General features: G+C 45.7%; 2 protein-coding genes and 2 long non-coding RNA genes across 6 annotated transcripts in view; 1 reads left to right on the top strand and 3 right to left on the bottom strand.

Annotated features, from left to right (window-relative positions):
• Nucleotides 1–15,610: 15,610 nt before the first annotated feature.
• Nucleotides 15,611–18,916, top strand: LOC112951197. The gene is made up of 3 exons (XR_003250149.1): nucleotides 15,611–15,666; nucleotides 17,793–17,823; nucleotides 18,860–18,916. It is a non-coding gene; the product is annotated as an uncharacterized LOC112951197 (long non-coding RNA).
• A 4,701-nt stretch (nucleotides 18,917–23,617) lies between these two features.
• LOC112951195 lies at nucleotides 23,618–81,857 on the bottom strand. Its single transcript, XR_003250147.1, has 2 exons — nucleotides 81,150–81,857; nucleotides 23,618–23,908 (listed from the first exon to the last, which is right to left on the bottom strand). It is a non-coding gene; the product is annotated as an uncharacterized LOC112951195 (long non-coding RNA).
• A 10,720-nt stretch (nucleotides 81,858–92,577) lies between these two features.
• Nucleotides 92,578–95,387, bottom strand: FASLG (Fas ligand). Its single transcript, XM_026043813.1, has 4 exons — nucleotides 94,998–95,387; nucleotides 94,599–94,644; nucleotides 93,068–93,121; nucleotides 92,578–92,972 (listed from the first exon to the last, which is right to left on the bottom strand). The coding sequence occupies exons 1-4, from the start codon at nucleotides 95,385–95,387 to the stop codon at nucleotides 92,578–92,580; spliced, it is 885 nt and encodes a 294-aa protein (XP_025899598.1).
• Nucleotides 95,388–102,057: 6,670 nt separating this feature from the next.
• The window catches only part of SUCO (SUN domain containing ossification factor), a 36,048-nt gene continuing 33,794 nt past the window's right edge, over nucleotides 102,058–104,311 (bottom strand). For all 3 annotated transcript variants that reach the window (XM_026043790.1, XM_026043791.1, XM_026043792.1), the window contains 2 exons: nucleotides 104,023–104,078; nucleotides 102,058–103,864 (listed from right to left, as the gene is read on the bottom strand). In XM_026043790.1, the coding sequence (XP_025899575.1) occupies nucleotides 103,418–103,864; nucleotides 104,023–104,078 (503 nt within the window). In that variant the 3' untranslated portion in view covers nucleotides 102,058–103,417. The remainder of the gene's footprint in view (nucleotides 103,865–104,022; nucleotides 104,079–104,311) is intronic.

Raw genomic sequence — 104,311 nt, 5'->3', positions numbered from 1 at the left:
GAGGCCTTGAGGAGAACAAAATCAAAAGCCCAAGTCACTCAGATGCAGAGAAACCCTGGGTTTCTCTATTTATTTTACAGTATTTGTATATAGTAAAAAAACGTGCTGTACATTTGCTAAAATAACCATCTGTTAAATCAGGAAGATACCTCAAGTGTCTCAAAGCCACTTGGAGAATGAAGAGAGCAGATCTGCTAAAGAGCTCTTTGCCTGAGAACAAACTTGATGAAAGTGAGGGGGCTGCAAGAAACTGCTTTTGGACTGATTGTGATTGGACAAGTAAAGGCAATGAAAAACAGAGAGTGTTTGGAAAGGACCTTAAAGACTGCCCCAGACAGCAGAAATACTGGCCCTGTAGTGACTGTGTTTTTTAGGAGCAGCTTTTAAAAGAAATGATATGAGCTGGCTGTGCTGGCTTGTTGCAGACTGCTGAAGCCTGGACCGAGGGGACAACCATTGGGGCATTTATATGTTGATACCAGCTCTCAGAGGTGTTACACTGAAGGGGAATCCCTCTCAAGCGTGCACACCCAGACTCAGAATCGGCTTGACCCTAAAATCCAGGCATGTAAAGCTTGGGAAAACACAAAGATTTTGTTTTTGGTAGTTGTCGCCGCTGCACCGAGACCTTCAGGTCTGCACCTCTTTCCTCACACTTGCTGGGATGGCTCAGACAGGTCCCACAAGCCTCCAAACTGGGCTAGCCAAGCACGCAGATCCCAGAGAGCTCCACAGACCTGACCTCCACGTGCAGCCTGCCCTCGCTCCTGCCACAGCCTGGAGACACGTACAGCTCTTGGTGGCTGGTGCCTGCGCATCCCTCTGCTCCTTGTTGCTGAGGATGAGGACTGCCTTGCGCGGGCTCATGGCAGCAGGAGAGCTGACACAAGAAGCTACCATGGGCACAAACCCTCCTTGCCATGGGTGTGCTGTGAGGGGCAGAGCTGCTGATGCCGAGGGGCCATTTGCAGTTGAAGAGGGGCAGGTTGAGGACCTTGCTCCCCATGAACTCCAGCAACCTCCCTCACTGCTGACTGTGCACTCCGAAGTCGTTGTTAAAAAGTATTTATGTATTTATACTATAGGCATAAGGACATTATTTGACAATTCAGTGAAACACTGGGAAGGCTTCAGGCTGTCAATGCTAAGCTCTCTCAGAGGCTCTCAAGCTCCTGGAGCTTTGTGGTCCCCATCGAACATGCCACAGGGCTCAGTGGTGCCAAAGGGAGCTTAGGAAACTTCCTGGGCTTTGGGAAGCTTTCCATGTGCTTTCCAGCATAGTTGGCAGGTTGGATGCCCCAGAGGCCCACAGGAAGCCTCTGTGCTGAAGCACTTACTTGTCTGGGGCTGGAAGGCAGCTTCTTCTTGGAACTGGAAAGCCCTGGGCTGACTTGTACCTCCAGGATGCTGCCACCCACCTGCAAGGGGCATTGAGGCTTTTACTGCCGGTTACCAACCTGCTGCTCTGCCCGCTACTGAGACCCAACGCAGCTGCCACGCTACCCAGAGCTGCGTACTGTCCTGCTCTCCGGCTGAAATGAGAATGGTTCCTCTCCTAAAAGTTAATAAAACTTCCTTTTGTAAAGCTTGGGCTCACAGTGTCCCTTTGGAAGGGGGGACTCTACTTTAGCTGTATTTGAGTAGATATTTTCACATAGTTTTGCAGATCAGCTTCAGTTTCAGCTCACCCCAAGAATATGCAACTCAGGGCCTTCCTAACAGGCTTGTTCCTGACTGGCCAGCATGGGACAGATCATGCCAGCAATGTGAAGAGGTGCACAGGCTATAAGAAAGCTTAAGCCTAAAAGGCTAGTGGATTTGTACCTTGGAAAGGATCAACTTTTTTCTCCTTATTCAGAGTAGAAGAAGACATTTCACTCAGGGACTTCTCTATAATTCGATTCTGACCTAGCAGATACATATGTACATACATATGTTCATACATAGATAAACTTCTTATCTTGAAATAAAGGTTGAAATAATTACTTTCCGGAGGTTAATTGCTTGAAATAGACCTCCCCGACACGTGGGGACCTCATGGTCTGTCCCTCGCAGGAGACCGATTTCACAGAATACAGTCATCAAAGCAATAATCACTACTACTAAATCATCCCCTATTTTAAGCAGTCTCCACTATGTCTTATGTTCAACAAACACATACAGTATAAACTACTCCATATACAGGCCATATAAACTACAGAGGTTCCCCTCTCTGTCCTCTTTTCCACCTCTTCACATGTGTGAAGTGCAGGAGAGCATCACAAAGCTGAAGTGAGAGGCATAATCATCCCTTGGGTGTCAAATCATCCTATCAAATCAACAGGACTCCCACTCCCTAGCCATGCACAGAGACAGATCCAGGTTAGCGAGAGCCAACAGCCTTCCCCACCGGTCCCAGGACATGTGCAGGTCATAGAAAAGTAGTCATTGATACCTCCCTCAGTGAGGTTCAGACCCCAGAAGAGGAAAGCTGATGGTAGCTCATGCTATTTTTGATCTTTTCTCACTGTTTCATGAATTGGTCTGAGGCAATCTGCTCTTTTATTGCCAGTCCCAGGACATAGACCTTGGGGCTGTGGGACAAGTGTCCTGCATGTCCCACCAGTGCTCAGAGAAGAAGAAACTACAGACAGCAGCCAGAAGCAGAATGGACCAGGAGCTGTTCGTCTTTAAGAGTCAACGAATAGGAACATCTAAGCTCCTTTCATGGCCCCGACAAGCCATCTCCTTCGCTACCACAAATTGTTACCAATAATGGTGGATGGAGCTTGTGGTTTTTAGAAGTCACGCATTTCATCGTTGGGTGAAATGTTGGATTTGAAATCCAATAGTTTCTAGCACTGATTAGGAAAAAACGTGACTTACTCTGCAAATCTGTCTGAGCAAACTCAGACTTTTCTCACCAATATGCAAACTACTGTATTTGCTGTGACAGGCAGCCCTGGCTGGTGATTCTTGGTTTTGAAGGGATTCCAACCAGTCCTAGGAGTGTTGGAGTCTGCTGAAAACGAAAGGTTCTTTGGGGACAGGCAGAAGAGAAATGAGGACTGGGCCAGAAATGGAGCATGGCAAGAAAGCTGCAGAAAGATTTGTCATTTGCCATGTCCAGGCTTGGGAGCCTGGGAAAGTCAGGGAGGATGAGAAGGTTCATTTCCTCAGTTTTCCAAGATGATGAGAAAGGCTGGGAAGGGCTAAAAAACAGAGAAAACAGAACAGAGGCTGAAGGTACATTTCCACACCAAAGTGCTAAGCAGTGAGCTCACAGGCTAGCAGTCATCTGGCATCCTGGAGCAAAACATACTCTGGCAACACCCTGTGTGGAATGCACGCTGAGCCTCCCGGAGCTCGTCACATCAGGAAGCAGGAGGTCTGGGAAAACCTGCGGGTAAGAGAGGAGGAGGCTGCTGGGCTGGCTGGCCTGCCTGGGAGCAGAGGATGTGGGGCAGAGACAGGGCGAGCACAGGGACAGAAGACTCTGAAAGGAGACACACGATGCTGGGAGCAGGGCTGTGTTTGGGTCTCTGGATCACGAGGTAGGAGACAGCTCTAGAAGGGCTTTTGCCCAGGGAAACACAACTGCTGCCTCATCCAGCACCTACTTTCTCCCCCGAATGCAAGGAGGAGAATGCTCCTCACACAATTACCTGTGAAATTAGATGATGCCAGTAGCTGATCCAGATGCCAGTAGATGATGCCAGATGCCTTCTTCCTTAATGAAGCAAGGTTGTCCCAAAGGGAAGAGCATCTATGTCTTTACAAGCTAGAGCTGCTCATAAGCATAAGCATGGGCTCATGGTCATGCCCTCACACCTCCCCTTGTCTCTGCAGTTTGCTGGGTTGGTGGTCCATGCTGCTCCTTTGTGGTCAACCAAGGCACTGGAATGTGAAGCTGGGTCTCCAGCCAAGGCAGTTGGAATCTCCATCAATATTTCTTCAGATAAATAGAAAAAACTTTGGAGCAAGTCAGAACTTGATGTGTGCTAAACTGTGGTTTTCTGATAATTATTCTCATTATTGGTTTTGGGTCAAAATTCATACCCATTTACCGGTGATTTGGAGACCTGTTTGATTTACCTATGAAGAAGAAACTGGCATTGAATACGCCTCAGAGGATGAACAAACATTTGCCCCAGTCTAGGATCTTATTCATAAAATCCATGGCAACCTAATAATTTCACCATTGTGTAGAGCCGTGGGACAACATATCATGGGTATTATCTCAGGGAGGACAAAGGCCTCACTGTCCCTTCTCAGATGAGCTAATTTCAACTTTCCACTTCTCTCAATGCTTGATATTGGGTTTACCACCACCACCACAGAAATATTAGCAGGGCATATATATCCAAATTGGGACAAACAAGTAAGATGTTGTTTCAGACATCACTTGGGATTATGTGCAGCAAACTGAAATACTGGTTGATCTGCTTCTCCATCCATCACTTCCTATAGCCATAAGAAACTTGTTTTACTGATAAAAATAGCACCCTTTCGACCACTTGAAGGGCTAAATTTGGTGGCTGCTCATCAGCTCTGGAAAGCCTTCAGCCTAGACCATATGTTGTCTCCAGCAGCATCCACCCTTTACATGAAAAACAAGGTCCCGCTGTCTCATTAGCTGCAACAACCCCAGCCACCTCCCAGCTCCAAATGAAGTTAGGCTAAACACCCTTTCTGAGAAGTGTCTTTTCCAGAGGCAGGGCAGGCTCGGTGCCTCTGCTCCATCACATTCAGCCTTACCTCTTGCCGGGGTGGCTGAGAACAGCAGCAATAGCACAAGGAGCAGACGGAGAGAGCTCACCCTCATGGACCCTCTGGACTTTCCCAGATACTGGCATGCAGCTGCGACCCAACGGTGCCATGAGTACAGACACCACAGTCACTGGTGAGCAGTCCTGAGCAGCAAGCTGCAGATCCTTGGAGGCTTCCGCGCTGCTAAGGTATAAAGAAAGCTGTTTCAGAATGAGAGAAGCTGCTGAATCACTAACTAAAACCTGATCTTAGTGGCAATAACCTTTTCTGGGTAATGAACAGCTACCACACCCTGGCCATGCTTTGTATTGTAAACACGGTCGATCGCAAAGAAGAGATGGACAAAACCACCAACCCCAGCTCTGAAGCTGCAGTTGGATGCAGAAGAAGGTGCTAAAGGCCCTTCCTAAAAGGCTCAAAGGAAGTATGGAGGCAGTATTTAAACGGATAGAGGGAAGCGAGTGGGTAAAGACTGGAAGGCTCTTGCAGGGAGAGAGCTTTGCAAAGGTTCAGCCAGGAGCTCTATGTGAGAAATGGGGCAAAAACTACCTGCACCAGGAGCTCCTTCCATCCCTGCAAGGCTGGCAGAGGAGGAGAAAATCGGCCCGATGGTGCTCAGGCTCTGGCAGGCTGTCAGGGTATCTGTGCTTATCAGGAGCCCAAGGTCAAGCGAGAAACTGCTAATTCATACAGTGCCAGGTGTGGCTGTGCTATAATTGCTACACATCATATCAGGCTGTAAAACCACATAGGTTTAAATAAGAATTAGGTTTTGGTTTAAAAAAAAAGGCAACAGCTTAAAAGGTTAGACTACTCAGACGATATAGCTCAGTCATAATGAAAGAACAGAGTTATCTCTAAAGTAATGAGAGATAACAATCAGATTGCAATCACTTGAGGGTCATAGGTATAAGCATATTGATTAACCTGCTTTACTCAGCACTGATGCATATCGAATGCCTCACTGTGTATGTTTTTCTTGGGTCTAAAACTATATTGTAATCCCATTGGGAGGCATTTCTGGCCTCAAAATTCCACTGTGCAGCTCTGAATGACTGGCTTTACCCATTTCAGTTTCCTCATAGGGAAGCTGGGACTGTGTTCAGCTCCAGGGCTCTGAAGAGCAGTGGGATGTGGAAGAAATATATTTGATCCCTCTTTGCCCTGTTTCTCAACCTCTGATCCTACAGCAAGCACACTGGGTCAGATCTCGGGGCCTCAAGTTTTGTCTTTGTCCCTTCTGGATTGCTTAGCATCATCACCAGCACAATTATTGGGTATATTGGATTGTTTTGAATGCTCATGCATTCTGTAGCACTCCTGCCATACAGCCATTTCTACCACATCCAGGAAATTGCAGCAACTAATTAAGAAGAAGCAGAGATTGCAGTTACAGACATTGTGCCTGAGCACTTTAGATACTTGTGACTGTTCACCTCAGTTTGGGTATTTCTAAATCTGTTTTGCCATGCTTGTATCCCCTGATCCATCCTCAAAAATGCTCCTCTTCCAGACAATTCAACTACAGCCCCCAGTTCCTGTAATACTCAAGTCACTTCTGCAAAAGGCAAGGCACGTGAATTGAGGAAGGAGGTAGGAAAGATACCACAGGCTCTGCAAGACAAGGGGCCACTTTTGTTTGAAGCAGACCTGAATGCCTTCCACAGCCTGACGCGCCAGAAGAGCCATGGAGCCTTGCAGGACATGCTCTAATGCTCCCCTCTCCCCCAAAATAATTAATTTTATTCTCTTCTGCCTTGAGAAGCTGCAGAGGATGTCCCAAGATCTATGAGGCCTAAATGCCACCCAGTGTGCTGGCAGGTGGCATAGGCAAGGTGAATGCCAGCTAAGGTGCGTGGGTGAATTTGTTGGCACTATGTAAGCAAGGAAGTCCTAGGTGAATCCCGGAGCTGCGGAGGTGGAAGCTCTCAAAAGACTATGTCATAGCGGGCGTGTTGGCTGCAGCCCAGCAAGGCTGCCTTGCTGTCACAAGAATGTTCTTGCACCATTTTCCAGGGATGCCCTGAAGCCGAAGGATTTGTCAATAAAATACGCCCCCTTTCCTGCTGTCCCTTGCCAGCCTCCTTCTCCTCGCATCGGGAAGTGCACCACGTTAGGTGAGATCATGCAGCCACTTGCCTGGTGGGCAGCAGGATCCATCAGCAGCTCATCACCTTCTGCAAGCTCGTCGTTTTTACCTCTCTTAGCCAAGAAAGCAGTAAAATAAGTGGCTTTGCTTTTACCAGGTGGGAGGCTGACAGGAGAGGCCTCCCCAGGGTTTAATTATTAATCAGAAGAGCAACAGGTGCCAACTGGCAATGTCAGATCATCAGTTTCTGGGCTGGGCAGAAAACTTCACTAAGGCTACAAAACCCACTGAAGTTTCTTTTCTTTCTGCTGAGCCTTCTTCAAAGTTTCTTTGTAGAAGCAGAGAGGGGAGATAAGTCAACAGAGAGGGCCATCTCCCACCTCCAGTCCTCCATGCACCTGCCAGGGTGTGCAGTATCTGCTAAACTGTGCCTTGACCACCTGCTCTGTTCTTTCTCAGAGCTGAGGTTGAAGGAATCACCTTGCCTTCCCAGCTCTTGGCCTGAAAATAAGTTCAACCCTTGGCATATGTCACGGTAAGGGCAAGCAAAAGCCAAAGAAGGGCTACTGTGATTCTATCATCGTAGGAGGAGAGGGATGAACGTTCAGCAGATCTTTCCATTCAACCTTCCCAACGCACATCCTCTGCATCATTCTTTCTTACCAGCAAAACACATGAAGATCGAGGTGTGACAGATATGCTCCTTACCTAGCCCAACTTGACTTTCCACATGTAGTCCTACTCAGGTGTTAACCACCGGTGATATTATCTGATCCTGGTAGGATGAGGGGATGTGCTTAGGGCCAGGGAGTCAGTTGGTCCAAGGGGCTGCAAGGCCTCTGAGCATGAGCTGCAACACAGGTCTGAGCAGGCTGGAGGTAACAGCTGTAGAGGGTCTCCCTCAAGCATGATCCCTTTGAAACATCTCAGATTAGATTTTAGGTAAAGTCTTGTGACTGTTCTTAACTGAAACAATTGTACTGGATTTAGGTCAAAGTCTCTAAGTGGCCTTTGAGCCCACTTGACTTGTTTGCTGCTATAAGAAGTTGAATAGAGAAGTAAATAGTTGATAGATGTCAGGTCCCGTGTCCCAGAGTGGGCTACCCAAAGCCACAAGATGAGCAGCTCAGGCTGCCTCCCTTTGGCACCAACCCAACTGGGAGGGCTCAGCTTTCTGCCAAGCGAGCCCAGGACTCCCAGGGCCCCAGGAGAAGAGGAAATTCCCTCTTACAAGGAGTGAGATTGTGCAAGCTGGGGCGCAGGAGAGCATTCAGGGCACTCACATGACTCCAGCCCTAGTGTTTCCAATACTACCTTTTTTGGTAAGGTGCTCAGATGAGTCAAGGACATAAAATCAGCAGCTGACCATCCACTACAAAGGGAGTCCAATGGGAAGGAACAATCCAAAATCTGCAGACAACACTATGGGAATGCAATTTGCTCAGCTGCCCTGGAGCAAAGCCATGCAGGGAGACATCAGCAGGGACCTGGGATGTCACCTGCTGCTGGGTCACTCACCCAGGTGGTTTACCACCCAAGGTGATGGGAAACATGGTTTCTGCCTTGGCCTGGGACAGCTGCATGGCTCTGAGTGGGGCTGCACGGAGCAGGGCCCCAGTTTCACTTCTCCAGCGAGGGCAGAGGTGGAGCGAGGCAAGCTGCCAGATGCTGATGCAACAGGAGACGCTACGTTGTGATGCTTTCAGGAGGATTAGGAGGAGGATTTCAGTGGCTGGAAGCGGGTGACACAAGCGTGTCTGCTCCAGGCTGGGAAGAAGCTTGCCAACATTTAACAGCTCTGAGGAGGATTCCTTCTTCCATATTTCCGTGAGCTGGGATCTCTGCCAGAAGAGGAGTAGGATGGATAAATAAACAAACAGCGCTTCACTTTCCTAAGGCATCAGGAAGAAAAGTGAAAGAGCTGAGATTGCAAGGCAGCCTTGCCTCATCACCACACACTCCGGGTGCAGGGCATGCCCTGTGCCCACTGAAGACACCACACACTCACAGCACGCCCGGGGATTTCACATGAAAACCCCTTCTCCAAACAAACCCCCACAGCACTCGCACGGACATTGCTCCACGCTCTTCCCACGGGAGGAATGTCCGGATTTGGCACGGAAGCGTCACGCAGCACTGTTCTGCAGGCAGCAAGTAAGAAGACACCAAAAGAATGGGGCACGTCTGCAAATGAAGTCTACTCACCTAAACCAATGAGCAGACCTCTCCTCAGCTCCACTAGCTGCAGGCCAAGCTGATAGGACTTTGCTAAAGCCCCACTGGAGCCAAGGCAAACACCTTCCTTCCACCAGCCTCTGCGATTGCTGTTGCGTAGAGCTGGATACAAAAGACTTTATGCAGCTTCTTGAGCCTGGACTCCAGAGCAGGAGTGTTACTGAAGACCAGGGTTAGAGTCCAAACAGGCTGGGAACCTGGAGAAGGCATATGAAAAAAAAGGAGAAGCAATTCAGAAAGGAGAACATGCAAGTTTACACACTTCTAAAGTGGGAATTACCTAATATAAAATAGAGTAAGAAATTAACAGTTTGGTAAAGATTTGGGAGAAAAGCACCTGGCGACAGTAGTGTATTGGGACCATACTGAAAATGAGACTTACAGAAAAATGCAAACCTCACAGGGTATGTAAAACCTCAGCCTTCAGCATAAGACACGTACAGTTACTTGTATGCTCTGGTGTTACTCAGAGGGAGACATCCTCTCCCAAATATCCTGTCCTTCTAGAAGGGTAGGAATCAGTACACACAATCTAAAGGAAAATTATGATATTCACAGGGGCAGAAAACATCTCTGATGAGTCTCATTGTCCTCTGGGCAACCCAGGCATTTACAGACCTGTAAATGGATGATGCAAAGAGAAAAGGAATAACCTGTTTCTTTGTGTTTCACTCCTTTAGGCACTGAGATGGCCACAGTCAAGCCGTGTCACCGTACGGCTATCTGCAAACCACACAGTGCTGACACTACCTCTGTGCTGTTTCCCTTGGTGAGATTTCTTCCTGTTACACTTTCGGGGAGTTTGCCAACGAGCTTCTCTTATAGTTGGTGTTTACAGGCATTGCCCTCGAAGGAAGAAAAGTTAACTGGATACAGGATTACGGCTTGAGCTCTCCTTTACTTCCTAAAATGCATCTGTTGTCTTGTGCAGGTGACATCCCTGGTTACTGCCCAAGGTAGCAGCCCATGTGCTGAGGGCTGCAGGGGACTGCAGAGGGACATAAGCCCAGGCAGAGGGAGGCAGGTCATCAGCAAGTGGCTCCCACAAGAGTCCAGGGTACCTGGACAGAACCCATCCTACGAGGAAAAAGATGATGCTAAATTTTCAGACGAGTTTCTGAGTTGTCAGCCACAATACTCAAGAAGTTGTGCACTACAATTAAGAAACACGTCACTAAGCCTGCATGCTGCGCACTTGGGAAGCCAGCTGCCTCTGTGCTTACACGCGATGTGTTTCTGGAGTATTGCCTACGACACCACAGCACTGCATGAGGGTTTTCTTTTTTTTTAAAAAAAAAGAAAACTCCAGCAAAAAGTCCCATGTGCCAAAATGCTTAGTCAAATCCTGAACTGCTGGGGGCGGTGGAAAGGCTAGTGGCAGTGGCGATCCCTCATCCCTGGCTAGAGCTTTTCTCCTCTCACCGGAGAAGTGCTGCTCCTGAATGAAGCTGCTGCATGGGGAGCGCATGAGCGGGGCTGTATGTGGAGGATGCATGGCCATGGGAGTGAGGAAGAAGAGGCAGGTTTGCAAAGGCCACATGATCCATGGGAAAACCCTAATGCTCCCAGATGGAGCCTGGAGATTAAAACCTGGGAGTCGGAGCAGCAAGACAGGTAGGAAGGCTTAACCCAGACCACGGTGAGAGCAGGGAGACTGATGTGGCTATGGATGACACGCAGAGCATGGACTCCCTTTCTACAGTTGACTTCAGTGGAGCACCCAGCTTCAGGTCTGGCTCTTATAGAGCTAAAGGATGCAAATGGAAAATGCAAAATGGAAAACCATTTGGAGAGGATAAGCAGAGGAAAGTTTGCACAAGGAAAGGAGGAGGAGGGTAGGGGACAAATCGGCAGTTGTGTTTACATATGACAACACCATCCTACACAGTTGATGATTAAGGAAGACAAAGAGGAAGTGAAGGTTAACACTAAGATTACAGCGCTGAGACTCACAGAGAGCGAAAGCAAAGGGCACGTAGTGCAGAGGGATGATGTGTGCAGGAGCAGAAGGCTCCCTGCAGACTGGGTGCCCTGTTTTGCAGGCTGGCCCACTTGGTGCTCCACAACTAGAATGAGTGGAAAGAAATGATGGGAGAGAAAACAAGTGACAGGTGACGCGAAGCCCAGGGATTGCAGCAGTTCATTCCCTTGCACGAAGAAATGGGGCACCTCTGAGGCAAACAAAATGCTTTCTCCTCTCTTTTCCACCATCCTGATGTGTTGTCCCTTGCAAATTTTGTCATCTATTCCAGTGTCAGCAACTGGGGACACACTCCAGGTCTCCACAGGAGCCTAGGAGCCAGGATGGCCAAGACATGCCCACCTTGCTCACATTGCAGCAGGGAGATGCAAAATGTCTCCCTTCACGCAAAACAGCAGTGGGAACCACCATCCCTTTCTCCATGCCTTCTCTGGAGTTTATTTTTATATTAAGATACTTCGTGTTACATGGGATGCTTGATTTAGCAGCATGATTCTGCAGTGTACTGAAATCACAAGAACAGGGAATGCCCATATGCAGGTAGGTCTATCACGATAAGCGTGTGAGGTCATCACTGGTCTCTACAACATGCTCACCACCACAATGTTCGGAATGCCCCATGGCCAGGAAGCAATACGTGGGTTGAAGCCTGCTCTCACACACCACCACCTTCAAAATTCCTCCATTAGTTGTTCAGTTTTACATCCTGGGTTGGGCTCAGCCACATATAAACTTGGCTCATCTTGGACTGGCTAAATTTAGGAAACCACTTATGTTCATCTGATCAACTCAGGAAGAAAAGTCATCCACCAGTTAATCCATTCAACAGATACATCTGCTTATCCGACACAGAGGTCATCCTCTGGTACCCTATGTGTTACAATAAAGTCCATTCTCTACACTATAGATGTGACTAATAAGTTACATCCTACACGATTTCCGAGCTCCAGGGGCATCTCACCCTTTGTCCACCTCCTCTGAGCCTTCTTCTATGGTAGGGGTTGCTGATCTGTCACCGCAATGGAGCACTTTTTTGCACATTTCCGAAGAAACACCATCCATCTGTGTAAGCTGGTCTCCTGGAAGGAAGAGATGCTGCTGTGGATGCTGGGTGGGAGTTGGGCTGGTCCTCTCTTCCCATCCCTCCCATTTCCTGCAGGACCATCCAGAGAAGATGTCCTCAGGTCACCAGCTTGTGCTCAGTTTCCCTAAAATGCTAGTTTTAAAAGATTAGGACTCCAGCCATGGGTCAACAACTACACACAGCAACTTCCCCTCTAGGGTCCCATTTATCATGCAGCCTGGAAAGGACTGCTGAAGAAGTCACCATTTGCATCCTACTGCTCATTAACTTAGCAGAGGCTGGATTTAACAAGATTTAACAGGAAATTTATGGAAAGTGAAGGCATCCAGTGCATAAGATGCAAATCTTGAATGCTGTAAGAAGTTTTGCAAGAGAATACTTGGGTAAGAATGTCACGAATTCGGCGCAGCCTGTAGCTCTCGCATCAAGCCCAGACATCTTTCTCCAGAGTGATCCCTGGCAGGATCACAAGTGCCCGTGTCCCTTCCAGGATCCTTGAAGGACCGATCTTTCTTCAAGGTTGCTGCCTATGCTCTGCAGGGAGCTGTAGCACCTGGTCCTCACAGTCCGCGCAGGCTCCAGCCAAGCTGCAAATCTGGAAAATAGAGCTGTAATGGTTTAAGATCAAATCCGAATCTTATTTTCTGCTGCTGTGATGTATATTTTTTTAATGTCTTCTCAGATTCCTGGGACGACTTTCTATTACACATGACCATTTTTAATGCTGGCATGGTGGATAATTCAGGGAGTGAGTACAAGCTGCTATTGCTCAAGGAGAGCAAACAGATTTCCCCTGGTTGCTCAACTCCTGCTCTCATGGAGGCCTGAACCTCTGCTGCCTCTGTCCTCCATGGGATGTCACAGGAAGTCTCTTTGGCATGTTTTAAAATGAAGCTTGTTTTGGTCTATTTTTGGGGGGTCAAACCCAAAAGCAAGTGGTGACCTCAGTGTCGCCAGGGTTGCAGGATCTCCAGGCTGGCAATGGTTTGGGGTCAAAGCCGGGTTTCTAAACACTGCATCTTGGAGTATGCAGGCTGCCTGCCCTAACACCACCCACACTGTAGGTGCCCATTTGCAGCCCCTGGCACCTCTTTACCATTGCACTGCATTGCCATTGTGGCAGGACGGCTGCGCTGGGTCGGTTTCGGAGGGCCAGTCCTGCTGCCAGCTGCTCTCCCGGGCACGGCTCCCAAGATTTGTTTGTCTGGGAAAGACCAGAAACAGCTGGCGCAGGGATGGCCATTCCCACTGACCCCTCAGCACCGCCGAGCTCATGTTACAGAAACTAAAGGTGAACAGCTGCTCTCAGCTGATGTCATCCCAGTCCTTATTTACTCCGGCTAGGAAGGACCCTGTGGAAACTGTACCAGCTCGCAGGTATCACCTGTACAGTGTCTCCCCTCGGGCACGCAGCCTGTGCGAGGTCACCAGGAGGAAACGCTGGGGATTGCCCCAAAGTGTGCCCGGAGATACCCACGGCACTGCCCTGGCTGCCTCCCTGCTGTCCCCCTTCCAGGCCCGGCCTTCCTGCAAGGAAAGAGGGCTCATTTACATTGTGTCTGCAAATCAGAGCTACCCAGCAGCGCCTTTGGAGAGATCTTGCTAAGGAAGGGTTCTCCTGCATGGAAAGAAATGGAAGTTGTATTTTGCTTTCATTCGCTCAGCTGAAAATACATGGCTGCTAAGCTAGTCGTAAGAGGAATCAGTTTTGCTTGCCAAAAAGCTTCTTTGATACAGAGGAAGCCAAATAACATAAATAGCTTCAACGATGCACCTCTCTTGGTCCTTTTCTCCTAGCTAGTGCCTCAGCCCCACGGTTAGGCTGCACGTCAGGGGGCTGAAACCCCATCCAACTCCTGCACAGAGACACACCAAACCTACCGACACAGTGATGATGAACAACAGACAAAGGATGGTCCTCAGGGATTATTTTGTACCCACAGTATTTCAACTTATTAAAAAAAATATACATGTATACAGATGTATATTGTACACCCATACCCTCTGCTGTGAATATATTCAGAAACATGGCAAGGACCTCCCAAGTCTGTTGGTTAGAGGCAGCACCATCAGGTTTCCCTCACCCTGAATGAAAAACAAGCTAAAAACCCAGTTATATTGCTAAGTGAGACTGCAGGAGACAAAGCAGAGTATTAACACAGCAGCTGGCAGGGTTTTTCTTAGACTCTTCCACTCCTTGCTACTTTATATTCCTATTCCAGCTCCATGCAATATTGAGATATCTAGCTAAGTTTTGTTCCATGCCATTAGAAAATGTAAGGCTTATTCTACAAGTTGGAAAGAAAAGGAGAAGAGCAAAAGGCAAAGGTATTGTGTATATATATAAGCATATGTGTGTATATATATATATATAGTCTCTCTATTGCTAGGCTGTATATAGGACATTTTCCACACACTCAATGCATTAGTGAAGCTGGCATAGATCTATAAGTGATGTCTTTGTGTACTGGAAAATTTTTAAATAAACATCAATCAAAAATACTTTTTCTTGTTAAAATCGAAAAGATCTTGCAAGATCTAAGAAGAAGAGCTATTTCTAAGGTAAACAATTTATTTTCATGTTGGGCTTTCTTTTTTCTTTTTTTCCCTTCTTTGCTCAGGAATTTTAAAAGTAAGAAATACTGGAAGTGGCAAAAGTATAAACCTGTTTGATGACGGCTTTGACAACAAACTGGCTCGTTTCAAACTCAGCAGCTTGACCCAGTAGTTGCACACGCAGCTTTCCCTTTGCCCCGGAGCCACGCTCGCAGCTCGCACCGCAGCACCGGCTTCTGAGTTAGATCCTCAAGTAGTTTCACTTTTACTGCGTGAATCATGTACTTGGGAAACTGCAAAAAAGAAGTTCTCCTGCCACCAAGACTCGGCTGCCCAGCACCAAAATGAGAAGCAGGTTTAACCCAGTCACAATCCTTTCACCGTGGAAAACTCAGTTGCCTCTGGAGACACAAGAATGTCATATGCAGCCTTCGGAAACGTCGGTGTCTAGTGTCTTGTTCTCTTGCTTTGTGCTTAAGGAGCGGTTTGTGAAATTGGCTCCAAGCATGACGAAGCCTGGAGTGTCTTTCCACGCTTCTGCGGAGTGCTCACTGTCTGAATTTAGGCTTGGGCATTCTGGGCGGGAAGCCAAAAGAATCCGTCCCATAGTATCAGAAGGAAATGCTACCTCAGCTCGCTAGTCCCCACACGGATGAATCACCATGGCTCCTCCTCTTGAGTCTATTAGCATGGGGACACCTCCAGCCCATAATTCTCTCCATGCTCTGTTTTAATAACCAGGAGCTGAGGAATTCTAGCAGTGCCTTTGTTTCCATCGGGCTGTTTGCTTCTTCACCTCTGGCTCTCTCAAGGACAAGCATCATGGAAGACCCAAACGTGACAGCAAAGGGAAATATTCCACAGAAAAGGAAGTTCTCTTGCTGTCAAGTGGCTTTCTATGCCTTACCATTTCTCTTGACTGTGAGTTTTGCTCTGGTTCCTGTAGTCCTCTGTGTGCTCCATCATAAGCAGGTAAGGACAAAGCAACATTTCTACATCTAGAGTGTGCGGAACACACTAATTCTCGTGATGAATCCTGCTGCGTTTACACTATGAGCAAACTCATAGTTCTTTCTCTTTCGCGACCGCCAATGCTTTTAATGTCAAAGGTTTTGGCTGAGGGCATTTCCACACTGGGGAAATGTCTTTGGTTTAATTCCTATACGATACCAGCTTTTGTTCCGTTCTCTTTTGTTGCCTCTTCTGTACCAATGATGTTAGCTGTCCCAGTGCAGCATGAACAAGTGCTGATGCTCTGTAAGGAGTGCCAGGGCTCAGCAGCCCATCATTTCAGCCAGCACTAAGCCTGCTCACTCTTGATTTTATGAAATATTCATGGAGTGAGCCCAAATAGCAATCATCAAGTGGTCTTCTGCATTTAATTAGCTGCTTTCAATTTTTTTTTTCTGTATCTTTATGTACAACAAGAGTCAGAAACACAGGCATCGGCCAAGAGCTTCATTTGCCGAAGCCTGGGGTTTCGCTTTGCCGCTTCGAGGCCGAATTATCTCCTGAAGGATCTAGGTGCTAGCTAGGTTAGGCTAGGCTAGGATGCCAGTTTGCATGTCCCGTAGCTCTTTTAATTTCTGTTTAATGGAAGAAAGGAAGAAAGGAAAAAGTCCCCTTTGGTGAAGAGAGAGGACAACTTGCTCTCAGGGGCTTACAGATCTTCGTGGCATGATGGCACCACAGACACCTCCTAAGGAACAATCCTACTATTTGTTTTTATAAAATATGAACAGAGTAGCCTGTTCTATACCTGGCAGCCCTATCACGTAGTAAAGAGTTAAAAACATGTTTTTAAAACTGCTTTACTACTTTTAGACATGCCCTGTGCCCAACCAACCCTTTCCCGTCTGTACCAGGACTATGAAGCAGAAACTTAGCAACCTGGGACTGCAATTGCACTCCTCCGATGACAGATCAAATGCTGATGAGTACAGAGATGCCCACAGCACTTATCCATGTTCCACGCCTTTCCCTCTTCATTTTTTTCCCCATATTGTAGAAAAATAGCTTTCTTAGTAAGTGAAAGAACTGCCATTAGTCCCTTAGGTGCAATTAGGGAAGGCCAGGCAATGAAAACCATTCCCTGCTAGGGATTCTCAACATCCTCAGCATGCAGGGCAGCAGCTTCCCAAGAAGGGGCATAATTTCATGGTGATTCAGACATTTCAGGGCTAGCAACCTACTGGATGTGAGAGGGAACCAGGTGTCTACACCTGTACATCTGATCCTAGATTTCTTTTTGGGCTTGGGACAGCCAGCGAACTCACTGTGCTAGGGGAGCATGATTTCCATAAGCAAATATGGAGTTATGACTTAGGGCAATATACCAAAATTGATAATTCATAACCTGGGCTTCCATGAAGCCCCCTCCTTCCCTGGGCTGAGAGGGTGCTAGACAGCAGCACTCAGTTTGGGAGCAGAAATTCCTGTGGGTGACACCTTGAGTGCCCAAAGGTCTAAGCGTGGTTTAGTGGTTAAAGAGAAATGGGCTATAAAGCATGAAGCTAGCAACCCAGTTCTGCTAACAATATCAGGTGTAACCTTGGGAAAACCCCTGAGCGCTCCATGTGTCCTTCTGCCTCTCTGCGTAGCTGGTTCAGAGGCCCAGAGTGACCCCAAAAAAGCAGCAAGTGTCAACAAGAAGAGTGACACCATGCGCCCGGGCTGCTCTAGCACAAACTGAGCCAGTAACCAACTTAAAGCTGAGCCTTATCTCCAGAGGGACAATACTTGTGGCAGTCTATGACAGTTGAATCCAGGAACGGAAACAAAATCCTGCTGAGCAGTCTTGATACACAGGAGGTCTTCCACTACGCAATGCTGATGGTTGTCTTTTTATTTTGTGGAAATGCCACCAGAGCAGGTATTAAGAATAAGAACGTATAAGAACATTGCTATATTTTAAGCATTTAAAAGTTTGCACTGTTGCTTTTTCATAGTAGGTCATATTTTAAAGCAGCCATCATTTGAATTATGGCTAAAAGGTTTCCTTCCCTTCCTGGAAGAAGGTTCTTGGTGCTCCTCTGCTGAGCACCTTGATGACCGAGAAGTTTCAGCAGGAAATGACCAAGCTCTGCTTCTTTCCACAGGCAACAGGGACGTGCTGGGCCCACGGCTCTTGTAAGTATTGACACACTAAAACTGCTGTATGACTTTTGTTAGACTCGCACTGTGATAAAGATGACTGCAACCCAGCAGTGTAGTCCTCATGCCTAGCTTGTCTATAGACAGGCAGAAATTCTGGGCACAGAAATGCAGAGCCCATAGAGACCTGTGGCTAGGACAGGGATTCCTTAGCTATGGACCTGAGGCTGTCAGCCAGCGACCATCTCTCAGGCCAGAAGGGTCAAACCTATTGCCTTGCAGTGGCTTGTGCACCAAATTCTTGAAAAAAAAGCCATCCCTTCTCCCAAGTGTTAGTTCAGCGTGAAGCAGCTTAGGGTAACATCCAACATGCCAAATTTGAAGCGCAGAGGTTTAATCCAATCAATGAAATACTTCTGCTTACATAAAACTTCATGTAATGACTGCTAACTGTGCAGGACCCATGCAAGGATAGGACACCGTGGTGTTTGGTAACTCAAGGTGTTGGCCAGCAGTGGGGTATGGGGTATCTCCTTATCCAGTTCCTTGTGCACACAGCAGGAGCTGTGACAACCCTACTAGCTTGGACACTGATAGTCTGTGTTCACCCTTTGTGGGGAGGGCAAAAGCCTGGGGAGATCCCACAGGATCAGCTCTCATGAAGGACTACAGCCACAGCAGCTAGCAAGGGGAGGGTTTCGGTAACCACCTTCATCATTCTCAGACCAGCTGAAGTTCTGCTCATGAATTACTTCCTGCTAGAGCTCAGTTCAGACCTGATCCTCAGCCTTAAAAGCTCTTCTTCCTCGGGCCGCATTTGGCAGCTAACCTGTCTGTACAGCAAACCTCTCCAAGCCACCTGTAGGCCCTGTTGGTCCTTCAAAGCCTCTATTAGCACTTAAGATTCAGACACCTTCCTAACGCTTCTGAGTTCTAAGAAAATCTCAATTGTAACCACAAGAATAAGCTGACAAAACATTCCAGGAATGTAGTCAAGAGAGTTGCACCATGGAAAAGCTCTTAGAAAATAAGTACAGTTTCTCACCGTACTCTTTTTGTCCATTTTCCCCAGTGAACTCTACCCTTAACGCTGAAGGTATCCTGACGTGGAACTGGAATTTGACACACTGCGATGGATTTGTGGAGAAGCAATCTGACATGGTGATAATCATGGAGAGCGGCAACTACTTCATCTACGCTCAGATCTTCCGCAAAAGTGTGATGAATGAGTCTTTCAGCCTGGCACTGAACAAAATGCCAGGCATCCTTCTCGGCAAGGTTGTGGGACCAAACAGTGGGGACAATAAGGCTACTATAAATTTCGGGAGACCGTTCTCCCTGCAGAAGGGAGATAGGCTGTACTGTCAGATTAATTTTACAGTCAAGTATATTCTGGCTGAGAATCTGACTTACTGGGGGCTGTATAAAATGTAGCAGGATTCTGCTCTGGGTGGGTTCCTTCCTCACTCTCTCCAGCAAACTTTAGGGCACTTCTCATCATGGCAGAAGAGTTTGTGATTTCTCTTTGTATGAAATTCATAGTCGGGTTGGTATCTTGCAATGAGAGACTAAAATGCACTAAGCAAAGAGAAAACTTTGGTAACAATAGATATCAAAATAGATATCAAAACAATAGATGTCACGAGATAGGAGAGAAAATTACTTCTTGAAGGAAAAGACATTAAGACTTTATCAGAGATGACCCTAAGATCCTGGGAAAAAAATAAAAATAAAAGTTATATTCGATTCACCCTGAGCTGGGAAGAGTTCTGCTGCATAGTTGGTTGTGTTTTGGAGCTGGGTGCATGTCAGTACCTCGGGGTCCCTTCTAACAAAAGGTGCTATGTAAAGCTAAGTTGTTCTATTTGTTCTATACCATTCCTGCATAGCAGCCTGGGAAGCAATATGTCCAACGCACAGGGACAAAACAGTTCAGAGACGGTCTGCGACAGAAGAAAAGCTCCTCACCTCCTGCTATGGCTTTGGCCACTCTGTGCCACCAGCAAGGGAAATTCCACATCAGCGTGTCCCAACGCTTGCTGAGTAGTCCAGAAATGCAATAGATGTTGCCATATGGGCAATATATAAGCAGATATTGCAGAGAAGGAATAGGGAGAGAAGGACACGTATGGCAAAGGCAGGTATGGGACAAAGTAGAGCGTGGAGGGTCGGAACTCTGTTCCTGGTTATTTTTTCTCTATTTGTCTGTGTAGCCAGGGGTGCAATCAGGGCAGGGCAGAGAAGACCTGGCATGAAGCAGGGATGGGCTGAACACCCCTCCTACTACTCGTCCCCCGCAAGCACTGCCTCGGTGTCCAGCACAAATCAGAATCCAGGCTGATATGGTGGCAGGGGAGCGGGAAACACGAGCTGAGGCTGGAGCTGCACACCATTCGCCTGCTCGAAGGAACCGGTGGGCACTGAAGCGCTGCTCAGTTCAAGGCGTTGCTGCATCAAAGAGGACCATCAGATCATAAGGAACATGTGAACAACACGAAGGTCCCAAGGCCTCAGCAAAAGCAGAGTGCTCTCTAGGAAACCATCTCCATGATGGCCCAGCAGCCCCACAGGGTGCCAGCTGCACCTCACCAAGCAGCCTTTCCAAGGAACTATGAGCTTGCTTTCCAGCCACCTGGACCTGCACGAGTGGAACTGCACTATCTTTCCTCAGAATATGTCTCAGCCTCATGGCTTTGCAGGAGAAAGCAAAGCAATGAAGCCATCTGGAAATAAATTGTGATTTGGGATGGGCTAGGGCAATTAGGGGGGATGCTGGGTCTAACAATTTTGTAAACTGTACTTTGCAAGTCTAAAGAACTAAGACAAGTTTCCATAGTGATGTCATTAGCCTTGGGTTTTGTTTTTATACAAGCATTACCATCAAAAGAAATGCCTTGTCCTCACTCTGCTTTGTGTCTCTGATTCAAAATAAAGATCTTACAGACCGCAAACAGATCTCACTTCTTTGATACGGCCAGGGAAGATAACTAAGAGATGCTTCTCTCTACCATTTCTCTGCATTCACTGGGCCCCCTAAGCAGGACATGCTCCAAGGGGATGGCATTATCAGTATGGCGTAAGATCAGTTTGAGCTGCATGGTCTTGGGACACTACAAAAACAAGTCTTCCTCCCAGTGCTTAGACTCAGAGTTCTTAGACTCAGGCTTTGCCCATGACATGCACTTGACACTGTTAGCACTATGGTACTCAGATTCAATGTGAACACAGCGTGAATGTCAAGTAGTAATAAAGCTGCCCCAGCCCTTGCTCTACAGCGTGACCAGGTGGTTCACACTCGATGCAAATTTAAATGTTGCTGTGGTTTGCTCCTAGCACTCAGGATTACATAGACCAGAAAGGCAAGGCACCCCAGATGCTTCTGGCTGAAAACTCTGCCTCTTAGAAAGTTCCTTCACATAAGCAATTACCAAATCAATAGAGTCAAAAAGTCATTGAAAACATTCTACTTTCACAGTTTGAAATCATCACTTGCCCCTTAGAGAGTGTTTTCACTAGGAGATGGGATGATGAAATAGTAAACTATTTCTCTCTAGTATAGAATGCCTTATAATAATATTTACTTTCTAACCTATGGCAAGTCCATAACCATCACTGGCTCTTTGAGGACGGACAACTAACATAACATGCAGCAATATCACCCCAGAAAAGGCACCAGGACAGCTCCAACGTGCTATCTGCTCATATTGGGTAGCAAGCATGTTGTCCGTGGAGAGTCACCAAGCAATGAGCAATAACTGCCCATTCTTCTGAATGCCTCTGGTGGCAGGCACCAGGGGAGGTCCACACACACCTCCAGGACGTGACACTTCTTGCCCTAAAGCCCTCCAGTCAACCAATTAACCAACCAATTAACAGCATACACCATGGACAAGCGCGCTATTTGGGGAGTTTCAGAGTGCGACTTGCTTTCCATCTCTTCTTATTATATCTTTCCCTTGCCCCAGAAAAAAAAGCCCATGAAATACAAAGCCAGCAGCAACAAAAGGAAGCGTGGGACAACTGCAAAAGCTCCCTACCTGACTCCAAGGAACCTATGGCTCACAGTGAGGTAGGAGGCTGTTGTTCAAATAGCAGCCACTCTTTCAGGTGGGTTAACACAAATCAGCTGCTCTAATAAACTCAGGGATTGATGCACATCCCTTGGTTACATAAAGTCTTAGTGATGCAGAAGGTCAAATCTCATCTTAGATGCAGCTTGAACACTTGTTCCCAGAACTTTCCAAAAGCCAGTGGGATCCAGGTACCGAAGTGCCACGGCCACTTTTGAAAGGAGGACTCTTGCTCCAAAAGCTACTTTAGTTCATCAAAATTTCTACCCCAAATTGTTTTCTTGTAAAAGCCCCACTGAAAGCTATGGAGATATATTTAAGACATGCAACTGCTCATGAAAATCCCACCTTCTGCTGCCTGAGCACACAGAAATCAATAGGAAGCACCTACACACTTGCAGTCCAGGCAAATGTCTCTGAACATGTCCTACTCGCCTTGCTGCAATTGAGCATTGCTCTTTTCTTAAGATTTCATGGCAAAAGCAGAACTAGAAAGTGCATTCATTCACTCCACTCGGAATTTGAAACAAGCAACCTTCTGAGCCAGGAAACAAGTCCCTGCTGAGTGCACATTAGCAACTGGTAACTGATGACATGGGAGAAGCCATCCACCCTGCAAATCAAAATAAACTTCAGTTGTAGGGCTAAATTCTCTCTGTGATAAGAAAATGCCATACAGCAGAGCAGAGGCCTTTATCTCAAGAGAGCACCCAATCTTTCCAGGCTGCATAGAAACTCACAGTATTTCAATCTAGAGAAGAAGGTGGGTTTTTTTTTTTTTTTTTTTTTTTTTTTTTTTGTGGCTGAGCAAAAGAGAATGGATTTTGCTGCTGAGGTTTTCTAGAGCATGCTTGTCAGGATTGTGGTTTGCAGATCTACCACAGTTTACCAGAGCATGGAGGTCAATGTCTGGAACATGGGGAACACAAATTTAAGAGGCTGAAGGGATGAAGTGAAGCAGTACAAGGCTGAAGAGCTGAAGACCAAGCTTCAAGAAATCTCAGAATTTTATTTACTATGGAACAGGGAATCTGCTCTTAGTTAGGTGCATTCAGTGTCACATCCCGGAACAAGCTTGGCAGAAAAAAGGGAGCAAAGGCAAAACGAGAACCGCTGTTCAGACAATTAGTTACAGCTGCTAAGTAGGCTTCACTTCGTCTTATAATTTGCAGTTACAATCTCCATGCTTGGTTCAACTTCACCCAGACTCCCCTGTTTGTAATAAGGGAATCCACCCTTATTTTTTTACTTAATCAACTGCAAAACTTTGCAACCCTTCTTTAAAGTGCAAGTGACTGTAAAAAACACTTCTGCACTGGTAGTGTTAAGCAGAGCAATAACCCTGCAGGTATTTGCCAACACGGCTTGCACCAGGACTTCTCAGAGGGCAAGCATCTGGGCTACTGTATCACGGGATTAGCAGTTACATGAGCAAGATAAAATATCTTGTATGAAAGAAAGGTGTGTGCACATACTTCTACATACCGATTAACAGCTAATTGAAGAAAGCAAATATTCTGTTTTGCTGGTGAAATAAGAACTAGAAAATTGCTGTGTTGTTTAATAAAAACAAGAACTGTTGAGCCTTTCTATTCTGATCTGCTTCTATTCTGATATGATTGGCATATCAGAGCAGATGTGAGAGCTGGATACGGCCAAGGGTCACTCTACATCTACACTACATCTGCATCACGTCACTCCTTGCTGCTGGTGGCCAAGACATAAATCGTGCCTGCAATCAGAACTGCAAAAGCTGTATCCAAAATGCAAGATGTAATTTTATTCATTATAATGTACAGTTTTACTGAGTTCTATTACTGTTTAAATGTTGCACATTTGGAAGTATTGATGTTCAGTGGCTGTAGAGTTGTCATTATAAAGCCTTTCCGTATCTCTGCTAGACTATTTGAATGGAAAAAACTCTCTCAGTGGGCTACAATACAATAAACTTCTGCTCAACCATGAAAATACAGAGGTCATCAAGCTACTGTGGCCATCCATACTGGTGAACACAGGAAGCTCTCAGGATACCCTTCTGCTTTGGGCAAGGTCTGCAAGGGAGAGAAGAGAAAGTTGCCTGGAGGCCAAATCCCCTCTAAGTTCAAGCTGAAAGAGCTATCACCAAAGCCAGAAGCTGACACAGATGCAGACCCACCTCTCCTCTCCCAACACACCATTCCTGATTGCTGGGAAAAGTGACAAAAGTAGAACTGTTAATTTTGATTGCAATATCAAGTACTCAAAACTTCTACAAATGAGTCCAATAAGACAGAACAGTTTTGCACGTTGAAGCTAAGCAAGCTGGCCCTTTTCTTAGCAGGACAGTCACCAAAGCAGAGGGCTCGACAAGACCAACTGCTCTGGACAACATAATCCATGCACAAAAATCTCATACATCAATTAATTGTTCTGATGGAAATTTTCCAGGAAAAACAAACAAATAAAAAAAAACAGCCTGGCACAAAAAGTCCTGCATTGACAATTTCAACTCTGAAGATTACTACTCCAGAAATTTTAAGCAGCCAAGAGGCCTTCGCTCCAAGCTTCTCCTTCTGTTTGGCAGTGGTGACAATAACACTTTACAGATAGGGAAGAGAGGCACACTAAGATGATGCGACTTCCCTGAGATCGCCAGAAGTCTAAGCAAGCAGAAATAAGGAATTTAACTACGGAAAAGAGCCTGGCAGTGACACGAGGCTGACAGTACACCACTCACTCTGGCATCCTGCCACCAACTGCATGGTGACTCCCTCCTGTAGTTAGCAGGGAAGCAGGACCTTGTTTCTGCTTCTCTTCTCTCAAAATACGGTTTTATGTCAAATGGCCCTCCCAAGGAAACGGTGTCCCATCCTACCTCTTATCTAATTTGAAAAAAGAGAGTACCCCGTTGCATTCCTTTTTCTTTGAAATATAGCATTTTCTGTTTCTCACACTGCTGGTGAAGGTGCCACTTTACAGATTCCTACATTTGCTTTTGGACTCTTTAGTAAACAGCACAAGTTTAGAAACAGAGTGTTGTTGGGGGAGTCATCTCTCTGCGTCACTTGGCTGTTGCAGAAAACATTATCTGACACGGGCCAACACCCTGCCTACCCCTCTGGGAAACCTCTGGTGTGATAAACAACTGGAAGCAACATCTACCGTCCTTGCAAATTCCCAGGAAGAGTGGCTGAAGGAAAATTACAGCATTTGACTCATTCTGAGAAAAGCATCATAACGTATTTCCTTATCTAATAGTGCGACAGACAAGGGTTGGGTACCATTACACCCTGAGATCCCAAAGCCATTTCTTGCTATTGCAGACATCTCCCCTCCCAGATGCACCCTTGCACTCAAGGGAAGGCTCTACCTCATCTTAAATCCTTCATATATTTCCAACTTTAAGGTCTGTGTAGCTGATAAAGTTTCCATTGCCTGCAAGGATTTCACTCCCAATGCTCCCTTCCTCTTCTCATCTTAACCCTCCCATAGTGCTGGAAACTTGCTACCACCCTACTCTAACTGTGCAACACCACCAAGATGAAACTTCTACTGTGGGTCTCACCATTGACCTTCTCAAACTAGTCTTTGCCCCAGAGGGTTTGGAGGAAAAAGAGGAGGGAAAAAAGTGTGTGTGGCGGGGGGACAAATAAAGATATCAGAAAAAACAGACACTAAGCATTTTCCTCTTTCAATCTTCAGATTTACAGTTTTTCAGGTCTCAGGCATGATTTTTAATATCTGAGACTGGCAATAATGAAAGATCAAGCCAATCATCCTGAGAAAAATACTAACAACTGGAACAACTGTATAGCAAATATTTTTCCTAAACCAAATGAATTAGCTTGAGCAGCTTTTTACGTAACTGGTGTCGAAATCTTTCCAGGAAGCTTGACGCTATTATCATTTCATTCTCAGCATGCACGTGCCTGATTTGATGTTCCCCTTATACTGGAAAGATGACAATTTATGGTAGCTCAGTCTTCAGGCTGGTCATGAAGTAACACATCACAAGATCAAGTACTTGGTGGTTCAGAACAATATTTACTAGAAATTATGATACAGCCACATGCTTTATGTTGAGCTCTTCTCTTTGTTCTGTTTTTGGTAAGGGATTTCATCTTACTGGTCAAGCAAAACTGGGCATGGCAAAGCAAGGAGAAAGGAACTGTCTCTGCCACCAAGATGAGCCAATGCCTGCACAAGATCAACTAAGGAAACACATGTTCCACTTTCAAACAGAGACAATAAAAGCTTATTTTGCAAAAAAAAAAGGAATACTAGGAAAAAAAAAATACTCCCAACAGAGTTTGACCCAAATGACTACAAGTTTTGCTCATTATGAGCGCACATCCCCTGCCAGATGCCATGGGTTGCAAGGCTTTCAGTCTACAGCTAAGGAAAGCACTCACAGTTGAGCTACTAAGAAGGAAAGGGAGGACACCAAGGACCATATACAGCAACGCACATGTCCTCTTTGTCACATAAAGTCTTAAATTTCATGTACTTTGAACCATAAAATTTCCACTTACACATTTTGTCAATACTAACTTTCACCCAACTTTTAAAATCTGTTTCTGTCCTTACTTATTCATTTCTTACCATTTTACATTATTTTCCCTATGTACTTATTTCTCATAGAGAAGAGAGATTATGAAAAATATAAGCATTTACAAGTTTTAAAATTAAAATAATGCAAAATTATATATTTCCTTACGTGAACTAAGAGATTTTTCTTCTTTGCAATGCTAGTTACACTGTTGCTACTTTTTAAATGAACTTTAACTCAAAAATGAAGAAGAAAGCATTTAAAGATGTGAGGGGAAATTATCAGACACGCATAACAGAACCAGAGCCTAGTTCTCACACCAAAGCCAGCCTAGGTAGAGCCAACAGGGAAGCAATTAATTTAGGGAGATCCATGGGATTGTTCCAGCCCAAAACTATTCATGCTTCCCCATCAAAATGGATGAATATCGTTTTCCCTGCAGGAATCCCAACCACAGACCAGAAAGCAGCAAAATACTAAATAAGGGCAGACCAAGCTTTATGCCTGTATGAGTTCACTGTTTATATAAGGCCGCTGGGTAGCCTTTTTGCTACTCCACAGGCATTCATTCAAACACTCTCCAGCTGGAGACAATCTAATTAAGTGAAACTGAATCCAGATTTTATATATATATATATATAAACAATCAAGATTATTCATTCATTAAAGTGTGGTGTGCGATCATGTAGCAAAATCAGACATTTGTGAGCCTATACAGGTGCTCCAAGTTTGTAGTGTGGGGTATTTTTGCTGTTCATGATGCGTTACGGGACCGTGACCATTTTGAAATCGCCACATAGGGTTGCCTGCACGTCTAATTTCTTGTAGGAAATACACTGATAGGATAAAGCTGCCGCAGACTGGCTTGTAAAATCTTTTATGAGCAGCACAACTAAAACAACTTGCTTTCACCAATGATAAAAAGATACCAGAACAGGACCAGATACCGGAATATACAACAGCTCCAGTCAAAACACAAACCCAGTCACACAAATATTATGTGAAGGCGGAAATCATATAAGTAGCTTATGTTTAGTTGTTTATAATAATTTTCCCTTCAGTGTGGGAGACTGAAGACTGATATCCAGCATGACAGCACATCCTCTTTAATCATGTGTTCCATTAATAAGCTGGGGGTGAGGGGAGCTAAGCTCCGTACGGACAACCAGGGCTGGATATTATTATGACGAGCAGGGATTTACGTAGGTCTCTAAGGACAAGGGCTAGACTAATCGTTTACTATTACTGTGAATGAGGAAAGCTGAGAAATGAGGTCCAGACTACTTTTACATTATTTACTGGGATCTTATTAGAGTCCTGCAGCCTCAAAACATAGGACAAAATTGCTGCCAGACCTCTATCCAGAGGAATATGGACAGATTGATTTTAATGTCATCAAGATCCTGGAAACATTTTTTTTTTTTCCTTTCTCTTTCAGAAAGTGTTCAAAAATTTCTTATTCCATCTCTGGAATTCAGCTACATACTTCTGGTTTTAATTACATTTCTAGCACATAGTCCTTGTGGAGTCTTTTTTGCTGGCAGCCTTTGCATTGTCTGATACTCAAGAAACTTCTTGGATATTCTTCATTGTTATTTTAACCGACACGACTCGAGTGAAATGCCTAAGGTATCTGGGACTGCAGAAAACATGAATTTTGTACCACGAATGTGTTCAAACACGCAAAAAGGAGAGTACACAGTACAAGCTTGTAGGGAGCCAAAATGCAAAGTGACCAAGACCAGAAAGTCTTGCAACAAAAGCTCTTGGATCCCACGCTCCCATGCCCTTTGCAGCAATATTTGGATTCCACCCCCCCGCCCTTTTTTTTAATTCTTGTGTTAGGATTTTAAAGCTGTTCTGGTTGCTGCACGGTCTTGCAGTTGTGTTTGTAATACGAAGTCATGATTTCCCACTTTCCCTCCTGCCTAAAAATATATTTGAGCTTGTTTCTCGTTGGCCAACTATATGATCAACACACGCATGCAGGAACTTCCATGTGTCTACTTCACAGGTTTTCCTAGAAAAGTTATTTAAAGCAAACAGATCATTTCTTCTGAAAGCCTGTGGCTGTTTCTGCATTAGCAGCAAACTTGCTCACAGATCAGGAAAACACGCTGAACTGGAGAGGTGCCTTCATGGGGATTTCCTCTTCACCTTCTGCCACGAGTTGCGGTGGTCACCCTGTGCCTTTTCCAGGGAGCAGGGGACAGCATGACTGCACAGGCAGAGCTAGCTGACAGCTGCCTGGTTAGTTGGCCAAAGTTTTCTCCTCGTAAGATCCTGAAAATAGTTACTGGGTGAAGTGCTTTTGAGAAATCAGCACCCACAAATTGCCATCTGACTCAAAGCTCTGTAGCACTGCGCTGAAGGGACCAGGCCACCCTGGGCATGAACCGCAGCAGAGCTGGGGGCATCTCCAGATCCGATTCTGGAGACTGGCATGGGCACAATCTTCCTGCCCACAGGAGAGTTTCAGAGTTTGCTTTGGGATTTTGACACTCACTTTCTCATTAACAAATGCTTCAAGTCCTGCACCCCATCACCCTTTTTTTTTTTTTGTTGTTGTTTTGTTTTTCAACTCTTTGCTAATAACAAAGAGGCAGAAAAAATCTTTACAAAAAATCAAATACAAATTATAATGCAAGCTACTTATGTGCTTATACACTAAGATACACTAGGACACTGCCAAATATCTCCCACAGCATCCTGTCTCATATTCTGCACAATGGATACCTCATTTAGGGGTAAATCTGATTCTGTAAGGAAACAAAAATGAGGCTATTGGAGCGCTGTTGTGTTTGTCACATATTTGAGTGATAGTAGGCAAATTAGGCTAATCAATCCTTCAAGCAATTTTACAATTGAAAATCTTTTAAAAAATTCTGCCTTGCTTCTGGTGCATGTATGGAGGCCACCACTACCACAGAGCTGCTACTACACTCCTAATTCTTATTTCTCTTACAGGACAGAATAGCTGTTGTGAATATGTATTTAATATATTTTACAAATAGACTCTCATTGTAGAAAGAGACGACCTGATTAGGTAGCATTTACATACAGAGAAGAATCAATAGTTTTGATTCTTTCTCAATAGTCTGCTCCTATATTGAGCAGGAAAGATTTTCTATTAGAGACAGATACAGTAATAATTTATCTAATAATTTATCTTGCCCAAGAGGTTCTTGTGCAGTCCTGATGGGATTTCTTAAAAGCTTGTTAGAGAGGACCTCTTTCAAAGCTATTGCCAGGCTATTAAGCCAACTGGCTTCCAACTGCCCCTGCCAAGCTTGGATGGCTTGGACTGTCCAACCTGGGGTCCTGATGTCCATGCTTCCTGAAAAAGTTAACTCTGTCCCTTTTAGGGTTGCTTTCCAACAAGGTTCCTCAAAAATTAGCAATTTCAGCAAGATGCCCACATGGATCCCCTTTCAGATCCTGTTGTGAAGGGATTTGCTATGTTCCTCCTTTCACTACCACATGGCTTCTCTGAAGCTGCCCTTCAGAATCAGCGAACACCAAAACCTCATAAATAGGAAGCTCCTTTGGTATGTGAAAGTCTATGACCAAAATAGATAACATCATCAAAGCAGCGTAACAAGCACCCAGAAACAAGGGAACATGACAGAGAAGGAAAGAAAACCTACCACACTTCAGTTAAAATAGAAAGGTTTACTATGTTTAAAGCTCAGATCTATGTTTATTCAGCATGAACTTGGAAAACGTTTCAGATACTCAAATCCAACGACGCAATGGTCAAAACTACAGCACATAAAAAGGATGGGAAAAACAAACCCTTGTGAACAAAACATGAACCTACTGGAAATTACCTTTTCGGAGCATATTTTTGGCTTAACACTTTTTTTCTCGAAGGTTGGTGGCTCTGAAGCAACATCAAGTAAACACAACTAAATTTAGAACTCCATACTGCCTTCTGTAATCCAAATGCATGCACAAAAATGACGAAAGCTTAAATAAAGTTGCACCACTGTTAAAGCTTGGCTGAGATTTTGTTTTAGGCAGGCAGTATTAGCAATAATAGTAGCAGCAAATCACTTCCTGAAAAGTAATTTTGGCTAGTATTAGAAATATCTTCAAGGAGATACTGCAGATCCTAATAGGAAAGCAAAGGTTTTAGTTATCCCTATCCTCAGGCCTATAGGAGTCAGCAGGAAACTTATCCCAGGAAAAGTCTACGGCATTTTTGTCCTCTGTGTGTCTTAAAGCTTAGCTCTGGTACTGCTGCCACATTCAGAGGGAGGACATCTGACCAGAGACCATCAGCCAGGTGGTATGAGAAGTCCTGTTTCTAGCTGATAAGCACAATGACACACTTCAAGGAGGAGTTAGATGATAAAACCAACCAACCAACGCTGTTACACGTATGAAACAAGAGCCTCAGCAGATTTGTAATAATTGATACCAGCTGACATCCAGCTGCTAGCCAAGTGCCATATGAATGCAGGAAAAGTGCTCCCCGCTGAAGCTGAAGGTTGCCGAGGGATTTACTGGTTATGTCTACACAGCCAGTTGCAGATGTTTACACGTCTGCTAATTTTCCTCAATCCCCCACCATAGGAAGCAGCTCCGCTTTGGAGATGAGGCAGCGCTTCCCATCAGCCCAGCACTGTCCCCACGGCTGCAGGGCAGGGCACAGAGCGACCCATTGCAGGCCTGGATGGAGCAAACAGGCCCCATCAGCGTTCACGAACATAGACAAGCCCTCAGCAACCTCTGCAGCCGCACTAAGTAATCTGGCAGCAGAGGCATTTCATTTTCAACCTCATCATTCCTTGGCTCAGCTCTCCTGCACCTGCCTCCTGCTACAGCCTCTCTAGGTTTCTAGAGACCATCCGATGCCAGAGCTGACATCAGTGAGCACATATCTGCTTATACCTTGTGACATGAGGAGATTTAACCTAAACAGCAGAGTTTTCCCTGACCTGAACAACAAGATGCAAGCCACACAGAAACCAGGTCCTCTCTGCTCTTTGCTTCCTCTTTGCATCTGTGAGACTTCTCTTTCACTGCAGAATATGGGAAGGCCAGATCCATGGGGATGAGGCAAAGAAGAAATATTGCTATGGAAAATTTAGCAGCATCTTGACAAAAGCCTAGCGAAGCTTAGAATATTCTGTGTGCGTTCATGCCTTATTGCACAACAATCCTGCGCAATTTGTTATGATTGTTTTTATTCTCTGCACCAGCAATTTCACATAAGAGAATTAGTCATGGAACACATCGCACACAAAAATAGACTTAACAAAAATAGATATATAGGGACAATAATTATGTGCTTAAGATCACTGAGGTTTAGGTCCCCAGCGTCTTTTCTTTTGAAGCCTATATCCAGCAGTTTAGCAATTCACCGCACTCGGGGAGGCCCAGGAGAAAACTGAAAATGTCCAGGCTCGTGATGCAGTTCCTCCTCACAGTATAGTTTAATTTCTACCATGTAAAATAAGTCAGCTGAACAGGGGTTTACAAACAAAGACAAAATAGAGACACACATTAGAACATTGCCTCTGACACTGGAAAATAGAGATTAGGAAAGGGAAAACGGTAAAAACAACAGAAAAAGCTTTCCTCGTTGCACGGTAGAAGCCAAAACATGTTGATCAGATCCAGATATTTTTGATGCAAACTTGTCATTCTGGACATAAACTACACAGCTCAATGTGCTCGAAGTTGTCAGAACCAAGTAAGTTCCATTCAGAGAGATATGGCTTTGCCCTATCATTGGGAAGCAGATCCAGAACCATAACTTCCTATGCTTTATCCATGCCTTCAGTCTCAGCATACTCATTTTCAATTCCTACCATTTCTATCTCAGTCCATTTCTCCAGCTCTTTATTCCCTAGTTTACTTGCAGAGAGTGCCTATAAGTCCTCTTGGTTCCTTCCACCCTATATATAGCTATATAACCCTGTATAAAGTCATATATATGTATCCTGATGAGGTTGGACCAATATTTTATCCAAGAACACTTTCTCATCTCAGCTGGAAGGAGGGGGTCAGCCAACAGAAACCAATGTGTACAGCTGTATCACATCTTTCCCAGACTGAAGCTTATAAAGTGTGCTCAACTCTTCCACCATTCCCACTCAATGATCTTCTAAGCAACTCCTGATTTCAGGTCTCAAAAGAGTGCTCTTGTATTTTGGGTTACTGAATTTCATTCCAAGTCACTAGGCCCAATTCTTGCCTTTCCAGAATCCCAAAGCAGCAACACAGCATGAGGAAAGACTTACTTACTTTCTCCTCAGCCTGGAGAAGAGGAGGCTGAGGGGGGACCTGATCAGCGTGTATAAATACCTCAAGGGAGGCAGTGAGGAGGAGGGGGGCAGCCTCTTTTCAGTGGTGGGCAGGGATAGGACTAGAGGAAATGGCTTCAAACTGAAGCATCGGAAGTTCCACAGGAACTTAAGGAAGCATTTCTTCACTGTGAGGGTGACAAAGCACTGGAACAGGCTGCCCAGAGAGGTTGTGGAGTCTCCTTCTTTGGAGATCTTTAAAACCGGCTTGGATGCAGCCCTGTGCCACGTGCTCTAGGTGACCCTGCGTGAGCAGGGGGGTTGGACTCGATGACCTCTGAGGTCCCTTCCAACCTTCGGCATTCTATGATTCTATGAGATGGCTACAAAGCTTTCTGCAATTTTCAATTCAACTTACTCATTACTAATCTTGGACTCTTCTTAAAACTGAAGTAGCTTCCCACTTGGCTATTGACTTTGTCCATGTATTTATACAAAAATATGGTATCTTCTCTAATTTACCCTTCACTAGGCTAAACAACAAACTCCCCCATCTTTTTATAGACAAGATCTCCCAGTGCTAACCTGGCCACTGTAAAAGCCCTCCTTTCAGCTTGTTTATTTTGTTGTTTTAAACATAGGGTAATCAAAACCTTACTCAATACTCTAAATCCTTAGTACAGACAGACAAGCATTAGTGTAGTTGTAGAATTTGTTTTTAAGGCCCCCACATTAACCTCTGATGCATCCTGCAGCTTTATCTGACTTTCTTTGAGTAACATCAGCAATATATCATTTTCTGTCCTCCTCCACCCTAATGACCAAATTTTCAAGCTATTGCAAAAGTTCCTGCTCCTTTTCTCTTGGCAAGCGACTTTGCACTTCCTACTATTGCTTTTAAAACTCATTTCAAAGAGACTATTTTTTTTTCCCCCATGAGAAACTTGCCCTCCACACTAACAGTATCATTCCTAGCTTTATGTCATCTGCAAACTTCACCAAACATCTGTATAAGCAGTGAATATATTAAACAGAGTCAGTCATAAGAATGATACTTTTTTTTTTTCCCTGTCTGAAAATAATCCTTGTACCTCTTCCCTATAGTTTAGTGCCACTCTACCTTATAATTTCCACTGTCATTTCTACCTTAAAAAAGGTTATTATGGGGTTTTGGATTGGTGTTTTACTTAATTCTTGAATACGTCCATAGCATTGCTTTTGTCTTAGAAATCAGTCATCTTCTACCAAAAGATATTAAATTACTCCTGCAAAGAGTAAGCTTTGATAGAAGTGCTATATTTTACCCCCCTTCCACTGCCTTCATACCCTTAGTTATCATTCTCCTCACGTTTTAAGGCTCCATGTTTTTGGCAGAAAACTAGAAGGTATGTAAATTTCTGTATTTTTCTTCCCTCTTGCTTTTCAAGGTAGGCTGTTAATTACTGTTTTTGTTAATTTTATGTCCTCAAATCAACAGATCAATTAAAATCCTTTACAACTGCAATTTCATGCATCAACTCTTTCAACAGCTAAGGAAAAAAGTTACTCAAGCAATGCAGTACTTTCATATTGAGAAGCTGAAATGTTGTTCTCCAGATTTTGAATTTCCCTTGCCATTTTAATACTATTTTTTAAAGTATTTAGTAATTACTGTTTTTACAGATCTTAGCATTAACTCTATGTATGTTGCCATTCTTGCTGAAAACTGTGATGAGGCGTTAATTCAGTATTTGATTCATACCTTAACCTAGACAACTTCCATCATGTGAGTATCTCCACTTCCTCACCATCTCTTCTCCTTTTGCTTATGAGATCCAAGAACCTTTTGCCCTCTGCTTTTTTTCTCTCCATAATTCATTTCAACTTTTTATGTATAACAAGGCTCAAGGAAACAGGCTTCCAGGTTATTCCATACTGACAGCGCTTTCCTAACTGTGCCAGTGGCAAGTTTTCCTCTCTGCTGCTGTACTGGAATGTTAATTGGCCAGCATTCAGAGCCTTTCCAGAATTTGCATGGGCAATAAATCTAGGTTAGATAATTTTATGATTAGACAAAGGCAATAGCAACCTTATTCTGGTTATTCCCTGTAACCTACCTCTTTGGTTAAAGACAAGCAGCTCCTCCTTGCAAATAAATAAAATACTGTCAATTAGTTTGCATTGGTAGGGCTGATCTAAGAGGCACAGGGCAGCTTAAATTGTACAGTCTGAAGATACATCTGGATCCAAAAACAGTTGGGAACTAATGTTTCATACATCCTGACTGAAGTTAGCACCTCTTAAAACAGAATCCATCCTTAACTCTCTTGCTTGTGCTTTTCCTGAGTTGGAGTTTTCTCCCTAACATTACTCCAGAAGAGCTGATCAAAGGCTAGTGTATAAGATAAAGAAACTAGATATTTTTGCAGCCCTAGTATCTAGCTAGCAGACAGATAAACCACAGAACAGTCACTTCTACAGATGAAGCGCTCTTTTTCCCTCCTGTAAAATGCTCCTTAAATCAGTACTGCACTGGTTGCTGCCTCCTGCTCCCAGAACAGCCTGGACAAGAATAGCTGTCCACGTCTGGTGGTGCAGCTGTGGCCAGTGCATAAGGGCCCCTGCTCTCAAAGCCTTAGCTCATCAGCCACCCCAATGAATCGCCTGCTTTACACTTGCACAATGGAGACATTTAGCTGACTTTGGAAGGTTTTAGGCTAACAAGTCCAGGATCTGCATGTCCACAATGCACAGTCCTCCAGGCAGCTCTGCATGGGCACAGCAGCCACAGCTTGCAGGGTTATCCTACATAAGAGAAGGGTAAGGAGCACAGAAGGGTAACTGCCTGTTGGCACATACAGACACAGCTTCAATACAGCATTGTGATTCCCTGGAATTCAAATACTGACCCTGCGGCACAGTCTGGAGAACGTGAAATTATTTGGCAGAGTATAGGAAGCAAATATCATGGGAGGGAAAATATTAAGTATTTGCTCTTGTTTTGAAGGCTGAAGTGAAATGTGGACGTGAAAACAACTACCCTGGGTGGGAAGACATCACATCTATGATATTCCACTTATGCATGCAAAAACAGAAATATTGGCAGCTGTTTGAGGAAGAAACGCAAGGAATTGCTAGCTTGGAGGCTATCTCATTCTGCCTGTAGGAACCTGCAAGGGCAAAGAAGGAAACTTATGTCACCATCTGGCTCCATGAGGAAAGAGGTCAGATCAAGATCTCCCACCTCCTGGCAACTGCTCTGGGTGGCTCTGCAAAGGGCCAGGTCCTGGGTAGCCAAACAGAGCCCTGTGCTCTTTCATTAAGTTTGGATCTGGTAACCTAGACTGGATTCTAGACACCAGCAGCAACCCTTGGGCAAGGCTGCTGGTGCTCACTCCACTCACAAGCATTAAAGCAAGGAGCACATCCAGAGTCATAAACCATCCATTATCCTCACAAAAACTTGCCTTCGCAAGAGATCATCATCTTATTAGTCAGAGATGACTCACAAGATTACTAAAAGTAAGGCCTCCCTGACCTTTTCCTGCCCAATAGCTATCCAGCTTAATTGGTCATGTAAGCTCTTACGAAATGATGGAGATACCAAGACAGAGAGAGGTAAGCTATCCACTACCTAGTTCAAGGTGAGAGAAAGAGGACCAAAGGAGACCTGTAGCTGATATCTGCTGATATTAAAACTTAATTTTTACTAAAGTCAGTTCCATGTGGCACTGCAACCTTGTTCCACAGGAAAACTCATGGGACAAGTGGCAGAAAGTTTGAAGAGTCCAGTGCTCACAAAGGCCCTACAGGGACTCCAACACAGGCAGAGGAACTGCCTGCTCCTCCACCTGGGAATGGTCGCCAACCACCAGCCCTCCACTCCTTGTCCATTGCTTGCCTTTGACAAAACTGAGACAGACTCTGACTTGAGAGTAAATTATTTACCCTGGAACGATCTGTTGGAGGAAAGTAGTGAACTGTGCATGAGCTGCTTCATCCAAGACTTGTGCTCGCTATGTTCCCTACAATACTTGGTTCTTACAAATACTTAGTGCAAGCATAAGCTGCAGATCTCTCATGCTTCCACCACAGCGCTGCTTTTGGTAATTACCTGCCTCTTTGGCTGAGGAAGGTTTTGTTGTACATGATGTTTTGAAACCCCAGCTCAAGCCTTAATGGAGTAAACTCTGATTATGCTAAAAGTGCCAAGATAGATTCAGATTCATTCATAGGCAGGGCTGAAAGCTGATTGAGGTACCAGGAAAACAAAACAAGAAAACAAAGACCAAGATTTATCCACAGATTAGAGCAGAAAGACTTTGTGTCTTTCTGTAGAGGGAGGTTCTCTGCAATCAACATGGAAAATGGTAACAGATCAAATCCAGAAACCAATTGCAAACAGAAACAGACATTACGTTTGTAGAAACCTAAAAAGGACCTGTTATGTAATTAGGACCCGTTATGCAATTATCGTTACTGACACACAAGAAACCAAAGCAGATGATTTCTATGTCTGCATGAAACTGGAAAAGCTGCAGAGAGAGTGCTCCTTCATACATAGACAACTGCAAGTGATACTGGAAGGAAATTTAAGAGGAATAATTAAAAAGTAAAACTGCTAAAAGGAAATATTCCATTACCTAGTGCAGACCTGAATATGAAGCTCCTGGTTTCAAGGTTCTTTGGGGCCAAGAATTTAACCAGACTCAAATTGCTATTTAGCAATCAAGAATAAGAAGAAACCTTAATAAAAGTTACCAGACACTCATGTCTGGCAGAGAACAAGGACTGCATGACTGGTGTGTGTTGGAAAAGGGCTAGGAGGAGTTGAGAAAGAGGAGAGGAGAATCTGGTTTGAGGATGAGAATTTGGTTTCAGGGTGTGCTTGGAGGGTTCTGTCCCCTCATTGACTAATGTGTCTTTTCTCTTGGTTGATCTGATCCTTTGGGATATCAGTACTTTCTCCTCTGGGACACGCTTGCTCTAGATCTGTTTCTCCTTCCCTTGCCACTAGATAACCTGGTTTTGCCCCCATGGTGATGGCAGCTATATCGATACCACGTGTTCATGAGCTCCAAAACATGCATCAATCAAAGGCCATTTAGCCACAAGCCTATCTTGTTCAAAATATGAATGCAGAGCTTGAATTCCCAGGAAAATTGGATGTGTATTCAAAATTATAAATCTTACTATTTTAGGAACAATTTACACTGTTAAAGCTCTGCTGTTGAGGCACATTAGTTGCACTGAGGTTACATAAAGCATTGGTTCAAACAGTGCAAAAATCATCACAGCTACCCAGCTCGTTTGAAATCATAAACGAGTGATGAGCAATACTCCAAATTTTCTATTTTAACAGCTGGGGCATTACATGATCCTTGTGATATGAAAATGTTGATGAGTGGAGGAGTGGAATGATAGAAGTGCTAAAAGCAACAATATTAAGAGAGCAAGAAAATTACTCAGCACTCATGGTGATTCCCAGTCATTCATATGTCCACGTCATGGTTTTGGTTGCAAAAGATGGTAGGGGATTAGACTTGAGGATGGAAATGGACCTTTCCAGATCTATCTTTTTGGTACTGCTGCCAAAGGCTGAATGGCTTCTAATCTTATAAACATACAAAGAGCTTTTCTTTTCTCATCATTTCATCATGCAGCCCTTGTATATACACACACCACCCACAGCCTCATATGCGTTGCAACATAAAGAAAAATTGGAAATGGGCACCTTCCTCTTGCATCTCAAAAGACCTCACTGAGGTGACTGCGGCAGTCCCACTTCCCATACCCATAACATTATTAAGTCTTTCCTTCCTGCACTCTCACTTATCCCACAGGAAGTATTTAACCACAACAGAGAGATAAGGCAAGCACAAAGCCTGCCCAAAGACCATGCCAGATATTCCAACAGTGTCTCATTCATACAAAGCCCTGCTGCTGTGCTCAGCTTGCTCTCGAGTGCCACAATCCTCATCTTGCCTTGTGGTAACACAGATTTGGCAGCCCCTCTGCATTGCTGGCTCCCAACACCTCACAGAACCAGAGAACCATAGAATCCTTAAGGTTGGAAGGGACTTTGAGAGGTCATCTAGTCCAACCCCCCTGCACATGCAGGGTCACCTAGAGCATGTGGCACAAGGCTCCATCCAAGTGGATTTTAAAGATCTCCAAAGAAGGAGACTACCCAACCTCTCTGGGCAGCCTGTTTCAGTGCTCTGTCACCCTCACCTCAGTGCTCTCTCAACCCTCATCATCCTTCCTACTAAAAAAGTTGAACCTTCCCTTATGACGGCAGCTCACGACTTTCTGCCTGATCCACAACAGATTTGGAGAGCAGTTTATCTTCCTTCCTGCTTGCACTTATTTGAAGATTACTGAGCTACCTTAATCTTTTCTTCTTATGTTAATCAGCCTCAGTTCATTTGAACTCTCCCTAAAAGTATATATTTAAGACTGCTTGGAAGACCAGCTAAGTTTGTAATCCATGTTGGATGCAACATCATTGAGCTGTTGGCCAGTCTTTTATTTATAGTGATAGCATATTCCATGAAAGAATGAAGCTAGCCATGAATATCAGAATCAACCTAGCAGCTAGGAAACCCTTAAAATTAAACATCTTTGATCCAGACTTAAAGACAGACTAAACATGGGACCGTACAGTCTTGTTCCTCTCTGCAGTATCTATGCAAGGCATGTTTAGGCAAAGAAAAAAAATTACTGACAAACTGTGTTACTGACAAACACAAAATGAAATACAAGGAAATAATCTATGTTTCTTGTTTTCAGAATCTAAATTGGTAACACCACTCAGAAATCCCAAATGGATTGTTCTGCATAGCATGAAGAAAACAGCTGATGAGGAGACAGCTACAGGCTGAAGGTCAAGATGACGAGAATGTGGAAAACACTGATATTGCACTGCCTGCACGCCCCAAAACTTGCATGAGATTTCACTACTGTGCCTCCCCATCCTGCATTTCCTTGCTCCAGACCCGCTCCTGCCCAGTTCCCTTATCTTTCCAGCCTCATGCCAATGCTGGCCCCAGCCACCAGCCCCATGGACATCCCCAGCTCTTTGGCACCAACTTGGCTTCTCTACACCACAATTTGTCCAATTTCTCATCGTACTACTTTGAATTACATTGGAACCAGCTGCCCCTGAGAGTGTGTAGAGCCCAAGGCAACTTCTTGCCTCTCAGAGCTAGTAAGAATACAATGAATTAGCTGCAAAGGACAAATCACATGGAAAATCGACAGCTCACGTATGGAGACAGATCCATCTCACATACACACAGAATCATCCTACTTGGCTGCTCCAGCAGACACAGATTTTTCTAGGCCTTCATAATCTGTCTGGCTTGGGGTTCATTTTTGTTTTAATTGCAAAACTCCATGTTCCTGAAATCCACATAATTTCCTGCCAAATTTAAACAGGCACTGCAGAGGCAGAGAGAAAATCCCATTCGAAGAGGCTGAGTAATGAGCAATGCAATGGGCAAGAGGGCACCCTCCATCCCCAAATAAGAGAAGAACTGAGCTGTTATAGCTAGGGCTTCAAACAACAACAAAAAAATCAAAGTTTCTTCTGATGGGAGATGGAAAAATCCATTTAAATAAATTTGGCAACACATAAATGGAAAGCATTCTCATTTTGCATCATTTCCCACAAAAGCACCACCACTTGGGGAAAAAGAGACTAACAATTACTAATCACTTGCTAATACCAGAAATCTGTATCTCTCAGGGGAAAGAAGAAAAACTTTCAAGACTCTTTATAATAATAACAAAATTAATAATATATTAATAAACAAAATAATATACAAAATAATAAGCAAAGACATTTGCAGCACTTTAGTTTGTAATTTCAGAGCATACGTTCCCTAAAAGACTCCAGCCACAAAAGTGACAATATTTCATAGGTGAGATGTGCTCCTCGTATTCCACACCAATGTAATTCAGAGTGAGGAGTGAGATGATAAAGGTTGCTGATAAAGTCACAGTAGTCATGTTTGAAGGCAGCTATGAAGAGCCACAGAGGGCTCTCCTGGTTTGCAGTAGGTGAACAAAAAAATAGGAATCCAATATCAATAAATGCCAGAATATCAGATAATATATGCCAGAATCAGATAATCTGGCAATAAATGCTAGAATGTTTTCTTCGTGCTGAAGAAAACACTCCAAAACACACACATGCTAACAGTTACTAAATTAACTGGGAAAGAGACCTCAGTATCATCAGGGAGAACCCTCTGAAGACACAAACTCAATACCCATGAAATAAGGCAAGGTATTAGGAGCTGTCAGAAAAATATGCCACATTAATAGGCTAGTCACTGCGCAGCCACAGCTTGTATATTGTTGGCAGGTTTGCTCATCTTGTCCTAGGGAAGAGAGACTAGAATTAGAGAGGGACAAGGTGGCTTGGAGCTAAGCGGAGAATAGACAAAGAAGGATCTTTCAATTTGAAAAAGTTCCCTGAGGAGCAGCATGCAGGGGTCTATGAGCAGTAAGATGATGTTTTGTAGAGGAGCACATTCTTTTTGATATCTCTCCATACACAGAATCTAGGACCAGTCAGTAAGAAATGCTTCACCTTATAGAAAACTCATTTCCATGAGAAACTGCAAAAAAAGTGCTATCAGATTCAGAAAGGAATGGGAGAACATAACATAGCCTCCCCAAATCTGCAAACATTATGTCCATAAACATGAGAACCAAAACCAGAGATTGCTGGAAATAAATAGTAGATATGCTAAAGTGTTCCCCACTGGCTATTATGGAGGGCAGAGCATGGGACCAAGCAGCATGTGCTCTGATCATCTGTGGGCTCCCAGTAGAAGAGCCCTCGTTCTGAAAATTTTCAGATCTCTAGCTGTTTTGCCTCTTCCCTTGTTAAACTCAATTCTCCACCCACCTTGAATTTCACTTCCTCCTCACTCCAATATCACAAGGAAAAGCATCCATCTCCAAAAGAAAGTGGATAAAGGACAGTCTTATATTTGCTTGTGTATGTTCTTACATACACCTTCCCCTCCTCACACACACTTATTTTCAAGAAAACAGCAACTTTCACTAGCAAATGCACGTGGTAGTTTTGAAAGCTCCAGGTGATATCATTGTTCCTACTGCAGAGTTACCATGATGCATTCTCTTACCTAGCAGAAGACCTCACATCCACGGGCATTCAGTTTTCTGAAACTCAGGCCATAGGAGCTGGAAGAGGGGGAAAAAAAAAAAAAAAAGAAAAAGAAAAAACAAACAAAAAAAACAGGGAGAAATGGAAGAGTAAGCTCAAGAGGTCACAGAAACACACAGCAACTTTCAGGAAACTCAAGATACTGAGCATGCTGCAAAGGCATCTGTCTGCAAAAAGGTTAGTCTGGACAAAAGCAGCTGAACAACTGTGAGAACAGCTAGTTGCCTCAGAATGAAGCTGAAGGGCTTCTCAGGGTTTGAGTATTTCCCAAGTTAATCTCAGCACCATTCCAGTCTGGGTGTATCCGTAACTACAGCCCATGTCCCAGGGGCTGTTGAGAGAACTGCATAAGCAGATGGAATTTTCCAGCTACACAGAGTTTGGCCAAACAACATCAAGCTACACAGCAAGGAACTTCTTGTTGTGGGAGGAACATGGCAGAAAACTGTAGGTACATAGAGCGAGTGTGTGGATATTATAAGTCTTGCTCAACTCTTCCCTCCACAGGCAACACGCTCTTTCCACCGCTTAGCTATGGCAGGTTTAGTTTCATCTGAGCTGGCTGCATGAGCTGGGGTCTTGCTTTAGGACAGATTGCAGGGAGCAGTAAGAATTTAAGGCAGAATTTTTGTGTCTGTGGATACAAAAATTGCCTCCTACTAGCTCAGGAAAGCAAGGCCAGGTTCCCAATTCCCACTGTCCACACAGAAACATTTTCTTGCCATTTCCCCACTGGAGATCAGTGGACTGAGAAGTAGAGCAGAGGGCTTCTTCTACAGATGACCAATCAAATGAACAAATTGGCACAAACTTGTGCCATTCCCTACATGCCAAATCTCCAGGCCACCTACCAGCAGCACAAAAGATAAGTCCTACTCATTCAACTATTGGTTGCACATTTTAGTTTTCTGTTACTTTGCCTATTGCTAAAGCAACTCCCCACATAACCACCAATTAGTTCCTTCACAGAACTTGAACAGGAATACTCAGAATTTGCAGTACAAAATACAGTCTCAAATATATTTACAGATCTCCATAGACAGCTGGTCTTTCTCCCAGAAAGCATGAAGCACAGCAGGATTAAGTCTAGGGCTACACAGGGACTTAAGAATTCTGCATTCAAATTTTATAGCAGCTAAGATTTTATTATACCCTTCAGTATACCTAAAGACAAGGGATAAAATACAACCCTTGCTGAAATCAATGGAAGTTTTCACATTGACTTCAATAGGAATGGGATCTCATCCCACAAACTTAGCGTGGCAGAAAGACAGATAAGCAGGCAAGTGACAGATTATGTTCAGAAAGCAGAGCATTAGTTGCACTGATTGAGGGCTGTACTAAGATTTTTTTGCTTTGTTTCGAAGATTTGTTCCTTGTTATGCTTGGGTGGAACATAATGTCACTTTTACTTTCAGGTGGCACTACCATCTCCACCAAATCAAGTGTCTTTTTTTTTTTCTTTTGCAAACATTTCAGCTTTCTATAAAAAAAGTGATAAAGTAACTTCGGGTCAGATCTCTCACTTCTAACTAGAAAATTTCACTTTGTTGATGCCAAATACAATTGTTTCATTTCCTGGCAGCATCACAAAACGTGACACTACATTCCCCTTCCAGGCTGGAAAAAGTTAATACTAGGCTCTTTAGGCAGCTGCATTTCTTGTAACGTTATAGATTTTTAATTTACCCAAGCTGTACTGTCTGCAACAGGAGCCAAAAACACTTTAGGGAGCTATGGGGTCACAAGAGTATTTTGAGATAAAAATGGCTCAGAAGCTAGAATTCTCATGAGCTCTTGGAAACTTGTATTTTTTTTTTAAACCAATTATGCTTTAGGGAAATGTAAAAATCCCTTGACATTTCAAATGCATTCTTCCCCTTGCTGCCTCCTCAGAGTTCAATCTAACAAGAACTTTTTGAAGTTTTGTCTGGATTAGAAATCCAGAATTCCATTCCGCTTATGCTGAGATTTTGCAAATCATCATGAGGAGAAATCAAATACAAACAGTGTGTAGTCTGTTTCTGCCCATCTGAATCTATCTGGTGTTTCTGCTGTGAAAATGAGGAGAAATCCATCCCGGGGTTATCATATAAACTAATCGAAGAGAGTTGACAGATTTTGTCTTTTAACAAAAAACCCGCTCTGGGATACACGTATTCCCGTCACAGCATGAGTCTGGTGAACTCGTGCTGTGGTGAACAAGTCGTGACAGTGATTGCCTGTCTAGACAGGAACACTGTGCCTAGGAGTAGCTAGTCCAGACGGCTCAAGAGCAGACAGAAGTCTTCCTCGATGATAGTCCACCTAACTGTGCAACTTCCTGCTCCTTTTCCAATGAATCACAGGGCACTCAGTCCTTCAGTTGTTTCAGATGAAGATCTAGCCTGCTGAGCTACATCATCAAGCACTGTCAAAACTATTGACTTTGTATTTTTCTAGCAAAAAAGTTAACGGTCATTAAAGCCAACATGCATCTATTTGAGTTTGCTTTAGCCAAAGCACAGTGTAAGACTAAAGGGAATGCTGAGTAACATCAACATTCATCTTCTGACCATAAACATGGTGGCACTTGCTGACAGAGTGACAGATCTCATCTCCGACCAGCCTGGCTATTAGTGGAGGCATGATTGATTACATGACTGTTGCAGTTCAGGGTGTAGCCTCATGTTTGTGAATTCCAACTGTGCTAATTAGCCCAGGCTGAGAGCTTGTTGCATTCACATTAGGACATACATCTGGTTAAAGCAACCCCTGCATTTGCTGGCAAATCAATGCCAAAACCAAGCCCATCACATTGCCCCAATTAAAGTGAATTCACTGCTCCATTCCAGTGAATGAGGATGTAGCAACTAGAACTGAAAAGAGAAAAATAAATACTAGTGCTTTGGTTTGTTGGTGAGAAGGTCGGTTGGAGGCAAATACTAGGGGACAAAGGCAAGCAGTCCTCTTCTTTCTTGGGAAATTGTGAAGCCCTACCAATTCCCAAGCCTCAAGAGATAAGGGAACAGGTAATGTGAGGAAAGCCAACAAGTGAGATTAGTCATTAATAACTTCCCTTATTCACTCATCCCTCATTCTCAGTAGGTGATAAATACACAAGGAAATGAGAAAATTTAAAATATAACAATAACTTCATTCTAACTAAAAGAAACTCTTAAGTGTGATAGGAAATAATTGAACCAGAGGCTATTCTGGACATGGAGTTCAGAAAGTTCACCAGAGTCCCAGAGATCAAGACTTTCCATTCTACTCCTAGACCCTGTTGTTTGAGTAGACTTCTCAGTTCTCTTCTCAGTTTGTCCCCATTGCCTCTTGTTCTACCCCTGTGCACCACTGAGAAGAGTCTAGCCCCCTCTTTTCTATACTTTCCCATCAGAAACATATACAGATCCCTCTCACCTTGCTCTTCTCTTCTCCAGCTGAAGAGTCCCAGCTCCCTCAGCCTCTCCCCATTTGAAAGAAGCTCCAGTCCCTTAATCATCTTAGTAGCCCTTGACTCAGCTCCCTCTGGTAGCTCAACTCTCTCTTGTAGCCCAGAACTAGACACGCTCCAAATATGGCCTCAGGAGGGTTGAGTCCCTCAACGGACAGGATGGGCAGGATGACATCTCTCGATCTGCTGGCAACACTCTTCCTAATGTACCCCAGGATATCACCAGCCTTCTTAGCTACAAGAGCACATTGGGGACACACAAATCCCTTCTCCACAAATCTGCTTTCAAGCAAGTCAATCCCCAGCCTGTTCTGCTGAATGAAGTTATTCCTCCCTATGTGCAAGAGTTTGCTTCCCCTTGGTGAACCTCATGAGGTTCCTCTCTGCCCATCTCTCCAGCCTGCCAGGTCCCTCTAAATGGCAACACAGCCCTTTGGTGTATCAGTCACTCCTCCAGTTTTGTATCATCAAAAAGCCTGGATGAAGAGACATAGTCCCTCCTCAGCAAGTCATTGATGACTAATCTGAACAATACTGGACCCAGTACTGACCTTTGGGGGATGCTGCTATCTACAGGCCTCTAGCCTTGGGCCACTGATTACAACTCTTTGAGCTCTGCCTCAAATACTTATTGCACAGCAGTGCTATATGCAAGCGACCTAACTGTCCTTTTCTTCAGGAGAACAGCAATTACAAGTAGTAAAGACTCTCTGTAGAACGTCAGAAATGGACATCAACATGCACTGGATAGACGAGCAGAAAAACTGAGCAATCTATAAAAACAGATAGAAGGAGGGTCTTTAGTGAAAGAGAGCATTAGTGCTCAGAAAGCAAGCAGCTGAGGTGCAGAGACTGGTGCAGACCAGAGCAAGCAGAAAACATAACCTAGGACATCTGCACCATAGAAAATTGCAGATAGCGGGAACACAAGTCGTGAACACTGAGGAGAAGTGAAGTTTCCACTTTCCAAGTTTCACCTGGAAAAAACACACAGTGATAATTAGGGAATTAGAGCTGAAAGCAAACAAGTTACAACATTTAGTGAAGCAGAAACTGTTTGGAAATAAACTTTCCAACTTGCACTTTTTTTTTTTTTTTTCCTTCCAGTATAGCTAGGGAAGGATCTTTGTTAATAAATCGGGGGATCTGATCACAATTTTCACTCTATATGACATATGTGACTAAGTCTCATGTACTAGGATCAAGAGATGCCATCAAGATACAGCAATAACATAGAAAGCATGATGCAAACACAGTCTAAAAGACCAGACACCAAACTAAAAACACCCAGATGCATTATTAAAAATACATAAAAGTGCTATTGCATTGGGGTCCACGAGATGGTATTTAAATATAATTTAGCCCATACATTCCTATTCACACCCCACAGAAAACTTTAAAAGCAGACTTTGGTTCTAGCTGTTGAAGAAGGCAGAAAGCTACTAACATATTTCTCTTAGGCATGATTTGGTGGAGGGAGTACAGCATTACCGTGCTTGGGCTTGCACAAAGAAAAGTTATTTGGCAAAACCCAAAAACCAGCAATATAATTTCACATAGGAAGCTTGCAAAAGGAGATACACAAATGAAAGGATGTGGACAGAGGGTGGACAAGTAACAGGAATCGGCCTACAGTTTGTCTGGAAATGCTTAGGAGACAGACATAAAAACAAATAAGCTACACAAGATCCCAAAACAAAATGAGAGCTGAGCCTACCACAGAAGCCTAGGTGACCATCCAAGATGAAATCTATGGGGGTGGGAAAGTTAAAAGACAGAACTATAATTCTTCATAGAGAGAAGGCTACTTCTGCCCAAGGAGGGGATGGGTTCTTTGAAAAGGGGGGTGGATTCCCACCAAAGAGGTGGGCTGCACATCTGGCAGTACTGTGACAGCTTTAACACAGGTCTTGTCTTCTCTCTTTTCTCTCCCATAACTTCCAGAGTTACTAGAGGAAGAATTGCTTCCATAACACCAGGACAGGATAGCACTGAGGAGGAGATAGATGGGAAGGAAGCCTGACTTTTTCCAGACAGTCTGAGGATAGCAACTACATTCGCATGGTGTGGGTTAAGCCCAGGACATCCTGGCTTGGGCAAGCTATTCTGTGTCAGGTAACTGTCAGCTGGGTAATGCTATCCCAGAGGGTTGAACTGACCAGACAGGAATGTGAGCACGTAGAAAGGAGAATCCCAGACAATTCCTTACATAAGCAGAGAGATAAGAGGAGATGGCCTTGCAGGCTATACATCTTGGTCCAACCATTTGGAGAGATTATCCAGCAAAACTTCTCAGACCTGCTGCAAGTTTGCATGGATGTTTGGTGTACTGGGCAGCCACACAGGAAACACGTTCAGGTTGCAACTGCTCTGAATACTGCTCCTTGCTCTGCAGTTGACCCTCTCCTAGGGCAGGGCCCCTAGCAGCACTATCTCATGGTGGTGACCACCAGATGCCCAGCACAGTGGTTGTTTCAGATGCATCTCAGGTGAGAACAGCTTCCATAAGAGCTGTTCCATAAGAGCTGTTCCTTCCTAATGAAGGAAACTGTGACCCAAAAGGCACCCCAAAAAAAACCCCAGAAGTGGCAGAGCAGGTCTAGGCCAGGTACTGAAGGAAAGGGAGCCCACCATGCATCTTGTCCACTGGGGACCTTGTTTCCCATGAGGTGGATGAGAAGGCAGCAAGCCTGTCTATCACAGTGACTAAATCAAAGCTCAGCTTCACTGTCAGGAATCCAACTAAAACTACCTTGAAACTCCTATCTTAGCAAAAAGGAGACATGAGGCTTAACTTTGGCTACTTTTTCCAGATGCTGTGCCTGGCTCAGGGACAAATGACCTTGTGGAGTATAACTGAAAATGGAAAAACAGGCATAAAGTGCTTCCTGCTCCGCTTCCCAGCAAGTTCATCAGCTGTCATTCTGCCGGACATGAGCTCAGATCCCAGGCAGGCAAATGGTCTGGATGCTTCCAGTCACCTCGAGGGAGCAGAGGAACATGTTCCCTCTGTGCTATGCACGGATAGTTGGAGAGAGCACAGCCAGACAAGTCCAGACTCAGCAGTTCAGAGCAACTTGTGCTCCTAACTGTGTGGGGCACGTTATGGTTGACAGCAACCAACTCAGTTACGTAACAAGGCCACAAAGGACATTTGTGCTTCTTGCTATCCAAGTACCTCTTACTGGCAGAGCCACGGGTGAAATTCCTACAGAACTATGCCACAAACTGCCCAGGACCACCTCTGATAAATATCCGCTTAATAATGGATTATTAAGCACATCTAAAATTACAACTCCTACTCATCTGGCTTTTTGAAATATTAACATCTGATGATACATTGTTTTCTTCACGCTCTCAGTGTGGAAGATATATCCTCCTTCCATACCCTTCGTTCCTCACAGCTGTGATATTCTTGTGGTAGGTTTCTTCGTAAAGTCACATCCATAATCTAAAAGATTGCTCGAAACTCACATTTTCTGCTGTCCTTCAGGGAAGATTGTGTTGAGTCAGGTAGGCAACCCACACATGTATGATAAAACTGCCCTCTAGTGGGATAGAGCCAATCACACCCATGTCCAAAGTGCTGAGGATGCCGGGATCCACAAGACTTCTGCAAACCTCAAGGGCTGGATGAGACCAGCGCCGTATCCTTCTAGATCTTCCTTTTGCTAACACAGCTGCTGGAGGTGAAGTGCTGGAGACAGGAAAGTTTCCTCTAGGACCTCCTGCACAGAGGATGTCACCATGCTGCACCCTTCAGGAAACAGGGTATATCCACAAGTACCTACCTTCTCCTGGCCAAACTCACTGGACAGTCCATCAACTCAAAGGCATTTGAGGCATTACCCCTCTTTGAGGCATAGTGTGGTAGCACTTGCATGAAGGACAGAGCTATGAGAGGAACCAAGCACAGATCAGCACTTGTACTTCAAGAGAAATGATGCAGTGACGAAGGGAGAACAGCTTGGCATAAAGAGGGCAAAACAAAGGGAAAAATAAGACTCCATGTTAGTCCAGACACCTACAAGTCTTAGCAAAGGAAACTTATTGTAGAACCAACTAAAAAAAAAAAAAGAAAGAAAAATTACAGCACAAGGACCAATTATTGCATCATCACTGGTTATCACATCTTAATAATGTTTCCATTGAATATATAGCTTTCCTACTGTTTGATCAGAGAAACACAAGTGTTTTGGATTATTAACTTACATCAAATATTTTTGCTAGCCTGCAGTATGTCTGCTAAGAAACACTGGTTGGGGTTCCTTTGTGCACTGTGGGAAAACCAAAGATTTCCCTTTTCTGGTTGAGCCTTGATGAGAGGCTTGCGCTGTGCAATGATCTCTGATGCTCCTTTCCTTCCTCTGGGCAAGCCTTTTTAATGCCACGCTAGGTCCTGACCTCAAAAGCGTGCCAGTCAGGCCCAACATGCACAAATCCAACAAACAGTGCAACTCAACTGCACTGAGTTACTAGATAAGCTGCACAAAGCCTGTTTACTGCATCGACTTGAACAGATGAGGTGTCGCCAGCCATTCCCTACTCATGGCTGCCCCAAACAGAGCACCCCAAGACACTCCCGTGAACCCACCAGAGCAGGTCAGCACAGCAGGGAATAGCAAGCAGAAGGTGCTCTCCCAGGGATTTCTCATGATTAGCTTCACCAAAATCCTTCTCAACCCAGCAGCAACAGCTGCTTCTCCTCAGCTCCTCATTGGCCCAAGGATAGACAATATGAATGCCAAGGGGATAAAATGACAGGAGCAACAGCCTAGAAGAAAATAGAAGACATGGACTTCATTGCTACCCTGGTGCCAATTCATCTCTCAGTCATTTTGAAACAGCACCATACCACACTGGAAATTCCTTCAAGGCAGGCAGAACAGCCAGGCGTGCCCTGTTTTGAGCAAGACATTATATTCTTTACACAGTAGTGTTTGCGGGCTTGGAGATCACCGGTGCATCTCAAGCGCTATCTCTCAGCCTTCTCCCCCGTAACATTTATGGGCAGCAGAGCGTAAATACCACAGTGGGTAAAATCACTTGTGGGAAACCGCTAATGAGACTCAGACGTGCAAGAGCGAGTGCAGACAGCTCTCTGGAAACTGTGCCTGAGGAAAAGCAGGGAAGACTGGAGATGGGGAACAGGGAAGTCCCATCAAGAGCCTGGTCCAGGAGGGGAACAGAGCACATATTGAAAATTAAGTGGTGGAAAGGAAGGCATTAGGAGGAAGTGGGGAATTAGGGAAGCCTTTCCTGGGTTTCTAATCACACTGTGGTGACTGGGGAGAGACAAAGACTTTGAATGACAACAAGGATTAGTTATTAGCACGCTCCCATTGCCACTTGTGCCTGCAGGCACCCTAGCACTTCCACATCAACACCAAGAGCTCCCTTCCCTGCCTCTCTGCACTCAATGGTGGGTCAGGGTGATGGATGAGGGCATCTTTTGCCTTTCCCTTTAGCAAAGGGGCAAAAGCAACAAGAAGCATTGCCACAAACAACGAGGAACACGCTGGTCAGCAACCCCACGTCACAAATGTCAACCAGTTGGAAGCAGCAGTGGTACAACCAATGCAGTGAAGTGCCAGCACAAAATCTGCAAGCAGAAGAGATATCTGCACTTGTTCCAAAGACACTGCAGTGCGAGCCGCAAAGGAATGCAACTAGCCAAACAGGATGAGCAGAATGAACCTGAACCAAAAGAAAGAAGTTGAGCTGAGCACTTAAAGAGCAGAGTTAGAATGGAGTAATTTGCGCCACCCAAACAGATGGGAGGTTTCAAAGAGGGCATAGAAACGGTGAAACTGCAGGGAAAATGAAAGCATAGGAACGATCATTCTATTCTCCACGTTCATAGCAGTCAGTTCTCTGCAGGCAACTTGACTTCGACATAGCCCTGGAGCTGCTTTCAGGAATAAGGATTTGCTTACTCAGAGTAATACTGCAAACCACAGGTGGTTTCGCAGTCTGACTACAGGAGGGGCAGCTCAGGTGGATAGTTTTGCTCCTTCGCAGAACTGGGACAGGTCCTGGGAGGGAGAAAAGAGGTTCCGTTAAGGGAGTTTCCAAGGTTGGGGGATTTTTGTTTTTTTCTTCTGAGAATCTGCGTGAAGAGGAGAAGATGTGGCAAGGATGGCAGGACTCCCTTCTCCTAAACCATATTAACCACACTTGAGAGCATACATTTAATATCTTATCATTAAAGAGGTGGGGCCATCCCTTAAAGCAACCTGAACTTCTGCTCAGAGCATTCCCTCGCTTTCAAGGAAGAGGAAGGGAGACCACTCATTTATCCACAAGAGAAGGAAGTGATGCATCCCTATCCACTCCTGCCACACACCACAAAAATTGTCTTCCTCATCCTCCCAGATACTTGCCAAAGGTAAAAACACCCCAGAGGGAAAAGTCTGGTAGCATGAAACCCTGTCCTGAAATTTGAAGCCACGAGAATATTCCGCTTTGGAGTCAAGAAGCCACGGGAAAGCCGACAGGTTCATCAGAGATAAAAAGGAATAAAAATTAATGGTGTTATTCATGAGGAAGGGATTGGTTCTAAAAGAGTTTTTACCAAACTGGATTTTAGATCATCAGACAGATGCTATTCCAATCATCTGTCTATATAAAATGATCTAGTTAACAGGGGGCAAGTACTAGCATGTCCCTCACCCCTCTGGAAGGGATTTATCTGTTTCTCTGGGATTTCCCTTGGAATTACCCATTGCTATCACATTTTCCCCAAAGTTTTCAGCAGCATTTTAAAAAATGAACAGCATATTAAAACACCTCAATTTTCACTTGTCCATGTTGGAGACACCACAGTGGTCTGAATTTCTAAAAGTTTATCATTTGGCATTTCCTATGAATAAGTTTGATTTCAGGTGTTCTGACATAGGCACCCATCATGAAACATTTAAGCCTTCCCTCTACCACTACTCTAAAGATTAGGCAATAGCACAGACCCAGGGAAAACAATCAGGAGACGGACAACACTACAAAGTCACTAAATCCGAAGGGCAATCATGTACATCTACAGTTAAGTGCAGCTTTAACTGTTTTCCTTAACTGGTGTCACAGCCCAGTGCAATACGGACCACGTCCAAAAAGATCATTAATAGCTCAGCCTTGTTTCTCTTCCCTGGATTATATCTTCTCCACAGGAATTATCCCTCTTGGTTGACTCGTGATTCAGCTTACTGGAAAGTGAGTGGCACAAAACAACACCTGTGTTAATAAAAGAAAACCTCTGTGTTTACTCCATCTTTTCACAGGACCAAATGTGTGGAGAAGACACCAAATTCTGTTGCTCCTTAGTAATGGAAATACTCCTGACCTCAGCAGGACCACACCTAGTCCAGGCTGTGCGCTGACCAGGCCTGGCTCAAGGCAGCCAGAGCTCGACCTGCCGCATCTCTTCCGCGGCCGCTGGGAGGAAAGTCCCTTGATCACTCCAGCTGTGTGCAGTCACACCAGTATCTTTTCCATCTCTTGCTGCCCACAGAAATGACTCTGATACAGCTCTCAAGAAAGGGAAACATGTAGGAAATAGAAGGTAAGACAGCACAAAGCAAGCTTTTAGGCTAAGATCAAGTGAGAGATTGGCAAGGACCTTCTGGAGCAGCRAGAATATGGAGAGTGAAAGGAGAAGGCAGCAATGGCAGAGCCTCACACAACCATGGAAGCCTAAGGTCCAGCAAAGCCYGGGAGGCTTTGACATGTGGACCAGCTGTTTGGTCTCCCCATCAACCTCTACTTAACTGCTGTACCCAGAACTAAGAGAGTCTAGAAAAAAAAAAGCAAAGAAAGATTAATAGAGCGCTTTGTTGGCAAGCTGAAGTCTGAGGGCACTCAATTTAATGAGTATTGAAAGTCTCAACCCTGGCTTGGTAGTCTAAATTCAGTCTCATTCCCTACACTTTCAACATTCATGCCACGTCCAGCCCTATTTTAAATAACTAGGGATTTTGCCACAGTTAACGCTGAGAAAGGTCTTYGTACAAGGGGAAGAGAGCAAGGAATCATTACAAGGTCTTTGGTAAAGACAGCATCCATATATTGCTTAGGTTCTGGTATAAATAAACATACAGAGAGCCTTAAAAAGAAGCGCTGTAATTACCTTTACTTGAAAAGTTGCAGTGTTAGACTCACAGGGAGTCTAACAAAAGGATGATAAAAGTCAGGTTAGCTGACCTAAGAGCTAACCTGGGATAGGTCCCCATTGGCTTGAGCAATGGTTTATAAATAAATAAATAAAAAGKAAGAAATTCCTTCACCTCCCTAGCAAGCACTTCCCTCCACTAGTTTTCGCTTCTCTGTCTACCAAGGACTCCCCGAGCTTTGAGCTCCATCTTGAGAGGACCAGCAAACTGCAGCCCCAACCAGAGCAAASCTGCAGCATAATGTGCTTGCCCGGCTACTTGCAAATATCAGAACAAACCATGGCCCCCCAACTGTGGTCACCAACGCCAGAGCAACTTCATCCTGCCCCAGATTCAGCACCACCAAAAAGGCCTCCCCTTCTTGGTGAAGGGCTCAGTACCACCAAAGGGAAAGGGTTCGGTACCACCARTGATGGCACTTTAAAGCTTAAGCTCATGGCAAAAGACTTGCATCACCTYATTAGCCCACTCTCCTGCTACCCTGAGCTGTTTGCTACCTGTAAATAGCTGCAGAGGAGGGAACTGAGCAGGTTGATGCACCAGATGCAGAGCAAACAGCTGCCAGCATAGCTCCACTGGGCTGAGCTGCTCTCTCCCTGCCTTTTCTCCTACCCTATTTCCTTTCTATCCATTTCTGTCCCTTTCCCTGCTGCTGCTTCTTTCCAAATTGTGGCCAAACTCTGATATTTGGGCAGCACAAATTTGGCAGCTCCTGAATGAGGTAACATTCAAGGAGTGAAAGAAGTAGAGCAATTTTGGGCAGGAGTTTTCAGGCTTGCACTGGGTTCTATTTTTCCTTCTCTGTAGCACTGTTGGCCCTACTTATTCCTTCCTTTTCTCACCCCCCAAGAGGCATATCTGCATCTGTTTTCCCTCTCTGGCCCATCTCAGTCCCCATATCCTTATCCTCAGGCTCCCAGTCCTTCCTAGGCATCACAGTCTTGCCTGTCTTGTACCTTTATCCCCCTAAAAAGGTGAAGGAAGAAAATTTCTTACATACCTCCTCATAGTCGGGCTGCCMCTGCCTCTCTCTATACTTAGTCCCAGCACTTAGCCGGGGCTCCTGAAGGTGACCATCCATCTGCTTTGCAGGAACCCCACAGCAGACCCTAGCCCCAGCCCTGTCCTACCAGTGGCATTGGAGCTGGTATGGCACATCTCCCAGCTCTGCTCAATGGGAGGAGATAGCAAAGTCACAGACTACAGCCTTGCACCCTCTTCTCATGGCCACCAGGATGGAAAGGGTCTTTGTGGGGCTCTCAAGGAAGATACAGGCTCCAGGAGAAACGTTCTTAGTGCTTCTTTTGCCCCCTTCTCCTAGGGAAAACTGCCTCTCCTCATGCTAAGAAGCACCAAGCCACGTGCCAAGGTTACAGGTGACCTGCAGCATCTCTACCCAGAACCAAACACTGCAGGAGCTCCTGGCTGGACCACCAGCCRCTTTCTGTCACCACCAAAAGGCATAAAGCTTTATCCATCTGTACCCTCTATCTGACCTGCCTCACACCAAGTCTGGCTTGCAGGAAGAGCCTAACAAGCATCAAACATCAACACGCTGCAGGTCTATCTGGGTCAGCGGAAGCAGAGACCACGCAGAGGCGCAGGGTGGAGGCAGCGCAAATTTCCTGATTCACGTTTTGCAAAATGTCAACAAAAGGTTGTCCCCAAGACCCAGCGTGAGAGCCACTATCACTTTCTTTCTGGGTGTTTTTTCTCGCTCGCTTTGCAACACTTGGAGGGCAGCGGCTTAAAAGCTGCTGCTGCATCATCACCACCACAAACCTTCCTGTTCCACCCGGCAGCAGGACGTCCTGTGCCTGTGCCAGCGCCCGCYGATGGCGAGTCCCAGGGAATTCCCCCGTGGCCGCGTCACCGTGCGGCCCGCGGCAGGGTGTTGAGCAGGGTAGTTGAGATATCATCCTGCCGACACAAATCTTACCTCGGCTCCACCTTGGCTTTCCTTTCCCAACACACCTGGATGATGTAAGAAACAGCTCCCTGCTCCAAAGCTATTTCTTCTGCCTTGCCAGGGTGAAAGTTGAGAGTAGGGGACTTGGAGAAGCTCATGGAAGAGCCAAGGATGGGAGGGAGGAGACCTCTCAGCCTGGGTCTGCTTCAGCTCCACTCTAGGCAGCTCCTGTGTTCCTGAAAATTTTATTCTAACTTGAAAGAGCCTGGAAAAAGGGAGCGACGTCTGTTTTGCACTTCTATCCACCAGCAGACCATGGGAAAAATTAAGAGAGAATGCAAATAGCCAGATAATTCTGACAGAGATTTGCAGGGACTCAAAACAGCACACCCATACGTTAAACATGGTCTCTTTTGCACAGGTATGGAGCTATACCAGACATAGGAATCTCCTTGCAAGCCACAGATCTGGTCACTTGACCCCTTCTCCAGGAGTTCCCTTCCCCTTGCACAATGAAAAACAGTCACGTTACTCCCTTAACTTCCAGCAAAGGATTTGAAAATGCATAACAAGGGTTAACTAAACCTCTATCATCTGCTTCCCTGGTGGATCATCSCTTGTCCTGGCTGGGAAGGTTTCCTCTGGCTCGAGCAGCCACATGCCTCCTGATAGTGCAGATGTGACCGACGGCTGAGCGTTGTCACCAAGGCCACCGCACGGGGATTTCACACAGCCACAAAGAAGAAAGGAAGTTCAATAAATGAGCTGCTCAATTAAAAGGAAAATTATCACGGTAAAGGTCAAATCTTACTACTTCACTGATTTTTCCCCATTCCTTTCCCACTGCCCCRTATCCCAGCTCCCTCCCACCCCACTTCCTTCCTCCCCTCCCCACTGCAGCACCACACTAAGCTAATTAAACACATTCCTGGTGTCCTCTGCATTAGTAGATGGCAGGGAAAGGTCCTGTGCCAGATTTACCCACTGCTAAAGTCAAAAAAAAAAAACCCACCAGACAGCCACGAGCAGAGACGTGCATAAACACACCCAGCCTGGAAAAGCAACATGCAAAAATTAAGGGCAGTGYTGCTTAATTTGGTGCAGATAATAGCCCTGCGTGGCCAGGAGGGCTGCTCCATGCCCCAGGGAGGAGAAAGTGCACCCAGCTCTCGGGATGAGCGCGGCCCGTGCGAGCGCTAGACCGCAGGGAGCAAGTCGCGGCAGCCCTGGGCAAAACAAAATGAGACGCGCGCCCGTCGGGTTTTGTTCCCCCTCCTGGCACAGCCACCAGGCACTCCAGGCTCTGCCCTGAAGCAGAAATCATTTCTAGGGACTTAGCAGCCCTCGAGGAGTTTCTGTTGCCTGCATCACCCTGTTTGGATGTGCACAAGGAGGATGTRGCAGGAGGAAACAGGGACCCTGTGGTCCCTGGTGTTCAGTAACCCAAGGCAGCAAGTGGCTGCGGTGAGCATGCAAATAAGTGAAATGTCCATACTTGCATTTGGAAGGGTTTGGGACAATTACAGGAAGCCCCACACCAAGACCTCATCTWTCATAGTTCTCCTAAACAAATGCATTCCAAGGATAATTTTTCTTCTCTTCCCAGCACCTGCTGTAACTTTGTCCCCAAAGAAGATCTTAAAATAGCACATGACTGTAGCCTAATAACCAAGCCTCCCTCTCCTCCAAATATTTGTTGCACACAACTATTTCCCACTAGACTTTCACTCCAATCACGGAGAACCTGGGGTCCTGCTGAGCTCATTACAGTATAAATCATTCTCCTTAGAGCTAGGGCTCCAAGCACATACCAAGAGTCAGCACTCCACATAAAATATGTGGGAAACTTGGTTCTGCAAATGACTCATAAGAGAAGCTACACCAAAAGYAGCTGAGTGAAAAAACCACATCATGTGAAGGGAAAAAAAAAGTCAGGATACTGCATTGAATTCTTCATTAATGGGCTATCAGATGGGGGAGGAAAAAAAGTTAAAAACAGTATAGAAGTTCAATAGAAGAACATATTAAATCCACCAAAATGAATATGGCACAAGCTGACCCCAAATTTGATGGAATTAGTCCTTAATTTTTTGCAATGTTTTTGATGGGTAGGTTAAAGGATTAGGGAGTGTCTTTCTCCTGTCTCCCCTCTCCTTTAAATGCTATAATACAGAAGTCCTAATGGATCTGATKCTTACTGGTTGTAAATGTGAGGTCTGCTCATGCTTTGACTCGCATGAGTCAAAGGAGTTGGAATAGGACAGCAAAGTTTTACAGGAAACCTTTTCAATGCACTGGAAATAAGAAGTAGAGGAGTAGTTGCTCCTCTTACCTTATTTATACTGTGAACTCCTGGATCTGAGCGCAATTTGCTTATTTATTAAGCCCACTAATGTGATTTTAGAGGAACATAATGAGTAGCTCTAGGGAAGCAAGACTACCAYAGCTCTCAAAAGGAGCACTGCTGAGTTAGCTTGCCATTAGCTTGCTTAGTTACRATTAGAAGTCATTTAGAGAGCAGGAAAGTACAGAAATGAGGGAAGATTTCTCCAGATGGCAGAGCCAACAAGGAGATCTACAACTCTCCCATGTGAAAAGGCAAAAGCCAGTGCAAGATTAGATGACCCAAGCGAACAGAGCTTCAGTTTCCAGCCAGCTCGGGTCAAGGTAGAACAATAACCGCAGGTCCTTTCACACACACKCAGCAAGCTCAGGGGAAGCGGGGTGGGAAAGCCCACGTACCTGGTCCATCGTGGGACTGCAAATTTTGGTTAGCCACCCATTGCAAACCCCACGCAAGGCTCAGGTGTTCCCTGTGCTCAAGAAAGCAAAGCTGATCCATCTGCACTGCTGCTGCATCACATGAGTTCTCCCACCAAGAGAGAGCTGGCCGGTCAAGTTGGCCGAAGAGCAATGGTGAAGCTGGAAATTAAAGTGTATCTATGCAYGTTTTTCTCAGAAAAAGACTTGTTTGTGGGCAATGTTTCCTCTTTTGGCAAAATTTTAATCCATCTCCGCTTCCTTAAACTTCCCCAGAAAGAAAACCACTGCCATTTTTTTTTTCTATTTTTATATATTACTGGATTTCCAAGTATTTTGGCAACTAAAACAATTGCAACACAGGTCTGCAACAATTCCCATGTATGCAATAGTCAAAATAACTTTGGCTAGGCCATTATCATGAGTAACATCATTTGCAGTTGAAAATAATGACTAGGGACTATTGTTGATCATTATTTCTAAACCAAAAAGTGCTCAGAAGTGCAGGAGCAAATTATATGGCCACTGTGGGTGTCAGGGCTTTTGAACTTTGTCCCTGAAGGCTGCTRGATTCCATTCAAAGGCAGCCCCTTCTTCTGCTCCTTGCAGTGATCTGGGCTAATCTGCAAATACTTTTGACATTTACTCAAATCATGCAGAATGAGAAACGGTTCATTCATGGAGCCAACAGGACATTCCCACCCACTTCCTTTGCATGTGCCAGGATGGAATGACTGTTTTCCTCTAGTAGTTTTAATTGTTTTCTTTATTATCCCCAATAATATGATTTTAGAGGCACATTCTAAAGAAGCTACATGAAGCTTGTAGAGCTGGGGTGCAGGAGGCTTGTTAAATGTGCCCTCAATGCCAGGGCAGATTCTTCTCCTCATCAAGCTTATTTTGCACTTTGCTCTTGTACATGGAGGATTTGCCTCTGGTCATCAAGACAGTCAAACACAAAAGCCTTTTACTGCAGCGATTAACTTTTTGGTGCACATCTGGATTTSAACAGCCTCTGCATTTGCAGATGAAGTTAGCAAAGGTGTCCAAACCCTTCCCTCTCCTACCAGGTCTTGTTGAAGGCTTCAATATAAACCTTTTTCCCTTGTCATATTCTAGCACATTGTACCCAAGATCTAACTCAACTGTTGACATCAGAGAAAGGGTAGAGAAAGTGTAGCCCTAGAATTCTCCAACCTCAGGAGGGAAATGAGATTTCTCAACACTGCTGAATTGGGAAGAGACATTTTCCACAAAAGCTATTCCTGTTACCACCACTGCTATTTAAGTCTGGCAGCAGCACTCCTTGGGGCGTCAGGCAGCACTGTCTGAGCGCTGGTCCTAGAGGAAAAGCTTCAGACCTCTCTCTGAGAATTCCTTCTCCATCAGACAGAGCAAAACAAGGAGGTCACATGAATGTCTGGAACAGCCATTGAGAACATTGAGAAAATCGCTGGACACTATGTCTGAATAAGCTAGCCCCTAAAAGCTTTTTCTGCACTTGTGTACAGACTAGAAAAAGCCTCATTCCAGAATCATGACACACGTTAAGAATAGCCCCTCCTTTCCAGTGAATTAGAGAAAGCCCAAAGTACCAAAACAGTTCCCACAACTATGACAGTTTGTCTTATACATTTCTCTTTTTCTAAACATTTATTACATATTGGCTCCATTTATGAAGCATGCACCACCACCACACATTATAGTTGCAAAACATCTTTTCGCAGCAAAACATGATCCACTTTAGAAAGGACCCTTTTAATGGCATTGGTACGATAAATTAGACCAACAGGTTCAAAAAWGAAGAAGGGTTTTGGTCAAAATCTGTTCAGTGTTCCAAAGCAAAGAATACTGGTGGTAAATCTGCTGACCATCATACTAGTCTAGAAATAAAGCTCTCTGATTTCCTGACTTGATTTCCATTTATTTTACTCAGCCCTGGTAAGGCCACATCTGGAGACTGTGTCCAGTTCTGGGCTCCCCAGTACAAGAGGGATGTGGAGCTGCTGGAGAGAGTCCAGCGCAGGGCTGCAAGGATGATCAGGGGCCTGGAACATCTGCCCTGTGAGCAAAGGCTGAGAGAGCTGGGCACGTTCAGCCTGGAGAAGAGAAGGCTGAGGGGGGACCTGATCAGTGTCCATAAATACCTCAAGGGAGGGAGTGAGGAGGATGGACYGGTCTCTTTTCTTATCAGTGGTGACCATTGATAGAACTAGAGGAAACGGTCACAAACAGAAGCACCAAAGGTTCCACAGGAACTTAAGGAAAAAAATTCTTCACTGTGAGGGTGACAGAGCCCTGAAACAGGCTGCCCAGAGAGGTTGTGGAGTCTCCTTCTCTGGAGACCTTCAAAACCCATTGGGATGCAACCCTGGGCCCCGTGCTSTAGGGGATCCTGCGTGTACAGGGGGGTTGGACTAGATGATCTCTRGATGTCCCTTCCAASCTTAAGGATTCTAGGATTCTATTAGACTGCAAAACTCCCCTCTTAGCTGCCTAAAACTACAAGCCCAGGAAAACTCATCCAACCCACGTGGAAACTGGATTATTAAGAGGTCATGGTGCCATGATCTAACTAAGTCATCATCCATCCTCAATCTCCACAGATGGGTCTTTTGCAGTGTGGGCACTGTTGGGAAGGTCATTCTGTGTAGCCAAATATACCTGCAGTCACATTGAAAAGGGCTCACTCCCCTGTGGGATTTTTCATTTCAGAGTCACCACTTCACAGCCCAGAGGTTTTCTGCAGAGCTGCTGCACGGGGGCTCGCTTTGCAGTGAGCACATGTGCTAGGATGAGGCAGATCTCCTCTTGCTTGAGCTCTGCCAGGTCTCCCTCATCCTCGAGCAAAGGGCACAAAGGGAAATTCCAGTCTCCAGGTCCCACGACAACTCAGACGAATAAGCAGTGTGGTGCCCACCATGGTCCCCATTATGGTCTCTAGAAACCCAAATGACACTCTGCATATTACTCAGCAGGGGTTGACATTCTCAGACACAGTTCACACAATCACAACCATGGTGATAATGCTGGGTCATGCTGCAGGGCGAGGGGATTTCCTTCCCACCCCATCTCTTCCTCTCATACCTCAGCCCAACATGTGTGTGAGTGGTGGGACAGGGTCTCTGCCGTGGCCCAACGATGTGAGTGCTCCTCTGAAGAGGATACAATTAGCTCTTCAAGCATTATTTCTCATTACCACCATGATGTTGCCCAGTCCACGTGTCTTAGAAGACATGGACGGAATGCTTGGAAGAGAGCTGGCAGTACAACATATATTTGCTGCCTTTTCAGCTGCTCTCACTAGCTATCCTATGAGCTACTGGAGGAGTGGTAACAACCAAAGTAATTTCCTATTTTTAACAATTTTTAGGTTGTGAGTCTACTCAGGTAGGCACAAGAACACAGGAACAGGGTCAAGACTACGTGGTTAACAAGTACATCAGAGCATGCTCTGCTGCACATACTTGTAAGAGTTTGATGAGCTGAATGAAAACCTAGAACTAGGACTTCTTTTAAACCATGCAGAAGGATGGAAGCTAAAAAACATAATACAAGCTTCAAAAGTGGTTGATTTCTCTCCATTGCATCAGTGCAAGAAGTTGGATTAGTACAAGCAGAACTAGAAAACAAGCGTCTGAACTACAAGTCTCTGGGGAAGCAGCAACTTACCTCAACCTATCAGTCTTTCAACAACAGCCTCCTGGGGCCAGTAGACACAGTTGTCTTTCCCCTCAGGCAGTTCCCTTTCCTAAACTGCTAGCTCCAATGAACATAAGGCCACCTTTCAAAATTTAGCCCGAGTGATGAGCTGCTAGGTCCCTGGGCCTGCCAGGCAGCCTCAATCCTCCTGCTAGGGCCAGAGTGTTCCCTAGGAGGGCTTCACTCCTCCACACAAGGCAAGCAAAGGTCTCCCTCTCACATAGTTCCTATGTGATTTCCGCTATGTCACCTGCCTCACACAAGGCCTGTACCTTTTGTCACAAAAACAGCTCTGAAATTTGAAGGTTTCAAACCTTCACAAACCAAACAGACAATAGAAACATGTCTCCTTCTCAAGCCCTGCTTGTACAGTCTGCTCTGAAATACTTCATGGGGCAGCTGCTGGAAGTTCAGGTAGCAAAGGAGAGCAGTGCAACTACTAGTAGGCATTACACCTCAGCAGGAGAAGGACATGATATTAGAAAAGCAGAAAAGCTTTTTTCCTTTAAACCCCTATAAATTATAGGATGTTGGGTAGGAAGAGCAGAGAAAGAAATGCTGAAATAAGGAGGTGAAAAACACAATAGAAAGCAATGCTATGGCAATAACAAAAAACCACAGCAATATGACATTCCGCATTACAAGTCTGCTGTGTATTTTGGTTTCCTACTCAACATACATGGCCACAGAGTAGCACTGACCCATCTCTTTGCAGGGAACCATATATGCCAGTACCTTTTGCCAGTGCTAGATTTTTCATTTCAAAGGCCTTTTAATAAGTCATGACAATTATTGAGCAGTTACTCTGCATTTCCCTGAAGTGCCGCCAAGAGCAGCAGAGCTGTAAATAAGGCCCCAGTGAGCACAACGAGGACAAAAAACACATTACATTGCAGCTGGTTCACACAAGGCCACCCTTGACAGAAGGTGGTATTTTAAACCCTAGGAACAACAAAACTGCAAACTCATAAAAGCAAAGGAGGACTAWCAGGCTACAGGGTGACAACAGGCARAARGGAAAAAAGTTTTACCTGGCAGCTCTGGTATGGATAGTCCCTGGGACAACTCATTCACAGCCACAATAGTCCTCTATAAAAATTTATAGGATCCAACTTCAGAAGCTRCTTTAATAATGCTGTTTACTAGCAAGTTGATACTCACTAGTAAATGGGCCCAGGGGACACACAGATTACAAGTACATTTATTGCAGAGCAGTCTCAAGACAGATCTGATCTCCTACTTGCTCGTGTACTGGAGCTAATTATCTTGAAGCACTAATGTTACTTTGATGTTGCCTCCTGGGCACATTCTTGAGGAGCAAAAGGACACAGAATTGGGTTCACTCAACTTCTTTGTCACTTCCCACCCCCTCACTTCCTCTTCCAGGACCATCTGCTTGTTCCTGATGTCARCTGCATCAGCTTATGCGCATTCTGCTTTAGACCAAACACATTCACATGCACTACTTTAAAGGCCATTCTGAATGACCATTACACAACAGCATTAGTACTCCTCGATTCAAGTCAGGTTTTCCAGGATGATGAAATTCACAATCATCATGCAGTACAGAGAAAATTAAACACCTATATTTCAGGGAGAAATGTCAAACAAGGAAATCACTAGCGCTGCAAAAAGTTCTGCCAGCAGCAGTATTATCCAGCCAACTGTGGAAGTAAGCACTTGTGGGTATATAAAGCAAACAACTGYGGTGCTCTCAGCGGGATGCAGCTCTGTGGTACGTCACAAGCCCTGTAGTTCGGTGGTGGACAGGGCAAAGATTTCATAGCCCTTGTGTCTTCGGTACATGAGTGCAAGGTCCAAACCACAGCACTTCTGCAGCGAGGAGGTCAGATGCTGAGGAAGAAGAATCTGAGTCAGTTTCTGCACCGCTGAAGTGGCGATGGGGCAGACTTGGCATGGAAGTACAGGATCATAGCATCAGAAATCCRCAAATAAAAGGTCAGATTCTCTCTGATATGAATCAGCACAGATTTGTGTAGTTCARCAATAACTTCATTGTTACCAACTGGGTGCCTCGACACCCTGTTTCAGTTTTAACTTGACAACTACAGGTCTACGTGGTCAAGGGGAAATRCTAGGCAATAAATGGAGCAGCAAAGAAGTCAAAATTGAAACCTACTTTGGGTTTCATGTTCAATATCATATCTAAGCATGTCAGTGTGTGCATTGACATATGGGCAAACTGGAAAGCAGAGAACCAACAGGTCAGCTATCCTGATTTCAAAGCCAGGTGAGTGCAGCAGCAAGCCCTGGCTTGTTCAAGGTTATAGAAGAAACCATGCATGCAGCAAACAGGTTTATGCAAGCAGCATCATTGGCCATGTTTGAAGTTCTGAAATCCAGGAAGCAAGGGACTCTGCTACTAACGAGCATGATGTCCTAGAGCTCCTCAAACTACACCCTGCTCTCCAGCCACTGAGAAGGTAGCAAATAGATAATTTGGTTGAAACCTAAACAACTTTGCTTCACAACCCTGCTGCYCAAGCTTTGCAGCAGAGGCCACTTGCCAATTTGGAGACTTCAGTTTCACATAYAGAACTTTTCACCTCCCATGTAGCCTCCTTGACTCCCTATGCTGCTCCATCCAGCTCCCTGAGACAGCCAGACCCTACAACTTCTGCATGGCCATCTGGCCAGAAGAACACGCCAGCATCCCCATTTCACTTCGGTCCATGTAGAACAGGTCCACTTCGAGGGGCAGGGACTTTCAGAAGCCACTTTCGAACAGGTTAGCAGAGTCAAACATCAAATATATCTGAGAAGTGCACAACCAAGGGAAGCACCCCATACTGGTATACAAAGCCATGGGCGAGTGGCAGATGTTCATCTCCCTTTGCACACATGCTACAGCAAAGGACTGTCCCGTTGTCTTAAATCCACTAACTACAGCATTCACCTTTCTGCATGACAGCCTCCCAAAAGAAAGGGAAAATGAAGTGTTTTTGCAAACTATACACACGTGTAAGAGTGGCCACAAGGAACAGATAGYAGTGGAAAGCTGAAGCAAGAGTGCTTTAAAAGGACTACCAGAAYCTGGGTGCATGTGTGTCATCCTGTGGCTTTTCTTTCAAGTTCAACTAACCATGACTTATGAGGATCCTAATTGGAAGTTAGATCAATGTCATAAGATCTGAAGATTCATAGATCTTCAAAAAATTTGACAAATGCTTTTATTAATGTACTAACAGCCCACAACATACTGGAGCAATGAGATCCTCAGTTTAATCATGTATTCTTAATAGCTCTTCAGTTTCAGACAGTTTTTTTTTCTCAGGAACCTCCCACAACACAAGCCATAAACAGATGAAGAGGTGATGGACATGGTAAAACATCATTCCAAGGTCTAATGACAAATCCACAACTCAGGCCAGAAAAGAAGGCTCACAAGGCTCAGGGAATACCCACCATCTCTTCCTGGGAAGTGCAGATATTATCCCAGAGAGGGAGATGGCATGCAAATAGGGGAAACCTGGTTTCCGTTGTGGGTGAAACCACAATAATTTAATGAGACTTCCTTTTGCTTCCTTCCTCCTCACACATCTGCCCACGTACACCTTGTGCAATCCCAGCACAATGCCCAGAAATGGAAAAATATCTGCGGATTGCCGGGGACCCTCTCAAACTAATGCTGAAAGTAGTCTTAACAAAACCTGACACATAAAGAAAGTTTCAGACCAAGTAATCTCTACTAACATTAGCAGCTGTCACTACATTGTTAAAAAAGATCTCATGCTTCTGTCTGAATATGTGCTTGGCTCTACTCAGTTCCTTCTACCTCTGGATCTCAGTGTTCATGCTGTCTGCTCCATCCTTTAAGCCATGAGGAGAACAGAGAGCCTGGAGATGTTCCCTTTTTTTGAAGTTCCCCGGTGGTCTCTACCTGTTAAGGCATGTGGATGACAGCTGGCCTGAGTTTTTGCCAACCTTCATAGGTAAGGCTATGGTACCTCATAAGTAAGGTAATGGTTCCTCATCCAGAACAGCTATTCTAGCTGCCTCAATACTCTGTTTCTGACACAGGCAAAAGGTGGAGGAGGATTCTTCATTAGGATGAATATTTAGTAAGTGTATAATATTAAAAAAAAAAAAAAAAAGCCTTGTTTTACCTCCTAAATTCCAGCAAGCCCACTTTACTGACTTCTTGAGCAGAAGTCTTTAACAGCCAGTCATGGACCTGCTACCTGCAAATGCATCTAACCCCTTTGTCCAGGTAAAATACCCTATACTAAGTTATGGTACTTGGATTCTTGGCTGTCAAAATACTGCTTTCTTCAACTTATTTTAACATGCTGCCAAATAATTTCACTGCATGTCCCTGGACCATCAGCAACCCTGAAGAATGAAGCCTATGCCACTTGCCCACGTTACTCACAAAGGCACCTATCTCCACTCCGGTAGATGCCTCTTTCTGAGCAGAAAAGCTTTATGTCTTTGCATATGAAAACTCATCATTCTAGATTCCCACCTCTGAATTTCCTATGGCTCTAGTGCAAAGTTCCTGAGATAATCTGATGAGAGCTGCACCCAGGATTGCAGATACAAATGCAGAGGGGGGGTCCCTGGGGGAAGCCAACATTGCTTCCACATGCACCACTCTACAAAGATGGGGAAAGAGTTTCTTTTGCTGCATTCTCATCCAGTTGTGGAGTAACAGAGATCCTGACTGTTAATGGGCAGGCTGATAGAGCTGCTTCTGTTTTGCAAGTACGTATTCACAGAGAAGTACTTTGCTAGGAAAAAGCCCACTTATCCTAACATAACTGTAGTGACACAACGTTATGYTTATGAAAAGCCTTATTTTCATAATTGCACTATTGCCAAATTCCTTTTGATTCATACTATTACAAAGCCTAAAGAGAAATAAACACTATCAATACTAAACAAACAGTTAAAATCCCAATCAGAGTGCAGACCTAAATGAAAATGTGTAAGTATCTGAGGGGAGAATGTAGGCAGGATGGGGCCAAGCTCTTCTCAGTGGTGGCCAGTGATGGGACAAGGGGTAAAGGGTACAAATTAGGACACAGGAAGTTCCATCTCCATGTGAGGAGGACTTCTTTCCTAGGAAGGTGACAGAGCCCTGGAACAGGCTGCCCAGGGAGGTTGTGGAGTCTCCTTCTCTGGAGATTCCTTCTCTGCAGATCTTCCAAACCTGCCTAGATGCCACCCTGTGCCACGTGTTCTGGGTGTCCCTGCTGGAGCGGAGGGATTGGACTAGATGATGTCTAGAGGTCCCTTCCAACTTCAGCCATTCTGTGACTCTGTGATTCYGTAAAGATTTCCACATCTACCTGAGCTGCAAAGAGGAAATGCTTTTCTTTGTTGGTAGACCATGCGAGCTCTTTCTACCTCAACTTCCAGCTTTGCAAATCCCATTCTCCAGACACGACTCCGTATTAAAACATCAGTCATACAAGGACTGCAAAAGTTCATAGATAGGCTAGGGAACCTAACTGCCTCATCCACATTGAAATAAAGGCAACAGGAACCACCATTCCACCATCTTCTAGCTGTTGGTAAAGACAGAATTTGACCAGTGGTCTGACACTGGGTACCATTTCCTGAACCACATCTGTAGGAAGAAACTCCCAGCACTGAAATGGCAATAGCAGAGATATCCTACTCTTTACAATGTCCTGAGCAGGAACTTTGTCCCAGCTTGATCTTCTCAGCACCCCATCAGCCTTTTCCAATCACTTCCATCTTGGTGTTCATGAAGCCCTGCTGTTCATGAAGCCCTGCAGGAAGACAGGGAGCATCAAGCAATAATTATATCCTTATGCTTGTACCACAGCACCAACTACGAGCATCTGCTAACAGCTCCAATGTGGTTTRGGATGCCCATTCCTGAATAAACAACTGTTACTCCTGACAAATTTGCAATGTCTTCTGTTTACAGCTCAGTCAACACACTCTGCTGCCATCACTACAAGACCGACAAGATCACTCGCATCTTCCAAGTAATTTGCAGCTGACTTGTCATAACCAAAGACTGGCAGCTTCAGGAGGGGAACAAGAGCGTGCAGCCCTCATTAAGTGGGCTAACATTAGGGGTCTGGACAGGAAATCCAGGAGAATAGAACTGTCACAGTTATTTCTGAGTTGCAATTGCAAGAGGACRATTTAATCATTGCCTCAAGCACTCTGCTTATCTGTGTTGGTTATTGCAATCTTCACAGTCCATCCTTAATGAGAGATGTATGATAAAGGCAGAATTTAATACAGACATATGAGTCAAGGACAGCCTCAAAACCAGAAAATCCAGATTCTGGTCTTGCATTGCCCACAGCCCTTGGCAGTCCCTAAAACTAAATGGCATGTCCCAGACGTGCTGTCTTGTGCATGAGCACCACAGAGAGAAGAATAAACCGCAAAGAAGTTAATGCACAAATGAAATACCCCAGAAGCTCTGAGCTACCCTGCAAACCCAGCAACAGTGGCAGAAACATCTCTGCCACGTTAGCACACTTCTCTGCTTGGTGGTACGTGGGAAGAGGCAGAAGCAGGTCAGTGGCRGGAATAATGTCCTGGGAATGTGCCTGGACTGTGGCTCAGCTGGAGAGGATGAGGGATGAATCACTTCTCAGCAGAACTGTACCAGCAACATCCATCTTTCTGCCTGGAAAGGGCAATGGGTTTGTATCTACAGGACACGAGCAGCCTTCCTCCATTTACAGATAAATTAACACATATAGGCAGGGGTAGATGCATCTGTGTAGATACAGGTAAATTTAAATGACAAAACTATAGTTAAAAGTATAGATAAGCTGAAAGGGCAGCTCGACTCTCTCCAAGCTACCCAGCTAGAGAAGAGCTGCCAGGTCTCATGTCCTTCACAGGATGCAGTGCAGGCCAGTGCATCCATGAGGAGAAACTCAAAGCTAGTCTTCCTGATGAAACATCCCACAGCCTGAGAAACCTGATCCAAGCTTTCCTACTGTGCAGTAGGCGCTGCATGACCTTATCAACCAGGAACTGATAAACCACAGGAACTGCTAGTCATGTATTTCATGTCACAGTCCTTTGTATCCATGAGAAGAGGGACTAGACACTCCTTCCCTGGCACAACCACACAGGCCCTTTTCTTGCTTGCTGCTTTGCCACTATCCCCTTAACATCACTCTCTGTACCTCAGCTATCAGGAGGCCAAGTTGGCTGCAGCCCTAGCACTCTCCTGCAAAGGTGTCTCTTGTTTGGCATTGGTTTGGACACCATCTTCCAGTGCTTTGCTCTCAGAGTCACAAAAGGAAGCAGGAGATCCCAGCGCTGATGCTCCAGGGCCCCATCAGGGAGCTGTGAAATCTGCTGAAAGCAGAGCTGCCAGGGATGCTGTGAACCAGGCCACAAGGAGCTGGACAACTTAGTCCTAGAAAAGAAGCCCAAGAGATTTATGATAGCCATAAAATCCATCCATGATCCTTGAGGAGGAAAGCAAATATCAGGGCATGCCCTGGAATGACTAATCCACAACAAACATTTGTAATCTGAACACTGCGTCTGGACACGGGCTGAGGCAGCTTCCTAAAGCTCATCATTTTTTATTGGGTTTCAAGTGGTCTTTGCATCTTCTCTGCAGGTCAGGCCATGACAGAAGCCAAGGCCCAATGAGCAACCCATGTCCAGGACAGTCTTTATGCCTGTGTCACCTTCCTCTGCCATGTCCGAGCACCAGCTCCCAACCCCGCCAGGATATCCAGCCTTGGGAAGGCCGAGGAGGCCCAGGGAGCATGGCAGGCAGCCTGCCCTCCTTCCTGCCCAGCCTTTCTCCCTGGCACAGCGCCTTGGTTTCATAACATGATGAGTTGATCAYGTTGTACTGCCAATTTATCTGTAACTTGTTGCTGTTTGACTGGCAGTGACAGAAATATCCTTTGTTTTACTAGATGAGTGAAATTCTGAGCATGTATACTCTTTCATTAAAGGAAATCTGACCCATTTAGACTTTACTGTGGAAAAATCAACCATTTCTAAGCATGACCCAAAGACTTCCCAGGCTCCCTTTCCAGATAGACTTTAACATACGAATTCTCACACAAGATTTCTATATTTCTATCATAAGCCAAGCAGCTGAATCATTTCAGTACCTGGATGAGGAAGGCAGAGGTCTAATGTTTACTTTGGCTTCATAAACATGCTCCTAAGGCCAAAAAAATCCAAATAAACAGGTGCTATCAAGAAAACTAACTTGCTCATCTTGGCATCTGTTTAAGTTCCTATGGAGCACAAACACATGGTCTCACCAAAGGGGTTATCCCAGGTCTCGTTGGGTCAAAACTATATCAAGAAAGGAGAGTCTTAATGATGTTCCCATAAAAAGAAAACTAGCATGAGTCAAAGTGAAATCCTAAACTTTCCAGTGGTTCTTCTAAAACCAGTGGCTTTAGGTGTAAGCTTGATATTTGACAGTTGCTACATAAGCAGAGTTGTATTTATAAAAACAAGAATCCCTCCTGATCTTACTCACATTAAGGTGCATTAAAATATCTCCACTGAATAGAGCAAAGTTACATCACAGAAAAGAGGGTGCAAGTGAGGCAAGAATTAAGACCATAAAGTTTAACTTCTCCAAGCGGGGATTTCTGGACACAGATCACCAAGATAGGCTTGTATTGCTTCAGCCAAAAAAAATTATCCTCCCAATACTAAAATACAAGATAACAGCTCATTTCCTTTCAAAGCTGTTCAGAACAGTAGTTTATGGCTTCTTCTGAGCACGTCACAAGAAAAGCCAGGTCTAGATACCAACTGTTTTGCAAATCAATTAAAAGATTGTGCCCTAGGCATCCTGCTTGAGCAGAAGGGTTGGATTAGGTGATCTCTAGAGGTCCCTTCCAACTTCAACCATTACCTGATTCTGTGACAAGGAAAAGTTGCCCCCAGACCACTCCAGTAGCTTCAAATGTATCAAGAGCCTCTGTAAAGGTRACTAAGCTTCTGGTACCCATTTCTGGGACCAAGCACAGTAAATGGCCTTGTGGAAGAACTTAGACGATACAACACAGAGAAGAGCAGCAGGAACCTGAGGTTCATTTCATGAAGGTTCCTGACGTTGCTGAAGGAAGAACAAGTAATTCAAGTACTGCACTGCTCTAAGACACCATTACTTGGAGACCCCTGAAATCAGTACTGTGGCAGGTACCAAAAAGGTAAGAAGATATGTATCCCTGATGGAAAAACATTCAATTTGGTCCAGACTGGACCAGCATGGAACGTTACTAAGATTCAAAGCCTAAAGTAAGAGCCACCAAGTAGCATAGGAGGTAGAAGATGGCTTAGTGGAGTAGATTAGAGGGCAGCTGCAGGCTGGGGGACATCTAGGTGATCACTCCGTCCTTGTACTCTACCAGTCACCTGCTTCTGGTCACCCTCTAAACCAACACAGCCCCTTTTCTTCTCACAGATTGGTAGAATAGGCTGAGATTTTCAGAGAGAAGGAACAAACCCCTGGATTGGGTGCAGGGCAGGTGCAACAGGGTGCTGTCCTCCAGCAGCAGGTGGGTGAGCTGCACACACCTTTCCTCCCAYGGGACAGGGTGCCCTGCTGGTCTCGGTCTGCTGCCCACCAGAGCAAGGCACTGGGAGGAAGCCACGTCCCCAAGCCCTGCAGTGCTGCAGCAGTACGTACCTTGCAGGAAAGCATGACCAAAATCCACTTATCTATTGCTGCCTGCTCTTTCGGATCCTGCAGAGCTGAGCAAAACAAAACCACCCAAGCCCTTTGTGACTATAACAGGAATAGCTTTTTTTTCCTCCTCCAGCAGATATGACTTTCTATTTAAACTACACCGCTGCTCAAATACAGAAGTGAAACCAGTGTCTGTAGAAAGAACGTTCGCAAGATACGTTAAAAGCAAAAAGTACCTCAAATTGATACTAATAAATTAAATCAGTGGACATCTACTGTGTATAAGAGCAGTTACTTTATATTTCAAGGAAAAGTCACAGGGTTTATCTTGAATCATGCTGCAGGGGCATCAAGTCAGCAAGCACAAACCACTCCAAGCAGACACAAATGATCGAGCACCACATATATTTTCCAAATCTATCTCTAACTGTTGTGAATTGTCACACCTGAGCAAGAGGTCCATGAGCATTTCTAGCTCCTTCCAGCATAGGCTTCAGTARCACAGAGAAATCATTGCACTGTCACCTACTAATCTGCTTTTAAATCCTGTAATTAGATCAGCGTGAACATTCACATTGGCACTTCCCTGAAAACCAAGCTCCCATGATCCGCTGTAGCAAGTTTGGGACTGGTGAATGCACCCCATGCAACAGCTCTAAGAATCTGCAAATTCTGTCAGACCCCCAAAATGATAGGCAGGCGAGTTGGGTCTCTACTAGCTAAGCTAGCAACAACTCTCTGCTTGAGTATGTTTTCAGCAAACTGTCTTCTCCATATTTATGCTTGCAAACTGTCCACAAAAACTTGCAGCATTTTAACCAGCACCTTATCTGTAAGCACCGAATTGGATGCAGGTTTGCAGACCATCAAAGCCAACCCCATGCTACCCGTGTAGCATGTCCTTTTAGGAGAAAAGGTAGATTTCTTGATCCTTTGCTTTCTAGGAAGAAGATATTCGAAGTCCTGGTAGTTAGAAGCTTCCTAATTTGCAGACCAGAAATATTGATTACCATTTCTTACATTTTTCTTCTTCAAACAACACTATCCTTTAGTTAAATCCTTTTCCCTTTCAAATATTCAACACATTTCATTTTATTAGCCTTCCTGCAAGCTTCTCGTTGGGCTTCTTTTTGTGGTGTAACAAACCAAACATGCTTCAGCATCCCTGTGGCCACTTCTCACAGCTGCTCCAAGTCCCAGGCAACTAAGCTGGCTAGGCATTTGCCCRCCACAACTCACTTGCAACATCCTCACACTAAAATTGTCTCTTTTATTTTTTTTTTCTTCCCAAGAATAATCACATTAATTGCTCATAGTCATCCTGTGATAAACCAGTACACCAACATCTTTCTCCTTCTCAGTATTTTCCAACTGATGAGTCTCCAGCTTACAGAATAGATTTTGGTTTTTAGTCACTGAGCACCCGTGCACACTGTAGTGCTAAGTTTCAGCCCATTTCTATTACTTTGCTCTCAGCATTCCTGGTATGATATTCTGATTATTCCTCATGCTGAAGTTGACCCTAGTTTTTGCCCAAAGCGCATTTAGTTACCCTGCCCCAGTTTTTGAATCTAGAGCAAATAAAGAAAATTAGATAAGACTGACCCTTAGGGAATGATCTTCTCCAGCCATCCCATTACTACTGATCTTGGTAATGCTGAGTGTCTCCTGTAGAGCAGCTCCTAATGCACCTTACAATTCTTTGAGCAATCCCCWTTTTTTCTAACACTTAATTTCCTGGGGACTGCTTGTATAGTAAACAACATCTAGATAGATGAAAGAGCAGAGAAGGTTGTGCTGGTTAGATGTACATTGTAAAATTAAGCCACCTAAGCACCTGTATGAGTGTTTGCATCTGCTCTACTTAGAGCTGCTTTTTTTCCAGACAGCTCCAATTGACTCCTAATCTGACGAAATCAACTCCTAACAGGCTATTAGCCAAACCTCTGGAAAAGCAAATTTCATTTGCCTGTCATAGGCAAATGCTTACAGGCAGGTGCAACTTGCCTGAATTCAGGCACAGATGATCCATGATCGAGGAGGGCTAATACACATGCAGAGCACCCACACTTCTTGCCCTTTCACCGGTGAGTGGCAGCTTTATCTAAAGCCACCTCAACCCAATCATCTTCTCAAGTTCTGAGTCTTCCTCCRCAGGATTTGCCCGTTTGACAGACAAATTCCTAATACATCTTTCCATAGATCCAAATTTGCACCAGCTTATCTGCATCAGCTAACAAAGTGACCAAACAGGGCAGGTGTATTATCACAACAAGAGGGCACTCGGAGAATTATTTTTCCATTTTTACCAATGGGAAAGACAAGACCCAGGCACTATGGGGCTAGAAAAATCTCTGAATAAGCATTCCAGATACCGAGGAATCAGGCCTACCACAGAAGCAAAAAACAAGCAAGCCTCACAGGCCCAGGCCTTTTGAACTAGGGTAGCTATAACTAGAGAATTCCCTCATCTGCAGTCACCAGGAGGTCATGAAACATCCAGGACACATCCTGGGTCACAATGCTGTGAGACACGAGGCTGTGGACAGCCCACTCTGCAGCCAGCACTTAAACTCACTTCTCTTTACCAACCACAGTGGTTAGGCACCACCAAGGCCTCCCAACCACCGACTACCCTGTCACGCCAGGTCAATGCTGACATAGGCCAGAGAGCCCCAAACTGAAAAAACTTCTTGCTTTGTTACAGACTTGGTCATGTGCCATTCGTATTTGGGATTTTGTTTTTTTTAAGGGAAAGCAGGCAGGTTAGGAACAGGATTCAGCTGGAGACCCCAGGTAAAACAGCTCACTGACTGTGGTAGTTGATGGCCCTTATGTGGGATGCAATTCAGGGACARCATCTGCCACTTTCAAACCAGGACATGCTTCACAGGCTACTCGCAGCATCCTAAAGCCAGCTGAGACGGTGACCACTTACCTCTAATATCATCCTTTATCACATCTGTTTTGCCTGCTTGATTACACATGGARAAAGGATAAACTGGTCTAAAAGAAAGGAAGCCAGAACCACCGCAGCAGAGCACATCCCACTGGCACTGTGGCTGGAAGCCAGGAACACCCAAAAAGTCCTCCTCTAAATTCAGCCCAAGGCTCATTTGTGTCTCAAAAAAACCCCAAAAACCATTGGTGTGGCACCAAGCACAGGACAATCCTCTGCCCACCAGATTACCCCAAAGAAGGGGAGAATGAAGGATGCAAGCCTAGCAGTGCAGGCTTTAGCCCGAGTTTAGCCTGCGTGGGCACGTGTTTAGCGTGGCCCACGCCAACCCAGGCAGGCACAAACACTGCAGGYTGCCAGCACCACTTGGCAAGTCGAGGCATAAACATCCCTAGCAGTTGTCACCGCCTGGCTCTGAGGCACCAACCCTGGCAGAGGCCGAGCCTCCCAAGAGCAGGTCATTGGTGGAAGCCTTGCCGTGCTCGGGCTCGACCCGTCCTGCAGCGTCACGCACAGGATGTGAACGCGGCCTGTATTAAAGCGCTTCCCCACGTGCAMGCAAAAACAAAGCCTCCTGCATCTGGGTACAAGATAAAGGTCACAGCAAAACCAGAGAGTTTCACAAAAAACAGATAAATCTAAAAGAAAAGGAGAAGGGTTTTGTTCCCTTCAGCGAATCCGAGTCAACTTTTCATCTCTGTTTTTTGTGAAACTCTTCTCGCTTTCGGTGACCTTTCTCAGACAGCTGCCAGGCTTTGATGTTGGAAGTTAAACGCAGCACAACGCAACGAAAGGAAACGGGCCGGGTCCTGTCTGAGAAGTGAATCTGAGCAGTGCTCAGGCCTGTGCCACAAAAAGCTGCYAGACCCAAAAAACGATGGGCAGGTGAGTTGGGTCTCCACGTTTCCGAGTCAAGTCTGACAGGCGGAAATCAAGGCATCTAGGTGGCAAAAAGCATACGTAAACACAACACTGAAATTTCAGTTTCTAAAGGCCTCACACGTGCATGACGCACCAAGTGAAYGACAAGGAAAGATTGCAGAAAAGCCTTGGCAAGCCAAGTCGCATCTATCTGGAGTCTGTCCCTCCTTTGCCGCAAAAGATTTGGCTAATTTGCTTAACGAGGCTTTCTCTTTTCCTCCTCTCTTTAAAGAGAAAAAAAGAAAGGATGATTGACTCAATGGCAGGAGGAAAAAGAGCATGAGAAGATGTCACCTGCTTTGTCATCTCTGGTAACAATAGCAGACTTTGGTACCCTCAGGTTTGCAGCTATCAACGCAGACTCAGGAGCTGGGTTTCCCTGCCGGCCTTACYTGCCCTCCAACAGACACTACTGCCTCTCCTCAGTGCTGAACGTTTTCAAGCCCCAGAATTCGTAGAGGAGACAAAGGCTGAAACCTGGGGGAGAATGGAGGAAGGAGAAGCAGTATCGAGAAATTGAGAAAAAAAAAAAAGAAAAAGAAGAAAAAAGCAACAAAACATTTTATGGGAAATCTCTCAGGCTCTTTGCAGAGAAAAAAAATTCACCTTTTTAACAGGCATATTAACTGCATTCCTCTTTTCATAACAGAGTTCTTCTCAGATTGAGTTGCAATTCTGGGCGACTTCAACCACCAGTTTCTATTTCTCATCTTCAGCTGCACGATTCCTTCCGCTTGCGCCTTTCTCTGAGTCGTTTTTGTTTCCTTGGGTGCTGTTTTTGGAGCCCAGTTCCAGTCACCTTCTCATCTAGGGCACCCTCTTTCCTATAACCCTCCCACAAGAGCACAAGAACCCTGCACTTACACCAGGCTACAAAATGCCCTGGCTACAAAATGCTTGAGCAGAGGAAGGGAGTCTCCGCTTTGCTGATTAATGGGGTCAGGCTTCAGAAGATCTTTCTTTGTGGTTTAGCTAGCATGCTAAGACGCTGCATCAAGCCCACCAACATTTAAGCAGAACGCTGAAGATGCCTTTGCAAGGGCACGTATATACCAGAAAGCCTCAAAGTTACTGTAAGCTCGCTAGCAGGACTCTGCTGTTCTGGTTCTTAAGTATTTTATTTTCTGGAACAGCACCTTGGATCCTCAGCTGTGCAACATCTGTCACCCTAAGTCCAAAGAGGTGGCATTCCCAGGCCCTCATGGCTGCAGAGGCATCTCTACAGCTGCACTGACCTGGGCTCCCTGTTGTTCCTAGCCTACCAAAGTGGAGGAACATTGCCCCAGGGTCTATCTACAATGGCTCTTCTTGCAGAGCACCAGAGCTGGTGGCCCTTTCCTCAAGGGAATTTCATGTTTTCTCAACTCTCTTCATTCTTCCACCCAATTTTCTAGATCAAAACATCCGTTCAACATTTTGCCTGCTACCAAATATCCCTCAACAGAGAAAGGCAGGAATGCAGTCACCACCTTCATCTGCCTGCCTCCTCTCTGCATCACAAAATCAGATTAAACCTGCAGCTTGAGTAGTAGTTGCTAAGGCCTTTCCAGAAGAAGCAGAGCTAGTCCTGCTGCTGGCAGACCCTGCTCTCTCTGGATTACTTGCCCTTCAGCACAGGCCAGTATAATCAAACATTAAGCACCTGACTAAAATATCACGTGGGGTCAAGCACAGCTGCAGTGGAGTAGGACTCCAGATGGCAACAGCATCCACTGGGACTCAGGCTCTTATCCAAAWCCATGTGGGACTTACAAGTTTGCCCCAGGATTCGTCAAAAATTACTTGCTGCTCTTTGCTTTGCTGCTTTTGGCACAAAACACATTGACTCAACACCATGTGCCAACCACAGCCGCACACCTGCCCTCCCTGCCACCTGCACGCTGGCAGTTGGGGACACCAGCATATACTCTTTATTTGCCTAATTGTTGCCCATTCAAGATTCGTGGGCAATGAATTCAATAGATTCAATTCAAGATTCAACAGGACTGTTTGAATCTTCCTTCACGCCAATAAACCAAATGTTGTATTGGACTATCGATGAGGTGTTATAATCTGGGGAGCAGGGATGGAGAGATGGAAGCCCCTAACATCTCACTGCCAGGGGATCTGACTTGTCTCGTGCTGGAGAGGAGCTGGAGCCCTCCCGAGGCTCAGGAGGGCTGTGCCCGGCAGGGCACCTCCTGGCACCGCACACTTTTCTCAGGTAATCACAGGGACCTTGCGGCTCTGCTTGGGAGAAGCTGCCTCTCTTGGTGCCTCTCCTCTGCCTTTGCACGTACCTCCCGAGCAAGGCGCACACTTACACTTGGAAATGCACTCATTGGTGATTCAGAAAATCAAAAGTCTGAGGGCCACATGAGCAGTGTTACATGAAACCACAAACCACATCAGAGCCAGTCAAGCARCTCATGTGGAGGGAGAAGGCTACAGCCTTGAGCTGACTGGGAAAGGACATACAGAGGCACCTTGCACCTGCATTACATCACTTTCAGGCACTGTAAGAACTCAGTGGACAGCAAACCAAGCAATTCCATCAGCCACTCATTTCTATCAGCTGTGTCAGGAGGTGGAAAGAATCAGCAGAGATTGCATCATTAAGGAACTGTGCTGATCTTCACAGGGGACAGGACCTAAGTCCAATGTGCACCTTTGGGATGTGTAAGTATTCCTGGGAACTGCAATGCCAYGCACAGATGTAGCAGGTCACACTCCCTACCAGGTATAGCCTCCAAGTTCATCCTGATAAAGTCCCTTAACTCAGTGAGAGCAGCAGGGATAGGTCTGAAGTGACAGATGCCACAAGCACCCCATACCATAACTAGGACACACAGGATACAGCCCCCTTTACAGGATGCCACCGCACAGCAGCTTGGCACTTCCAGCAGGCTTGGAGACCACCCAGCCCCTTCGCAGACCTTCCATGCCCTCTAGTGGGTTTAGGAGCGTTTTGTGAGAGGGCTGAGCTTCCTCCTCAGTGCTGTGACCTGGCAGTTGGGCAACCTGGTGGCTAGTAGATGGCCAGCACTGGCAGCATGTCTGCCTTGCAGCCAGGGAGCCAAGCCAGCTGCTTGGAAAGGGAAATAAATGCAGCTCTCCCCAAGGCGGCCCCTTGGCACGAGGAGAACCTGGGGATGGGGCAGCAGGGATGGGAGATCCAAATGCAGTTCTTGAGGGAAGCACATCCCTCTGGAGAAACATGAGCTGACAGCAACAGCCTCGGCCTCTGCAGAGCAGCTCCTGCTCATGCACCATCCAYGGGCACCTTTCCTCTGCCCCTTTGTGCGCTCTCTGTGCACCAACGTGCCTTGTTTCTCTCTGTTATTTTCAAGCCTCCAACCTCACACGCTGCACATCAAGGCCTGGTGTATACAGACATCTAGTGGTCTCTGCTCGAACTCCATCTGCAGCACAACACCGCTGCACCAGCACCATCACACTCCGAGCAAAACCAGGGAATTGGGGCTGGCCCCTGAGCACACTGGTAACAAACAGGCGCACAAACAGTACCCAAGTTAAAGCAAAGCTATATCTTAAGGCAAATATCATCTCAAACATGAGAGTCACAGGTTCATCTTGGGGCCAGAGTGGGGCAAAGTGCAGGGCCTCACTCAGCTGCTGCCATCCAAGTGGYTGAGAAATCAGACCCTGCATGGGATGGGGACAACTGGCTCTCTGCCAGCAGATGTGGCCTTCCCAAACCTGAGCAGTTGAGCTCAGGTGGGAGCTCTCCCACTTCTCTCTTTGCTAGGGTTGCCTGTCCCTCATGCTTGAGCACGAGTGCCACTGCTGTCCTAAAATGCTAGGTTACCATCATGGGAAGATGCTCACAGGAAGTTTCCACAAACTTAACCTAATGCTGAAGATCCAYGCTGGACATTGGTGGGCTGAAACACAGCCAGAGCAGTGCAGGAGTCCCCCAGGCATCRGGAACGACCTTCCCATTTCTCCTGAGGTCACAGCTCCTCCTGCACTGGCCAGGTCTTCTCCCCCACCAGGGTTACTCCAGGGCTTCCTTGCCCTGTTCTGCTCAAGAGCCATTTTACCCCCTTCCCACACACTCATGGGGAGCAACGGGCTGCAGTAAAGGGCAGAGCAGGCAGAAAAGCAGCTTGAAAGGGAAGAGAAAAGCCGCCCCCGGGAGGAGTCCCCGCCTGCACCGTGCAAAGGTGACGCAGCCGCAGGCGGCAGCGACCTGCTCCGCTCTTTGATCTCCGGAGCTCACTTGAAACTGAGGAGGTGGGGATGCCCGGGGAGGCGAGGTGTCCCGCTGCCTGCCAAGCTAGGGAGTCACCGCCGTTATCAGCCCCGCGCGATGATCTCTTGCCTTCCTGGAGGGCGACGCTCTGAGTCACTCGGCAGTGGGAGAGCAGTTTCCTCGTGTGCTTATTGGAGCAGCCAAAACGCGTGGGCAGGTAAAAAGAAAGACCAAAGCAAATGCAGGTGATGATGGAGGTAGGCAAAGGGTATTTTTCCTGTGTGTTTGGGTAGATAGAACATCACTGTGTCCATGCACAGAGCTGTTTGCACCTCTCCCTTGGCCAGCACTGCCACTGCAGAACAAATACGGTCCAGGGCACTCTGCAGCTCTTGGCTTCTCACTAACCCCTCTGACCRCTGCTGTTTCCCCAGGTGAAGGAGGTCCTGCCCAGGCCAAGCACATGCCTTGAYACCACCTCAAGGCACCTATGCACCTCTCACCACTCCTGCCAGAAGAAGATGATGTGTCCAGTAATAAAACTCAAGAGCTAATGAGGGCTATGCTCTATCACACCAGCCACCTACACCACTTCCTTGCAAGCCCACCACATATGCAATCAAACTGCATTTTGAACTAAGAAAGCAAACTCAACAGTAAATTCTACTAGCAAACATGCTAAACATCACAAATACAGTACAAAGAGTCAAATTCCACTTGGGACAAGGATCTTGTATCTTTGAGGGAGATTTCCCACAGCATTTGTTCAGTGAGCTCCCTTCATCAGCCAGCATGGAAAAACAAACCATCAACCTGGTGTTCAAGCAGATACTTAAGGGAACAGTCACATATTAGGAGGAAAACAGGGAACATCATTTAATCCCAAGCCTGATAAACACATTAATAAAGCCAAATGCCCTAGGCATCATGCAGTTTTAGTCCATTGCTTTTTCTGGAGGTTTAAAGTAGAATACCATGGTTTTGGAAAGCGGAATTGGATCGGTTCTGCTGGGAGCGTGGTTCTCCATGCTCACCACACCATGGCTTTCTCTAGAAGACCCAGGGCTTGACACTAATCAAGAACCAGCTGGGACACAACAGGACAGGCAGGCAAGACAAGGAGTGAGGCTTGAAGGATCCCTCCAAGCAGGAGCAGCAGAGCACTAAGATACATCCATCCACTAATATACACCGCTTCCTCCAGTGCTGCTTCATGCTGCATGGACTATGTGRTATGGGAAGCCCTGGGGCTGAGCCAAATGCCCCTTTGCTGCCAGACCCACAGCAGCAGCCTCCAAGGCAGGAAGAGGGCAGAGTGGGCAGGGCTGCTCTACCCCCCATCAGAGCACGGAACCAGTGTGGTGGTGGAGGAAAACACCTTTTTTATTTTTTTTTAAATTATCTAGTGGAAATACCTACTGATAGTGGGACTGAGAACTCCTTATCTCTTCAGATCAGCTTTAAAGGGGGGTTGCAACGAATTGCTTCCCATCAACCAGTTCCCAAGTTGGATAGAAGCTGAGTACCTGTCCTGCCGCATTGCTCCCAGAGCCAAATCCATTCCAAGCAACAAACCAGACCCACACCTGGAGCAGGGCCCCCTCCGCACCCTAAGGCTGGAATTCCCTCTTTCCCTTACCTTGTTCAGTGGTCCCCAGCGTCTGCTTTKTCCGGTGTCCACTGCTGTGCTTGCTCACCTCAATCTGCACAGGCAGCTTCACACCACGAGAGCCAGCGATGGCCAGGTTGAACTGTCCACATGAGGAGGTGGCCCCACAGGTTTCCATTTAGTCCCTCAGACCCTTGCACACCAAGCAGATCTTGCTAAGAGCACCTGGAGGGAGACCCAGTCCTCAAACGAGCAGAAAGGCAGCACAGATCCGGTCAGGTAAAATCACCAAGGCTGATTTCAGAGTTGGTTTCCTTTCTTGTAAACACTTTCAGATCCCTAAGCAGCTGCTGGTTAGCTGAGTTTCACACTCTCCTTTTGACTGCTTTTTTTGACGAACACAGGCAGGACTGAAGGGTCACTTCRCTTAGAAGTACATAGAAGAACCACAGAAGAACATTTCCACAACTGCCATCCCAAAGACATCAGACACCGAGGGAAAGGCAAGGACACCTGCAAACAGGGTGATGAGCAGCCTCGTATTAGCCAAGGTCAGAGCAACACAGCTTTCACTGCACTCATAGCTAGGCAGTGTAGACAAGACTTCAGATTAGGACAAACAGGACGCACAAATCTCCCTGCAGTCCAGGTATCAGTAGCCAAAGGCTGTAGAACAATCCTTGCTGCAACAGGACTCAGCTGCCTTTGGGACAAGATGGTGCAGCTTCTTCTCCTGCCCAGCACAATCTCCCCAGGAAAAACTAGCCACAGCTTTACCTTATCTTTAAATAATTAGCACAATTAAGGCAATTAACCTTTGGCTGAACCTTGCCTCCTGCACAGGGGGAAGGACATCTCAAATCAAGAGTTCCCTGTTCTCCTCCTAGTCTGTTCCCTGAGTCAATCACCCCTCCCTGTGCAAACCAGGTGTTTCATTTATCACCCAATTAGGCTGCTTTTCACCAGTCTTCCTCCATTACAGGAATAAGCCCCCTCTGTATTATTTTTCCAGTAAGTTAGTTATGGTCCAGATCTGAACTGCTCCACAGAGTCCTTAGACATTACAGTTTGAGCTGCAGTCTCTCTGCAGAGGAGTCACCTGCTCTCGTCTTTGGTCTCTGCTCCTTGTCTTCATGTTCCAGTTCAAACACTTCTGGTTTTGCCGCCTCCCACAGASAAGCTGTGGGGAGCTGCTCATCCAGGACAATCCCAACTGTTCTCCACAGTCACTGCACCTCAGAAAGTGGTTTTGTATCACACTGAAGGATTGTAACCCTCTGGTACTGGCACTAGCACTTTATTTAGTGGTGCTTGCACATCACAGGGTAGGTCACCTTCCAGACATCTCTAATATCTTTGGACTCAGAGATTCTGGTGATAGTTGGATCTTAATTAATTTTGCAGTCTCCTGAGGATTTTAAGATTACTCTAAATTTAAGATTACTCTGAACTCAGCTTCCCATTTAATATTCACAAAGTAATCCAGGCATGGTTTTGCCAAAATCCATTTTGAGACAACCACACTCGGTATCTGCATTCAGAAGTCACACATCAGGAAGCGCAGATTTACACGTGAAAAGCAGGGTTTTCATTTAAATTCTGCCCTTTCAGCCTCCCCTCCCACAGTCATCAAAGGCCTCCCCATATTTCATTTCAGCAGCTGATATTTTGCAGTGTTAAGGGCAGCAAGAAGCTCAAGGAAAACATATTATTCAAGAACGCAATCAAACCTACTTAGAGGAAGGAAGCAACAAAAGGGATTTATCTGCCGCAGAATATAGTTGTTGCAGGATGTGTCTTGGCTTACAGACAAAAGCCTGGGGCTCTGTTTGACTTGAGAGCATAGATGCAGAGGACTACATCAAGATCTGTCAAGCTCTGATCCCCACGGATCATAGCCATAAAGTGCAGAGCAAGAGCTGGCATCTAAGATAACCTCAGGCTGATGCAGGACAATTTTTAGCACAGTCACTGCTCTTGTCTCCTTGGCAGAGGATAGCAAGTAAGAGGGTGTTGCCATCTGCTCTGGAGCAGACACTGATAGGAAGAAAATGCTTTAGTCCACACTGCAACAAGCTTGTTTCCCAGCTGGAAGGAATTATGTCTCTAAGATCAGAGGTGGACACAGCACAGGTGCTCATAGGCTCCCATCACGTAGCTGCATGAGGCACCTGTCTTGAACATATCTCTGCCAGAAGCACCTACCCCTTGCTGCCTGTCCTGTCCCTGTCCTCAGTAACCTCCGTTTCCTGCCCATGGCAGCTCGATTTCCTGTAGCTGTGTTTACACAAAACAAAGAGGAAACATCTTCTGTTTGTATCTGCTCTTCTAACAAGCCCCAAACTGCTCATCATGACTGCTGCTGTTAGGCTCCTTCCTAGGCAAAGCAGAGCCAACATGGGGCGATGGCCCCATGTGCAAGCACCTGTGCAGAGCCAGAACCTGGCACCAAACCCTAGGAGAAGTGTGAAGGGCTCTCTCTGCCCAGCCTCCKGCTCCACTCATGACACCAGAGGTAGGGCATAGTGCTCATCTGTCTATATGCCCACCCTCTATTTCACAGTCCCTGAGCCCCTCAACTACTTGAAGCCAAYGTCACCTATGAGAGGTCCCACCATGGCCAGAGCTCTCCAAGGGTGGAGAGGGCACAAACTCACTCTGTAGGCACAGGCCACCACATTTGCCTCCCAGCCACTATCACAGGGCAAATCTTGTTTCCGAGATTAAGATAAACCCAAGGCAAGGCTGCAAGACAGCCACTAACGCTTACCCACAGTCTCAGCCAAGACTAGAAGCAACAGCCCAAGGGAAAAAGTTTAGATCATCAGCACTTCCTGCCCCCAGACGCCACCATATTATCATGGAAATTTTTCACAGCTGCCCTCCTGTCCCACTGTGAAGGCAGCTTGGGCGGTCACAACAGCCCTGCAGGAGATGCAGGGCCTCTCCATGGCTAGCCTGCAGCAGGGATGAGTGATGCCCAGGCTACGGATGGCACCACTGAGGTGATCCTCACCCAGGCCAGGGAGAGTTCACAGCTGTGGGATAAATGAAGGAACTTGGCTAAACAAGGTGGAGGAAAGAGTTTCTGATAGCTGCTCACTATGTGCCGTGCTGCTGTGAGGGGGCACCCTGGCCAGGGACAGCTACACCACCCTTCATGGAAAGAACAGCCTTATCTGCCTTAACCTCTTGCCACCACCAGATGTGATTCATCCATCCCAGCAGAAAAGTCATTTGCAAAATGCAAATATTCATGAATCACCTGYGGGCCTTGCTGTCTGCAGGGCTGTTTTGGAAGCATCACACCGCTCATCTCCCAGTGCCATGATGCCTTTGTGGACAACAGTGCTGACACCTCAGGTCCTCTAGGCAGCACTGCATGGCAGGGCCAAGGAGCACAGCAGGACCCAAGGACACTGACTTAGCCTGTATTAGTGGTTAGGGTGTATCTGCCACATGGCCAGAGCCTGGAGCCGCTATGTCTGCAGTTGGAACCCATGTTCGGCATTCTTCATGCTGCTGTTCCAGGTATCCAGATGGATTTACAGAAATTCAGGACTTCACAAAGAATTTTTCTCCTATTTCAGCATTTTTTCGCATCTCAGTGACAAATTGCACAGTAAAAAAAGATGGTATTGCATCTCCACTTAAGTTCACACTCTTCTCATTTTAGCATTGCCAGCTATTCATTCCAGCGTCTTACTATGAAGCAAGTCCGCCCTTGGAGGGGATTTTAAAGCAGACCACATCTTGGTTTTGAACTCATRCAAACATTCAAAGAGGTGAAGGAAAACAAAACAAAAGGCAAAAAAGAATCCCATGAAAAATGCAAGTCATTAGAGACTGCTTGGTAAGAGACGTACACACACGCACCTCAGGTTGCCACTGTACATCAAAGCACACTAAATGCTGACGARCGGCATACAAATCAAACAGGATAACAGTAAGAATGTGTTTACGTCATGTGGAAACACCTCAGAAAAATGCAAGCAGAAAGACCAAAGAACAACACAATGCAGAGCGCAAACCACGGCTGCCGATCTCAGCCGCCAGCGAAGGCTGCAGGGGAAAATGCTGCCTGCAGATCAAACACTGAGACACTCTCAGCGAAACAGGAGCAACTGCCTCAGGCTCCAAAACATCCTAATTTCAAATGGGAAAGTGGCTGTGATGAAGGCCCTGCAAATCAAGGCCACACAAGGCCCAAGGAAAGCTTCTTGCCATGCTTTCCACCTGCAGTCAAGATTACGGTGTAAAAGAGCTTGGTCTCTAGAGGTCCTGGGACACCAAGTCACAGAAAAGGACTGCGAGAGCCTTACAGAGAAAGGAAAGCTGGGGAGAAGTTGGGTCCATSAGCCCAGGGTTGATGGAGCCTTCACCAGGGCAGCAGGAGTTGGTGGCTGAGGAGGCCGAGGCTGCGTGGGCTGAGCAGCCCTGGGCTGCTCTGAGCTGTCTCTCACTATAAAGAAGTGTTCTGTAGTTTCTATTCAGGCTTTCCTCTCCATGCACTAGCTCAGAGACCACACTAGAAATCTCATTTTTAACAGACAACCCACTCCTGGCCTGTTCTTACTGTGTGCTCTAAGATTCGATTGCAACCAACGTCAATAACTCAAACAGCTCCTGCTGGAAATGCAAAACTAACAGAAGCTTTCAGTACAGTTTATCCAGGCCGAGAGTTTCCATTTTAGCAGATTAACTACCACTGGAAATGAAAGTATTACATCATGGTTATGTTACAATTATATTCCATTGCTTTCTAAACGCAATTCTAAAACATTTCTCAAGTGTCYTGTGTTGATCATTGTCAGTTTGATCTACCCGATGTTGAGCTACGAATAGTAGTATTTTTATTTTCCTCCGTTTAAAAAAAAAAAATGGGCAATCATACAAAGCACTGATTAATAATTTAACTTCTTTTATCAAAAGTCTGAATCCCTTGATTTTTGATGTGATAATATGCAAAAAAAAAAAAAAGGTTGAATTAAATCTCTTGCTATCTTTATTTCTTCACTGAAGCTTTCAGCTTTTCTTCTTAACCTAAATAGTTTTCCAATTCATTATAATCTTATAGTGAGCAATGAATATAGATAGGTCTAATCAGGAGTCACCTAGTATAAAGGAATGTATTGTACTACATTCCTTTATAATTAGGAATCACAGTTTTTAGAAAAGCTAGGTGTTTTTACCCGTTGTTCTGCAGCTCAGAAAGTCCCTGTAACAGAGTTTCCTTTCTGTGTGTGACAGTTCATTCATCTCTTGCCACAGAATGAGATTTGACCATTGGCAGTGGATGCAGAGGCTTTTATCTTGAAAGCAGATGTGCAAGTATTCCAGACACCACRATTCCAAGGTTTTCAGAGACCTCACAGGAAACCTCCCCACTTCCTGAAACTCCATCCTTCCTACAGGGATTTTAACCAGTGACTTTTTAATAWCCGATATTAAACATTAAATATTTAAAAGAACTTTCTCATAAATCTTCAGCTATACCTGTGAGATCACATTTCATCCCATTAGCCATTTCAAGATTGCTCTGTCCACTATCCACACTCCCCGGACTGATATATATGTATATGATTACATTACACATATGTACAGTKCATTAAACTAGAAGTTACAACCCCAGATAAATTCCCAGAGCTGAGGCATATTACACTGGTGCATCATTCTTGGTGCTCAACAAATTTCCAGTTTGTTTCCCAAACTTTTCTTGAGTATTACTTAGAGCATGAAGTATTTAAGTATGCAGAGATGTGCRGAGTGTTTATGCATCTTGTATGATTCAAATAATTTGCTTCATTTCTAGAGCATACTCCAGCTGAGAGCCTCAGTATTTTAAASATGGCTCAGTCCTGCTTCCCTGTTTGGGAGGAAAGGATGCTGAGAATCATTCACTAAAAAGCAAACTTTTCCTCTCCTTCTCTAGTGGAAACACGTTTACAGTGCTGCCAGGACCTCAGGAGACCAAAACTCTTTTTAGTGACGTGGAGCAGGGAGGGTTTCCCAACAGGCACACTGCACTGCCCGCTCAGCAGTGCTGCGTAAGCCTGGCTGTTACTGGAAATCAGCCACAAGGGCTTTCACCACCTACCTGCTCCAGTTTACACTCAGCAAGAGATTGGGAAGGTACTTTGGATTCCCGTCTCTGCATTGAACGTGCACTTCAAGACCACAGGAAATAGCACCTTCAAAAGTAGGGCTATGGTGGGCAGGATGACTTTTTTTTTTTTGCACAGAGGAAATTAGAGGTAAAGAATGAGAGTCAAAGGGGGTTAAAAAAAAAGAAAAAAGAGCGAGAGAGACCACATTTCCAAATTAATTATGTAAAGCACACTGCTAACAGCCAGTAACAACGGTTCTGCAAGAGGTTTTCACACCCTAGGAGCAAGAGCAATGGTACCAGACTTACAGTGGGGACAAATTATTAGAAAACAGCCCAAAGAGAGCAAGGCTGAAGAATTTGGTCACAAATAAGGTGCATAAAACTTCCCAGAAGGTCAACACGAGAAGAACGTTTCCTGTCTTGATGAGGTTCATGTAGAGTCAATGATTTAAGGCAATAAATGTTYGTCTCTAAGCCACGTCCTTTGTTCAGACAACTGAACTCTTGTTCAGGGAACTAGGTGTGCTGGCTTGGGCTCTTGTGTGCTGGCTGGGAGGAAGGGAAGGCAGAGACTCACCACAGTCACCATTTCCTCACGCATTTTTGATGCTGGCCATAACCCCAATACGAGCACTGTGGAAAACTTAGCAAGCTTTTCTTCTCAGTGTCCTATAATGATGATGTGACAATCATGGTTTACAGGCAATGAGCTGAAAGACAGAGAAACGAAAGCAATGGTAACAAGTGCCACTTGTAGGGTTTCTTGGAGAATTCAGCAGTTGACAGCTCTTAGTCTGCTCCGCAGCCAGCTCCAACAGTCTTAAACAACAGTCTTGATTATGGCATCCCTCTGGGACACAGCTTTGTCTCCTGCCCACAGTGTTCTCTTAATTTGCCCTCCCAACCACAGCTCTCATTGCACATGGGGGCACACTGAGGATAGGCTCTTCTGGAGAATTTGTTCAGGCTGGAAGACMATTTCTATATCTTTTCGCGAAGGTCACCCCAGTGCAGAAGAGATTATACTTGAAAACAAACCAAACACTTCAAGGGCAGGTAAAAGGGAAAAAGAGTCATAAGCTGCACAAGTAGACTTGGCTAAACCTAAGGGTGGTTCTGGTTGCTCAAATGATCAKCATCCTCTTCTCTCCTACAACAGCTTCATCCAGCTCATGTTCCTAAGCCCCGCATCCAGTGTCTCTGTAGGATGCAAGGAAGTAGCTTCGAGCWAACCTGCAAAACGTGTTCCCTACACTTGCTGAAAACTTACAAAGTAGGACAGCTCAAGAGCCCCGGAAAGCTCCTCACCCAAGACTTTGGTGGCTCAGCTAAGTGAGCAGCAGCTGTGAGCAGGTGCCAGAAACGCCCTCCAAACTCTTTCAGATCTGCAGTGGCCCCAGCTCTGCTACCACACAGTGATTTGCTAGGGCACAGTAACTCCCCACTGCATCTGAACCCCAAATTGGCTCTCGACAGCAGCAGCAAAGCAGCTTGTGCATGGAAAGTCAGGCATGTGCCGCGTGGCAGGGCTGCTAAGAGGCAAGGACATCAGAAGCTGCCAGAGCACACTTTCTGCTTATTTAAAATCAAGTCAGCCAGCCCACTCCCACTCAAACCAAATGCAGCAGTGGGATTTCCAAGGGAATCCAGAGGACTACATCCAGCACGATCAGCACTCAACAGTGAACTCAACTGTTGAAGCTCAACAGTTGTTGAATAAAACAAGCAGCAGAGAAAGGRTAAAAGCCAGAGATGATTTGGAAGAGACATTATTTTCAAGCTGAGTCTCTTTAGAGGGAAGTTGAGTTTCCTTGGAGAGAGCTGGACTGTTCACAGGGTGCAGAAAGCAAGTAAGGCAGAGAAACGCACATAGGTGCTTGCTATTTTGCTGAGAACTTTTTGTCTCGTTGCTACCCAAAGTAAAAAGATTTAATTGCATACCCAGCCAGTATTGAACAGCACCCCAATCTCCTGCACCAAACCATGCAGTCCCACTTCTTCCATATCACTACTTCAGTAACGTGCAAAGAAAGGAATATCTGACTCTGTATTATCCCAAGAAATGAGTCAGCAACAGGTTCTCAARACTTTTTTCCACCACTTTTTTTAATGAACAAGAAATTAACGTGCAATTTGTCTCATTCAAACCCCTTCTCCTTACTCATTCTCTCACTTACATTAACCTCAGTCACTTAGTCATGCCTAAAATTAGATTTTTGTAACCATGATGTAACATGTCGACACTTCTGAGTGCTAGAAAAATATTAATATTTAAGTCTTCCTCTTTCCCCCTTTTTTTCCCTTCCATAATCACTAGACAACATTCCTTCCCAACCTGGTAAGAATTTGGCTTGCATAGACTCATCACAGCCACGCAGGCTAGAAGAAGAAACCCCACCAGACGTCGTAAGAGATACTTAGAAAGCACGGGGCTGGCTTCAGATAGGTGAATAAGTGTAAAGCCACCGTGAAACTTGTCACATCAAATAGAAGGGGGCTACCTAGACTCCCAGGACATGAGCGGCTGTAGAACCATCACTTCTTCCGTTCTTACTCACGCTCGCTCCCTGCCTTGGAGGGCTACAGCAGCGGCGGCTGGTGTAACACCTCACAACAGCGCCAGTTCCAGCAAATTACAAACAAGCTCTGTGGTTTTTGTGCATCTGAGACCCTCCCTGCTATGCTGGCAGCTGTTTCTGTGCCACAGACACCCCTAGTCCTGTTCATCGCTCCCCATGCTCTTCTCGTCCCATTTCCCTTGGGGCAGACCAGGCATCTCCTTGCCTCTGCTGTACTTTTGCTATGGAACAAGCATTGACCATATTTCTACGCTCTTTTCTATAAAGCAGCTCTTCCGGCCCCTTCAGTTCCTATATGTACACAGAGCATGGTCAAGGTTTCTAAAACACTGGTATGCGGCCGTCTGCTTTCCTCCACGGGGGTAAAGGGGCCCAGCATATCATGTACATCAACCAAAGAAGAGTTCATATCCCTATAAAGCACCTCACTGGTCTCACCCAGGCAGTAATATGCTTGTTTCCAGCTTCATACGCCCCAAATAGTTGGGAACGTTACCTGGRAAGGGCTCAGCTAAGCACAAGAGAAGCTGTGTGCCTACAATGGATGTCCTGCTGGATAAGCTCATGCTGCATTCCTCAGGCTGGATCATGTAGGCTTGTCACTTCTTGTTGGCCACACTGTCTGCGGGGAGAGAGCCTCTCCAGAGCCCAGCTAAGTGTTGAATGTTCCCAAATCCCGGTGTACGTCAGCATGYGACTTGCACAGCCTCATCGGAGCAGGACTGAGTTGCTCAGCTCAGACTCGCTGCAAGCCAGCTACAGGGTTGGGGTTCTTGCTGGCACTTGTTCAGCACTGAGCAAGGGCACTCAGTTACATCAGGGTCCTAATATCCATTSAGCATTTTCATGTTAAGATTAAGAAGGTTTTTTATTAAACAACTGCATCTTTAGCTAGATCATAGACAACTTCAATAAAGCTGCTGCAGCACAAGCACCCCAGGAAACAACTCTGCCCAGTTTGAAGAGAGGCGATGCTACCACGGCTTTGCTTTGACTCTTTGGTGCAGGCCACCAAGCTGAGCAGTCAATCTGCTGTAAGGAGCTTACAGGGATATTGCGGAAAGGGATGGCAGAGAAGAGCTACACATAGTGCTGGACTCAACATGGTGGCAGTCTGCTCCCCCATTCAGCCTCAAGTCTAGCAGCACCTGGACTTATCCCGCAAGGAAAAGCTGGCTCTGTCCAGCTGACAGGATCCCAAAGCGATAACCTAATAGCATCCACCCCACTGGGCACCCTGTATCTCCCCAGCCTGCTTTACTGTTAAGAATGGAAGCAAATGCCCATGTATTGAGCTAGCTTTGCCCCAGAGATAGCTGCAAGCTTACAGACAGGCACACATATAAGTGCCCACTCCTAACAGTACCRTGCAAACAGACCGAGGAGGTGACAACTTTGAGCCCATCCTGGCCAGGTCTGCATCCACCCCCTCTCCTGTGCTACATGTCCCTCTGAAATGCACAAAGAGGTCCCAGCAGGGAGAGAGCAGCAGCAAAAAATGTCCCTATACGTTGACATTTTGAGGCACYTTCCTGCCTGAGAAACTCAGCATCGAGCGCAGGGCTTTGCAGCAGCCGTCGCCTGCCTCGCTCCAGCTACACCATGAGCCAGTCCACTTGGAGGTTTCGAAGCAATCCTTCAGCGCAGCAGGCCGCAAGGAACCRCAGCTCGCACAGCGTCGAGCCACCGCGGAAAAGGAAACGCGGGCTGCTGCCGTGGCCGCTGCTCGCCGCGGCCGAGCCCAGAGCGCCGCCATGTCGTGGCCACGCACGCTGCCCCGCTCAGACCCACCGCCAGACAGGCGAGGGGACAGAGGACATCCCTCCATGCCTGCCCACACACCAAGCTCCAGCCCACCTGTGGAGATCTTCATGCCACCCAGGAGCAGCGTTGCGAGGACGCCCGACCCCACAGCTTGAACACCACCAAGGTGCAGGCCTCAGGGCTGTGGTGGCACAGAAGCCCACTCACTCCTCCCAAGGGTGTTGAGAACAGCGCCACTTTCTAGAAAAATATACTTTTATTCGCCATATTTACCATTTTTTTTTTCCACTCAGAAAAGGGTGGCTCATTACAGCAGGGGGAAGGGAGGGAGGCACTCAAAGCCTCGCTGTGGCTAGYGGCCAGTGTGCTCTCAGCTTGCCGCTTCCAGAACATTCCTCAAAGGTCATGAAGCCCTGGAGGTGACTTAAATAAGGGGGAGGTGGGAGACACACGTTTTGAGGATAAGAAGGGTCCATAACTTAACACAAAACAATGCTGTCATGGAGGGGTACCTAGGAGGGCAGGGTGGCATGCCCAGGCAGCCATGGCGCTGGCACCAAGCCCGAGGAGGCACATCAGTAGTGCAGYCCCTTGCAGGCTGGCCCCAGACACCCTGTTCTGTCTCTAGCTGGTTCTCGCATATGCCCACGTGTCCYGAGTCTCTCCCAAGGTGCCACATGGGCATCATCATCTTCTCAGGCGGTGAAGTAGTGAGTCTTCGGGATGCCTTTGGTGCACCCAGCATCTTTTTGGATCGGGGGAAATGTGCCGTTTATTCAGGTTATGCCAGGACACCCAGGTGCTTCCCAGAGTTCAGGTGTCAATCCCTCGAGCACCTTACCCATGCACTCAAGCCCCTTCTTTCTGAAGGCCATAACACGGTTTCTTGGTGGGCTTCCTGGTGCAAGGCTCCAGTTTGCCCAGGCAGCTGGGTTGGCTACTGCTCAGCCCATCCTCACACGTCCTACTGCATGCAGGGCAGCCAGCCCCACTCCGTCAGCACTGCTTAAAGCTTAAACAAGCCAAAGAAAGTCTTGGATTCCTCAAAACTAACCAGGGCGATCTTAGAAACATTCACATGTAGGCTGTCCATTTCCCTGAGCTTGAACAGAGCCCCCAGGTAGCTTTTCCGGGCCCACATCTTCTGGTTGGCACAGTAGTTGATCTTCTTGTCCTGCATCAACACCTGGCTGCCTGGGGAAGCTGGGTTCTTCTTGTAGACAACATGGGACAACACCTGGCTAGTGCAGGTGCTCCCCCGGAAGAGCACATTGGAGTAGACAAAGTAGAGGCCGGTTTCGTTGATCACCAGGCCCTGGTTGCGGTACTGAATGCCAGCAGTGAAAGCATGCCCAGATACGGGTTCCCACTCCAAAGGGAGGTCCTGCTGCRTGGGGTTCCCTGAAAGCCAAAACCAGAGAAATGTTGTGAACTGAATCTGGAGGATGCCCCTTTGCCCTGGTCACCCTGTCTTCTGTRGGCCCCTCAGCCCATACCTGTTAAGTGTGCCGCTTTCCTCTCTTCCTTTTTCACAGACTCGCTCGTCTCCCCTGCATGAGAACGGAGAAGACTTTAGCCACATGCTCCATGGAGAAGCCAGCCCAGAGACCAGAAGGAGGCTGCCTGTAACACTGAAATGGGGCAGGTTCAGGGCACACAGGCAACACAGCTTTGTGGAGCGAGACTGATAGGTGCTCAAGGAAGAGCTTCACAAGGAGGACACACTGCAGCAAAGGATCCAAATTAGTCCAAAGCKAAAAGGTAGAACAAAAGACCCAGTAAAATGCCAGGAAAAGTCAGCAAGCTCAGAGTGTATTGAAGAGGACAGGACTGCCCCATTGCCTAGCATCTCTGGCCCATGCCAAGGTGACTGCTTATGTCCTGTTGACTCTGCTTTATGGCTCTTTCCAGTCCACCAYGGCCAAGGGCACCATGGCACCTAGTAGACAACTAGCTGCTTAGTACTGACCCTCTTCAGTTCTTTCAGCTAGAAAAATGCTACCTGTCCTAGTAGATGGCTTGTATCCCCTTGCAGAGAGAGGGGCCAATTACTGTGCTTGGACCCCATCCCACCCATTCTTCGCTCCCATTCATAGCCCACTTCCAAGCACCAGGTTCTCAGAATTTGAGAAGCCTCTTTCCTCAGGCCAGATAAATTTCCCTTTCCTCTCTGCTTCTCCTTTATACTATGTTACTTCCAGCTTTACTCTACTAAAACTCCTCAAGAAAAAAACTATTTTTCAGATCTGGAAAAAAAAACAATTCTGAACATTTCTTTCTGTTTTAACCTTCTCTGAGAAGGGGTATCATGGCTGTTAACATTAATATGCTATGTAAAAGKAGAATGAAAAGCAGTCTGAAAACTTCAAGTATAATTTTAATATTCTTCCATTCTGACTGAAACTATTTTCTTCCTAAGTGAAATTTTAGAAAAATTTGAAGGTTTTGTGGAAGGTTTCAATTTCATTGAAATTATATTTTGTAGAAGGAAAAAAATATCAGGCTTTTCYCAGTTAACCTTGGCTGCAGTGAGACTTTGAACTGAAAAAATTTAGTAAAAAAAAAAAGTTGCCCTCAAGGGAAGAAGTGAATCTTCYACCCCCAAAGAAAATGAAGTTGTGCACATCTTCACAAAATTTTGAATATTAAGGAAACAAAGAAGTGACATAAATGATGCCTGTCTGGGATCTCTCTGCACTGTTGCTCTACATTAGGRCAGTTAGAAACTCACTCATTGTAGAGCACCTATGGGACCACTGAGAACTGGGAGGTCCAAGCTTGGACCTCAAGCAGATTGCCTCCATTCCCCCAGGTGACACAGAAACAGCTCTCCTCCAAGTAGGCAGTTATAGGACCCCCTCCCCACACCATGGAAATATATTTCCCATTCCRAAGGGATAAAATCAGCACCTTCAAAGCATCAGAGCTACAGCCCTATCTGTGTCCCTTTAACACAAGAGGGAAAGGGTGAGATGGCAGCATCAGACAAGTTACAAGGAGGGAGCTCCTCTATCTACATCAACTCACCTATGAGTTTCTCCAGAGCTGGAGGGATGTGTTCAGTGCTGGCAGACTATCAAAAGAAAAGAGGACAAGATCTCTTAGCATAGGAAGAACATAAGGGCACCTCCTGGAGCAGCCAAGGACCATCTGAGACAGTAGCTAGGTCTGGACGCTCAAGGAGAACTGCAAGGCAGTAAGAAATCGCTTGTGGAGGGAAAAAAACCTGCAGCACTTAGAAACTGGGAGACATTCAGATGTATCATAGCTCTCGGAGCAGTGCCCTACGACACAGAACAACTGAGGGCAGATGTGCAGATGTTCGCTCCATAGGAAACTCTGTACCACCAAAGCATCTCAGATCTCGTTTAAGGCATCTTTCCCCACCGTCCCCCTGCTGAGCCTTGGTGACGAGCCAGACTTTACCTCTCTGAGTTCAGCCAGTTCCTTCTCCAGGCGAAAAATCTGAAACATGCTCAGTCCAACTCCAGTGAGAGACAGCAGGATGAGCAAAGAGACCACCAGGAAGCCAACACTCCTCCTTTCCCTGTTGTTCCTTGGTTTCTTCCTCCGATCCGGTACTGGTGGTGGGAAGGGGGCAGCGGGAGGTGCCGGTGGGCAGGAAGCAGCGGGGTTGGTGCAGCCATCCACCCAGAAGATCTGAGGATACACATAGTTCAAGTTCTGCTGCATGGCTGGGAGCGGGATGGTCTGGACGCGCTTCTTGGGGTCTTCCGTGTGGCGGCCAAAGGGCGCTGGGACCGGCCCAGACTGAGCCCCAGGGGAAGCCCCAGCCCTGCCTTTATACCCCAGCATCGCTTCGACGGCAGCAACCACCCAGCTCGGTGCGGCGCCTCTCTGCAAGCCTCGAGCAGCAGCAAACCCAGAGCGCTTCCGCCGCGGCTGCGAGCTCGGCGCTGCCCGCGCGCTCCTCCCACGGCACCGGCGCGTGCACGGCGGGCACCGCAGCGAGGCTCAGCRGCGGGTGCGCCCAGCTGAGCGCGGCGCTGCCGAGCACGGCAGCGGGTGAGTAATGCCCAGCCGGCAGCCGCCCGCCCTTTCCAGCGGCCCACTCAGGGGAGGCAGCTGCTTTTCCACTCTGCTGCCCTAGACCAAGGGCAGAGGGCAACAACAAAACCTGTCCTGCTTCAGGCAGCCTGCACACAAGGAGAGAGGCAGAGCAGAGGACTCATCTCACTGGAAAAGGACGAAGAGCAGATCCCAAGCGTGGCTGTGGGCACCAAGGAATTAGTACATTTTGCACAAGTTACCCAGCACAGAGTAATACATTTTGCTGTTCTGAACTGAACAAGCATTGGAGTCAAAAGATCTCTTTCCCCTCCTTCTTTATTATTTTTTTTTCTCCAAAATAACATAACAAGGAGGGACAAGAACAGGAATATCTCTGTCTTCAGTGCAAGGCTGCAACGGCCACAAGTTTCTAAGTGCTGGCGGTGAGATTGCCTCAGCGATTTACAGGCACGTGCAAAACCCTGCCTAGAGCAATCTGCTCTTCCATCTCACAGACCTGCACCAAAGGACGTGGGTTTGCATCAGAGCCACATTTAAAAACGCAAGCGCCTAATATAAAAGTAAGCTGGTGTTTTTTTTCTCCTTGCAAAGCCAGGAAAAGCTGCCTCGACGCAGTGGTTTGCATCTCGAACATCAAACCCTGCAGTCTAAGGACAGCACACGCTACCAACAAATGCGTGCAGGCTTCTCCTGATCAAGGGCTCGGCTCTGCCTCCAACCGCACCAATAACACTCAGAGGTGTCCTCAAAGCCTTGCCTGCACCACCAGCCACCCCACTGCGTTTTGAAGCCGTTCACCACAGCTGCTTGCCAAAGCAGTGATCTGCAGCATGAGATATTTCAGGAACTTGTGTGGGTCTTGTACCTCTAGGTTTCTGTCATAAAAGACATAAAAGCAACACARATCCAGCTCCAGCAGTTCAAGCCTGGTTACACCTGCCCACAACACTCAGTTCTCCTCCCTGCAGCTTGAATTGGTGCCCCCAGCTGGGCAAAGTTACCTGCTTGTGGGATCATTATGAAGAATCTGAAGGCAGAGCTGCACGGTCTTTGTACAGCTAGCCACAAATGTAGTTTTCAGTTTGACAATCAGTACGATGACTATGAACCAGAGCCGTGACAGAGACTCAAAGAGTGTTTATACAGAAACTTGGCGTGAGAATCAGGAGCCAAGAACCAAGACCTGCAGAACCCTTCCCAGCTCTAGGTCCTGTACGTGAGCCCTGACAGTCAGCTCTGCATAGGTAACACCAGCAGCCAAATGGATTTCACCATCTTCTGTGGCATATATCTCATGAACAGATCCCAAAGTTACATACCTGCCCTGCCACACGGGAGGATGGGGCTGCAGAGCCCCACGCAGAGCTGGAGGGATGGCCAMAAGCCACCACACGTGCAGCTTGGCCCATCCACTCTCCATTCTCATCCACTCTCAGGAGTTTTCCGATGCTGTCTGTGTTCAGTGCTGACTGCTYGTCTTGGTGGGACCACAGGCACGTTAGCAACTTCTCTTAAATGTCACAGGCATATTTATTTGTCACCTACTGCTTCCTACTTGTTCCACTGAGAAGCTATAAGTGGATGATGGGGCAGAGAATAAAAACCAAAAAAAAACACTTCAGCCACACTGCATCTTCACATGCAGATGTTCAGAGCAAGAGCCTGCTAGAACTCCTTCACTTGCCAASTGATAGTTTGGGCTCATTTTTCCCCTTGGGGAAAGCACCAGCAGAAGCCCAACRTGCCACTGCTGTTGAGAGTCCAACATCCTGCCAGCCTACCTGTGCCTGTGGCGAATGCTGATGCCCTGATGCTTTTTCTTTTAATTATTATTTTTAATGCTTCCATTTGCCCATATGGAGGTGATGCTTTTTGCTTCCTCAACAAGCCCTCCTTGAAACATTTGAGACACAGCTAGAGATACACACATCTTTTCACAAGCAGCTCACAAGGAAGATGCTCCTGTATTCACAGCCCAGAACAGACCTCAACKCCACTTCTTAAGGTCCTGGCTTGGCTTTACAGTGCCTAGCAGGACCCCTCCAGCCAGCAAGAYGCTTCACACTCTCCTTTACATTGGGTTTGTGAACTGCCACCCTCTCACTAAGTGAGCAGCAGCCCCAGGTCCGGGGGAAGAGGTGCAGGGCTCTCCCCAGGGCTTTCTAGAGTCAAAACCAAGGTTAGAAAGCAAGCAGCAGGGGTAGGGACCAAGCCGGGGAAGAAAACAGAAACGTAATGTGAGGTGGAGGGGTGATGAAGTAACATAGCAATCAATTTTTGTAAACTACTCTTTGGCCCATTGCTTGAATGTATGAGAAAAGCGGGTCATTTAATAACGAGAACCGCTTAGTCATAGAAGAAAATSGGATGAGCTGTTGGGGTTGCTCAGAGGTTGAGAGCAAGACCACAGCGAAGCTTAATGTTGATGGGGTGGCCTCTCCTGTGGCAGGAAGGACACTCGCAAGCTCTTCAGCAGGAAACTACACCCTGCCACAGGCTGCCAGCACAGAGCCACTCTTACCCCAAGATGATGCCAGCTGGTGCCGGGTGACCCTAGTGATGGGTGTTTGTGACAACTTTCTACTCTATTCCCAGTCCATTAAAGAAATGGTTCAGCAGGATCACGCCTCAGCTCCGCATCCGTGGGCACATACAGGCTCTACAGCGTTAGCAGAGTGTCCAGCGAGCCCCAAACACGTCAATGAACACACAGGCATGGAATGCCCTGACCAGCAAGCTCTGGGAAGGCAGGTTTTTCTGAAGCTGGTTACGAAGCCCAGCAGTTCCTTTATCAGGCCCCGATGCCGTTTGACACTCAGGGTTTCCAGATGAGCCACGCTGCACCATGACCTCCCCCAGCACTCTGTGGTCAGAGCGCAGCGCTGAAACCGTTCCAAGTAAAGTGGAACRGCTTAACGTGCAGCACTTCATTTCATACAAACACATTCCATTTGTCTCACCTTGTGCTGCTGGAAGGCAAAAGCCACCCAGAAGCACTTAAAGCTCTGATCCTAGCAGCGCTACATAGCCAGTAGAGGTTGCTTATTGTAAAATACTGGATTTTACACACTGGTACTTAGTGCATTCTACACTACACATACACTCCCCAAATAGTACRTTTTGCCAAACACAGCTCACTATGTTTGTGACAATCCCTCCCCATAGAGACATGTGTGTTACCTATTAGTTTTTGACCTTGGGCAAGGCCAAAGAAATCAAAGTGCTCTCAAGGCTTGTGCATGCAGCAGCTTTTACAGCAGGAAACAGTCTCTTCCTCCGTGGTCACAGGCTTGCTGCAAGTGAGCCTCACTCAGGCTGTACGGGAACGGTTCGCAGAGGTTGTGGCAGCGTTCAGGGGATCCAACAGCTTCATGGAACGTCAGGCAGGTATCTAGGTCCCGAGTCCTTTCGTGCCATCGTTACAGCCTTTATGGCATTTGGAAGTAACCAGCTGGGTTGTTGGGCCCTTATGCCAACGGCTGACAAGCAACATGGGTTTTCAGTGCCCTCTCTGCTAGTCCCTCCTCACCTCCTARAGCTGAATACAGGAACATTACTTAGGTACTGATTACATGAACATCACCTATGTAAATAGTGAGCTTTGGGCACTTAACTGGAGGTTTTGGGACCCCTCAAATTCAAAATACTAGAATTCCATCAAAATTCATACTTTTGGAAAAGTAGTAAGACATATCCTGAAACAGAGAGGCAACAATTACACAACTGAGACCATTTACAGAGCAGCATAGAAATAAGCTGATAAGAAAAGTGAAGTAGTATCAATTATCTGCCATGTTTGATTTCTAAGGCCATCAAGAACACGTTATCATRCCATACATATACCACAGATGGTAGTGGCAAAGCCAATACCTACAGATTAAAGCAAGCAAAAATACATTTCTCATAGCTACTCCAGCGTGGCTTTTTGAGGTCAAGCACTATACTGAAAAAACATGGCACAATCTAACTCCAAGCACTGAGCTGCATAACAAAGACCAGGTCAAGTCTAACTAGCAAACCAGCTATTTGAAGAAACAAGTGGAGAAAAGAACTGGCAAAAGACAACAGAGAAGAGATACAGTCCTTACTACTTCATAGGCATGCATGCCATGATAGTTCATAAGCAACCTCAGGCGGTCTTTGCAATAAGATATCACAAGATGAACTAATCCTCCTTTTARGTATCCACACAGTCAAAGTGAGCCAAAGCTTTCTAAACTGTTTATCTGAAAAAATATTCAAATAAAAAAAAATACGATCAATTCAGGAGACTTAATTTTACCTGCAAARAGAATCAAGTTTTGCAAGTTAGAGGCTGTGTGACACTAATAAAACTGAAATAGGAAGTGAAAAATGACTCAAAACCCACATGAAAGATGATACTAAGCAATAAGAACTTGACTTTAAGAAAAGAAGTGGTTACAAATAATTAAAGACATCAAGCATAGCACAAGGAAGCTGTGGTTCACTCTCCACTACTGCCAGAATAGACACGCGTTTGCATTACAGTAAGCAGCTCAATAGATTTATTCAGATACTTTTTCAGCAGTTAAGCTATGATCTGTGCATTAACTGGAGATTTAGCCCTAGACATTGAGCATTTAGGAAGCACTTAAGCCTAGGTGAGAAGCGTTTCTGGCCCCAGCATTTCTATCACCTTGCACATGTCCACATATCTCCAGTGTGTGGAGCCACACATCCACATAGCCTCTGGCCATACAAGCCTAATGGAGCTCTGCTCCTGCTGTCATGGATCTGCATCATGCCCCTAGCATGGTCCCCATTATATAACCTTTCTTGGAGATATTTTTCCAATATATGCAACAACTCCTCTAAGTTCTTTCCAAGTATAATACATACATTAGGGAATCAGTAACTGTTTTCCAAGCCATTTGTTTTTGCATCAGAAATTAACTTGGAAAGTTAAATATGTACTTGGAATTTCAACATGTGCAGCCTGCTCAGATTCACCGACTCCTAGGCTATATAACAATACATCAGCAGRAGAGTGTCCAACAAAAAATGGATTTCAACCCAAGGCTAAATATCATCTTCCTTCCTTCCAGAGTGGAGATGTGGATACAGGAAAGCTTTTGGACAAGCCATACACTCTGCTTGGATGAGGAAGCGCAGGAAAGTGTCTACAAGCCCAATTGCCACTTCTAAGAGACCTGCAAGGGTCACTCATGAGTGGCGCAAACCAAGTCTACAAAAGCCATGCAAGATAAGACAAAATATAAGGATGTCCTTACCAAAAAAAGGCAAGAAGAAAGCTTCTGGCCTTCCATGCAACATCAAGGTCCTAGAGAAGCTAGGGATTCACAAAGCCTTCAAGCTAACCAGTTCTTAAAAAGACACCCCCTGTTTCCACAGACCTACACATTTGCTCTGTATAGTTGATAAATTTTTATCAACTATAGATATAGTTGATAAATAGTTTTGGATTTAACTTCAATTCAGCTCCATGCCCAAGCTCACTTTCACAGAATGCTTACAGGCCACGTACAACCAAAGTGTAAGAACYTATTAAAGACATTTCTCTCTTCCATATTACTCTTAGTTGAGTTGGCCTCCTATGAAGCCTTCTCCACATCAGCCACTGGCTTATACTAAGTGGAAATGGCATGTTKCAGTTGTGTCCGTTATCAATTAATGGTAAGAATAGCTCAAAATTGCCTGGGCAGTAGAGAAAAAAATCAAGCTTCCTGCAAGAGAGAAGTCAAAAAACACATTAAATTTCCTCTTACTCAAGTCTTTTGCCCCCTCCCCATCACAAAACTCCCTCTGATGAGCCAGAGAACCCAGAGATGCTCCAGTGAGAGATGGGTGCTGGAGAGGTCTCATTTAAGAGCAGAAACAGACGCTGAACAACCAGTGAATCTGGCTGCACAGTTGCAACACTTGCTAAGAAGTTAAGAGGAAGAGATTGGTAGAGACAACTAAAAAAATATTAGTTTGAGATGTGTGACTACCTAAACATCATCTTATTAGAAGAAATTGCCTCTTAAGGCTCTTACAAGCCTTAGTTTTGAACACTGGCAGACAGTTTCAGGCAGACATCCTCACAAAGCTACCACTTCTAAGGCCCCATCAGGTCAAGAGGTTGAGAAACTGCTTGGAACTTTTCCAGCAGTTTTACACAGAGAGGATTCCTAAATGTTCAGACAGAACACCATTCAACCTTGAGCATTTCACATACACACCCCTAGGGTGACAATTAAGCTTTGTGAACCACCAGACAAGCCCCAGTCAAGATTTTATGATGGAATCTGAAGGCTTGCTCTTGCCAGAAATTAATTTCAGCCACAAGAYTCATTTTCAAGGGAAAAAAAGCCAGTGAATTAAAGACAAAGTGTTCAGATTTATTTGGAAATTCACAGTTTCTAATGGCACTACAGCTCTGTAGTTACATACTCTTGTTCCACAACATGGTATGCTGCACTCGGGCGGTACATCTTTTCCTCAAGTTCAACAAATCCAGTTCATGTGCTCTGACTGGCTAATTGTGCAGATCGACTCCAGAAGTACATCACCTTCAAAGTATTCATAAACTAACAAGAAAGCAGCAAAAAAAATAAAGGCTTTAAATAAGTCACATTACATACAATACCCAGGAAAGGCATTAGATCTGTTAAAAAGGGTACCACTAAAAGTGCTCAATAAGTTAACTTATTTTTACAACGTGAACCTGTAAAACCTCTCAAAAGAAATAACCTTTTGCTCCACTCACTCTGATCCTCATTCAGTATTTTAGCACTCAKTCTACAGCATCCAAATATACAATCACAAAATAAAAAAACTCAGATATGAAAATACCAACCATACAAACACTGCACATTTGTTAGCCAATACAAAAGCAAACGTTATGGAAATTATCCACTTTAAACAGACCTGGCTGGTTAGACTTCAAAACTTTGCAAACTCTACACACGTCCAGAGCTGCCTTGGAATCCCAGGCCAGCTCTAGCAGCTCCCACTCACATTTTTAGGCCGAGCCTTCATCTAAACTCTTAGCACAGAAAGTGCGAACAATCCCCATTCACCTCTTCGAGGACTACAGCAGTCAGTCTGGGTAACAAGCACACATTCATAAGCATCGCTTCCTATTATGTAAAGGAAATCTTGAAGAACAACTGTAATTCATTTAGTATAGACTACAGTTCTGATTCGTAACTGAAGGTGAAGGTGGAAATAAGTGTAATCACAGTCCCAAGTGAGTCTTCTTCCTCAACCGAGTTTGCAAAGCCTGAATCTAGTCAGGCAAGTCCACCAATTAGCATTTTTACAGTATCCAGTCCACTTGGAGTCCAGCTGAAGGCCAACACATGTCCCTTTACAGCACTGTAGTGTTGCATCTTCAAAAAAAAGCTAGAGAAATTACAAAATAAATCAAATGACAAACAATTTTATCTCCCCTCTTCCAGTGGCATTATAAATAGACAAAAGGCACATAAATATGGGAAGGTGCAAGAAATAGGAACAAAGCTAAAGGAAGAGGATTAGGCTTTTATCCCTATTCCACCCAACAAACTGGGCTTCAAAAAATCTCTGCCCCAAGAATTGTGAAAAAAAACCTTTATAAAATGAACCCTGCCCTCCCTCCCCAAGCTGTTCTCATAGGAAATTATCAGCCTTGTAAAGCTRCAGCTTACAGCCAAGATTGACACAATCCCATCTATTTAAAAAGGCAGAAACCAAATTTCTGAATACTTTCCAATTACTTGAGCTCTTTGTCTCCCATTAGCCTCCCACAGAATACCACAGACTGTTCTCAAATGAACAAACACTCTCCTGTTTGAGAAGTTCAGCTAGTTTTAGATGTGTCCAGAAACAGCCGTGACACCAAGAGTGCCCACTGTTATATCTTTGTTTCCTTTGATTATGTCATGCAGGCTTGGCATTGACCCCGACTTAGTCTGTATTAGAGTTTTTATGAGCTTCCCTTGGTCTGAAAGTTTCGACCGTCTCCGTTTTATAGCCCTCTTCTCAGTTTTTGTCTTTTGCGTCTGGCCGTTGCACAGACTCGTGCAAGCTGAAATGCCACAAAAATAGGACTCCTCAGACTGCGACGACGTTTCTGAGCTCCCTTCAGATGGGGGACCCTTGTATGAAGAGTGATAAACTTCCCCAATATTAGAGAAGTCCCTCTGGTTCGTAAACGGCTTCCTTCCTTTAATTTCCCCGTTGGCTACGGGATGCGGAGGCTCTGCTGTCGGCTTGATGGTCTCTATCTTGTCACTTCTGTATTTACAACGCTTTTTCTTAAAAAGCACAAGTAAAGAGAAAAGAACAGTTAGCTTCTAGGGGCCAGCAAAGTGTAAAACACAAACCAAGGAGCTGGCAGAGCAGAGGGGTGCCTGGAGCACACTCCTCCTGCTGCCAGAACACGCTCAAGCTCAGCCTGCCTCAACTACGTTACCTTCTTCTCTGGGGAGAACTTGAGCGGTTCAACAATGTACAGGTCTTCTGGGTCCACTGCAAGAGAAGTGATATAAAGTTAACAGTGCTAACTGGCACTTCCAGCTCTAGAAAAAATGCAATTTAAATATTGTGACAAAATACTGCACTCTTCTGCACGCATTTGTGTTCCTGTTCTAAGTGCATGGGACAACACATGCACACTGAAAATGAACTCAACACTTTGAGGAACGTCCCTGTGCCGTCGTGGCAGCTGTTAGGGACACGTACTTGAAAACAACTGATCTCCT

This window comes from Nothoprocta perdicaria, unplaced genomic scaffold, assembly GCF_003342845.1.
Source record: "Nothoprocta perdicaria isolate Ctin4 unplaced genomic scaffold, notPer1 scaffold_34, whole genome shotgun sequence".
Lineage (NCBI taxonomy): Eukaryota > Metazoa > Chordata > Aves > Tinamiformes > Tinamidae > Nothoprocta > Nothoprocta perdicaria.
The sequence above is the reverse complement of the archived record's forward strand: the minus strand, read 5'-3'. Positions and strand labels throughout refer to the sequence as shown.